Genomic DNA, 144,179 nt, shown 5'->3' with positions numbered 1-144,179 from the left:
TGTTTACAACTGTCAAAAAAGCAAACTTCTACTTACATCATCTGCCAGCAGTAAAAATGTCACCATGTGATAAATGTCAATTTAAATGAGGGAGAGGAAAGCTTTTACACTGAGCAAACACTGACTAAATCATTTATACATAATTATTGTAAAAATGAAGAACTTTTTTTATTACATTATTATCACTGAAGTTCCTCTTTAAGCTTTTTTACATGTAATTCAGTGGAGAAAAAAACAACAGAGATGGCACCAGCATTAAAAGGAACCCAAGGTGAGAGGCATATGGAGGCTGCCATTTGTATTGCCTTTTAGACAATAACAGTTTCTTGGCAGTCCTGCTGATCTTTCTGGTCATCAGAGTCTGAATCACATATCTGAAACAAGCATGTAGCTAACCTTGTCAGATCTACCGAGGGGTTTACTCTAAAAAGGCAGTTACCAGTTCACCTTTAGCAATTATGGCAATTTACCCAGGTGAGAGACAAATGGAGGCAGCCCTATTTATTTCCTTTAAAGAGAACCGGAGACGAAGCACCTTCATGTATTTTACAATATATACCAATGGAAACATGACAGTTAACACCTACTCTGCTCTTTGTTTCATTCTGCTCTGCTAAATCTGCGTGTTATCAGCTGTGACAAGAATCCCCGACTGAGCATTCAGTCTAGCTTTGCCCCGAATGATTATAGCTGAGTCAGTCTTCTGTGATGTCTTTTAAAGCCCAATTCTGCCCCCTTGTGGCTCTGCATTCCTGCTATGTAGCTTCATAGCAGGAAAGCAGACCAAGGGGGCCGGGCTTGGGCTTGAAAAGACACCACAGAAGACTGACTTAGCTATAATCATTCGGGGCAAAGCTAGACTGAATGCTCAGTCGGGGATTCTTATCAGAGCTGATAACAGGCAGATTTAGCAGAGAAGAGTGAAACAAAGAGCAGAGTAGGTGTTTACGGTCATGTTTCCATTAGTATACATCGTAAAATACATGAAGGTGCTTCGTCTCTGGTTCTCTTTAACGGAAATAAATAGGGCTGCCTACATTTGTTTCTCACCTTGGGTAAATTGCCATTATTGATAGTGCTCAAATTTAAACATATAACATATAGGCATTTAAAGGTATCTGCCTGCATCTGCACATATTGTCCAGTAGTCCTAAAAGCTCAAAATCCGTTGGCATCCTAATAGCAACTGAATTGAAACTGAACTGAATTGAAAACGTGTGATCAGCATTGCAATTCTATTTTTCTGGATGCCAAACACATCAGATACAGTGTGGAAATAGCCTCAGGTGTATACGAGGATTTAGGTCTAGTTCCCAGAAATCCCAAATTGCATGAGAGAAAAATGCATGTTTTTCTGTGTGCTTATGTAATTTTTGGCACACTTGCAACTTCCATTTAACTGTTCTGAATGGGACGAAAATACAATCACACCAAAAATGCAGCCTTCAGAGCATTTTCATAGCGGCAAAAATAAAAGTGCACTAGTGGGTAGTGGAGTACCGCAGTGTCCTTGCAATTGGCAAAACAAGTATGCTTGCAAAAGTGAATGGAAGCCTCTCTAGCAGGAACAAGGCCTTAATCTGAAAGCACATTCTGGTCTTACCGGTAAATTACATTCATTTTAGAAAGGAAATATAATATTATTGCCCGAGGTTCAGCATTAACAGAATCTAAAGATGATCAGTTTTACTATGGAGTGTCCACAACTTTAGCAGATCTTCTTGAGGGATCTGTGTGAAATAAAAAAAGTCTGCTTGCTGAGTTTTAAAGAGACACCGAAGTGAAACAAAAATGATGATATAATGATTTGTATGTGTAGTACAGCTAAGAAATAAAACAATAGGAGCAGAGACATAAGTCTAATATTGTTTCCAGTACAGGAAGTGTTAAGAAACTCCAGTTATCTATGCAAAAGAGCCATTGAGCTCCACGACTTTCAAAGTCGCAGTAAGCTCTGTCTTCTGAAGCTTGTTATCTCAAATGTCAGACACTGTATTTTCTGTTTCTCTGCAGAGAACAGGTCAATAGTTCACTGGCCTGCTCTGTAAAATCATGTAGAATGCTGAGTAGTGTGTAAACTGCAAATATTAGAGAATGATGCAGTGTTATTAAAAAAAAAAAAAAACCCACTATAATGAAAAACAAAAATATGAGAATATTTTCTTTTCTACTAATGTTCTAGTAAATATATATGTGTACTAAAACTACACAACCAATTCATCATACTTTTTTTTCGCTTCAGTGTCTCTTTAAAGGCAATAGCCAAAGACAGAAGGCATGTGGAACACAGTCAGCATTTTATGTAAAAGAAAATAAAGATTTTTTTTATAGCAGCTTGGCTATTTGCTACCATTCTACTGCCACTATCTGTAGCAATCTTGTTTTGAACTGAATCAGACAATGCATGTGACAGAAAAATAACAGATTTGTTGCCGTGTTCTAACTAGATTGCATGGTTGCAGAATAATTAGGTCAATGAGGGAAAAAGGAAAAACACTTCAACATTAATAACCAGCACCTTACCTTATTTAGACACCTGTATAATGGGATTTGCTAGAGCTAATTTGAAAAAAATAGAGCAAGTATTATTAGCACACTACAAAAAGGTTTTATTAGTAAGGGAAAATTATCTTAAAGCCCAATTAAACCCAAAATTGAACAAGTGAAATTATGAGAGAGTAATAATCTTGATAATTTTAAAACTATAAGTAATACATTTGCAAATTAAAAACACCCCCGATCATCCCCCAAAAATTGTAAAATGTAAATTACATGTAAACACATGTAAATAAGACATAAAATCCTCCTAAAGCAAGAGGCATTATTATTATTTAGTATTTATATAGCGCTGACATCTTCCGCATCGCTGTACAGAGTATATATTGTCTTGTCACATACCCACCCTGGCGTTCTATTTCCCCAGGATTTCCGTGCAAAAAAACGGTTCAATTAATTTCCAATAATTTTCAACTAATTTTGTTTTTTTGCAATCAATTTTTTTTTATATATTGAATTCAATACAGGTTATTGTATTGAATTCAATTAAAAAAAAATAGTGTTTTGTAATGAATAGCGGAGATGCCGGCGCATGGGAGAGCGGCATGGCGGCTATCTCCGCGTCCCAGCCGGCGGCTGCTGCCACGCAGCAGCGTGATGCTGCCTTGCCTGGTCATTCTAGTGCACACAGATGGAGAACTACGCGCGCGCACGCCAGGCGACAGGACCTTTATGCTGCTAGAAGAGGAGTCAGCTGATCATGCCGATCAGCTGACTCCAGCTATGCTCCGGATTGGCTGAGTGACTGGGGCGGCGCTGTGGAGCGCTTTTAGTATATATAGGACTCGCTTGTCACTTGCAAGTTGTCTGCTGTTGCGAACATATACGTGTGAGCGCTCAGACCTGAGTCAGATCCCACAGTGTGTTAGAACCAGCCGGAACTAGGAATTCACACGGAGTCAGATTCCATTGATAGCTTTAAAGTACTATTGCTTGCTACTGTTTATGTGTTAGACTAGTTCCCAGGTGTTGAGACCAAGGTCCTCACACCTAAAGACTAGGAGATTGCTATATTGTTACTATCATCTGTTAGACTAGTTCCCAGGTGTTGAGACCAAGGACCTCACAGAAAATCTATCAGGACCTGAGAAGGTGGCAATGCAGGATTACATCAAAGAGAATTTGGCCAAAGGCTTCATCCACCCTTCTCGCTCACCAGCTGGGGCAGGATTCTTTTTCATACAGAAAAAGGATGGAGGCCTACGACCCTGCATTGACTACAGAGGTTTAAATAAGATTACAGTAAAAAATCGTTACCCTTTGCCTTTGATTGACGATTTATCCGCTCAGGTGACCAATGCCAGTATTTTTTCCAAACTGGATTTGCGAGGTGCATACAACCTGGTACGGATTAGAGATGGCGACGAATGTAAGCCAGCGTTCAACACACCCAACGGGCACTACGAGTATCTGGTGATGCCCTTCGGGTTGTGTAACGCCCCTGCCATCTTCCAGGAGTTGATCAATGAGGTTTTCAGGGAGGTACTGGGGAAATTCGTGCTAGTGTATCTAGACGACATACTGATTTTTTCTCCTAATCTGACAGAACATTGTAAACATGTCAAGTACGTTTTGAGGAAATTAAGGCAGAATTCACTGGATGCCAAGTTAGAGAAGTGCTGTGACGGTCAGTTACCTGTCCAGAGGAGACGGCCAGTACGCATGAATGCTGGCGGTCGTCCTGGTGGGTCTCGGCGGGGCGACCTGTCGGTGCTCACCAGTGTGCGTTGCATCGCACGGCGTAAGCGTTGGCGTCAGGAGGCGCTGGCGTGAGCGTTGTGTGGCGTTGCGTGCACAGGGGCGGCTGCTGTGTATGTTTGTTCTGGTGTTTGCGCGCGGGCGTTTGCGCGTGCGCACGCGTTTTAGCGTGTGCGCGTCTGCGCATGCGTGCGCAGCGCGGTGCGTTGTGCGCATGCGCGTGTGGTGCGTCGCGCGCCAAAGAAGGCCTATTTAAACCTGGAGAGTGCATTGCTTTCTTGCTGTAGTATTGCAGCTAGTGTTGTACTCCCGTGCCGTGACCCTTTGTCTACCTGTCTGTTGTTTATTCCGGAACCCGACATCGGCTTGTCTGACTGCCCGCTTGGTTGATGACCTCTGCCTGCCTTATTACCCGCTCTGTTGCCGAACCCTGCCTGTATGAGAACCCGCTCCGTTGCCGACCTCCGCCTGTCCTGACTACCCGCTCTGTTGCCGAACCCTGCCTTTATGAGAACCTGTTCTGCTGCCGACTTCTGCTTATCCTGAGAATATTCCTACTACTGTCCACACTGGTTGCTGAGTCCTTGCACTACCCGACTCAGACCAGAGGAGTGCCGTGGTTTCATCCTGCTCAACGATCCATCGGATCCTGCGAGCACTCCTGCCTCCTGCACACCTCGGTACTCCTGTTCCCAGTCCAGGGGTGTCAGGTGTCAAGCTGCAAGAGTTGCTACCCTCAGCACAATGGTCTCCTGCACTACAAGGTTCGTGACAAGTGCCTCTTCGAGGTCACTTCTGTTCTTTTTCTGGGTTATATTATCTCCACATCTGGTCTCTCCATGGATCCAGAAAAAGTCTCGGCTGTTTTGAAGTGGCCACAACTTGTGGGTTTGAAGGCACTCCAAAGATTTTTGGGCTTTGCCAATTACTACAGGAGATTCATCAAGGGTTTCTCTTCGGTAGTGTCACCCCTCACCAGTCTTACCAAGAAAGGGGCGGACACATACCACTGGTCAGCAGAGGCACATTCTGCCTTCTCCACATTGAAAAAACTGTTCTGTTCTGCTCCCATTTTGAGACATGTGGATGTCACCTTCCCCTTCATTGTAGAGGTCGATGCCTCAGAGGTCGGGGTTGGGGCTGTACTGTCTCAACGCTCTGGTCTGCAGGGCAAACTTCACCCCTGTGCTTACTTTTCCCGAAGGTTCTCTCCTGCTGAGAAGAACTACGATATTGGCAATCGAGAACTTTTGGCCATTAAATTAGCCTTTAAAGAATGGCGACATTGGCTAGAAGGGGCAGAGCATACTATCACAGTCTATACGGATCATAAAAACTTGGAGTACATAGAAGGGGCCAAAAGACTCAGTCCTCGACAGGCCCGTTGGTCTTTGTTCTTTTCAAGATTCAGATCTGTCATAACGTACACCCCAGGGAGTAAGAACGTCAAAGCTGACGTCCTATCTAGGTGTTTCGAGCCCGAGATAGTGCAGCCCTCAACCCCAGAAACCATCCTACCTCAGAAAGTAATCTTGGCAGCTACTGAGACCTGGAAGGATTGGACGGCTACTCTGGGCCCCTATCAGCAGGATGTTCCAGAAGGGAAGCCTGAGGGAGTCATGTTTGTACCACTACCCTTCCGCCTACAACTCCTGCAATTGTTCCATTCCCATAAAAATGCGGGGCATCCTGGGGCTGCCAGAACTCAGGATTTACTGGCCAGATGCGCTTGGTGGCCTACGCTAGCAACAGATTGTAAGGAGTTTGTAAGAGAGTGCTCAGTTTGTGCCAGGAGTAAGCCCTCTCGTCAGGCACCAGTGGATACACTACAACCCCTACCAGTGCCCAGTGAACCTTGGACCCATCTGTCGATGGACTTTGTGGGAGATCTCCCCAAGTCTGAGGGCAAGACAGTCATTTGGCTGGTAGTAGATAGATTCAGTAAGATGGCTCATTTTGTCCCTCTGAAAGTACTCCCCTCAGCCCAGGAGTTGGCTGATCGCTTCATCCAGCACATTTTCCGGCTGCATGGCATTCCGGAGAATGTAGTGTCAGATCGGGGAGTCCAGTTCGTGTCAAAATTTTGGAGGGCCTTTTGCCATCAGCTAGAGATGGACCTTTCATTTTCATCAGGCTACCACCCACAGACCAATGGTCAGACCGAGAGAATAAACCAGTCCCTTGAGCAGTTTCTCAGATGTTATGTGGCAGATGCACAGTCTGACTGGGTAAAGTTTTTGCCGTTTGCAGAATTTGCACATAACAATCTGAAGAGTTCCTCTTCAGGATTCTCCCCGTTTCAGGTAGTCTCAGGAAGATCTCCCAAGTTTGCCCCATTACCTGTGTCATCTACCCCATTTCCGGCCCTGGAGCATTGGCAAAGGGCATTGAGGGAGATTTGGGGAATGGTTAAGAGGAATCTGGGGAAAGCCTTCCAGGCTCAGAAGAAACAGGCAGATAAGAGACGGTCTGTAGAGTGGAAGTCTTCCCCAGGGAACATGGTGTGAGTATCCACTCGGCATTTGGCTTTAAAGCAACCGTCACCTAAATTGGGACCCAGATTTGTAGGACCATACCTGGTGTCCAGAAGGATTAATGACGTCACGTATGCAGTTGATCTCCCAGCTAGCATGAAAGGTGTGAGATCATTCCATGTGTCTCTGTTGAAGCCGGCAGTGCACGTGAATTCCTCTCCCCCCCCCCTGTGATGGTTAACGACCAACCCGAGTATGAGATCGAGAAGATTTTGGATTCTAGATTGGTGCAAAATTCTGTACAGTATCTGGTCCATCGGATCCTGCAAGCACTCCTGCCTCCTGCACACCTCGGTACTCCTGTTCCCAGTCCAGGGGTGTCAGGTGTCAAGCTGCAAGAGTTGCTACCCTCAGCACAATGGTCTCCTGCACTACAAGGTTCGTGACAAGTGCCTCTTCGAGGTCACTTCTGTTCTTTTTCTGGGTTATATTATCTCCACATCTGGTCTCTCCATGGATCCAGAAAAAGTCTCGGCTGTTTTGAAGTGGCCACAACTTGTGGGTTTGAAGGCACTCCAAAGATTTTTGGGCTTTGCCAATTACTACAGGAGATTCATCAAGGGTTTCTCTTCGGTAGTGTCACCCCTCACCAGTCTTACCAAGAAAGGGGCGGACACATACCACTGGTCAGCAGAGGCACATTCTGCCTTCTCCACATTGAAAAAACTGTTCTGTTCTGCTCCCATTTTGAGACATGTGGATGTCACCTTCCCCTTCATTGTAGAGGTCGATGCCTCAGAGGTCGGGGTTGGGGCTGTACTGTCTCAACGCTCTGGTCTGCAGGGCAAACTTCACCCCTGTGCTTACTTTTCCCGAAGGTTCTCTCCTGCTGAGAAGAACTACGATATTGGCAATCGAGAACTTTTGGCCATTAAATTAGCCTTTAAAGAATGGCGACATTGGCTAGAAGGGGCAGAGCATACTATCACAGTCTATACGGATCATAAAAACTTGGAGTACATAGAAGGGGCCAAAAGACTCAGTCCTCGACAGGCCCATTGGTCTTTGTTCTTTTCAAGATTCAGATCTGTCATAACGTACACCCAAGGGAGTAAGAACGTCAAAGCTGACGCCCTATCTAGGTGTTTCGAGCCCGAGATAGTGCAGCCCTCAACCCCAGAAACCATCCTACCTCAGAAAGTAATCTTGGCAGCTACTGAGACCTGGAAGGATTGGACGGCTACTCTGGGCCCCTATCAGCAGGATGTTCCAGAAGGGAAGCCTGAGGGAGTCATGTTTGTACCACTACCCTTCCGCCTACAACTCCTGCAATTGTTCCATTCCCATAAAAATGCGGGGCATCCTGGGGCTGCCAGAACTCAGGATTTACTGGCCAGATGCGCTTGGTGGCCTACGCTAGCAACAGATTGTAAGGAGTTTGTAAGAGAGTGCTCAGTTTGTGCCAGGAGTAAGCCCTCTCGTCAGGCACCAGTGGATACACTACAACCCCTACCAGTGCCCAGTGAACCTTGGACCCATCTGTCGATGGACTTTGTGGGAGATCTCCCCAAGTCTGAGGGCAAGACAGTCATTTGGCTGGTAGTAGATAGATTCAGTAAGATGGCTCATTTTGTCCCTCTGAAAGTACTCCCCTCAGCCCAGGAGTTGGCTGATCGCTTCATCCAGCACATTTTCCGGCTGCATGGCATTCCGGAGAATGTAGTGTCAGATCGGGGAGTCCAGTTCGTGTCAAAATTTTGGAGGGCCTTTTGCCATCAGCTAGAGATGGACCTTTCATTTTCATCAGGCTACCACCCACAGACCAATGGCTAGACCGAGAGAATAAACCAGTCCCTTGAGCAGTTTCTCAGATGTTATGTGGCAGATGCACAGTCTGACTGGGTAAAGTTTTTGCCGTTTGCAGAATTTGCACATAACAATCTGAAGAGTTCCTCTTCAGGATTCTCCCCGTTTCAGGTAGTCTCAGGAAGATCTCCCAAGTTTGCCCCATTACCTGTGTCATCTACCCCATTTCCGGCCCTGGAGCATTGGCAAAGGGCATTGAGGGAGATTTGGGGAATGGTTAAGAGGAATCTGGGGAAAGCCTTCCAGGCTCAGAAGAAACAGGCGGATAAGAGACGGTCTGTAGAGTGGAAGTATTCCCCAGGGAACATGGTGTGAGTATCCACTCGGCATTTGGCTTTAAAGCAACCGTCACCTAAATTGGGACCCAGATTTGTAGGACCATACCTGGTGTCCAGAAGGATTAATGACGTCACGTATGCAGTTGATCTCCCAGCTAGCATGAAAGGTGTGAGATCATTCCATGTGTCTCTGTTGAAGCCGGCAGTGCACGTGAATTCCTCTCCCCCCCCCCCTGTGATGGTTAACGACCAACCCGAGTATGAGATCGAGAAGATTTTGGATTCTAGATTGGTGCAAAATTCTGTACAGTATCTGGTCCACTGGAAGGGGTATGGTCTGGAGGAGAGAACTTGGGTGCCGGATTGTCGCATGCATGCTGAGGAATTGAAAAAAGAGTTTCATGACTTACACCCTGAGAAACCGGGTAGGAAGTGTCCGGGGTCCACTCCTCGGGGGGGGGGGTACTGTAATGAATAGCGGAGATGCCGCCGCATGGGAGAGCGGCATGGCGGCTATCTCCGCGTCCCAGCCGGCGGCTGGTGCCACGCAGCAGCGTGATGCTGCCTTGCCTGGTCATTCTAGTGCACACAGATGGAGAACAACGCGCGCACACACCAGGCGACAGGACCTTTATGCTGCTAGAAGAGGAGTCAGCTGATCATGCCGATCAGCTGACACCAGCTATGCTTCGGATTGGCTGAGTGACTGGGGCGGCGCTGTGGAGCGCTTTTAATATATATAGGACTCGCTTGTCACTTGCAAGTTGTCTGCTGTTGCGAACATATACAGTGGTGTGAAAAACTATTTGCCCCCTTCCTGATTTCTTATTCTTTTGCATGTTTGTCACACTTAAATGTTTCTGCTCATCAAAAACCGTTAACTATTAGTCAAAGATAACATAATTGAACACAAAATGCAGTTTTAAATGATGGTTTTTATTATTTAGTGAGAAAAAAAACTCAAAATCTACATGGCCCTGTGTGAAAAAGAAATTGCCCCCTGAACCTAATAACTGGTTGGGCCACCCTTAGCAGCAATAACTGCAATCAAGCATTTGCGATAACTTGCAACGAGTCTTTTACAGCGCTCTGGAGGAATTTTGACCCACTCATCTTTGCAGAATTGTTGTAATTCAGCTTTATTTGAGGGTTTTCTAGCATGAACCGCCTTTTTAAGGTCATGCCACAACATCTCAATAGGATTCAGGTCAGGACTTTAACTAGGCCACTCCAAAGTCTTCATTTTGTTTTTCTTCAGCCATTCAGAGGTGGATTTGCTGGTGTGTTTTGGGTCATTGTCCTGCTGCAGCACCCAAGATCGCTTCAGCTTGAGTTGACGAACAGATGGCCGGACATTCTCCTTCAGGATTTTTTGGTAGACAGTAGAATTCATGGTTCCATCTATCACAGCAAGCCTTCCAGGTCCTGAAGCAGCAAAACAACCCCAGACCATCACACTACCACCACCATATTTTACTGTTGGTATGATGTTCTTTTGCTGAAATGCTGTGTTACTTCTATGCCAGATGTAACGGGCCACGCATCTTCCAAAAAGTTCAACTTTAGTGTCGTCGGTCCACAAGGTATTTTCCCAAAAGTCTTGGCAAATCATTGAGATGTTTTTTAGCAAAATTGAGACGAGCCTTAATGTTCTTTTTGCTTAAAAGTGGTTTGCGCCTTGGATATCTGCCATGCAGGCCGTTTTTGCCTAGTCTCTTTCTTATGGTGGAGTCGTGAACACTGACCTTAATTGAGGCAAGTGAGGCCCGCCGTTCTTTAGATGTTGTCCTAGGGTCTTTTGTGGCCTCTCGGAAGAGTTTTCTCTGCGCTCTTGGGGTAATTTTGGTTGGCTGGCCTCTCCTGGGAAGGTTCATCACTGTTCCATGTTTTTGCCAATTGTGGATAATGGCTCTCACTGTGGTTCGCTGGAGTCCCAAAGCTTTAGAAATGGCTTTATAACCTTTAGCAGACTGATAGATTTCAATTACAGTACTTTTGTTCTCATTTGTTCCTGAATTTCTTTGGATCTTGGCATGATGTCTAGCTTTTGAGGTGCTTTTGGTCCACTTCTCTGTGTCAGATAGCTCCTATTTAAGTGATTTCTTGATTGAAACAGGTGTGGCAGTAATCAGGCCTGGGGGTGACTACAGAAATTGAACTCAGGTGTGATAAACCACAGTTAAGTTATTTTTTAACAAGGGGGGCAATCACTTTTTCACACAGGGCCATGTAGATTTGGAGTTTTTTTCCTCACTAAATAATGAAAACCATCATTTAAAACTGCATTTTGTGTTCAATTATGTTATCTTTGACTAATAGTTAACGGTTTTTGATGAGCAGAAACATTTAAGTGTGACAAACAGGCAAAAGAATAAGAAATCAGGAAGGGGGCAAATAGTTTTTCACACCACTGTACGTGTGAGCGCTCAGACCTGAGTCAGATCCCACAGTGTGTTAGAACCAGCCGGAGCTGGGAATTCACACTGAGTCAGATTCCATTCATAGCTTTAAAGTACTATTGCTTGCTACGGTTTATGTGTTAGACTAGTTCTCAGGTGTTGAGACCAAGGACCTCACACCTAAAGACTAGGAGATTACTATATGGTTACTATCATCTGTTAGACTAGTTCCCAGGTGTTGAGACCAAGGACCTCACACCTAAGACTAGGAGATTGCTATATTGTTACTATCATCTGTTAGACTAGTTCCCAGGTGTTGAGACCAAGGACCTCACACCTAAGACTAGGAGATTGCTATATTGTTACTATCATCTGTTAGACTAGTTCCCAGGTGTTGAGACCAAGGACCTCACACCTAAGACTAGGATTGATATATATACTGTTACCTGTTATGACCTCTGGCTTTCCTGACTACTCTCCTGTTCTCTGATTCGGTACTTCCGCCCATCTGATTACCTGTTGCCAACATTGCCTGTACCTGGATACCGAATCAGTCTTCCGCTTCTGTACCTTGTCTGTCTGTGTGTTGCCGACCTGGCTTGTCTGACCTTTCTGGCTGTCACCTAGCCGCTGGGTGATCAGCCGTACTGTACGTGTGACGCCTGCTCTTCAGGTGGTTATTACCTGCTATATCAGGCCTATGGTCACCAGCTCCACTGGAGACCATCGTGCAGCACAGTCAGTGGGTCTCTACCTATCCAAGGTCCACTGGCTGCAGTACAGTCTGATTCCCTGCCCCTCAGGGAATTCTTAGCTGCAGACCAATCATCAATATTACTCCAGACAGTAAATCCTGCTCCTCAGGTATCCACTGGCTGCAGTACAGCCTGGTTCCCTGCCCCTCAGGGAATCCTTGGCTGCAGTAGTGTCTGTATCTCCCGCCTCACGGGAGATAACTTCTCTGATTACTGTTGCACCAAACACTATATCACATTGGGTGTCCTGTGTCTAGCTATACTAGCATTATTGGTGATTCTGCAGATCACACATAATCAGGTATAGCATCTGTATTATTGGTAATACTGCAGATCACCAATAATCAGAAAAAAAATCTGTGTTGCTGACACCAATCGTTACATGTTTGCTGCGAGATGTTGATGATGCTGTGTGACCCTGGTGCCATCAATGCCGATCGACGGGGGACATTTGATCGCCAAGGGAGAAGCAAAATCCACCAAGGGACATGGAAGAAGGCACTGGGGAAGCTATCAGAGGTACGTGACGAGGAATCAGCACGCCAATGGTGAGTATAAGTCCCACATATATAGCCAGGTATAGTTAGCCAGATGTGCAGCCAGGTATAGTTAGTCAGAAGTATTAGCCAGGAATAGGGAGCCAGATGTTTTGCTAGGTATATAGGGAGCCAGATGTGCAGCCAGGTCTAGGGAGTCAGATGTATAGGGAGCCAGGTGTGCGGGTGCCTCTGCCCCCCCCCCCATTGCCCCCGATCCCCCCTGACTGTGGCCGGGTGTCCCTTCTGTGGGGGGTGTCCCCTTCTGTGCTGGCTGGTAGTGGCCGGCAGGGATCCCCTCTGTGTGGGGGGAGGTGGGTGGCCTGGTGTCCCTTCTGTGTGCGCGGGGGGGGGGGGGGGGTATCCCCTGCTATGGAGGCTGGTCGTGGCCGGACGGGGACACCCCCTTCTGTGCGGGGGGGGGGGGGGAGGGGGTGTCCCCTTCTATGCAGGCTGTGGGGGGCCTCTCTCTCTCCTCTTCCCCATCCCCCCCCCTCCCCCCCCCGATTCCGCGTCCCCCCCAGTCAGAAGCTCTGATCTACTCACCTGAGGGCTTTCTCCTGCGGCGGAAGCGGCGCACTTCCTCCTCCATCGCAAAGCCTCGTGTTCTCTGTAATTACAGTTACGGGCTTGGTGACGTCACCAAGCCGCATATTGTAATTACACAGACCGGGACTTTGGCGATGGAGGAGGAAGGTGTCCATCGTGGCCGGCACAGGAGAAAGCCCTCAGGTGAGTAGAGCAGAGCTTCTGACTGGGGAGGACACGGGATCGGGGGAGGGGGGGCACAGGGGATTGTGAGGGAGGGATGGGGGGGGGAAGAGGAGGGAGAGGCCACCCACAGCCTGCATAGAAGGGGACACCCACTCCCCCCCCCCCCCCGCACAGAAGGGGGTGTCCCCATCCGGCCACGACCAGCCCCCATAGAAGGGGATACCCCCCCCGCATTGCCCCCGATCCCCCCTGACTGTGGCCGGGTGTCCCTTCTGTGGGGGGTGTCCCCTTCTGTGCTGGCTGGTAGTGGTCGGCAGGGATCCCCTCTGTGTGGGGGGAGGTGGGTGGCCTGGTGTCCCTTCTGTGTGCGCGGGGGGGGGGGGTATCCCCTGCTATGGAGGCTGGTCGTGGCCGGACGGGGACACCCCCTTCTGTGCGGGGGGGGGGGGGGAGGGGGTGTCCCCTTCTATGCAGGCTGTGGGGGGCCTCTCTCTCTCCTCTTCCCCATCCCCCCCCCTCCCCCCCCCGATTCCGCGTCCCCCCCAGTCAGAAGCTCTGATCTACTCACCTGAGGGCTTTCTCCTGCGGCGGAAGCGGCGCACTTCCTCCTCCATCGCAAAGCCTCGTGTTCTCTGTAATTACAGTTACGGGCTTGGTGACGTCACCAAGCCGCATATTGTAATTACACAGACCGGGACTTTGGCGATGGAGGAGGAAGGTGTCCATCGTGGCCGGCACAGGAGAAAGCCCTCAGGTGAGTAGAGCAGAGCTTCTGACTGGGGAGGACACGGGATCGGGGGAGGGGGGGCACAGGGGATTGTGAGGGAGGGATGGGGGGGGGAAGAGGAGGGAGAGGCCACCCACAGCCTGCATAGAAGGGGACACCCACTCCCCCCCCCCCCCGCACAGAAGGGGGTGTCCCCATCCGGCCATGACCAGCCCCCATAGAAGGGGATACCCCCCCCGCACACACAGAAGGGACACCAGGCCACCCACAGCCTGCATAGAAGGGGACACCCACCTCCCCCCCACACAGAGTGGATCCCCGCCGGCCGCTACCAGCCAGCACAGAGGGGGACACCCCCCATACAGAGGGGATCCCCGCACCAGCCACTCGCCGGCACAGAAGGGGAATCCCTGCACAGCCCCGCACATTCTCTGCCCCGCTGGCTGCACAGGGATCCCCCAGGGTGGCTGGATGCTAGTTTAGTATGCTGTGGGTAGCACAGATCGCTACCCACAGCATGCTGACAGGCATCCAGCCATCCTGGGGAATCCCTCTAATGAGGGAAAGTGCAGCCGGCGGGGCAGAGAAACAAGAAATCTCCCTGGCGGTAGTGATGAGCTCAGCTCGTCAGTACCGCTTTCAGCAAGTTTTTCCTGGACGAGCTGAGCTCGTCAATACCGCCAGGGTGGTTAACTGTCCCTCAGAGGGGCTCACAATCGAATCCCTACCAAAGTCATATGTCTATGTATGTATCGTGTAGTGTATGTATCGTAATCTAGGGCTAATTTAGGGGGATGCCAATTAACATTTTATTCCACTGTTGCTTACAGTAGGTAGTAAAAAATCTGACAGGTTTTGGACTAGTTAATTACCTTATTGGGCATTTTCAGCATTTAAAGTGGTATTATATAAGCACCTACTCCTAGGTACATAAAAGAACATTTGAAATCATTCAGTGTGCAATTGATCTTTCAACTTTGTGAGTCGCATGATCATCTGACTGACTTGTGCAGAAGCTGAATCCACATAGGGGAGAAATTAAATTATTTTAGGTCCAAGAATATTTGGGACATGATAAAGTATTTTGCTCACCACTTTGCTTACATATACTGCTTATTTTCACCTAAAATCCAGATTGCTATCTGTATTTACCTTGTTCATGTACCTTGTTTTGTTTTAGTTGGGCTTATGTGAAACGTCTGTGTTATTGTAAAATAACCATTTGCTATCTCAAGCTAATGGACAATTAAGGGCATGTAACATGATGAGATGATGTACTGTCCCAACCCTGTTTAGGATTAGAATTGTATCCCCCGTTTCTCACTGTAGGGTGAATAATTCAGGAATCTAAATCACAGATGAAAAAAGTGCCAAACAGATATTAGAGTTAGACGAAGACAGCTCTGAAAGTAGCTGAGAAATTGAAGAGAATAATGAAATTTTGGAAAACATTGTTGAAGAAGCAATGAAATGAAAGATGATCTGGCAGAAGCAATTCTGTTTCTTAGAGCTCTACATCAATTTGATTTTGGATTGCATTTAACAAGAACTATATTCCAAGTTTAATCTAAACCATTTCTAGGTTTTCCAGATTTTGTTTTTGGTTCATATAATTAAGCATTGTTGTTTTCTGCCTGCTACAACTATCCAGCCAAAAAATAAAATAAAATAATATTTTGCTTAAACTGGGCAATACAGTAGAGTGTTTGCTTCCTAGCCAGTAGCTCTGTGGTTAAATGACATGTATGTTGCTTTCTTTTCCTTGAATAAATGTGTAAAATACTTTAGCATATTAAATACAGAGGAGTCAGAGTATTTATTTACAAACTCAACAGCCCTGGTGCTAGACCACAGGCTTACACCCCCTAGTGATCAGGCTATTTTTTTTTTTACAATTCAGTGCTCTGCCGCTTTAAAAGCTTGCTGCAGAGCCATACTATTAAGCACACAAATTAATCACTCCCCCTTTTCTTAGGAAAAGAAAGGTCTGTTGGTGGCATCTGATTGCTGCTGCGACTTTTTTTTTTGTCTTTTTTTTTTTTTTGTCATTGTCATTTTATGTTTATTCCCCCCTCCCCAACATCCAAGCCCAGCAATCGTCTCTGATAGGCATCAGCCTATGTGAGTGATCGCTCTGTGGGCCACTCCAGGGGCCAGCCGAGTGAAAGGTCTGTCCCCAGTACAGTGCTGCAGCAGATTGTAAATAGACAGCGGTTTCGCCATCTAACAGTCTGCTAGCAGTGATCGCTGCTGGCAGACAGTTGACTGAGCGGAGCTCCATCACTCAAACACGGATGCGCGTGCAATCCCAAACAAACCACTCTCCAGGACTTGATGCCAATCGGCGTCATGCTGCCCTGGGGGAGCCATTTTGCGGCCGCCAATCGGCATTAGGCGGTCTCAAGGAGGTTAATCCACAAAAATGAAATAAACCAATCAAAAAAACAAGTTATTTGTGCTGCTGCAATAAAGCAGCCACCATTTTTTTTAAATCAGATATACATATCTAACTGTGACTATATATTTAATGTGTACACAGGAATCTTTTATATAGACTATCTCCACTGTAAGAATAAAGCCTGATGTGTAGTTGTGTCACTAGTAGGGATGGCCAATGAGATACAAGTAATTCTGTTTTAATGCAGGTTTTGTATGCAAATTCATGCAGTCCTTTTGCTCATGAAATCAATTAATTTGATTTGTCTTTACATTTGGAGTTGGCGATTACTAGGCTGTTGTCTTTTTGATCAATACTAATCTTCTAGCTGTTATTATTATATACACTATTTATAAAACATGTGACTTTGATACATGTTTTGTATACAAGAGTAACCTGGCATTGTTCTTGTGTTTTGGTTTGAACAGACATGACTTTGTATATTGGCTTAGCCATTTTATATTGATATATGTGCTTGTTACTTTAAGGATAGTGGCCACACACCCCTTTTTAGGGGCGGGCACTAGACTATTTAAACCAGTGCTATGTAACATCATGTAAACTATGATTAAGGAGCCTTGAGCTCCGATACGCGTGAACTTTTTAATTTTTGTGCATTCACTGATGTGATAAATAAATGGAGACTTTTTTCACCCAGCCATTGGTGTAGCGGGACCTCCTTTCTTCTGCTGCCTGTTTGAGTCCCTTGGATCCCTTGCTCCCTTTGGTTTGTCATAGGTGGCTGTAGCGAGTTCATTTTTCTTCTACTACAAATTAAGTTACACAGTATTACTATGTTCTACATATGCAACCCCTGAAGAGCTGTTATCCATTACCCGTAAACCTGGTTCAGATCATGCATGAAGAATGTGTAATAGAGGAAGAATCCTCTCATTTTCCTGTACATCACTCTTATGGTGCCTCTACATGGGACAATGTTTTCGATTAGATAATTTCGATCGATTATTCCGTTAGATCGAATAAAAAGATTTTTCCAACATATCAGATCAGATTTTTATTGAAAAACCCTAGATAATTGTTCGTTTTACTTAATCGATAAAGAAGATTCTTTTTGACTTTCATTCAATTCGATCATTTTGGTTGAAAAAATTGGAAAGATCAAACATTTTCATTGTACCGTGTATGGGCGTCATAAGATGGACCCGCAGTTAAATTGCCTAGGGCCCAAATCATGTTCTTTGTTCCGGTCAGCACCCTCTACAAAGTACTCTTACCAAGGACTAGTTTTGATTTCTATCAACAGCTACTCTACAGCTATATCCTTAACTTCTAATGCATTTGTAGTGTACATTAGATAAACTCAGAGGTATGCTAATGCTTTAAGGCCTCTTTCCCACCAGGACGTTGCGTTTTAGGGTGAGCGGTGCAGGAGGTGGGTGGAGCTCAGAGCGGTAAGCGACGGCCGTTTCGCGTCTGAACTGATGCTTGGTCACGCGTTTCACTATAGCAAGAAGGGAAAAGCGTCCGGTCTAAAACAGAGCTAAGCTCCGCCCCTTCCGGAAGCGTCACTTCCTGTGAAATGTGGGACTGGTTGCCTTGGAGACACAGACGCTGCACTGTATGCACTAGAGGCGGAGAGAATAATACTCCACTTTCTGTTGCCATGGGACTGGCATAAATATACCCAAAAACGTCCCAAATTAGCGTCATAAAACATTGGCGCACATCAGCCATGCTACGCTTGCATGTCCATGAAAATTTCATACGCACGCATGGTCATAGCATTCACATAGTGCTGCAACAGACTGTAAAAAAGAAGCAGGAAAAAAGTTTTATAGTGCGAAAACCGTGCAGCCACCCGTAATCTAAAAAATCCACTAAGAAGGCTAAGTGCAGGCCAGTCAAAGATATAACTTGGTATCTAGCTAGGGGGCCATCAAGATCCCATACTGTTGCCTGTAGAAAATGCATATATATTTTTATTAAAAATAATAAAGCTGACAAGGGTGGAAACCTTGTGATAATGTCAACGGATCAATACCGTGATGAGGCACTGAGACAATTTGGCGATGGGGACACCTATCGCCCATTGTCCTCGGATCCCACACCACGATATCAAAATAATCTCCGCACTCTTGAGGAAAGGTGTTGAAAAAGGATTCCTCCCTAAGAAATTGGCCGGAGATTTGCTGCCACTCTTCCCTCGTCGTCCAGTTTGGTATCACATTCCCAAACTACATAAGTCCCTGACTGCACCACCGAGGAGGGCCCATAGTGTCTGGCTGTGGATCTCTTACCTCGAACACCTTCTGTGCCCCCTTTTGGAGGGGGTACCGTCCTATCTCATGGACACCCTTGAGGTGTTGTGAATGGTGAAGCGCACCACCTGGGTCCCCGGAGACAGACTGGCTACTATTGACGTGGTCATTCTGTACAGCCGTATCCCGCACGGCTTGGGCCTAGCTGCAGTCAAGAAATTTCTTTTATGGACTAATAAAGATGTGAGATACATTTAATTTATTTTGGAATGTTTGAATTTCGTTTTGACAAATAATGCGTTTTTGTTTGACCGCAGGTGGTACCAACAGGTGTCCGGGGCGGCCATGGGGACCTCGGTGGCATGCTCCTACGCTAATCTCTTTTTGGGGGCATAGGAAGAGTCTGCCGTGTTCTAAGACCAAAATCCTTTCCGGGGGCACGTCAGACAGTGGTCGAGGTATGTGGACAATGTCCTGGTGGTGTGGTTGGGACCAAGAGAGCACTTTGAGCTCTTTATGCCATACCTCAATACAAACACGTGAATATGCAATTCACTTCTGAGATTAACGATTCTGAGGTTACTTTTTTGGATGTGAAGCTTGTGGTGGAGAACAATTCATTAATTAGTAAAGGCTACAGGAAGGCCACGGCCACCAATTCGGTACTCCACGCACGCAGTTTCCATCCGAGACATGTAATCGAAGCCATCCCCTATGGTCAATATCTAAAGGTTGAAAAGAAACAATACCAGGGACATTGATTTTGATACCCAGGCGGGTGAATTAACCTCTAGGTTTAAGAACAGAGGATATGATGAAGATCTATTAAAAAGAGCTAGACAGAAAATCAGAGACAGGAGAGACTTAATCTACTAACGCCAAAAAGAAAAGATGAGAATGAGAACAAGAGAACGACATTTTCTTTTGACTATTCCCCTATGTCTGAACAAATAAGAAGACATGTTTACTCCAATTGGTCTATGGTTACTAGAAATCTCGATTTTGATTCTATTGCAAAAGAACCCCCACGTGTAGCATTTAGAAGGGCCCCCACTTTGGGTAATTGACTAGCAGCGAATTTATCACTGCGAAACCTATGAATTGGCTAGACGCTGCCATGCAATTGGGAAATTTTAGGTGTGGTCACTGTAACTTATGCAAAAACATCTGTACCAAAAAATGTATTCGGATAGGCAAAGAGGTGATAAAGGTAAAAAGTTGTTTTGCATGCCAGACAGATTTCGTGGTCTATGTGATGCTCTGCCCGTGTGAACGTTTCTATATTGGGCAGCCCACTAGACCCATAAAGGTTAGAATAGGAGAACATGTTAATTCTATTAAATCAGGAAAAGGTTGCACACGATTTATTACGCATATGCGAGAAGTGCATAAAGGAAATGGTGATTGCATACAATTTGCAGGCCTGGAAAAACACGAAATACCCCGGAAGGGTGGAGACAGAGAAAGACTCTTGTTGCGAAAGGAAACTAGATTGATTTTGCGAACTGAAGCAATGGGTCCTCTTGGCCAAAACGACAAAACAGAACTATCATGTACCCGTAAATTTGTTTGATATAATGCTATCTAGAGATTTATTTATTGTATTCTTGTATGCAGAGAAATTTTGATAGGTTTTGTATTTTTGTACTCTGATTTGTAGTGCTGTGAAGCAGAAGCTTATTTATTCTATTCTATTATTGCAGCCAGACATATGGGTTAATTACGTGCCATTGTAGTTATACACGTGGTCATGAATTTGTTTCCTTCAAGTTCTAAATGTAATTAAAGGATCATATATGCCTATGTAATAGGGAGTTTTACCATATATTAGGCCACCTGTATATATGATAGGTAATGATATAATGTATATGCATTGTCTATTGGCAACAGTATGGGATCTTGATGGCCCCCTAGCTAGATACCAAGTTATATCTTTGACTGGCCTGCACTTAGCCTTCTTAGTGGATTTTTTAAAATAAAGGGCACTGTCACTTTAAAATTCACTGTTCCATTTGCCGTGTCAGATTACGGGTGGCTGCATGGTTTTTGCATTATAAAACTTTTTTCTTGCCTGTTTTTTACAGCCCGTTATTTATATGGATATGGCATAGTCAGTATGTTGACAGTCATAAGTTTACCATCCCCCCTAATGACCCGCCTCCCCTTCCCTCCCCCCTCTTTATCCTTAAACTGCTATGATATATATAGTCGGAAAACTGAACAGTATAAAGTTACTATTTTACGTGGAGATCATGAGATTTCTAGTTGTCCTAAAGTGCCCGATAATTGCTGATACGCGTACCAGGAGGAGTACTTGAATGGCTCCATGAGTTGTTTAATTTGTGCATCAGCGTACATCAAAAGTATATATGATTTCCACCTTTTAGAAAAAAAATGTCGTGCATTTTTCTACATTCATAGTTGCTTCTAATCTCTCCATTTTAAAAAAGAAAGACAGTTCATCATGTACATCCATTAAACTAGGTCCTGTTGGATATATCCACCTGTTGTAAATGGCCTTTTTTGTAGCTGCAAGAACCAGGGAGTTTGTACGAAGAATGGGAAAGGTTGGAAGAGTTTCCTGTATTACCCCCCTCATCATTGTAATGGAATAGGAATAGCATGGGATTTTTTGGGATCTTTTTACAAATTCTACTCAGGAATTGGGAGACGTCATCCCAGAGCCTTGAGATGCTAGGACATTCCCAGACAGAGTGCAAGAGATCTGCCTCTGCTTGATGACATTTTGGGCATTTGTTGACATAATGTATTGGTGGAGTCTTATATTTTATATTAAAGGCATACTTAGCTTTGTATATAAATAGAAGATGTGATTCGTGCCACTTTTCGCTTTCCAATAGCGAACGTAGTAGGTTATTGCCAGTTATTATTTTGTCCTCAATATTAGAGTCAGGAAAAACATTTTCCCATGTCTTAAAGTTTCTTTTGGATATGTTTTAAATCTGTGTCTGGGCTAAATCATTTTGCAGCTCTGAGAGAGACAGTCTCCCTCCTCCTGGTTTTAGGAAGCGATCAAAGGAGATGATTTTTGCTATAGTTGAGATATTAGTAATGTTTTTATTGATAAAATATTTAATATGTGCATATGTGAGGAATTGTGATTTATTAATCCCATATGTTTGCTGGATTTCCCTAAATGATAGTATGGCATGTCTATCTAGATTTAGCATATTGCTCATTTTTGAGATCCCCCTAGCTTCCCATTGTGCATACTCCCTGTGCATCATCCCTGGTGCAAATGTTGGTGAACCCCAAAGGGGCATATATTTTGAGATTTTCCATGGAAGATTGAATAATTTCCTTAATTCTTTCAATGCCACTATAGTGTCTCTAAAAACTTGACTACGTTTCATACGTATGGGCAGTTTCACCCAGGGTGTATGTAGGAGGCCTACTAGGGACCAGGGTTCGGCTAGAGAACTCTCAAGCGCATAGTTGGAGAAAAAAATTGTAGCAGAAACCCAGTCTCTGACATGGCGTGTCAGACAGGCTAAGTTGTATCTCCTAACATCTGGTACATTTACACCTCTATGTGTTTTAGGGATTTGGAGACGTTTTATTTGTATTCGAGCCCTCTTTCCTTTCCAGAGAAATTTAGAGAAGGCTTTGTTCAAGTTATTTATGTCTTTATGTCTTATCAGTAGCGGGAGAGTTTGCATTGGGTAGAGAAGCAAAACTGATCATCTTTATTAAAGCTGATCTTCCCGATAAACCCATTGGTATATTGGCCCATCTGTCTAATTGTTGTATTATGCTTGCAATTAGTGGTGTTAGGTTATTAGCATATAAGAGAGAGGGGTCCCTATGGATTTTAAGCCCCAGATATGTGATGAATGCGTTTGCCACTTTGACTCCTAAAGCCAAATGCTCTTGCTTGGGTAGTTGAGTAGAAAGGTAAAGCAGTTCACTTTTCTGTTCATTGATTTTAAATCCAGATTCCTGGCCAATCTCCCTGATAGTTTCCAGAATAAAAAGGCACTTGGGTTTGTGGTTTATTTAGAAAAAGTAAGATATTGTCTGCAAATAGCGCAGAAACCACCTTTCTGTCCCCTATCTGAATACCCTCTAAGAACGTCAGAAGGTAGGTTGCTAATGGTTCCAGAGCTATCTTGAAGAGCAGCGGTGACAACGGATAACCCTGCCTTGTACCCCTATATAGTCGAAAGGATGGTGACAGGAACCCTGGGGTGTATATTCTTGCTGAGGGGGCTGTATATAGTGAGAAATTGCATAAATTACCCTTGGAACCCCATTTTTACTAAAACCTTATTGAGCCACGACCAACGGACTGCGTCAAAGGCTTTTTCTGCATCTAACGTAAGTATTGCCGCCTGTTTAAGTGTTTTGGGATATGCTTTGACTTGTTCTAAAATGGTCATGAGTTTCCTTATGTTTGCCACCGCTGCTGTCCCTTTAACAAATCCTACCTGATTTAGATGGATTATGAGTGGCAAGAATTGTGACAGCACCGTTTGCCATTAATTTCATGAGTATTTTTAAGTCCTGGTTAATCAGGGAGATTGGCCTATAAGAAGCCGGATCAGTGCGATCTTTGCCAGTTTTATGTATTAATTTGATATGGGCCTCATTAACTGAATTCTGGATGGGCTTGCCACCAAGTATTGAATTATATAGTGGAGTATAGGTGCCACTTCTGATTTTAAAATTTTAAAGTACTCAAGAGGGCAATCCATCCGGACCCAGTGCTTTGTGATTATGTAGTCCTTTGATGGTGGCCAGAACTTCTTGTTCTACGATTAGGCTATTTAGTTCTTCTAAGTGTTCCCCTGTTAGCTTACGTAGTGTGACTTTCTGTATGAATGATTCCCTCAATGGCGTATCAGCACTTTCCGGGTCGCCATAAAATTGTTTATAATGTTCATAAAATATTCTGTTGATATCGCTAGGTAAGTGTACTAGATTGCCATCTTTAGCTCTAAGGGAGTGAATATTAGTGAGTGGGTTTTGGAGTTTTGGCTAGCCTAGATATGAGTCTACCCGATTTTTCCCCAAATTTAAAATAAAAAAATTGTCTATAGGGTATGATCAAAGTTTCTCTAGCTTTAAACCAGTGGTCAACTTCTTTCTTTGCATCTAACCATTTCTGTCTATTCACTTCGGTAGGTAGCAATTTATACTCAGTGTAAGCCTGACCTGTTTAACGTGCTTGTCATATTCTCGCAGGCTCTTTTTTTTTTTTTTTGCTGCTACATACGATATGATCCTACCCCTTATGACCGCTTTGGATGCCTCCTAGAAGAGATGTGGTTGATTTTTATATGTCATATTATCTGAGAAATATTCCTGCCCCCAGTATACAAGGTCTTGCTGGAATTTATCTCCATAGAGAAATTGTGGAAATCTCCATAAGATATCCGTACCATGAGGTATTTTTTTCTCTATTGAAATAGAAATAGGTGACTGGTCAGATATGATCATATCATGAATTGTTTCTTCCCTAAGCTTACACATTAAATTTGAGGATAGTAGGAGATAATCAATGCGTGATGAGGAAGCATGTAATTGTGAATGGAAAGAGTATTCAAGGTCATAAGGGTGCAGGAAACGCCAGCTATCAATCAGGCTTAAGTCAGTCACCAGTGTGGCCAAGTGGGTGGGTTTTTATTAAAAATTTGCTCGAAGTTTAGTAGATCTATCCTCAGCCACACTAATGACATCGTTAAAATCGTCTCCAACTATGAGGTTAGGAAATTATTTTTCTGTTAGTTTCCATTGTAGTGTCTGCATAAATGCCTTGGGATTTGTATTTGGCCCATAAACATTGAATATTGTATACGTTTCTCCAGGTATACTGAGGGTGACATAGGCCCATCTTCCCTCATCAGAAGCTGAATCAAGAATTTACGCCCTCAATGATTTGTTTATCAAAATCAGCACTCCTGCTTTTTCCCCCATTGCTGGAGATCCTACAATCTGCGCTACCCACTTTTTTTTCATATATGACATTTCTGATGCCCCTAAATGTGACTCTTGTAGCAGAATTACGTCTGCATGAAGACTTTTTAGATGTCTCAGAATTTGTCCCCTTTTTGCAGGCGTTCGTAGGCCTTTAACATTCCATGAGTACATTTTGATTACCATGGCTCAAAATCATAGGGCCTATGTCGTCCTCCACTCACTTCACACTTTCCTTGGTACCTCATTTTAAAAAGAGAGAGCAGAACCCTCCCCCCCCCCCCCCCCCATCCCTCCCTCTCCCCTTAACGCTAAAAGAAAAACATAACTGAGATCCGAGTAAGGGATTTTTTCTAAAAGATATAGTAACTATCAAGGAAAAGTTCTCGTCTCTCGTGTCAACTTCAAACATTAAATTTTCCATTTCTTCGGTATGGACTTCTCTTTTTTCCCGCATGGGTAAAGTTTAGATAGCCTTTCGGCCTCCATGCAGCCATCTTAAGATGCAGTTTGTCCACAATATGGGTTAGCAATTTAGAGTCCGTGGGAAAACCAACTATGGCACACATGCATCGATATGAAAAAATTGGTGCAAACAGTCAGAACAGTGCAATATAAACATAGTGGGGATAGGTTTAAATGGAATCCCAAACATTACCCATCTCCTTCCTCATTCTCGGACGATGGAGATATGGATGCAAGAGTTTTAAGATAATTACAGGCTTCCTTTGGCTCTTGGAAAAATAGGACTTTTCCATCAGCTTCCGTGATTTTAAGAAGTGCTGGGTAAAGCAGGGCGAATTTAATCTGCCTGTTATAAAGTTCAGTGCAAACTGCTCCAAAAAGTTGTCTTTTTTTTGTAACTTCTGCAGAGTAGTCATTAAAGATGCATGCTGTGTATCCTAGCAGCTTGAATGGCTCCCTCAGTTCTTTATACGCATTCAAAATCTTCATTTTGTCATTATAATCCAAGTATCTGACGATCACTGTTCTTGAAGACTTGGGATCGTTTTCTTTAGGGGGTCCCACTCTGTGCGCCCTTTCCACTCATAAAGGAGCTGAGAGCTTTAAAGTTTCTGGAATAATGCTTTCGCAGAGATGTTGTAGATCACCCGGCTTACATGACTCTCCAATCACTCTCAGATTATTTTGGCGAGAGTGATTTTCTAAATCATCCAGCTTCTCTTTAAAGCCTTTATTTTCTGTAGTGAGATCTTTGATTGTATTTTGAGCTACTTGCGGGTCTGTTTCACATCGTTCGAGTCTGGTCTCTGCCTCTCAAATCTGCTTGGAGTGCTGCTGAAGTTTCTGGTTAATGGCCGCCAGGGACCTCGTGACCGCAGCCTCCACTATTGCCTGCAGGTCGGGCGAGATATGCTTTGCAACCTCTTTGGCAATGCGCAGGTGGTCAGCGTCTTTAAGGTGAGTGTGGGGGGTCTCTCCTCGAACTCGTCTGAGTCTGTGCCCCATTCCCCGTCATCTTTTTCCTGACTAGGTGATCTTGCCTGCTTCTTTTCCGGCCGGCGCCATCTTGGGTTGTGTGTCAGGCTCAATAATTTCCTTTCTGGTTTTGCCCGCTGGCTTTAGACATTGGTCCATAGGGCCTCTCGCTTTGATTTTGTGGATTGTGGGCCACCCCTTTTGGAGGGTGTTTAAGTGTGGCAAAGCTGCTCTGAGCTCTCCTCAAGTACGTCCGCTCATGCAGGCACCGGAACCGGAAGTCCAGCCCTGGCCTTTTCTATATCAGATATAGAAAAGACAGAGGCCTTTTTCTACAAGGTGGCAAGGCTACACGCTGGAACCTGACTGATAGAAGCCTCTGGTGAATCTTATTATTTTGACAACATACTGGGGCATTCACATTGACAATGACAGGCCAGGATGGATTTGTACTGACTCCACAGCCCTGGGCTTTTCCAGAGTTTGATAGAGGGCATTAGACTACTGTAACCCACTGTAGGTTTTCCATTAACAATAATGAGGTTTGGATAAAACACAAATTATTGTAAACAAGTCTGCAGTTTTCTATATAAATCTAATTATCAATTAAATTTGGGCAATTGGTTATTTAAGTAACTTAAGCTAGCCAGGTTGGTTATGGTGCAGTCTGGTAAGGGACCAATACCAGTAAATGCACTTCTGTTGACCAGTGAAAACTACTAGATCCTCTAATGAGGAGGAGTTCTAACTGGTTGGCAAACTGTATTAGATGTGTCACCAGAGCTGCGGAGACAGACTCCAGTGCATAGCCCAGCCCCTGATAGAAAGGTCGGGCCACTTTCTGCAGCGCTGGAAGGGCCTGCTACAGTTGTTAGAAATATGATGTAAAAGCTAACCTGAAACTCATGTAGAAGTCAAAATTTCAAAGTACAGAAATTAAAGAGGTAAACAATAAATCTTACAAATAGAAAGGGACCTGGTATTCCGTTCATTTTATTGTCATTTAGAATCAGTGGACAAATATGTTTAATTATAAGTCAAGACAACCCATGGGCTATCCAGAGTAGGTAATTAAATTGGCAGTGATAATTATTCACAAAAATAGCTAGAAAAACAGATCCTATCCCCAACATAAAAAGATTATCAAGAAAAAAAACAATGTGCAGTTCAGCAGACAAAAAGTGTTAGTGCCGCCCATCTCTACTTCTGGCATAGAATCCCAAACAAGCACAAAACCCAATGCCTGTAAGTACCAGTCCAAGCAGAATGGCTATTGCATCCCCTTCATCCATGGCTTCCGCCCCTGGAAGCACAAAACACAGAGATATGCAGGCACACACCAGGGCAAAGATTCTTCCAAGGAAAGCCATTTAGTTCCAAGTTAGTAAATTTCTTTCTGGAAAACAAAACACAGTTGTTACATCATTGCTTCATAGTCGAAAGCTTACTCCTTTTCTTTATTATTTAGTATTTATATAGCCCCAACATCTTCTGGAGCACTGTACAGAGTATATTGTCCTGTCACTTAAAAGAAAACTGAGCAGCTTTTAAAAACACTTACACTTACCTGGGGCTTCCTCCAGCCGACCAGTCCTCCTGGCTCCTCTCTCGATCCTGCAGGCGGCTCTGTTAATCGCCCACTTGGTCTGAAGTCACCAGTAAAAGTCCCCACCGCACATGCTCGTCACACGCCGGCCGGCATGAGAGTCCTGAGCATGAGCGGTTCTCTAACTTTGAACTGCGCATGCGCAGGACTCTCATGCTGGCCGGAGTGATGACTCATAGTGTGTGCAGCGGGGACTTGTACTGGTGACTTCAGGCCAAAGTCGCCGATTAACAGAGCCACTTGCGGGACCGAGTGAGGGCACGGGGACTTTGCGGCCTATGGTGGGCTGGAGGAAGCCCAAGGTAAGTGCAAATTGTGTTTAAAAGCTGTTCGGTATCCCTTTAATCGTCTCTCAGATGGGCTCACAATCTAATCCTTACCATAGTCATGTGTCTATTTATGTATCATGTAGTGTATGTATCGTAGTCTAGGGCCAATTTAGGGAGAAGCCAATTACCTTATCTGTTTTTTTGGGATGGGGAGGAAACCGGAATGTCCGGAGGAAACCTATGCAGATTTGGGGAGAACATACAAACTCTGTGCAGATAGTTCCCTGGCTAGGAGTCAAACCATGGACCCAATGCTGCAAGGCAAGATGGCTAATAACTATGCCACTGTGCTGCAACATGCTTTTCTAAATTAGCCAATAAATGGTATCATCCTGATTCAAAACTTCTTGCTTTTACATCATTATATAAATGCAGTGTTCAATGGATTATTGATATGACAAGCAAAGAAGGTCGTCCAACTTTGGGTGCGTTTACACTATGTGCGTTGCATTATTACATGAGTTATCAGATAACCCACTGCAATCGTCCCACAATAGGCCAATGCACATAGTTGGGCTGGCTCTGTGGTACGTCTGGCTCAGTCATAATAACTCGAGCGGAGCACTGCCAGACACATTACACCCACATTATGACTGAATGGCAATGAGGTACTGTGAGCGTTACTGGAAGCCACCAGTTTTAAAACATTGCAATAGATTTAATATGATCTTACCCTAAATGTTATGTTTTGCTTATGATTGTGGACAGGATAGGACAAAGCAGAGTTCCAGTCCACATAAATAAGGCTGACCTTTGAGCACACAGACCTGGCACTTGCAGCACAACCAGCCACTGTTACCCGATAATGGCCTAAAATACACAAATGACTCCTTTACCAACAGCAAATACATAAAAGCCATCAACAGAACACCAAAGCAAACCCACGTAGTTCCAACACCAAAGAACAGGACAGAGCTTTTTAGGTGGCACAATGAAAGTACAACACACATAAAACATCAATGTTAATAATTTGGTCATAAAAATGTTAGAACACAGCCACAGTAATTCTACAGACATGAACTAAGGTGTTGGTACATTCACTGCTCATTAAAAAACTGCTTATGCTTTCTGAAAAGTGATTCAATAAAAAGGAATTGTCTCATGTATACCTGCATGTCACTAATATCTAATAAAGCTAAGGAAAGCAAGGGTCAAAGATATACTGTAATACAAAGATAACCTGAAATGGCCATGTACTGTATATTTTACCTGTTTATCGTGTTTGTGTTGAATTATACATGGTTCTACTCCTTCCTATGTGCCCTGCTGCTTAAAAAATAACAAGTATTAAATAAGTTAATGGCCCATGGCACTGTGGTCAGCCTCCTCAATGTGGCCACAACAGCAAAATCCACTCCACAGCAAGACGCAAGGAACAACTTCCAAAGATGCACAAGCTAAATTCAAAAGTCAAGCTTTGTCAGGGTCTGATCACAACATTGATCGCTTTTGATTGCCGGTGGACTCAATGGAAGATGACCCGGGAGGGCTCCATGTTTTAAAGGAAAACATAACATTGCCAAAATTCAAAGCTGGTAAAATGTATTGCAAAGCCACAATGCTTTGCAAAGGGCCTTGTTCCAAGAATATTGGGGAACATTTATCAAGAGTGTCTGAGACAAAATATTATTAGGTTTTTAGAAATCTGTGCCAAACTGAATCAGATATCTTAAGAAAATCACAAAAAAGAGCAGGATACACAGTAGATACACTGTAGCGTGGATCGGGGGGTTGGCCCTAGAGCTGCGCAGCCGCACCTGCAGCAGGTGCGGACTGCGCAGCCGCGGCCAGCCGGATATATTGGCAGAGGCAGGAGAGCCCGACCCGGGCCCTGCGGTCGTGACAGGCCGGGGGGGGGGGGGGGGGGGGGGGGTCTATTGAGCGGCGGGGACCCGGCGGAATGACACGGAGGGCGCGGATGGCGTCCTCCGTGTCTTTTAAAGAGTTGCAGGTACTTCACTTTTTTAACTTTTTTTTTTTAATAATTTGGCCTCGTAAGTCCTTTAAGCACAGAACAGCTTCACGGGACACCTGGCAGCAGGGGGGAGAAGCACTTCACATATCATGCCTAACCTGCACTATCTGTAGAACTGATATTAAGCACTTCTTATTCTCTGACAGTTTAGGGATGGATTTGCACTTTTCTTAACTGTAGTGCAGCTGTACAAATCCACGCTAAACTGCCGCTATTATGCAGGATCTAAGAAGTTTCTTATGCAGAACAGTTGCCCTGCTGGTTAGAACAGTTTAAGAAGAAAAAAAATGCTGGTAATGCTTTAACCTCCTTGGCGGTAACCCCGTGTGTGACACGGGGTAAGCCGCCGGAGGGTGCCGCTCAGGCCCTGCTGGGCCGATTTTAATAATTTTTTTTTTGCTGGACGCAGCTAGCACTTTGCTAGCTGCGCCAGCACTCTGATCGCCGCCGGCCCCTGCCCGATCGCCGCTATCTGCTGCGGCGCGGGCCCCCCCCCCCCCCTCCAGACCCCAGCGCTGCCTGGCCAATCAGTGCCAGGCAGCGCCGAGGGGTGGCCCGGGACTCCCAATGACGTCCCGACGTCAGTGACGTCGGTGACGTCATCCCGCCCCGTCGCCATGGCGACGGGGGAAGCCCTCCAGGAAATCCCGTTCTATGAACGGGATTTCCTGATCGGAGATCGCCGAAGGCGATCGAAGCGGGCGGGGGGGGTGCCGCTCAGCAGCGGCTATCATGTAGCGAGCCCTCGGCTCGCTACATGATTAAAAAAAATTTTTTTAAAAAAAAAACTGCTGCGCTCCCTCCTGGCGGTATTTTTCATACCGCCAAGGAGGTTAATAAATCTAGCCCACTGTCTCCAGAACCCAGTACATCAAAACCACATACTTCTTCCTGTAAGAAAAACTTTTGCCAGGAGTTTCAAAGCATATCCTCTGATTCTTATCTATGTTTCCCCACACAGCTGTTCTGCTGACATGCCAGTCAGACTGAGATAAACACTAAAATCAATATACTTTTCATATTTGCTGTTGCTTTTCTGGACACTGGAAATATGCTAAACCATTTTTTTTTACAAAAGTTTTTAAAGGTCAGCCTGACACACATTCTTCAGAAGTGTCCAAAAAGATTGGACATCCAGACACTGAGGAATACATGTTTTCAGTCATCCTTAGTAGTTTAATACTCATCTTTCATATGTGTGGATTCACAACGCTTTACTGAATGCAAATATGCAATCCTTTTATTGATAGGACTTATGTGCACGGAGAAACCAGACTAACAGATATTCTGCTAGACTTCTCCTTGTTTGAAAGGGGGTCAGAACCTTTTCTTCCTTTTATGAATAGCTAGCACTGAGGTCTCTCCACCTTTCACTCTGGAGAGTGGTGGCAGAAAATTACCCGATTTCCAGCGCAAAATCAATCATTTTTACCTATTGAATATACAATTGATATTGTATCATGTATGGGTACATCATCCAACCTCTGTAATCCCCTGCCACAACACATCCGTCACTCTCCAACCTTTGATAACTTTAATAGTGCCCTCAAAGCCCGCTTTTTCTGTCAAGCACATGCTCTACCTTAGTACCTTAGGCTAGTTTCCCCTTTTACCTCTAGCCAAGTTGTATTCCTACTGTAGATAACCTAAAATACACTGCCTCTAGGTATGAATATTGGGTTCTTCTCCGTTAGCCGGGCGCATCCACTAGGTGGCGATAAAACTCCACCAGAGTTACATCTTTCTCTACTATCCATGGCGGCCTGGAGGGGGAATAGTAATTAGCGCCACCTAGAGGATGCGCCCGGCTAACGGAATAATACCGAATATTGTACATTACCCCACCTCTTGACAAGCCCCCCCCCCCCCTTCCAATTCCTTTACATTGTAAGCTCACAAGGGCCAGGCTCTCTCACCCTTTTGTGTATTGGAATTTGTTACACATTTATTCATATTAATGTTGTCACTGTTATTACCAATTCTGTATTTTGAACCAATTCTGTATTTCGTATATTGGTGTATACCATTATCTGTATTATTTTGTACCTAATGTTTATTTCTTACTTTGTACAGCACCACAGAATAGTTTATAAATCAATAATAATAATAGTAATACTAATAACTACACCCTCCTTATTTAAATTGTTGTCTGTGGAAATCTGCATATTAATTGCAGCATTACTGATGGAAACCAGTAGAGGGCGATTACTGTCTCATATTAACTTCCATGGAAAGAAGTGTAATTATGCACCATGTTAAGAGTTCTGAACTAACAGCTGCAGAAAGCTTTCAGCACTATTATAAACAGGGTCATCACACAACTAGCCATAATACATTGTACTCTGCTAATAAGCTGACTAATTCTAGTGAATTAAACCAACTTGCCACAGCAGAACAACTTTTTGAATAGCTCACAGCACAATCAGTGCGCTAATCTGGGGAAATTACACTCTACTCCTTCAATAATTATAAAAATATGTTTTAAAGTGTATGAGAAATTTGTGAAGTCAATAGAGCTTCTAAACCTTTATTTTTAGAAACTCACAGGGCTAGAAAACAATACTCATAGTACCTCTGTGCAGATACACCCCACAATATTAACTGCAATTCATCCTTTTTACTGCTGCAGCAGATCTCAACTGCCTGCATCTCCACTGTTTTTGGAAGTGCCAAATCATATACACTAAGTAGGCTGCATGAGCAGAGCCTAATGAGGCACACAAAGCCTATGACAGTACACGGTAGTCAGGACTGCTAAAAAAACAGCATAGGTGTGGCACAAAATTGAGTTTCATAAGGAGAGCCACAGTAGTGTGAGGAGGATTGACTGCAATTAATAAGGCCTTGCTGGGATGCATCAGGGTCCTAAATATATTGCGTGTAGGCCCTGGAAGCCTTTATTGGTGGTACTTTACCTTTAGATCATTGGTGTCCATGCTGTGGTTCTTCAATGTCTACTGTGCACACTTCAAACTATCAATTTGTTGTATATTACGTAGGGCTGATTCATGTAGCACTCACAGTACATGGGTCACGTGTTTAGCATGTAAAACAACATGGGTTACTATAGCAATGCTCGTGTTACACATGTATCATGGGTTGTGCTAATTGCAAAATGTACGGTACACTGCTGATGTTAGGATCAGTAATATTGCTGTGCGCAGGCAGCCCACTGCAGTTTCACTGGCGTTATGTGATTCAGGCCCGTACATAAAGTTATCTGGGTTAAAAAAGAAACCATGTGCCCAACATGTACCCATTAGGTTCAATCTCTTGAGCATCACTGTATCTTAATATAGCGGAAATGAAAGCTACAAAAGTCAAAACTCATTTCCCTGCCTGGACATTTATAGCTGTGGATACTAATTAAAGTAAGGGAAACATTGAAGCTCCCATTAAATAAGAATAAATTCTGATAAAAAAATATTGGTAAAGATTATCAATCTTTTTACTATGGCCAAACCTAACCTTATTCTCACATAGAACTCTCCCTATCGATGCCTAACCAATCACCCCTAGGGCTGCCTAACCTTAACCCCCCGGCGGTGCCTAACCTTAAAGCCCTCCAGTGGAGCCTGACCTTAAACCCCCCCACGCCTAAGGCTAGGTCCAAACTTGTCCGTTGCAGATCAGATCCGGTTCAAACGGATCCAATTTGGTCATTTTTTTTCCCCCTCTCCGTTTTTTACTATTTTAAAATATATTTGCAGCATGTTTCCAGTCCATGGAAAAGTATGTCCGGGCCATGGGGGGGAAGGGCACTAGCCAAACTGGAAAGTGGAAAGGGAAGCAGTCAGGACGGGAGGGTAGCGGTCGGGGCGGGTCACACCCCCCTCCCTCACCTGGGTCCCCCGTCCCCGATCCCCTCCAGCTATTTGCGCAAAAGGTTATTATAATGTAATGTAGGCAGCGAGCGGGGGTGCTTACCTTCCTCTCTTGCGTTTCACCCCTCGCCGCTCTATACTTCGGAGGGCAAAGTTTTCCAAAATGGATTCCCCGGAACGCACATGGATTCGTTTTGAAACTGAGTGAAGATTGCTGCTATTTTTAACATTGGTATACGGTTTTGATCTGGACCAAAAAATTGAGCCACAGATACGTTTTTAAAATAAGTGTGAACCTACACTAATACTAAAGACAACCCTTGTGCCTAACGCTAAAGACCAAACCCCTCCCCCCCTGCCACCTATCACTATCCGCTGATATTTAATGATTAGCGGCTATTAGCAGTAATTCAAATAGATGCAATCTGCATAGCCAGTGGCTATTTTCTCGGGTGTCCCCAGCACCCAAATGAATGCTTATAGCATCTATTAGCAATACTGATAATAATTACCTTAATATACAGCGGGAACTTCAAGAAATGCTAATAACATTGTTCCCTATGTCCTGCCCAGCTGGCCACATATGTCCTTTTTACTTGTTTCGTGAAAAAAAAAAAAAAAAAAACACACCTCCCTTTCTCCATACATAGTCCAAGTCCTTTTGACCTAACCAAGTCCATTTGCCAAAATGTAATACTGCCCTTGGATGTATTTACACCTTACCTTGTAGTCTAATTTCCAAGATTAATAAGCCTAGTTTGTCTAACCTTTTTAGGTAAGCGAGACCTTCCATCCCTCTAATTAAATTTAGTTACCCATGGTTTCTACCTGCTGTAAAACATTAATGACCTCCCAGTAGTGTGATGCCCATAACTGTATCACATACTCAGATGCGAGTTCACAAATTTATACAGAAGCACTTGTATATTATCAAATATCCATAAATAATAAACCTCCATCCCCATTCCTATACAGTGTCTCCCCTTTACCCTTTACCGTGTTTCCATATATAGTACAGTATTCTCCCCAGAATTTTTTTCCAGCTGGGTGGCATGAAAAAGTAGCCGGGTGGGGCGAGGTGAGAGAATGCAGGGCTGGCGCTTCTCTGCTTGCAGCAGAGGAGGTGGTGAGCCAATAACAGACAGGTGCTCGCCAAAACTAGCCGGGTGCAGCACCCAGCTAAAAGAGCCTGGGGAGAACACTGTAGTAACACCATGTTTAGTATCCCCCATATAGTGTCCAGATAATGCCTCTTATGATGCCACTTACAGTGCTTCCTATATGGTGCCTCCTATATGGTGCCTGAAAAAGTATATTATAAATGTGCCCATGCAGGCACTGGTGTTGAAAATATGCTGGGTAAGCAGTATCTATCCTGTCTTAAGGTGGCCATACACTGGTTGATTTGCCATCAGATCGACCAACAGATAGATCCCTCTCTGATCGAATCTGATCAGAGAGGGATCGTATGGCTGCCTTTACTGCAAACAGATTGTGAATCGATTTCAGCATGAAACCGATCACAATCTGTGGAGCTGCCGCTGCCCCCCGCCAGCTAGTATCAAAGCGTAATAATCCGCACCACCTTCAAGCATGTATCTCCATTTATTGGTAGAAAAAGACAAACATATTAAAAAGAACTGTAGGGCAAAACAGTCCGCTGTTTCGGGCTACCTGCCCATCTTCAAGTTGCCCAGAACTGGGCAACTTGAAGATGGGCAGGTAGCCCGAAACAGCGGACTGTTTTGCCCTACAGTTCTTTTTAATATGTTTGTCTTTTTCTACCAATAAATGGAGATACATGCTTGAAGGTGGTGCGGATTATTACGCTTTAATACTACTGAATCCTGTGGTGTCCAGGATTTTTCTCCAGCACACCTACCATTCCTGACCGGATGGTTTGCCAGTGAGTGCTACCCTATACATAGGACTGCCCCCCGCCAGCTATACATTACCTGCTCCGGCAGGCACGAGTCCCCTCTGTCCCCACTGCTCCTCCTCTTGCTGGGCTCCGGATTCCGGCTGGCTTCACTTCTTTCTGTCCGGGGAAGTTTAAACAGTAGAGGGCGCTCTACTGTTTAAACTTCCTGTCGGGACAGGAAGTAAGTGAAGCCAGATGGAACCCGGAACCCAGCGGAGAATGAGCAGCGGGGACAGAGGGGAACTCACGCCTGCCAGAGCAGGTAATGTATTGCCGCTAACTTCGGTCGTCTGGCATTCGAACGCCGCTATCGACGCGGTCCAGACCCGCCGGTGATCGAGCGAAATCTTCCGCATGGACCGATCGACTGGACTTTTGGACAGAAATCGACTGTTCTGTCTGCGTTTGCGAACGATTTCACAGCAGATTCAATCACAGTGCTCATATCTGCTGTATATCGGCGGGAAAATTGTTAGGTGTATGGGCCCCTTTAGTTCTTCAGTGCCTGCATCCTAATTGGCTTTCTCAGGCATGTCTACTGAGTCACCTGATCAGGTCAGTAACCGCACATGAGACTTCTACAACTCGATTACTGGTCAGTATAGACCTTGGATGCCTGCTTGGTTTGCTTGCAGCAAAACATCAAGCAAAGAGCTTCTTTGAACTGCTCAACTCCATGCTTCCAATATCCCCCTCTCCCGATGGGGTCAGTGGCATTCCAAGTGTGTATCCCCAGTGCTGTCAATGGTGCTTCCAATTGTCCATCCTGACTGTGTTAAATGTGTTTCCATTCAGGGCCCATCATACCATCCTCTCTGCTTCTGAATGTCTGATGTATGGACAGCACGTGATGGATAGCACTCTCGCCTTGCAGTGCTGGGTCCCCGGTTAGAATCCCAGCCAGAGCAACATCTGCAAGAGTTTGTATGTTCTCCCCGTATATGTGCGGGTTTTCTTTGGTCACTCCGGTTTCCTCCCACATACAGAACATGGGTTTGATATGGCTGTGTAAAACTTAAAGCTATAGGCTTGCTATACACCAGCGGTTCTGGATGCTTGCTTGGCTTAACAAGGGCGAAAAGGGATAATTTGCATATTTAGTAGTAGTGCATTGTGGGTAACCACAAATGTTCACTTACATCTCAATTATTGCAAATTTCCTTGTGTTTTAAGAAAGCAATTACACCAAGCTTTGCTTTTTTAGTAGGAGGGCTTTTTGGTTCCTTTTATCCCCCTATACATTCCTAGTAGTTTGGGTCACCCTGAGCTGCTGGTTACTCTCTTATACAGAAAAAGTTAATTGGCTTCCCTCTAAATTGGCTAGGACTACAATGACTATGGTAGGGATTAGATTGTGAGCTCCTCCTCTGTAAAGCACTGTAGAAGATGTTGGCACTAAAAAAATATGGAATAATAATAATAATAATAAATCATTTCTTTTTTAAAAAAGGAAACAAGCACATAAACAACAGGAGATATCAATAGGTTTAGCTGCCGCTTTCTCCCGTACAATAATTTGTTAAATTCAAATAGAGCTGTGAATTGGACTGCTGTACATCATTATAAGTGGTGACTAAAATACATCATAATTATAGTATATTACAGTCTAGGGACTATTTTGGGGGAAGTCAGCCTATAAGTATGTCTTCGGGGATGTGGGGGGGGGAAGCTAGAAGACACCCATGTGAACACAGAGAGAACATTACCAACTCCATACACAAAAAGTTCTGTTCAACAATAGAGCCATGGAGTCTTAGCACTGCAAGAAGAGAATGTTAGCCATGCCATGTGGGTATCATGCTGCCCTCAGTGCCCTACTGCAACACAGTAGGTCACTGACAGAATGTTTTACCGCATCAGTGATCACACTGACAGCAATCCATTTCCTTTAGTGGAGACTTCTGCCAGAACAATCATTGATGCAATAAGACAATCCAGCTGGCAAACAAAACAGAGATTGAGTATAGAGGAAACAAACAATCCCCTGCTGCAATGCATCTCAAGGCAGGAATACAGTTTTGTACTGACACTATAGAGTTAACAGAATTCCACTTGTAGAGGGATTTATGCAGGACCATAAATCACTAATAACATTCTCCAGTGTAGCCCTTCTCCACTCATCAGTACAGCTGACACTAGCAAATGGCAGAAGACCAGGAAATCCAGAGTTCCTTCCTGGTTGCTGGCTGTGAAATTTATCACAGTTTTCAGCACCAAAAGGTTGCCAGTAGATACTGAGCATGCCTAGATCCAAAGTTTCCTCAGTTTTAAAAACAGAACAGTGGGCCATATGCAACTGAAGGCGATAAGAAGCTTGCAAATGCGAGCATCTTATCAACTGACATGGCTCATGATTTACTGGCGAATTCAATTACTGGATTCACCTGAGCAATGTCCGAGCGAGAAAAGACTCGCGCACGTGGATAATAGGCATTCATCTATGCTTTGCTTTTAGCTTCTGGGCAATGGGGGGCAAGATTTGGTGCTGTGGTGCCAACTTTCAGCACCTTGGCACTGCTCCCTCACTGCCTTGAGATCCTCCAAATTTGCCACTAACTTGCCAGGCACCTGCACACTGCTGACACCCGTCATTGCCCGTCATACCTGCACTATTAAACTTCATAGATCTGCCTGTGCGTTAGGAATCTTTGGGAAGCCTTCAGAAGTACTAATTTGATGTCCCAGAGTACTTCAGAAGACAAGCACATCTGTACTGTGCATGTGTGAGTCCAGGCTCATGGATGTGCAGTACAGATGCACTTATCTTTGGGAGTACTTGGGGAAGTACTTCTGAAGACTCTAAAAGCACTATTCGACCTGGCAGAAGGAGGTCGAACAAGCTTAAACAGGGGATGGTGCAGGAATTAAGGCCAGCATGGAGGAATGGTATATAACAAAGAGTTTTCCCTCTTCTTGAGCAAGTATCATTTGTAAGACTATGAGGGACAGGAAGAAGCCCCAGGTAAGTAAAACTCAACTGTTCCCCACATAAGGTTCACGTTAAGCAATGCATATTATGTGGCTATGCTACTTGATCCTCTTAAAGAGACACTGAAGTGTCTAAAAAAACATCTATTTAATAAATGTGTTTAACCTAATAGCCCTAACTAAACCGCCGCGGCTGTAAGCTATCTAAATCCCCCCCAACTCCCCCCTCTCTCTCGCCTGCAAAATCCACGACTTTCTTGGTCGTGCATTTTGCTGCCCTAAGCGCTTCCGTGTGAGGCAGGGCTATGAGCTGCAGCCCTTCCTCACACGCGTCTGTTAGCGGCGGATCTCCGCCTCTCCCTTGCCCCTCTCAGCGAAGGAAGACTGAGAGGGGCAGGGGAGAGGCGGCGATCCGCCGCTGACAGGCACGTGTGAGGCAGGGCTGCGGCTCATAGCTCTGCCTCACACGAAAGCGCTGCCCGGATTGCCCCCGGGGAATTTGGGGGGATTTAGTTAGATTGGAGCGGCGCGAATGCGGCGGTTTAGTTAGGGCTATTAGGTTAAACACTTTTATTAAATAAAAAGAAGCTTTTTTGAGATTTCAGAGTCTCTTTAAAGGAAACCCAAGACTAAAAGAAAGAAAAAATGTATACATACCTGGGGCTGCCTCTAGCCCCCTTCAGACTGATCGGTCCCTCAACATCTTTGCAGGCCACCTGGATCCTTCACCAATTGGACCGGCAATTCCGCCCGTCAGGGTGTTCTGCGACACAATGGGGGAGCGCGCGCATCAGGACAGTACCTGCGTAGACTCGCGGAATTACTGGGCCACCAAGCAGAGGATCCAAGTAGCCTAGGATGACGGTGAGGGACCCATCAGCCTGAAGGGGTCTGTAGGACGCTCCAGATATGAACTTTTTTTTTTCTTTTACTCATCCAGCAGTCGCTGGATAGCGTACTAGTTAAGGGCTTTGCCTCTGACACAGGAGACCAGGATTTGAATCTCAGCTCTTCCTGTTCAGTAAGCCAGCACCTATTCAGTAGGAAACCTTGGGCAAGCCTTCCAAACACTGCTACTGCTCATAGAGCGTGTCCTAGTGGCTGCAGCTCTGGCGCTTTGAGTCCGTCAGGAGAAAAGCGCAATATAAATGTTCTGGATTTTGTCTTGTCTCATGTACACTTTAAGGCACTGACCACACTAAAGCTACCTAATACTGGGGCATATCTGGCTATTCTACTGGGTAGGGGACTACATACTACAGGGTACATCTGGCTATCTTACCTGGGGAGATGGGCATTCTAAAACTGGAGTTAAATCTGGGTTCCCCAAATACTGGGGTCATGTCTTGCTCCCTATAATGGGGGGGGGGGGAGGGGAAGAGTTTCAACCTACCTAATACTGGGGGCAGGCCCGTTTTTAGGGTCGTGCGGCCCGTGCGGTCGCCAAAGGAGTTGTGGGCGCTGCAATGGAGGGGGGAGTCAGTCGCGGGGAGGGCAGCCCGACCTCTCCCTCCCTTCCTCGCCGCGGGCGCCCTCCGTGCTCCCCCCTCCGAGTCTGACTGCAGGGAAGGGAAGCGCTGTCACCGGTGTGTAGGGAGGGGCAACTCACCTCCCTGGATCCAATCGCAGCCGGTCTCCTCTTCTGTCTTCTCTTCATACTAGCCGCTGATACACATGCTGCTTCCGGCTACAGGGAGCAGCGTGTGTATCAGCGGCTATGAAGAGAAGACAGAAGAGGAGACCGGTTGCGATTGGATCCAGGGAGGTGAGTTGCCCCTCCCTACACAGCGGTGACAGCGCTTCCCTTCCCTGCAGTCAGACTCGGAGGGGCAGCACGGAGGGCGCCCGCGGCGAGGAAGGGAGGGAGAGGTCGGGCTGCCCTCCCCGCGGCTCCCCCCTCCATACTGGGGGGCACCTACCTAATCTAACCTATACTGGGGGGCACCTACGTAATCTAACCACACTGGGGGGGCACCTACCTAATCTAACCTATACTGGGGGGCACCTACCTAATCTAAACACACTGGGGGGCACCTACCTAATCTAACCTATACTGTAGGGGCACCTACCTAATCTAACCTATACTGGGGGCACCTACCTACTCTAACCACACTGGAGGGGGCACCTACCTAATCTAAACACACTGAGGGGGCACCTACCTAATCTAAACACACGGGGGGGGGGGCACCTACCTAATCTAAACACACTGGGGGGGGGGCACCTACCTAATCTAACCTATACTGGAGGGCCCCTACCTATCTAACCTGTATTGGGGGCACCTACCTACCTAGCCTATACTGGTGGCAACTATACTGGCTACCTATATTGGAGGCACCTACCTAACTAACCTATACTGGGGGCACCTACCTATCTAACCCAGGCTGGGGGCAACTATTCTGACTCCCTATATTAGAGGCACCCACCTAGCTAACCTGTACTGGGGGCACCTACCTATCTAACCTATACTGGGGGCAACTATACTGGCTACCTATACTGGGGGGCACCTACCTAATCTAACCTATACTGGGGGGCACCTACCTAATCTAACCTATACTGGAGGGCCCCTACCTATCTAACCTGTATTGGGGGCACCTACCTACCTAGCCTATACTGGTGGCAACTATACTGGCTACCTATATTGGAGGCACCTACCTAACTAACCTATACTGGGGGTACCTACCTATCTAACCTAGGCTGGGAGCACCTACCTATCTAACCTAGGCTGGGAGCAACTATTCTGACTCCCTTTATCAGAGGCACCCACCTAGCTAACCTGTACTGGGGGCACCTACCTAATCTAACCTATACTGGGGGCAACTATACCGGCTACCTATACTGGAGGCACCTACCTGGCTAACCTATACTGGGGGCAACTATACTGGGGCACCTATGCCTGGCTACCTATACTGGGGGGGACCTATAGCTGGCTACCTGTACTGAGTGCAACTAGACCAGGCTAACCTATACTGCGGGCATGTATACCTGGCTCCGCGGGGGGCGCAATTTTAACACCCTCGCCCTGGGTGCATTTTAGCCTAGAAATTGCCCTGACTGGGGGCACATCTGGCCATGGGGGGGCTTCCTAATATTGGGAGAACATTTGCTACCTATACTGGGGAGGGAGCAGTTGAGGGGGGAGGGGAATCCTCGTCAGTAGTGATAGAGAACCTTGTCCTGTCCCTGAATAAGTTTAGTTACAGCATTTATAACAGATTGCAGAGGTGAGTGTCTAGTTAGTGCAATACCAGATGGGAGGACACTGCATCAGTTAACATAGGTGATAGTGTACCAGGACTTTGGACTACAAATTGCACATTGGCATACCTACCGGGGATGCGACCCCATCAGCCGCAGGGGGGCCCGGGGCCGCTCTGGAGCCCGCTCACTGTGCGCGGGGGGGGGGGGGGGGGAGGGGGCTGGAAAAGCGCTGGCGCCCGCCCGATTCTGGACCCTCCAGCATGGTGCTCAACTAGACACTGCCGAAGCCCTGCACTGGAGACTATTTGTGTCTCCAGTACAGGGCTTTGGGCGCCATCTTGCCGTAGCCCTGCACTCTGCCTGTCAGCGCGGGAGATGTGCTGCAGTGCACAGGAGGATCGTTGGGGATTTTCTGGTGAACGCTGCCCACATTACGATTTTCTGGCCCACATTACGATATTTTGGTGCACGCTGCCCAAATTACGATTGTCTGGTGAATGCTGTCCACGTTACAATTTTCTGGTGACTGCTGTTCACGTTACAATTTTCTGGTGACTGCTGCCCACATTACGATTTTCTGGCCCACATTACGATTTTCTGGTGAACACTGCCTACTGTAACGATTGGTGTAGCACACAGACGTCTGATTATTGTGTGATCTGCAGAATCACCAATAATACAGACTCTATACCCAATTATGTGGTGATCTGCAGTATCACCAATAATGCAAGTATAGAAGGCTGAGAACCAGAGGTGTAATGTGTTTGGTGCAACAGTAGATTAAATGGATAGATCTCACCAGAGAAGCTGCTGAGTACTATCTGAAACAACAGTGCTAGCCCTCACCAGGGGAGCTGGTGGGTACTAGCTGCAACAACAGTAGAATAAATAATAGGTCTTACCAGAGGAGCTGGTAAAGTACTAACAACAGGAGTGACAACAAAGTTTGGCTAAACCTTACCTTAACACTGTCCACGTTACGATTGTCTGGTGACTGCTGCCCACGTTACGATTGTCTGGTGACTGCTGCCCACGTTACGATTGTCTGGTGACTGCTGCCCACGTTACGATTGTCTGGTGACTGCTGCCCACGTTACGATTGTCTGGTGACTGCTGCCCACGTTACGATTGTCTGGTCACTGCTGCCCACGTTACGATTGTCTGGTCACTGCTGCCCACGTTACGATTGTCTGGTCACTGCTGCCCACGTTACGATTGTCTGGTCACTGCTGCCCACGTTACAATTTTCTGGTGACTGCTGCCCACGTTACAATTTTCTGGTGACTGCTGCCCACGTTACAATTTTCTGGTGACTGCTGCCCACGTTACAATTTTCTGGTGACTGCTGCCCACGTTACAATTTTCTGGTGACTGCTGCCCATGTTACAATTTTCTGGTGACTGCTGCCCATGTTGCAATCCCCTGGTGAGTGCTGCCCGCGTTACAATCCCCTGGTGACTGCTGCCCACGTTACAATCCCCTGGTGACTGCTGCCCACGTTACAATCCCCTGGTGACTGCTGCCCACGTTACAATCTTCTGGTAACTGCTGCCCACATTACGATTTTCTGGTGAACGCTGGCCACATTACGATTTTCTGGTGAACTCTGCCCACATTATGATTTTCTGGTGAACTCTGCCCACATTATGATTTTCTGGCCCACATTACGATTGTCCGGTGAAATGCTGCCCACTTCACAATTAAATTACAGTGAAACGCTGCCCCATTACGATTGTTTGGAACCTATGGGGGGGGGGGGGGGGCATCCAAATATTCACAGGGGGGCCCAGTGATTTCTAGTTACGCCCCTGAAATTGCATGTACAGTTTTAGTTGTGTGTAGAGGTAACATCATTCCACCATAGACTATATTATATACAGGATACTCCTCCTACTTGTTTTAAACATAAATGTTATGGATTTCTGACTCACACTATACAACAACATCACTTACCTCTCTCAGTCTTGCAAATATAAGCTCACTGCCAAAGAAAGGAAATACTTGTCTGCTGTAAGGACCAGGAAAAGGAGCAATATTATTAGCAGCTTGATATCCTAATAAAGCATGAACAGCAATGTTACAAGCACAGAATGTTACAATTACCAGAGCTCGCTAGAATCTCTGCAGGCAATCAGCTGAAACTTATGTAGCAGTGAGAAAAGCTCCTTCCAAAGAATATTACATGAAATGCTTCTAGAGACACACAACCAGGAAGAGATTGTGAAGAAGGAAGTGCTTTATACTACAAATCCCATGATGCCTCACGTACCCCAGGCTGTTCCTAGGATGAGCAGCAAACACGGGCTGCAGAAGGTCATTATTATGAGCCGGGTGTCTGCAGGCTGTGGAGACTGGAGAGGCTGTACTGCAGCCATAAAACGGACACCTGTTATGTGGTGTTTGGGTGCCTGAAGCGAGCCGTGAGGCTGATTTATGATGATCTTTCAGCGACTAGCTGTTCTGAGCTGGCAGTTCAGTAGCTGACCAGCAGGGGGGCTCCGCTTTTTAGCATTGTGTTTTTGTAGAGTCGTGATAACGAGAAGTCTCGCAATCTGTTACTATATTCCTGCAAAGCAGTGAGATCTGCTCCTTTGTTTTGATCATAATACAAAGGGATGTTTTGCATTGTAGAGCACAGCAACTTTGCCCAGACGCGGCGGCTGTACGCCAGGCAGGTTCAGCTGTTCAGCGACCTCTGAAGTCCTTTACTTCAAATGACCAAAAGCCTGATTAGGATTGCAAATGATAGCTGCCTCGCTTTGTTTTTTAGGGGGGAGGTAAAGTGTCATGGTTATTTTTTATCCTGAGAATCAAACAAAACGTACTGGAAATTCATGGTCATTATAATCCTTTCAGAATTGTCAACAGCTTTTGCCACTTGGCTACAGTGATCTCTGCTTACAGACTTTGTAAGTTAGCACATGCCAAATATATGAAAGAGAAGCAAGATACAGACAGTCCTCTACACTGGTCGATATTGGCCATACACTGGTCGATGGCAAGCAGATTGAGCCCTCTCTGATCATCATTTGATCAGAGGCCTGGAACACACCAGAGGAGTTTTTCTGAGCGTTTTGAGTTTTTAAATCTGCTGCTAATGTTATCCTATGTGTCTGTGCACACTGGAGCAGTGAGGTTTTGTAAAAAACCCCATAGCATTACATTGGGAAGAGCTTTTGAAACCTCTAAAAGCTCTTCCCAATGTAATGCTATGGGGTTTTTTACAAAACCTCACTGCTCCAGTGTGCACAGACACATAGGATAACATTAGCAGCAGATTTAAAAACTCAAAACGCTCAGAAAAACTCCTCTGGTGTGTTCCAGGCCAGAGAGAGGATCTATGTATCTGCTGGATTGGTTGCATACACTGCACACAGATTTTAAATATATTTCAGGGTGAAATCTTTGAAAATCTGTCTGCCTGCTGGGTCCCAGTCCCCCTTTGCATGGTCTCAGTCTCTGCTTCTCCTGCCGATGTAATAACAGCTTGTGCTGCCCGTATGCTGCTCAGCACAAACGTCATCACCTGCTCGAGCTCCTTAAAGAGGAGCTGTTAGGTATAGGGTCTCAGAGAAAATAAACACATATCAGTAGCTAAAGATTGGCTGTACTTACATTACATATGCATTTCACTGTCCACGTTTGGATTTCACAGAATTTGTATATAGTATATGCAGAGATAGATGCTCCTGACAGCTCATGGCAGGTTCCATGTTTGTGAAGCCAAATGTGTCGTCATGTCCTGCCTGCTTCTGATCACAGATACACTCGTTCTTGAACAACACGGTGTGCAGTGAATATTAATGAGCCATGTGGCTAGGAACAATAGCTGACTCCTGCAGTGAAACTCTGCCCCGAGATTTATCAGTGCTAGCTCTGGACTGATTACACAAGCTGCTGTACCGTCTCATTAGCAGCCGAGGGGAGGGCCCCAGAATGCTTTGCAGTTTAGCTGCGGCTTGCGTCTTTATGGGTCTATAACAGAGGTTAAGATAAGAACACATCAAAGGTAACTGAAATGTTTATCTTCACTAATGGCTTTTGAGCTTCCTTCTAAACTGTTTAACACAGGAGAATAGAGGTTTAAATTAGCTTCTGCAGCCTGACAGTTACTCTTTAACTCACGACATAATTTCTCAATAAAATACTGCAATGCCTGATTTGGTGCTCCTGCACAGTATTTTCAATGTCTCTGCCAGCCTCCACCCCTGCCAGCAACATCTTAGAATCTGCCCACTGCCGACGCCCCCATCCTCCAGCCCCGCAATCCTCCGACCCGACCTGCCGGTTCAATAACCCGTTAAGTTAACATATATCTTTCAGGCTGCATTTCCACTTGTGCGGTGGGAATCATCGCGGGAAAAATTCGCATACGGATGCAAATTTCGCATGCGGGTCTATGCAAATTTTTATGCGAATTCGCATGGATGACGATGTATGCGAATTTAACCATGGCAGTGCTGGTGTGATTTTCCATTGTTTCTATGCGAATTCGCATGCGAATTAGCATGAAAATTCGCATACCCAAACCGCATGCGAATTTCCTATTAGATACATTGTATGCGATTCACGGAATTTTTTCTGCACAGAAAAACGCAAAGGAATCCTGACAAGTGGAAACAGACCCATTCACTTGTATTGCTATGCAAATTCACATGTGAAAAACGCATGCGAATTCGCGATAGTGGAAATGGGCCCTAACACTTGGCGCAGAGAAAGCCTGGTAAATGTCAGTGGAGGGGGCGGAGCCTAGCAGTGGCGAGGGGGAGGGGTCTGTGATGTTGCCTCCGCACCACCAGTTAAATAACCGTTTAAAATATATTTTAAACACTTGGCGCAGAGAAAGCCCAGTAAATGAACATTGCGGGGGTGGAGCCTAGCAGTGGTGAGGGGGAGGGGTCTGTGATGTAGCCCCCGTCATCTTCTGCCCCTCCAGGTAAATAACCATTTAATTTAAAATATATTTTTAACACTTGGCGCAGATATATCATCATATATGGACAGAAGAAATCAATGAGTGTATGGCCTGCTTTAGAAATGAGTTGCGTTACAATGTTTCAGCCATACAAGTTGTTTCTGTATACTAGAGATGGGCCGAACCTCCGATTTTAGGTTCGCGAAGTTTCGCGGAACGTTCGGTTCGCGTTAAAGTTCGCGAACCGCAATAGACTTCAATGGGGATGCGAACTTTGAAAAAAAAAATAATTATGCTGGCCACAAAACTGATGGAAAAGATGTTTCAAGGGGTCAAACACCTGGAGGGGGGCATGGCGGAGTGGGATACATGCCAAAAGTCCCGGGGAAAAATCTGGATTTGACGCAAAGCAGCGTTTTAAGGGCAGAAATCACATTGAATGCTAAATGACAGGCCTAAAGTGCTTTAAAACATCTTGCATGTGTATACATCAATCAGGTAGTGTAATTAAGGTACTGCTTCACACTGACACACCAAACTCACCGTGTAACGCACCGCAAACAGCTGTTTGTGTAGTGATGGCCGTGCTGGACTGGTGCGCACCATGGCGAGAGTGCAGGTTTTGGTGGCTTTACAGCCCATATGGTCGCCTGGCTGATGTAGCTGAATGACAGAACAGTGACTGTCCAGCTGATCAAATTTGGTCTGACCACAATGAAGCAACGACCTTATTATCTTTTGTGTGCCCCCCGAGACACTCATCTAGGCGCCGGTCATTGCTTCATTGTGATACGCAAGCCCCTTCACCACGGCAAGGTAATGGTCACGAAGGGGAATGGGCACATGTACATGCCTTTTCTTTTGTTGTTGCAGCTGCCCGCAGTGCAGCCAGAAAAATTAGGCAGTCATGTACATGCACCAGAAAAATTATTACAGCGGCCGCTGCTAGCAGCGGCCTAAAAAATTCAGCAATCCGCCTGGAGTCCCGGACCCTGTTGGTGGTGGCGGAGAAGGTAGTCAAGCGGCCTGCAGGCAGACATGCTGTGTGGAGGGACTGGGAGCGACTTAGTCTTCTTGGGGCAGCCCAGGCAGCCAGTCACACGGCGTGCAGGCAGAGATGCTGTGTGTGCGGGGACTGACTTAGTCTTGGGGCGGGCAGCAGCCCTCCGGGATCCATGCCTCATTCATTTTGATAAAGGTGAGGTACTTAACACTTTTGTGATTTAGGCGACTTCTCTTCTCTGTGACAATGCCTCCAGCTGCGCTGAAGGTCCTTTCTGACAGGACGCTTGCGGCAGGGCAGGAGAGAAGTTGGATGGCAAATTGGGACAGCTCTGGCCACAGGTCAAGCCTGCGCACCCAGTAGTTCAAGGGTTCCTCATCGCTGTTCACAGCAGTGTCTACATCCACACTTAAGTCCAGGTAGTCGGCTACCTGCCGTTCCAGGCGTTGGTGGAGGGTGGATCCGGAAGGGCTACGGCGAGGCGTTGGACTAAAGAACGTCCGCATGTCCGACATCACCATGAGATCGCTGGAGCGTCTTGTCTTTGACTGCGTGGACACGGGAGGAGGATTAGTGGCAGTGGTACCTTGCTGGCGTTGTGCTGTCACATCACCCTTAAAGGCATTGTAAAGCATAGTTGACAGCTGGTTATGCATGTGCTGCATCCTTTCCACCTTCCGGTGAGTTGGTAACAGGTCCGCCACTTTGTGCCTGTACCGAGGGTCTAGTAGTGTGGCCACCCAGTACAGCTCATTCCCCTTGAGGTTTTTTATACGGGGGTCCCTCAACAGGCAGGACAGCATAAAAGACGACATCTGCACAAAGTCGGATCCAGTACCCTCCATCTCCTCTTGCTCTTCCTCAGTGACGCCACGTAAGTCAACCTCCTCCCCCCAGCCGCGAACAATACCACGGGAAGGTTGAGCAGCACAAGCCCTCTGCGACGCCTGCTGCGGGTGTTCTCCTGCCGCCGTCCCCTCCTCCTCCTCCTCCCCCAAAGAAACACCTTGCTCATCATCCTCTGAGTCTGACTCGTCTTCTGCACACGACTTCTCTTCTTCCTCCTCCTCCCCCCTCTGTGCTGCCGCAGGTTGAGGAAACAGCTGGGTCTGATGAAAATTGGTCCCATGCCTGTTCCTGCCGTAACGGTTCCTGGTTACGCTCATTCACAGCTTCATCGGCCACTCTACGCACAGCACGCTCCAAGAAGTAAGCGTAGGGAATTAAGTCGCTGATGGTGCCCTCACTGCGGCTCACCAGGTTGGTCACCTCCTCAAACGGCCGCATGAGCCTGCATGCATTTTTCATCAGTGTCCAGTTGTCGGGCCAGAACATCCCCATCTTCCCAGACTGTTTCATTCTACTGTAGTTGTAGAGGTAGTGGGTGACGGCTTTCTTCTGTTCTAGCAGGCGGGAGAACATGAGCAGGGTCGAATTCCAGCGAGTCGGGCTATCGCAAATGAGGCGTCTCACCGGCATGTTGTTTTTCCGCTGAATTTCCGCAAAGCGTGCCATGGCTGTGTAAGACCGCCTCAAATGCCCACAGAACTTCCTGGCCTGCTTCAGGACATCCGCTAAGCTAGGGTACTTTGCCACAAATCTTTGAACAACTAGATTCATGACATGTGCCATGCAGGGTATGTGTGTCAGCTTCCCCATATGCAAAGCGGCAAGCAGATTGCTGCCGTTGTCGCACACCACGTTGCCTATCTCCAGGTGGTGCGGGGTCAGCCACTCATCCACCTGTTTCTTAAGAGCAGCCAGGAGAGCTGCTCCAGTGTGACTCTCCGCTTTGAGACAAGACATGTCTAAGATGGCGTGACAGCGTCGTACCTGGCATGCAGCATAGGCCCTGCGGAGCTGGGGCTGTGTAGCTGGAGAGGAGAACTGCCACTCAGCCGAGGAGGAGGACAGCGAAGAGCATGTAGCAGGAGGAGAGGAGGTGGCAGGAGGCCTGCCTGCAAGCCGTGGAGGTGTCACAATTTGGTCCGCTGCGCCCTGCTTGCCATCGTTCACCACCAGGTTCACCCAATGGGCTGTGTACATAATGTAGCGGCCCTGCCCGTGCTTGGCAGACCAGGCATCTGTGGTCAGGTGTACCCTTGACCCAACGCTCTTCGCAAGAGATGACACCACTTGCCTCTCAACTTCACGGTGCAGTTGGGGTATGGCCTTTCTCGAAAAATAAGTGCGGCCTGGCATCTTCCACTGCGGTGTTCCGAAGGCCACAAATTTACGGAAGGCCTCAGAGTCCACCAGCTGGTATGGTAACAGCTGCCGAGCTAACAGTTCGGCCACGCCAGCTGTCAGATGCCGGGCAAGGGGGTGACTGGCCGAAATTGGGTTCTTCCGCTCAAACATTTCCTTCACGGACACCTGACTGCTGCTGTGGGCAGAGGAGCAGGAACCGCTCAAGTGCAGAGGCGGAGTGGAGGAGGGTGCCTGTGAAGGTGCAAGGGAGAAAGCGGCAGAAGCAGATGATGCACCTGAAGGAGGAAGAGGAGAAGGAGGGTGACTTTTCTTTTGTGTGCTGCTGCTGCTTTTGCTCAGGTGGCCATCCCATTGCTGTTTGTGCCTTTTCTCCAGGTGCCTTCGTAAGGCACTTGTCCCTACGTGAGTGTTGGCCTTTCCACGGCTCAATTTTTGTTGGCAGAGCGAACAGATGGCTTTGGTCCGATCTGAGGCACACACATTAAAACATTTCCACACCGCTGAGCCACCCTGGGATGTGGGCACTATGGGGACCTCAGCAGCTGATGCTGAAGGGCAAGTTGGCTGGCTGTACATAGGTGGCGATACATGGTGCAGGACTCTGCCACCAGCTGTTTCTGACGAAGAGCTGCCCCAGCTTCTTTCAGCAACTTCTCTCCTCCTACTACTCTCTGACTCCCCCTCTGAACTGTCCCCCTCTTCATCTCCTCTATTGGGAACATACAGAGGATCCCTATCATCGTCAGCATCGTAATCATCCTGCCCAGCTTCGCTTGCCTCAGAAAAATCCAAACATGCACCATCAGTAGGTCCTTCATCCTCCTTACACGTTACATCCATAGTGTTGCCGCGTAACGCAGACATATGAGCTGGTGAAAAATCATCTGGCTGTAACAACAATGGCTGTGCATCAGTGATTTCACCACTAAATAATTCTTGCGAAGTGTCAAATGCAGCGGAAGTGGTGCTAGTAGTAGCGCTGGTGGCTGAGCAAGATGAGGTGTTCTGTGTCGCTAAATACTCAACCACGTCCTGACAATCTTGGGAGGTGATAGGACGTGCCTTCTTCCGAGCACTGTACTGTGGGCCAGGTCCACACGAAATTAGATTTACACGACCTCGCGCAGACCTGCCGGGTTGCCTTCCTCTGGCTCTGGCACTACCTCTTCCTCTACCTGTTTTGTCCATATCGGGTATGCACGGAGTGGTATATCACACTGCGTGCACTCACGTAGGTAGGTGGGTTCACTTAACTGCACAGGTATGCGCACTGATGCGGTGGGTTCACTGAACACAACAGGTATGCAGTGGCGGGTTCACTGAACACAACAGGTATGCAGTGGCGGGTTCACTGAACACAACAGGTATGCAGTGGCGGGTTCACTGAACACAACAGGTATGCAGTGGCGGGTTCACTGAACAGGTATGCAGTGGCGGGTTCACTGAACACAACAGGTATGCAGTGGCGGGTTCACTGAACACAACAGGTATGCAGTGGCGGGTTCACTGAACACAACAGGTATGCAGTGGCGGGTTCACTGAACACAACAGGTATGCAGTGGCGGGTTCACTGAACACAACAGGTATGCAGTGGCGGGTTCACTGAACAGGTATGCAGTGGCGGGTTCACTGAACAGTACAGGTATACAGTGGCGGGTTCACTGAACACAACAGGTATGCAGTGGCGGGTTCACTGAACACAACAGGTATGCAGTGGCGGGTTCACTGAACAGGTATGCAGTGGCGGGTTCACTGAACAGTACAGGTATACAGTGGCGGGTTCACTGAACACAACAGGTATGCAGTGGCGGGTTCACTGAACAGAACAGGTATACAGTGGCGGGTTCACAGAACAGGTATGCAGTGGCAGGTTCACTGAACACAACAGGTATGCAGTGGTGGGTTCACTGAACAGGTATACAGTGGCGGGTCCACTGAACAGAACAGGTATGCAGTGGCGGGTTCACTGAACACAACAGGTATGCAGTGGTGGGTTCACTGAACAGGTATGCAGTGGTGGGTTCACTGAACACAACAGGTATGCAGTGGCGGGTTCACTGAACAGTACAGGTATACAGTGGCAGGTTCACTGAACAGAACAGGTATGCAGTGACGGGTTCACTGAACAATACAGGTATACAGTGGCAGGTTCACTGAACACAACAGGTATGCAGTGGCGGGTTCACTGAACACAACAGGTATGCAGTGGCGGGTTCCCTGAACACAACAGGTATGCAGTGGCGGGTTCACTGAACAGGTATGCAGTGGCGGGTTCACTGAACAGTACAGGTATACAGTGGCGGGTTCACTGAACACAACAGGTATGCAGTGGCGGGTTCACTGAACAGAACAGGTATACAGTGGTGGGTTCACAGAACAGGTATGCAGTGGCAGGTTCACTGAACACAACAGGTATGCAGTGGCGGGTTTACTAAACAGGTATACAGTGGCGGGTCCACTGAACAGAACAGGTATGCAGTGGCGGGTTCACTGAACACAACAGGTATGCAGTGGTGGGTTCACTGAACAGGTATGCAGTGGTGGGTTCACAGAACAGGTATGCAGTGGTGGGTTCACAGAACAGGTATGCAGTGGTGGGTTCACAGCACAGGTATGCAGTGGTGGGTTCACAGCACAAGTATGCAGTGGCAGGTTCACTGAACAGGTATGCAGTGATGGGTTCACAGCACAGGTATGCAGTGGCAGGTTCACTGAACAGGTATGCAGTGATGGGTTCACAGCACAGGTATGCAGTGGTGGGTTCACAGCACAGGTATGCAGTGGCAGGTTCACTGAACAGGTATGCAGTGGCAGGTTCACTGAACAGGTATGCAGTGGTGGGTTCACAGTACAGGTATGCAGTGGTGGGTTCACAGAACAGGTATGCAGCCAGCCAGGAACAAGTTAAGCCTAACTAATCTTTCCCTGAGAGACAGTCTGCAGCAGCTCGCCCTACTCTCACTAACGCAGGCAGCACACGAGTGACCGTAATTGCCGCCGCTGCCTGCCTTATATAAGGGTGGGTGGGGCTCCAGGGGCTAGTGTAGCCTAATTGGCTACACTGGGCCTGCTGACTGTGATGTAGAGGGTCAAAGTTGACCCTCAAGGTGCATTATGGGGAGAACCGAACTTCCGCAAAGGTTCGCCAGCGGGACGCGAACGCGAACCACCGAAGTTCGCGTGGAACCGTTCGCCGGCGAACCGTTCGGCGCATCTCTACTGTATACAAAATACATACAGTACTGTTTTGCTTTTGTTTTGTTTTTTGTTATCACACATTTTTGTTGTTACACTCTTGCAAGTAGTTTAACCACTTCAGGATCACAGGTTTTCTTCCCTTAAAACCAAAACAACTTTTACATTTCAGCGCTCCTCCCATTCATTCACTGATAACTTTATTGCTACTCATCACATGTGAATGATCTATAGGTTGTTTTTTTCGCCACAAATTAGGCTTTTCAAGGGTGATATTTTATTTTAGTAATAATGTTATTCTCTATGCATTTTAAAAAGAAAAAAGAGAAAAAAATGAAAAGATACACTATTTCTATATTTCCAACCATAAAAAAAAAGCAAGGGAGGCTAGGATTAGATCAGGGTTGATCAGGGTTAATCAGGGTTGATCAGGGGTATATAGTCCTGGTATATTTATTTATAAGTCCTGGTATATTTATAAAATCCTCTAGGTGGCAGTCAGAATACAAGAAAAGAAGATCCAGTTACCTTGTAATCCTCTCAGGAGTGATTACAAGGTAACTGTATCTTCTTAAGTGCTGGCAACATTGTTTGTAAACCTCACAAATGAATGAGCACTGCTATTGGCTTATAGCAGTGCTCATTCATGGTTACAGGCATCTGATTGGTGATGGGAGTAATTACTCCCATTCATCAATCCCACCCAGAGATAAATGAAGCTGGTGCACGCGCATGTGCACGCACGGGGGCGCGCACCCGCGGGCGGGAGCGCGCGGGAGCGGGGGCGCGCGGGACCGCGCGCGTGTACGCGCGCGATCGTGTCCGCACAGCACAATAGCGGCAGGGGCGTTTATCAACGCCCCTGATCCGCTCATTAAGTCAATAGGGGCATAGTTATGCGTCTGGGAAATCCGAAAGTGGTTAATACACATCAAATGCACACTGAAAACAACAACAACAAAAAAACATTGTTTATACTATACATGCAGTCCCCTACTTACAAACAGGTTCCGTTCTGGGAAATTGTTTGTAAGTTGAATTTGTTTGTAAGTTGAGTCCTGTGCAAACATGGTAAACTGTGGATGAATGATTTGGACATGTAGTATAAACTAAACTAAATGTGCTTTTAAAATGTTTAAAACTACTTATAACAATCTATACGATACTGTAACATCTAACAACAATAATGTTATAAAAAAAACTGTATTGTATAATTTGTACATGAAGACACCTTTGCTTGTATCCCTGAACCATTGTAACTCGAATTGTTTGTAAGTTGGGAACTGTGGCCCATATGCAATTCACTTTTTCTCTTGAGTTTTCTCCTAGGTGATATTTTCACAACAGATTAAAATTATCTCCTGGTAGAAAACTCGGGTGAAAAAGTGAATTGCATATGGGCCTGTATGTTTAAATCCAGAGTTGTCCAAACTTTAGGGTATCCAGCAGGTAACTGCATAAGGAACAGTTCTCCAGTACAAAGCTTTGTAGGCCCTAGTCTATTTTAGGGGACCCAGCAGGAAACCTCATGGGGAGATGTTGCTAACATAATTGGGTGGACGGCACCTTCTTGAACTGCTAGGTTTACAAAGGTTGTAGTAAACTACGCTCACACTTTTTGGCCAATCACAACACTTTGTGCTGTAAGAACGCAAACCTATTAGCAGCCTTTTCTAAGCACTTGTAATCAGAGGTGTAGCTAGGGTTTTCAGTGCCCGGGGACAAAGACAGTTTTTGTGCCCCCCTCTGGACAAAATTGGCATGGCCACACATCAGAATGTGGTCATGGTCATGGGTGGAGTCAAAAGTTATTTAGATAGCTATATGTGCCCCTTACCCCATTCAGATAGCCATAAGTGCCCCCCTTTAACTAGCCAAATGTGTGCCCCTTAGTTAGCCAGATGTGCCCCCTTCACCCTTTTTAGATAGCCAGATGTGCCCCCTTTAGATAGCCGTATTCTGCTGCTGTTAACACTTCTGCAGTGGGAGGGAGAGAAGCAGGGGCACTTCGAGCAGCCAGCGAGCCACCTCTCATGCACATTGGGGTGCAATGGTCGTGCTGAGCGCCCTCACAGTGCTGCGCCCAGGTACATATGTCCCCCCTTGCCCACCCATAGCTACACCTTTGCTTGTAATTTGAAAAGCTCTTGCTAATGCAATGCTGCGTACAGCTCTGCATAAAATGTTGGCACTTTATGGGTGATTTTTATCAAATCACATCGCTCAAGTGGTATCATACCCATAGCATTACATTAGTAAGAGCTTTTCAAATCACAAGCACTTAGAAATGGCTTAGTATCATACTGATAGTGGGTTCCAGGCCTAAGGCCTCTTGCACACTGCAAGCAATTCAGATTCCGATTCCGCTTTTTAATCAGTTTTTACCTCTGATTCAGATTCAGATTTGCAGTGTGCAAGGAGCAAACTGCAAATCTGAATCTGAATCTGAAGTAAAAACAGATTAAAAAGCGGAATCTGAATCTGAATTGCTTGCAGTGTGCAAGAGGCCTAAGAGAGCACTGTAATTGGAGAACTGTTCCCAATGAGGTTTCTTGCTGGGTCCCCTAAAGTAGACTAGCGTTGCATTGTGATTGGCCGAAAAGTGTGGGCATAGTTTACTACAACCTATCTGAAACCTAGCAGTTCGAGAGGACGCTGTCCACCCAATCACATAAGTGGAATTTCCCTATGAGATTTCTTTCTGGGGCCCCTAAAGTAGACTAGCGCCTTAGGGCGTATTTACTGAACTGCTGTGAGCAGATTAATTTGTGTAAAGTCTTACGCATGATGAGTAGAGTGTAATGCATTGCATGTATTATATTGCATTCTGCTTGTTTCTTTGCTTACTGCATTTTACTGAATCTACCCCATTTTTATGTAACGTAAATATGGGTGATAAAGACTGAGCTTGCGGAACCAGCAGCCTTGTTTGTGCAATGCCTTGCTTACATGACGGTTTCCTAGCAGTAAACCTGTGATCTAGCTGCCTACTTGTGTGAAAACTGTATGCTTGACAACAACAAGAAAACACTGGCATGGTGAGCAGAGACTGCCAATGAGTTGCTACTTCTTCTGATTTGCATGCACATTTTTGCAAAATGTATTTAGTTTAAAACTGATTAAATGTGCTTCATTCTAATTTGGATGTACTACTTGCATGAAAATTACGGCACTAGTCCACTTTAGGGGCCCCAATTAGAAACCTTATAGGGAACAGCTCTCCAATCACAGCACCCTCTACAGCACAAAGTGTTGTGATGGGCCGAGTAGTGTGGGTGTGGTTTACTACAACCTATTGGACACCTAGCAGTTTGAGAGGGTGCTATCCACCCAATCACATTAGCTGAATTTGCTTATGAGTTTTCCTGCTGGGTCCCCTAAAGTAGACTAGTGCCAAATTTGCATTGCAAGCAAGGTGGAGAAATCAGCATATTTTTGAGCACCCCTAGTAATGAGGGTGAGAGTGGCGTGTGTCTTCTTAGCATCCTCGCTGGTTCTTGTGACACGCCCACCTCTGCAGCACCTCCATGCTGCTGCCATGGAGGAGGGACCCTGCCTGTACAGCTGTACAACCTAAGACCTTATTTATGTTTACATAGGGGTATGCAGGTTTGAAATCGTTTTTCTTCTTTTTCCATGGAGTGGGTAAGGCAGAGATCTGGCATGAAGGATTGGCCAGGGGCCTCATGTAACAGCTGTACACAGTCGACGTTAGGTTTTCACAAATGTTTGTTTGGCTGAAGAATGTCTTAAGCAGGCATTTTCAGCCAGAGTTCCCTGGAACCCCAGGGTTCCTTCAGGACATTGCAAGGGTTTCTTGGCATTTTTCCCTCTAATGAGAATGGCCTCAGGTGAGGTGAATTTGGCTCCTCTATAAAAATGACTAAATTTAAGGGTCAATATAATAAAGAACACATTAATGACATTTTTTTTATCATACTAGGGGATTTCAACAGTGCTAATCTTTCCAAAGAACTCCCCAAATACAGGCAACACGTCACAAGCGCAACTAGAGAAGGTAAGACACTTGATCACTGTTACACTATAACTAAGGACTCGTATCACTCTGTCAGCAGGGCAGCTCTGGGGAACTCGGATCATGCTGTTATACAACTTATCCCAACATACATACAAAGACTAAAAACTGCCAAACCTGTAGTGACCACAGTTAAGAAATGGACGAGTGAAGCTGTAGAAAAACTACAGAGCTGCTTTGATTTAACAAACTGGAATATATTTAAAGAATCCACCTGTGACCTAAATGAATACACTGACGCTGTGGCATCATATATTACCTTTTGTGAAGGTAATCCCTACAAAAAAGTGCACCGGATACAATAACGATAAACCCTGGTTTACATCACATCTTAGGAAGCTGTGCCTCGACAAAGAAAGGGCATATTGTACAGGCGATAAAGTCCTCTACAAAGCTGCGAAATACAAACTGCAGAGAGCCATTACTGACGCAAAAAAAGATTATTCTAAAAAACTTGGGAAACAATGTTCCAATGCCGATTCGTTCACAATATGGAAATCTCTGCATGAAATTACCAGTTACAGGAAGAAATCTCCGCCCTCACTACACAATCTGCAGCTTGCAAATTAACTGAATACATTTTATTGCAGGTTTGACACTAGCAACAAAAGCCAAACACACCAAGTCAATTCGCATAATTTCCATCTCTGCAACAGGCAAACTGAACACTCTTCCTGCCAGCCAAGGTCTCCACCCCCTGCGGTGCCTCAGCATCTACACAACACAGGAGGCCAGGCACAATCTATTGACCTGTCTCCAGATGTGCATGCTCTAACAATATGCCAATCAGATGTAAACAGACTCTTCAAAAGACAAAACACTAGGAAAGCAATGGGGCCAGACACTGTCTCTGCAAAATGCTTGAAACTCTGTGCCGATTAATTAGCTCCTGTATTCACAGACATATTCAAAGCATCTCTCGAACTCTCAATTGTTCCGGCCTGTTTTAAAAGCTCAACCATTGCACCAATCCCAAAAAATTCAAAACCTACATGTTTAAATGATTACAGGCCTGTTGCCCTGACATCTTTGGTCATGAAAGCATTCAAAAAACTGTTAATGGCTTATCTGAAATCTATCACAGATCCCCTGCTGGACTCTCTGCAATTTGCCTACAGGTCTAATAGATCCGCAGATGATGCCGTGAACATGTGTATGCATTATGTACTACAGCATCTAGACACCCCTGGAACCTACACCAGGATTTTATTTATAGATTACAGCTCTGCATTTAATACCATAATGCCATCTCTGCTACACAGCAAGCTCTACCAGCTACACATACCTGAATCCATCTGCAAATGGATAACCGATTTCCTAACCGATAGGAGACAGCGTGTTAGACTTGGTAAACACACATCAAGCTCTCTGACCGTCAGTACTGGTGCACCCCAGGGCTGTGTGCTTTCCCCACTGCTCTACTCACTGTACACCAATGACTGCATCTCCACAGATCCATCTGTTAAAGTTCTGAAGTTTGCAGATGATACAACAGTAGTTGGTCTCATACAAAACGGGGATGAGTCTGCATACAGGCATGTGGTGGGACAGCTTTCCTCCTGGTGCAGCAGCAACAACTTGGAACTAAATGCTCTCAAAACCATGGAGATGATAATAGACTTTAGGAGACCCCCCCCCCCCCCCCAGCACCTCCCCTTAACCATAAATGGATCCACAATAACCCAGGTAGAGTCATTCAAGGTTCTTGGGTCCACAATCTCACACAACCTATATTGGGATAACAATATGGCCCCTATTGTCAAGAAAGCGCAACAGAGGATGTACCATCTACGGCAGCTGAAAAAGTTTCGCCTACCTCAAAATTTAATGGTGCAGTTCTACACTGCAATTATTGAATCCACCATAACATCATCTATGACTGTATAGTTCAGCTCCTGCTCAGCATTAGAAAAGGGGAGGCTGCAGTGCATCATCTGAACAGCGGAAAGGATAATTGGCTTTAGCTTACCTTCCCTGCGGGATCTTTACGCTAGCAGGTGCAGAAAGAAAGCAACCAAAATTGCCTCTGACCCCTCTCACCCAGCTCACTCCATCTTCCAGCGCATGCCTTCAGGAGTAAGATTCCAGTCAATCGCTACCAAAACCTTCAGACACAGGAACAGCTTTTTTCCTCAAGTGGCAGCCATACTAAATGCAGAACCCCGCTAGAGCTGCTAGGACTTGATAGTAATCAGCACAGAACTGTAAATGAACAATTCTCACATTGCTTACTGCCGCTATACTTGCATAAATGTCCTTGACTTGTAATATACACACTGTCTGTCCTTGTATTGTTTTTGTTTGCGTTTGTTAAGCAACTGCCAAGACAAATTCCTTGTAGGTGCAAACTTACTTGGCGAAATAAAATTGATTCTGATAATTAGAAACACTACCCGTGGCTACTATAATATGGAGTACTATAGAGGAGGAACATGGAATGGGGGCTAAACAAGGAGACTGTTACAGTTACAAAAAGTTTTTAGCCACATTTTCTTTTAAAGAGAGTCTGAAGCGAGAATAAATCTCGCTTCAGACCTCATAGATAGCAGGGGCATGTGTGCCCCTGCTAAAACGCCGCTATCCTGCGGCTTAACGGGGGTCCCTGATCCCCCAAATCCCCTCCGTGCAGCGGGGGAGCGCTTCCGCATTGGGACAGGGCTAACGCCGCAGCCTTGCCTCCTGCGCGTCTATCAGACGTGTACCTCCGCCTCTCCCCCGCCCCTCTCAGTCTTCCTTCACTGAGAGGGGCGGGGGAGAGGCGGTGATGCGCGTCTGATAGACGCGCTGAGAGGCAGGGCTGCAGCCGTTAGCCCTGCCTCCAGGAAGAGCAAAATTTACGACCAAGTTGGTCGTTGATTTTGCAGGGGGGGTTTGGGGGTGAAGGGACCCCCGTTTAGCCGCGGGATAGCGGCGTTTTAGCAGGGGCACACATGCCCCTGCTAACTATGAGCTCTGAAGCGAGATTTATTCTCGCTTCAGAGTCTCTTTAAAGGCAGCATCTCCTGCAAAATAAATCCTACCTCCCTCCACTATTGCAGGGGTTCCCTGAGATCCCACATTTTTTTGAAGTGTTCCTCCAGAGTGAAACATTTGAGAAAGACTGGTCTAAAGTGTGTGTTTTGCTTATCCGCTTCCAGACCGCAATAATTGAAATTTTTGCCCTGTTTGTGGCTGCTTATTCCTGCCAGGACGTAGTCAATTACCGTGTAGCATGGATCCACCGCTCCCGCCAATCTCTCTCTTGCTGTGGGCCCCTCGCTCTGCCATCAGTATGATGGCAGAGCTCTGTGAGTTGGTCAGGAACCGATTTCATTGGCTCCTGATCCTGTAATCACTGTGAGCTAATCCTATTGGCTCACATTGATGACAGTGTCAGAAGCCAATGAAATTGGCTCCTGACCGGCTCACAGAATTCTGGTGTCATAGCGACAGCAGAGCAGGAGCATGCTTTGATGGGTGAGTTACGGGTCCATGCAGCGATACGTCGAAAAGCCTCGTTTTTTGGTACCAGCAATCTCTGGTCCTTGAGGGGCCAGAGGCTGCTGGTACAGAATTGTTAGTGTAACGTGTATACATATATCAACCCTTTTTTTAACGTTCAGATATGTCCCCTAATTTTTTTTCCCCTGGTCTGTGTGCCTTTGCTAAGCTATGCTGAAGTGTGCAGTGCCAACAGGATTGTGGGAAGTCTCTCCCTTTTATTTTCTAGCCACAATAACAAGCTTATCTCCAAGTGCAAGAAACAGAAAATACCCATTTCAGATAGGTTAACCACTTGAGGACCGCAGTGTTAACCCCCCTAAAGACCAGGCCATTTTCAGTTAAATAGGCCACTGCAGCTTTAAGGCCAAGCTGCAGAGCCACACAACACAGCACACAAGTGATCCCCCCCCCCCCCCTTTCTCCTCACCAACAGTGCTCTCTGTTGGTGGGGTCTGATCACCCCAGTTGTTTGTTTGGTTTTTTTTGCAAATATTTATTCCTTTTTGTTTTTATTAAATATACGTAATTTTTTGTTTTTTACTTTCCTTCAAAATCCTGCCCACCCGCCGCCAGCCAATAACGGCGATTAGCTGTCATAGGCTTCAGCCTATGAGAGCCGATCGCTCTCTGGTGCCCCAGGGGGACAGCCGTGTCACACGGCTGTCCCCAGTACAGCGCTGCTGCAGATAGCAGTAATTAGACGGCAATCGTCGCTCGGAGACTGAAGGCAGGGCAGAGCTCCGCCTTCCCAGCAGGAGATGCACGCGCTTTGCGTGGAGCGGTCCTGGGGCTGCCGCACTGCTCACGCCAATTGGCGTGGAGCAGTCGGCAAGTAGTTAAAAACACCATGACCACAATGTACCGTAATTTAGTAAATAAGTTTACAGTGATGTAAGTCTGTTATGTAGGTGAAGTTTCTGTGGGAGGGATAATAATCTGTAAAATAAGCAGTAAATGAACACACCTGGGTTAAAAAAAGAAGTAACATCACTTTTAACATCACAGAGTAAAGATGGAAACCAGCAGAAATATTATTTTCTTTTTTTCATATCACATTTCTCCTAAATCTGACAGTGAACACTAAAAACAACAGGCTAGGTAAGCTAAATAAATAATTTCTCATTGGATGATTCATTTTTTATTTTACTTTTTTTCAGTTAATATGGGGTTTCATCCCACTTTAACTGCATATATATTATTATTTTTTTTAGCCTTAGTGCATTGAAGATGTGCATGCTAAAATCTTTCTGTACAGAAAACACATTTTCATACATAATAAACAAACGGTCTCATTTTCTACAGAAGAGAAAAGCAATAATTATAATTGGGTGGACTGAGCTTTTTTTGATGACAGCCTGCAGGCCAAAGCACTAATGTTCCTTTGCTTCAATTCATGAAATATGATTGTTTGCCAGAACTGTAATTTAGTTATTCTGTTATATCACATTTAGTCAAAAATTATTTGAAGAGAGTGAAATTATATGATGGAATTTTAGCTGAGGAACATATTAATTATTTTTAACTGCAAGTTAAGGTATAACATCAAATGGTACCAGTAATTGTATTTGACTGGAAGGATGAGGTGAGCTGCAGTGTTTATGCTGACACATTGTACTCCACATAAACTCCAAGATGAATCTGCACAATGACAATGGACCATCTAATGTTATACACTCTGTAGTCAGGAGGAGCTCCACACCAGAAAGAAGATGAGTGTGCCTCGACCTTCACCTCTGCGTCCACTGAGGTGCTCAAAGCATTCAAGTAGTAAAGAGGTCGGCACCACTCCAAGCATCAGGAAAAGCTCTTTTATTGATGCAAATAAAAGAGCTTTTCCTGATGCTTGGAGTGGTGCCGACCTCTTTACTACTTGAATGGACCATCTAATTGCACAGATGCATGGTGTCTTTGGCCACAAATGCTACCATTTTTCTGTTCAAATGTAACCCCAATTCAATTAAAATGATCTGTTTTACCAAAAAATTGAAAGGTTTATGATTAAGAAATCTGATCAAATTTTCCACTTTGTCTCAAGTCTTTTGAGATTGGATATGTTGGAAAATTTTGACTGAGAAATCAGATCATATGTCCCATTTTTTTTTCTCAGTTGTTTTGAGATTGAACGTGTTGGAAAATTCAGACCAACTTTACCAAGAATTGCCTGGTGTGTGATGGAATGGCAAATCATATTCAACCGTATTCAATTAATTGTATATAACTATTAAGTACATACCAAATGATGGATGGAAGGAATTATGAAATTATGGATGGAAGGAATTTTCTCAGTTGTTTTGAGATTGAACGTGTTGGAAAATTCAGACCAACTTTACCAAGAATTGCCTGGTGTGTGATGGAATGGCAAATCATATTCAACCTGTAATGATCGCTGCTGCAGCAGCTATTGCTGGAAGTAGTGCTGCAGCTCAGGCAGTTCTGATCTATTTCCATGCAAGTTGCATAGCTTTGTCTGTCTTTCCCTGCTGTCAGCTTGTGACTGATTATCATTCACCTGTGTGGGAATCTGCATGTCTGCTCCCATTGAAAGACCTCAGTATAAAGATCTGCTTCCTGCAGGGTTTCCTTGGGTTTTCATAGCTTCAGCTTAAGCCTGTCTTGCTGTCGCTTTAGCCCCCGATCGTGTTTCTTGTTATAAAGATACTTTGCTGGTCTTTGCATCATATATTGGTTCATTGCCAATATATATGCATACCAGCACGTTTATTATTTTTCTTGTATTTGTGTTACGTTAATACATCAGTGTCGCTGATGTATACGTACACGAACTGTTTATATCCTGTGTGCAGTTAGTCAGTTTTCCAGCACGTTTTGGTAGTTTGCGCGTACCGTGAACACCCGTGCTGAGCTAGTTATCCTGTTCCTGGTCCTGTTTGTGGATTGCGTTCATCTCTGCGAAGAGATAACGAATCCTTCTGAATCCTGTTCTGTTACCGTTTGTGGATTGCGTTCATCTCTGCGAAGAGATAACGAATCCTTCTGAATCCTGTTCTGTTACTGTTTGTGGATTGCGTTCATCTCTGCGAAGAGATAACGAATCCTTCTGAATCCTGTTCTGTTACCGTTTGTGGATTGCGTTCATCTCTGCGAAGAGATAGCGAATCCTTCTGAGTCCTGTTCCCTGTATTACTCCAGTCCTAGTCAGCGTTCCTGCTTATGTCATATATCGGTTCATTGCCGATATATACATATGTTAGTCAGACGTTACAAATAGTTTCATTGATAGCTGTAATTGTAATACGCTAGGAATACATACTTGTTGTATATTTATCTGTGTTACGTTCATCTATCTTAATCCTGCTATTTTCTGACTATCCTGTCCTGTCTTTGTGAGGCACGCCATCGCCGCATCGCATTGGCTGCCTCATTCCAGTCTGTCTGGTTTTGGACGCTTGCTGTCGCTAAGTAGCCGCTAGCTAGCAAGCGTTCATTCTGTCTACCTGACCTGATCTCCTCAGTTCCGGTTTATGCGCTCAGCGCTACTTTGCGTTGAGACGTTATACGAAAGCATTGTTTGTGGCTGTCAGATCTGCACCGGCTCTGTGCGCCACAATCTCCTATTGGAGTCAGTCCTCCCCTCCACTATACTAGGGATAGCCTGTTTCCTGGTGCTAGTGTGTGTACCTCCTCCACGTCAGCTCATGCGTTGCATGCTGACTGTGGAGAATACACCACCAAGCCTTACATTATGAAAACCCCATTACCAATCCCCATTGTGGGGGGGATTCCCAGAAAGTATGACACTGTTAATTATGGTTCCTGTTCCTTTAAGAAATTTGAAGAACTTAGCTCTGAAACAGAAAATGAGTTTTTCTCTGAATGTGCCAGGTTCCTGACCAATCCTGATCTCCAAGCGACTCCTGTTTCAACCTGGGCACTCCAACTAAGTTATATTTTGTTTAAAGGGGAATTATTCCAGTGGGCATTTGATGTTCTCAATCATTCCGATTTGAAAGATAGACCGCTGGAATTTCTAGCGTTTGTGATCCATAACTGGTTGCGCATAGATCCATTGCCTTTTCCTCTTAATGAACTCCTGGCAGCAGGCCAATCAGCTGCTCCTTCAATTGCTTGCAAGAATGAGCAGCAAGCAGAAAGTGTTACTGATAATTTTCCTGCAGCTTTGAATAAATCACCAAAAACCGCAAGGTCAAAGGCAAAACGCAAACGTTCTAAGAAACGTGTCCAATCTGCAGAATCGTTATCCTTAGCGACTGAGACCTATAATGAGATTCTGCCATTAACAGATAATGAAATGCAATTGTCTTTCAGGGGAGTTAAATGGACTTATGAAACTACTAATGAACTTTCCTCCCTGGCTAGGGAAAATAAAGTTTTTTGTTTAAAAGAATTATCTGAGTATGATTATGATGAGATATTACAGAGTATTGAACAAATCAACTTATTTGTGAACCAAGGGAAGTTTGCATACACTACAGTTCAACACTTGCTACAGGTATTGGAGATTCTTAAGAATAAGGAATCTGCCAATCACCTGCTAATTAACCCTATACATGTGCCTGCCACAATCATATCTGCAGACTGTGATCAGCCTAAATGTTTCGCTGTTAAGTATGCATGGGATCCTCCATTCGAGAGGGGAGAGATGGAAGCCCTGGTCTGTGAATGGAAGAATGATTCAAGTTCATTTTGTCAATTTTACAGTGCAAAAAGTGAAATGGTATTGAACGCATGCATTAAGTCAGCCTATAACCTAATAGAGGCTGGTGTGTGTAGGTATGACTGTGTGGCTCCCTTGATTGATGTGTGGGAACTGATTTTGGATGATTTTTATGTGACTCCGAATTCGCAAATTTGGCGTTCTGACCCGCCTGCTTCAGCACCTTTGGCTGATTCAGCAGGTGATTCGGAGCTCTTTTTGTGTGAAATTGAAGTTCCTGCAATTCCACCCTGTACCATGGATAACTCAGTGTTACTTCCCAGTAAAACAGAAGCCACTGATACATTCTTAACCTTGCCCTGCGCAAATTTCTCAGCAGAGAATCCAGAGGTCCTGCTGACTTCCAAGTCCAGCCTAGCCAGTACTCATGACTCTTTGTTTAGTGAAACAGACACCAGAAAAATCTTGCCTGTCTCTGCAAACACTTCTGCAGAAATTACCTGTGTTAATAAAGTTCAACTCCTGTCTGATCCAGCAGATGCCAATAGATGCACTACATCAGTTTCCGAGTCCCAGCAATCCTGTCTAGTAAACTCAGAACCCCAGCATCTGAATTTTCCAATTTTACAAATGAATGGTAATTCAGATGCGCAAACATTGTGTCTTGATCTTCCTGTTTCTACACCTCGCTCTAGTTTCGTGAATAGCTCAGAGCATCTGCTATGTGAACCTGAAATCGCAGAATTATTACCTTGTTCAGAAAATTTTCCAATAAATTTGCCCTGTACCATGAATTGTGCAGTAGATCTCTCCAATGAAACTCAGGTCACAGAATCATTATGCTGTCCAGCAGGTGCTTCCATGGTTTTGCCCTGCAATATGGACTGTTCAGTGATCCTGTCCAGTGAAGCTGTGGTCGCAGAGACTTATGCTTCACCCAGTACTTTGGATACTTTAAACCCTCTAGCAGAGGAGGCTGAAGCACTGCTTACCTCAGTTGGTGTTGCAGTAATATTCACTTGTCTAGCAGCTGTTTTGGAATTACAGTCTGCTCTAATAAAACTTGATGAATTTCTGCCCAGCAAAGCAGAAGCCATTGAAATATTGTCCTCGTCAGCAAGTGTGTCAGATACCTTGCCCTGTACACAGTCTGATTTAACCAATGTCGAGTCCCTCTCCAGTGTTGTAACAGCCGAGGAACTCCAGCCCTGTCCTCTGAATGTTTCAGAAGTCTTGCCCTGTAACATGGATAATTCTGATTCTCTGGTCAAAATAATAGAAATCTCAGAATTTCAGTCCGGTCTGATGAGTGTTCCTGAAACCCAGCCCTGTATCCTGAAAGATTCTGGTTCTCTGGCCGCTGTGGCAGAGGTTCCAGAGTCCCCTTCCTGTCCAGGGAATTCCTCAGTTTTGCCTAGTCCAGTGGGGGCTGCTGCAATACTGACTTGTTCTGCAGCGCCTCATGAGCTCCAATCCAGTGTATTAAATGAGTCTCTGCCCAGTCCAGAGGTAGTTGTGGAGTCCCTATCTGGTTCAGTGCATACATCAGAAGATTTGTCCTGTCTTGTTAGTGCCCCTGAATCTGATTTGTTACTGACTTTGCTGGAATCAGCGACATCTAAGTCTGATCCAGCATTCTCGTGTAAAAGTCCAGTAGTTGCGAAGTTTAGTCATGATGATTTTTTTTGGCCAGTCCTGGTTTTGGTCCTGTCTTGGCTGACCCTGAGGCTCACAGTTCCTTGACATGCCCAGAGGTTTCTCTTGTGCCGGTGTGCCCAGATGTTCTTTGTGTGCCAGAATGCCCAATTGTGTCTAAGGTGTTAGCGTGCTCTGATGCTTCCTTAGTGGGAACACGTTCTGATGTTGCCAGTCTGCCTGCATGCCCAGAGATGGTTCTGGTCCCTGAAAGCCCTGATATTGATGTTTGTCCTTGTGGCCCTGACTTGGGAATTGCCCTAGGTTCCATAGGGGTTCTTGATAGTTCTCCATGTGAGCCTAAGGGGCATTCTGACCTATGGGGATCTCTTTGGAGCTTCAAGGTGTTCTGGGAGGTCTCTGAGAAAACTTGTCCTGGTGCCTTGGACTGGTTCAACAGTGGGTTTTGTGTTGGTAAAGACAGTACCGGTGGGCATTGCAAAGGCTTTGGCGTTTCTGAACGGTTCCTGGAAGGCGGTGGGTATCGCTCAGGGAATTTCGGAGGGCTTTCTTCTGGAAATCATGGTTCTGATGGGTGTCACATTGGGGCTTGTAGTACTGATGGGCATGGTTCTGTAGGTTCTGGTTCTGATGGGTCCAGTCTTGCGGGGACTGATTCTGGAATTCGGTCTTGCCGGGCTGTCCCGGTCATCATGAATTATCAGTCAGACTGTTTTGTTGGAAATTTCAGTTTTGAAAAGCGTCTGGAATCCACTTTTAAAGGCGGGGGTACTGTAATGATCGCTGCTGCAGCAGCTATTGCTGGAAGTAGTGCTGCAGCTCAGGCAGTTCTGATCTATTTCCATGCAAGTTGCATAGCTTTGTCTGTCTTTCCCTGCTGTCAGCTTGTGACTGATTATCATTCACCTGTGTGGGAATCTGCATGTCTGCTCCCATTGGATGACCTCAGTATAAAGATCTGCTTCCTGCAGGGTTTCCTTGGGTTTTCATAGCTTCAGCTTAAGCCTGTCTTGCTGTCGCTTTAGCCCCCGATCGTGTTTCTTGTTATAAAGATACTTTGCTGGTCTTTGCATCATATATTGGTTCATTGCCAATATATATGCATACCAGCACGTTTATTATTTTTCTTGTATTTGTGTTACGTTAATACATCAGTGTCGCTGATGTATACGTACACGAACTGTTTATATCCTGTGTGCAGTTAGTCAGTTTTCCAGCACGTTTTGGTAGTTTGCGCGTACCGTGAACACCCGTGCTGAGCTAGTTATCCTGTTCCTGGTCCTGTTTGTGGATTGCGTTCATCTCTGCGAAGAGATAACGAATCCTTCTGAATCCTGTTCTGTTACCGTTTGTGGATTGCGTTCATCTCTGCGAAGAGATAACGAATCCTTCTGAATCCTGTTCTGTTACTGTTTGTGGATTGCGTTCATCTCTGCGAAGAGATAACGAATCCTTCTGAATCCTGTTCTGTTACCGTTTGTGGATTGCGTTCATCTCTGCGAAGAGATAGCGAATCCTTCTGAGTCCTGTTCCCTGTATTACTCCAGTCCTAGTCAGCGTTCCTGCTTATGTCATATATCGGTTCATTGCCGATATATACATATGTTAGTCAGACGTTACAAATAGTTTCATTGATAGCTGTAATTGTAATACGCTAGGAATACATACTTGTTGTATATTTATCTGTGTTACGTTCATCTATCTTAATCCTGCTATTTTCTGACTATCCTGTCCTGTCTTTGTGAGGCACGCCATCGCCGCATCGCATTGGCTGCCTCATTCCAGTCTGTCTGGTTTTTGACGCTTGCTGTCGCTAAGTAGCCGCTAGCTAGCAAGCGTTCATTCTGTCTACCTGACCTGATCTCCTCAGTTCCGGTTTATGCGCTCAGCGCTACTTTGCGCTGAGACGTTATACGAAAGCATTGTTTGTGGCTGTCAGATCTGCACCGGCTCTGTGCGCCACAATCTCCTATTGGAGTCAGTCCTCCCCTCCACTATACTAGGGATAGCCTGTTTCCTGGTGCTAGTGTGTGTACCTCCTCCACGTCAGCTCATGCGTTGCATGCTGACTGTGGAGAATACACCACCAAGCCTTACACAACCGTATTCAATTAATTGTATATAACTATTAAGTACATATCAAATGATGGATGGAAGGAATTATGAAAGTGTGTGTATATATGTATATAATGAAAACATTGGAAGGGTATGTTATATGTAGCGGGAAAATAATATATATGAAATTGTGTTTTATTTGTAGAATTATCATATGTAACTGTATTGTACTTGGTTTATGGCGTGTTTGTGGCTAAATAAAGTGTGGTAAATCAGTTGTAAGTAGCAGTGTGGTGCTCATTGGTAATTGTAATGCTAAACAGCAAATGATGATGGCATGAGTTGTAGATAGATGTACAGAGATGGAAAATGGTGATAAATGTAACAGTGGAAAATGTAGTTGTATGAAAATGCAACATGATAAAAAGTTGATTATTTAGAGCAGTGCTGTCCAACTGGCAGCCCGGGGGCCGTATCCGGCCCGCCAGGCCTCCTGCTGCGGCCCCCTGCTCCATGCTGTGGCAGCGCTACAAAGTCCCCCCGAGTCCCCAGAGCTCAGAGGACTTTTTTTTTTTAAACCCTTTCCCTCATGCTGCGGCTGCTGGAATGTAAATATTTACACCCTCTCCTCTCCCCTCCGTGCTGCCACCTCTAACACACCTCAGATCAGCGGTGAGCAGGAGAACCAGCCAGACCGGAGCATAGCAGCCGCACGGTGGACTTTAAGTGCTGGACGTGACCGATGATGTCACTTCAAGCATTCATCGCGTGGCTGCTATGCGCTGGTCTGGCTGGTTCCAATCTCCTGCTCGCCGCTGATCTGAGGTGTGTTAGAGGCGGCAGCACAGGGAAGGATGAGGGGAGGGCAGGGGGTGTACATATCTACATTCCAGCAGCCGCAGCATGAGGGAAAAGGATTATGTTGAAATCTGCGGCCAATGTGACTGCATTGTGTGGGGAAATCTGCGGACAATCTGACTGCATTTTGTAGGGAAATATGCTGCCAATCTGGTTGCATTTTGTGGAGAATCTGCTGCCAATCTGGTTGCACTTTATGTTAAAATCTGCTATCACTCTAATTGCATTTTGTGGGGATACTGCTGCTACATTTTTTTTCCTTTGGGGGGGGGGGGGGGTGTATTTTGGGAGGTCTGCCAGCCCTCCACCATGTGGTCTGGAAAAAAAACGGCCCTCCATGCCAGTGAAGTTGGACAGCACTGATTTAAAGAAAGGTTGCCACATAGGAAGGGGTTTCTATCCAACCGTTTCAAAATTTAGGATATTTTTTTTCTGAAATTCAAGGCTTCCAATTAACTCAAAAATTGGATTGGTCGAATTCAATCTAAATTTTAAAAAATAGTAATGTGTGTGTGTGTGGCCACCTTCTTTAGCATAATAAGAATTTTACCAGCTACAGATAAGTGGTTATATGTAGGTGTCAGTGTCAGCTTCCTGGCATTTGGCCAATTCTGTTGCTGGATATAAGGTTGAGATGAGATTGGAACCCCAATATCTTAAAAACTGCAACCAAGGCTTACTCATCCTTATACCCTAGCCTACCTTAATGCTTACCTTACCTTTTTGCCAATCATTAACCTCTCTTCTCTATCTAACTAACAATTTGTTTATAGTACTCAAACTTTGTTGGTCCTCATACTTTATAGAGATAGTAAAATTCGACAGCCATTGGCCATTCAATATTTGATGTGTTTGGGTGGTGCACAAAAGACTCCATCTCTGCTGTGTGTGTCCTCGCCAGCTTAATTGCTGCTCTATGAGAGCGTTATCCATACAGTAGCAATTGCAGGTGACACCAGCTTAAAAAAGCCAGGGAAGACACCCAGCACCCACCCAGGGATTGGCTAGCATCTGTCTGTAAACTCGCACTTGTAACAGGCAATCACCTTTTAGGTGCCAACCTGTACTTCCACCTAATCCTGAAAGGGCCCTTTCCCACTCAAAAAACAAAGCACACTGTAAAGATGATTGTGCTTTGTATATGTAAAAGTTCCTTGATACAACACTTTCTCCCCTGTGCTGTAACCTCCAAACATACCCTTTTAGACTGAATATATTTATAATATAAAGATATTCTATGTGACATTTTTAACAAAAATATTCTACCTTTTTGGGGTGGTTTGTTTTCTGCTGTATTGATAGTTGATAAAAATTGTGATTGGCAGTTGTATTATTGTTAAGCTATAGAACAAAGGGAAGCAAAATGATGAATTATCTTGTCTGCATCATAACCATTGCTGATGGCCCTAGCAGCTGACATTTTAGGCAGCAGTCATAATAATACTCACTGGCAGCAGATTTATTTGCTTAAAAGTAAAGCCAACAATCTGAAGTGTAACAACCGTAAAATTTTAGCTTGGCACTTTTTATAATTAACGATAATAAGTAATGAGGCACAAAATGATGTTACCAATAAGAAACAGCATTGGCAACAATCTTTGACACTAAAACACATTTTAGAACATTGGATGACTGCTATAGTGACTCTAGTGGTTATAGAAGTTAAAATGACAGTATGTGGGGCAAAAGTATTTTTGTGTCTCTTGGTGCCTTGACTTGGTGTAAGACAAATGCGTATCCCATGCCTTGTCTGTTCCTGTTTTTCAGTATGTCCATTAAGCCTACAAAAAAGCAATAGTCATTACTAAAGTTCAGTACTGCATAAAAACCAGTTAGTGGTTAGATTAGGTTTTTCACTTGAAATCTGTTTCACAGTAAAAGGTTGTTGTTTTTTCTTTTGCTAGAACTGTGGAAAAACATTTTCTGTTTTAATGTGAAATAACATTAAAACAGAAGTTTGACAGGCTGCTAGCTAATTTGTGAGATCTACCTCTGATTTGAAAACTGTTATTAAGTTTTAATTTTTGAATCTATGCTTCTATGTTCCTGTAACTACCATGTTATTTATGTTAAAGTTTGGAATTTGAGGCCAACTTTCTTATTGGCCAACTATAGTGTGGTCCAGGACTACACTTTGGCCAGTATCTCTACATAGCGAGAACATTAGTTTACTTCTGCGTCATAACTTTAGAATAGGCTGTAATGACGAGGGAGCTACATTTTGGTAGGCACCTCAGTCTGAGCATTTCTGCTCCACAATCAGACATTATAATATTATTTTTATATTAGAACTCAGTCAAAAGAAGGTATGACACAGCAATCAAGCAGCAGTGAAGGGTTATACATTACCTGTTTCTGACAGCATGACAGTCCATCCTCATTCCTCTTCTGTGTAGTCAAGTGTCTGGCAGCCACCATGCGGCTCATGATGCCTGTCACATGACGGAAGCTGCATGGTGATTGGTTGCACAGTATAGAGCTGCACAGAAGAAGGAAGTGAAGAAGACCCGTCCCACTGCCAAAGGAAGGTAATGTCTAAAAATCTTGTTCCGCCGCCCTGCATTTGCTGTCAAGAGCAGGGGAAAGAGGGTTGTATGTTGGCTAGAGGATGGTGGCCCTTTACTGGGGGCCCAGTGGATTGTAGTCAATCCCCTGTTTTTACTTTTAAAACTATAGTAACATAGAACATTGCTTATTGCTCTAACAGACCTCTTTAGTGTTTCATGATAAAACCTGAGTAATCTCAATCATTTTGAAGGGCATATAGAAGGTAGCACTTTAATATATGCACTTTAAGATGACTGTGATTAGTAAGGCGTAGATTAGTTTTATAATTGAGAATTCATGTTCAGTGAGGGCTGGCTTGACAGGATAAATATCTTCCCGCTGCTATTTTATCAGTATTTCCGCTATGTGTAGGCAAGAACTCAGTAGGGTACATATATGTTAATAAATGAAATGAGGGTCAGAGTGAGGAATTGAAGCGTATATACCACTAATTGATTGCAACTCCTCTCCTCTACTGTCTGCTAGTTTTATAATCTGTTTAAGGAAGTGGGAGTGATGATTGGTGCTATTATTACAAAATGACCTGCTGACAAATTTCCTTTCATTCTGTCCTTGCGTCTCTCATCTCTCAAGTCTGTTTTATGTAAATGAGGCCAGAAATAATGAGTGCATTTATTAAAGTTGTGTTTTATTCTTAAAGCTGTATAACATGTAAGCACGTGTGTAACTAGTTAGTTTGGAAACCGTTTGTGAAAATCAAATGAAAGCGGTTTCATAATTTAGGCAGTAGATAAAGGAAAGGGCCATTTTTCTAGAGATTATTTTCAAAGAACAATTTTTAATACAGAAGACAACATATAAAAGAGATTGTACAGTGTGCCAGGAAGTGCAATAGGTACAGTTCAAAAGGTCAAAGCAGCTATCTAGTGCTGCAGCATAAGAACACCATGACACAGCAAATTAGCATAGCAAAAAATAATAACAAACAACGCTCCACGGGAACAGGTAGAAAGGCATTGGAACAATAACCTTGAAAATGACTAGGTGATTCTTAAATGAGCGTACCAAATAGCTCCTCGCATGTGGGCTCAACACAACTTCTACACACTCGCACCCGGGAAGTGTCCATTATTACAAACAGGAGATCCCAGCGCCCAAAGGGAACTAACTCCTCAGATCTCCCTCTCATTAAACCTCTGAGGAGGCCATATAAGCTAAAACCTACAATGTTTCTGTACCAACAGTAAGCAAATTCATATATGCACCTGTAGAGTAGACATAGGAAGGTAGAGAGGAGACAGAAGGAGAGACAGAAAAGACAAGGGGAACAGAGAAAGAAAAATGTAGAGAAGACATATATACAGCACCTTCTGGGAGGGTCCCAAAGGGGCACTAATGCCTCGCTGGCTGACCACCCGAGCTAACTAACGCTGCAGGACTCTCATATGCAGCTCCTGGCCGCCATTATGGACAGTCGCACAGCGGTGACAGGTATGCTGGAGGAGGTTAAGATAGATGTTGGGCTACTTAGACAAGATGTCCAGAATTTGAGGGAAAGGACTAAGGGCTTGTTTCCACTACACGCAGATTCTGCATGCAGAAAACTGACTTCAATGAAAGCCTATGGGCCTGTTTCCACTGAACGCGATTTTTCTGATGCAGATTTCCCATAGGCATTCATTGGAGTCAGTTTTCTGCATGCAGAATCTGCGTGTAGTGAAAACAGGCCCTTAGACTTTAGAAACGAGGGTGTCAGAGGTTGAAGACAGACTGACGCCATTAGAAAGAGATATGGGCCACGTGGCGGGTGTCTCTGACGCAGCTAAATTTAAGATTGATGACATGGAGAACCGTCTTAGACGGAATAACTTACGCATTATAGGAATGCCAGAGAAAGCAGAGGGGAATATTCCTGAAGATTTTATTGAAAAGTGGTTTAAAGATACTTTTACTGATGATGGCCTGTGTGCAGCTTTTACAGTTGAGAGAGCGCACCGCATCCCAGCTAGAAACCAGCGGCCTGGCACTCTTCCAAGACTAAGAGTTTTGAGCAGCAGAGATAGAGATGCTATTCTGCATATGGCAAGGCTTAAGAAAGATCTTCATAATGAAAATGCTGGAGTTTCCATTTTTTCAGATTTCTCTCTGGACTTGCAGAAAAAGAGAGCTACATGTATCGAAGTTAAAAAACGATTACGCGAAGCTAATCTTGTCTATTCGCATTCAATATCCTGCGTGGTTACATGTAGTAAATGGAGATGAAACAATCCTCTTTGATAGCTCAAAGGAAGCTTCAGATTGGTTTGATGCGAGACCACGTCGTTCCTAAATCTGCCATGTGTAAACCAACACATTATAGTTACATAGTTACATAGTTACTTTGGTTGAAAAAAAACATACGTCCATCGAGTTCAACCAGTACAAAGTACAACTCCACCCTGCTCCCTCACATATCCCTGTTGATCCAGAGGAAGGCGAAAAAACCCTTACAAGGTAAAAATTCCTTCCCGACTCCAGATGGCAATCAGATAAAATCCCTGGATCAACATCATTGGCATTACCTAGTAATTGTAGCCATGGATGTCATTCAACGCAAGGAAAGCATCTAAGCCCCCTTTAAATGCAGGTATAGAGTTTGCCATAACGACTTCCTGTGGCAATGCATTCCACATCTTAATCACATGGCGCTCTACTGATTTAATCACTGTCTAGAGAACACTACTAACCACTCTTATACCCTACAGGTGGACTGTGTCTTTCATACCAGTTAAAAAGCTCAATTTGGATAACACATCAGTTAATGAATACAGTTAATATGACTATATTGGTTTACCTTCTAACATAACTTAATTTCTAAACCATTTCTATCCTGCCTTTTGACCTCCCTCTATCTGACTATACTACTCTTCCTTCCCACTATCACTACCTACTTGTTTTCTCCTATGTGGCCCTGTCTGGGTTCACTTATACCTACTAATAGCATAACAACAAAGCCAAAATGGCATCATGTAGGCTGCTGGAGTTTGAATAAGCCGTGATGGCTGGGTTGAAGTATTGTTATGCAATGCAATGCTCTTGCTGTAACTGTTATGCTGTGCTTCAGTTATTGATAGTCTAGGAAGCTCACTGCTCTTTAAAGAGAACCTGCACTAAAAATAAAAAGTCAAAATAACCATACACAGGTCATACTTGCCTCCCGTGTAGTCTACTCCTCAATCTCTTTCTCCTCGCCTGCGTCCCATTTGTCCACTGTGATCAATAGAATTCTCCGTCCTCCGTTTAAAAAATGTCCATTACCATATTACTGCTTCCTGGTCACACACTGTTAACCTGTAATATCACCCACTTGAGCCATAGGGAAACATGGACATTACCTTGCACATGCAGTTGTAACTGACAGCTGCTGATATATAACTGAAAGCAACTGGTATATTTCAGCTCTGACAAAATCTTGTCAGAACTGGAAGGGATCACTGTAAGAAGAAAATGACAAGCTTCTGAGAGGAACTGATGGTGAGGTTAGTATGCAATATTCATTTGCAGCTACATCATGCGTTTATTTTAAATAATTTTACTCACTTTAGGTTCCCTTTAAGCCAAGCAAGTTAACTGCACAATTCAGAAGTTGCTGAATTGTAGCCCTAGTGTATTGCCAGTTTGGGATAGATGCTCTGGTGGTATGGATATGTTAAAGTTTAGCCACCAAAGCAGGGTTTTATGGGATATATGTTGTTGTTTTTATGCTGGTTACCCTCTTCTTTGGGTTTTCTACCACCGCCCTCTGAAACTGTTAGATTGCTATGATACATGTATGCTAAACCTTTCATATACATTCAGTAAGGGCTAGTCCAGACTAGGTCCGGAAACGTATCCGTGGCTGCGTTTTTCAGCCCTGATAAAAAACGGAGTCCCGGATACTAATGTTAAAAATAGCAGCCATCCTCACCCAAGACAAAAACGGATCCGTCTGCGTTTGCGGAGACCCGTTTTCAAAACCTGAACGGAAGGTCCGGATCTGCTGCATTTTCACAGACCACGGATACACGGATGGGTAGTGAAAAGCAATGAGAAAACGCATCTCCAGCTCCACAGGCAAAATGGCAACAAAAACTAAAGAGAAAACGGATAGCCTGAACTTTATTATTGGCCCAAAAATCCTCCCACTCCTTCCTAATGATAGAGACGTTTTCTGTCCGTGAAAAACTGAACGGAAACTGATGCAAAACTGATGCACTTTGATCAGTTTGCAGTCCGGTGGTACTTCCCCTAATCTTCCCCTGATCCCGGACTGCAGTGTCCGTCCTGCAACCATGCCTAGTGTGGACCTAGCCTAATGGGAAAACTTAAACTTACATGCCTCTCATGTCAGGGGATTAAATGATCCTGTTAAAGCGGACCCAAACCAAACATTTTTTTAATTCAAAATCTTTAGTTGCACCACTCTGACACATACAAATATAAATAAACACTCCTTCAAGCCTATAAGCATTTCAGTGCATGCTTTTCACCCTCCTCTTTGCATAACTAGGGTTATACAGGTGGCAGCCATTAGCAATTCCTCCTTTGCTGGACACCATCTACTCCACCAGTTTGCCGGATTATTTGCCGGCAATATGAAAGGAAGGGAAGGGTTTCTCCAATAAATGTAAAATATTTTATATTTGTCATCATGCAGCTGAAAAAAGGCTGCTATTTATTATTATAATTTAGAAAATAGATTTTATTTCTGAAATCTTGTATTTTTAGTTTGGGTCCACTTTAAACAGTCACTGATTAATAACTATGTGAACAGGGTTAAGCCAGATATTTTATGTCTCCAAGAGACTCACCTGATACCAGACACTTGTATATGGCTATGCAAGCATTGAGCGGCACACAGGTTCCATAGTACCCATTCCAGTTTCTCCAGTGGGGTCACAATTTTAATACATAAAATGCTGAATGTACAGATAAAACAGGTACAGGTTGATGATCGTGGTAGATATGTGCTGTTGGCTATAACTATAGAGCAAGGCAAACAGTCAGATTGCCGGGGTCCTCACCCACCCAGGTTTCACACACCGCCGGTGCTCAGACACTCAGTGATTCACCACTCCACCAGTATGTTCACAGTAACAAAGAATCGAGGTCGGCACTCCACTGGCGATAATAAACTTGCGTTTATTGGAAAAGTTGCAAACGCGACATGTTTCACGGTCACCCCCTTCCTCAAGTGTACACTTGAGGAAGGGGGTGACCCCGAAACATGTCGTGTTTGCAACTTTTCCAATAAACACAAGTTTATTATCGCCAGTGGAGTGCCAACCTCAATTCTTTATAACTATAGAGCATATGCTTTTCGTATTGGCTGGAGTATACAATCCTCCTCCTGCGTCAAAAGACCTGCTAAATCGTATAGCCATATTTTTGTCTGCATACCCTGAGGCCAATGTAATATGCCTAAGGGGATGTTAATATGCTTATGGATGTTACTAAAGACAAATTCCAAACGGCGCCCTCTACTACGCACTCAACAACGTATTTACATAGATTTATGCAGGAGATGGATTGGATAGACATATGGAGATATAGAAACCCAACCACTATATCCTTTTCATGTCATACTGTACAGAAGCATATGCTCTCTAGGATAGACTATATTTTCATAAATAGACGGGCACTTCCAATGATTGAAAAGGTGGAGTACATGCCCAGAGCAATATCTGACCATTCTTCTATGGCCCTCACTCTAAATTTGTGTGAAATGCCTCAAACTGCTTGATGGAGGTTGAATCCTTTCTGGTTAGTTCAGCTACCAGTCCCTGATCCAGTCAATACCAAGTTAGAGATCTTTGCTAACTCTGATCCAGGTGTCACTGACTCATATGTAATCTGGGAATCGTTGAAAACTCTTTTAAGGGGATCATTCAATAGTGCTGTTTCTGGTATCAAATGGGCCAATAGACTAGAAGGAGAACGATTAACCACACAAGTTTCCTCAACTGAGGCTGAATATATACTTAAACCCACAGATCAGATAAAATTGGCCTGGAGATCAGCATGTAGGAAATTAGATAATCACCTTAAAACACATGCTCAAAGAATGCAATTTTTTACTAAACAAAAATTTTATGAGATGGGTAACCAGTCTGCAAAGCTGCTAGCTCAACTTGCTAAGAATTACTATGGTTGTACAATAATTACTGAAATTCGTGATGCGCAAAATGGTTTTCAATACTCTACCCCTGAAATATCCAACTGCTTTGTGTCATATTATACCGACTTATATGAATCACAATGATCTAAATCCCCAGCAGACGTAGACGCATATGTAGCACAAATCCAGCTTCCTTGCTTATCTGAAGCACAAACCATTGAGTTAGATAAACCCTTTGATATAGATGAAATCAAGGTAGCAATCCTCTCCCTAGCTAGTGGCAAATCACCAGGCCCAGATGGCTTTCCAGTTGAAATATATAAACGATACCTAGATATAATAGCTCCTATTATGCTTCAAACCTTTCAAACACTTACTGAAAAGGGATCACTCCCAGAATCCTTTTATGATGCGAATATTATACTATTAGCTAAACCTGGTAAAGATCATCTGGAATGCTCTGCTTATCGTCCAATCTCATTGCTTAACTGCAATTATAAAATTTTAGCTAAACTATTGGCAAATAGAATACAAAACGTCATCTTAGATTTGATTCATCCAGATCAAACTGGATTTATGCCAGGCAAATCCACGTCAATTAATATAAGGAAAACAATGGTGCATATGCAGTTGGATCATGACAGGGGAGGAAATAGAGCATTATTATCACTTGACACAGCTCGTGCGTTCGATACAGTAGAGTGGCCTTTGCTTTGGGCTGCCTTACGAAAATTCGGTTTCAGTCCTAAATTCATTGGCTGGATACAGGCACTATATGCTAAACCGAGAGCTAGGCTGTTGATTAATGGCATGCTTACCTCCACGTTCCCGCTTAAACGAGGAACCAGAAAAGGTTGCCCCCTCTCACCATACCTTTTTTCATTCACTATTGAGCTACTACCGACACAGATAAGAGCCAGTGATCACATCTGTGGGTTGAGTCTAAATTCCTTGACTGATAAAATAGCATTATATGCAGATGATATGATAGTATACCTGAATGACACAAATGAATCACTAGAAGAGACGTTTGCTGTAATAGAGGAATTCTCTATATACTCTGGCCTTGTCGTTTGGCAAGTAAGCTGCTTAAAGTCGATAGCTTCAAACACCTTGGTATATATATGGTATCTTCCCTATCCCAATTTTTTGAATTAAACCTAAAACCATTACTGTAATTTATTAAAGGCCTTACGAGGCCTGTTTTCTATAAAAAAATAAGTTAGATACCTGTGTCAGTTTGCGCCGTCCGCGCCCTCCGTGCCGTTCCGCCGGGTCCCCGCCACTCAATATCCCCCCGAACGTCCCCCGACCGCACGGCCCGGGTCGGGCTCTCCAGCCTTCACAAAGATGGCTGCTGGAGCTGGCCGCGGCTGACCAGTCCGCATAGCCGCGAGTGCGGCTGCGCAGCTCTAAGGCCAAACCCCCGATCCACGTAACAGGCTGTTTCCTGTAGCATGGATCGGAGGGTTGGCGTTAGAGCTGCGCAGCTGCACTCGTGGCTATGTGGGTTGCGCAGCCGCTGCCAGCTCCGGCGGCCATCTTTGTGAAGGCTGGAGTGCCCGACCCGGGCCATGCGGTCGGGGGACATTCGGGGGGATATTGAGCGGCGGGGACCCGGCGGAACGGCACGGAGGGCGCGGACGGCGTCCTCCGTGCCTTACAAACTGACACAGGTATCTAACTTTTTTTTTTAGAAAACAGGCCTCGTTAGTCCTTTAAGAATAAAATCAAAATATGGTCCCATCTACCTTTAAATGTTACTGGCCGCGTAAACCTACTTAAGATAGTCCTGCCTAAACTTTTATATAAACTAGAACATGCCTTAGCGTACATCCCTAAATGTTTTTTTAACAGGATAGACAGTATGTTAAGTTCTTTTGTCTGGACCAGGTCCAGAGCTAGAGTGGGTCTTAAAAAATTACAATGTCCTAAAATATTGGGTGGCCTAGTTTTGCCGAACGTTTGCCTTTACTACATTTCTGGACAACTAAGATATATTCAATCCTGGTTAATGCACCAACCTGAGATGCCTATTTCTGAACAATTACTAGCACAATATGTTCATGCACGAGATTTACATTCTTATCTGCTGGCACCCAAACTGCAAAGCCCTGGTACAGTAACTATAATACATATTCATGCTGTCAAAGTGTGGAATATTGCAAATCAGATCTTGAAATTTGATGGAACGTTAGGCAGTTGTTCACTGTGGCACAATAGACGTTATGAGTATCTAAACAACTTCATAGATGCAGAAGTATGGTCAACAAGGGGTCTCACACAGCTTTGTCATGTATTTGTAAATTGGATCTTTAGAGAATTTACTGAGCTCCAGCAATTATATCATCTGCCTCCATATTATTTCTATAGATATCTACAGCTCAGACATTGGATCAAAGCGCAATTTCCAACACTAACTCTTTCATTTTCTGATCACCCTTTAATTGGGGTGCTTAAAACACAAGGGATGCAAGGTTTGATATCAGCTCTATACACATCTATGATACATGCTATAACTGAGCCCTGTGCAGACAAACTTAAGGAACTTTGGGATAGGTTTATACCTAATATTGATGAGGAGGAATGGGAGGATGCCTTGATCTCTCCAACACAGGCATCTCCTGCAGCACAACATAAGCTTATCCAATTCTATATTCTACAACAAACATACTTAGCACCGCATATCATTTCTAGATTTGGGGGCGGTTCCTCTTCGCGTTGCCCTAATTGCCAGCTTGTTGATGCCAATTTTTGGCATCTTTTGTGGGAATGTCCTCCTATCCAGAGTTACTGGGAGCAAGCTATAAAAGTACTAACGAAAATTTTAAAAATTCCAATTAATCCCTTAATCCTAAACTCTGCATTTTCGGCATATGTGAAGAGGGATTTGGCAACAAGTTTCAGAAAGTATTCCTCAAAGAGACATTATTTATGGCTCGGAAGGCAGTTGTGCTGCATTGGATGGCTGGTACATATCCTAATATACAGGATCTTATAAAAAAAATTAGCATATTGTGATAAAGTTGATTATTTTTTGTAATGTACTGATAAACATTAGACTTTCATATATTTTAGATTCAAATACACACAACTGAAGTAGTTCAAGCCTTTTATTGTTTTAATATTGATGATTTTGGCATACAGCTCATGAAAACCCAAAATTCCTATCTCAAAAAATTAGCATATTTCATCCGACCAAAAAAAGAAAAGTGTTTTTAAAACAAAAAAAAGTCAACCTTCAAATAATTATGTTCAGTTATGCACTCAATACTTGGTCGGTAATCCTTTTGCAGAAATGACTGCTTCAATGCGGTGTGGCATGGAGGCAATCAGCCTGTGGCACTGCTCAGGTGTTATGGAGGCCCAGGATGCTTCGATAGCGGCCTTAAGCTCATCCAGAGTGTTGGATCTTGCGTCTCTCAACTTTCTCTTCACAATATCCCACAGATTCTCTATGGGGTTCAGGTCAGGAGAGTTGGCAGGCCAATTGAGCACAGTAATACCATGGTCAGCAAACCCTTTATCAGTGGTTTTGGCACTGTGAGCAGGTGCCAGGTCGTGCTGAAAAATGAAATCTTTATCTCCATAAAGCTTTTCAGCAGATCGAAGCATGAAGTGCTCCAAAAGCTCCTGATAGCTAGCTGCATTGACCCTGTCCTAGATAAAACACAGTGGACCAACACCAGCAGCTGACATGGCACCCCAGACCATCACTGACTGTGGGAACTTGACACTGGACTTCAGGCATTTTGGCATTTCCCTCTCCCCAGTCTTCCTCCAGACTCTGGCACCTTGATTTCCGAATGACATGTAAAAGTTGCTTTCATCTGAAAAAAGTACTTTGGACCACTGAGCAACAGTCCAGTGCTGCTTCTCTGTAGCCCAGGTCAGGCGCTTCTGCCTCTGTTTCTGGTTCAAAAGTGGGTTCATGCAGGAGCCTGATGCGGAAGCGGGACTAGGTCGCATACGGAGTGGCGTGGAGGCGGCGAGGCGGACTGCGGAGGAGAATCCCTGGCACACCGAGCGCTCGGTGGTGTTAGGAGTCAATCCGACAGTTTGGAGCCTGCCAGCCCTGGCCACCTCTGCGGGGGAGAGCCCGTTCCAAAAACTCTGAGCTATCTTAAACCTTCTGGAACATGTGAGTTTAACCACTTGAGGACCACAGTCTTTCTACCCCTTAAGGACCGGCCACTTTTTTTCCATTCAGACCACTGCAGCTTTCACGGTTTATTGCTCGCTCATACAACCTAGCACCTAAATGAATTTTGGCTCCTTTTCTTGTCACTAATAAAGCTTTCTTTTGGTGCTATTTGATTGCTCCTGCGATTTTTACTTTTTATTACATTCATCAAAAAAGACATGAATTTTGGCAAAAAAATGATTTTTTTAACTTTCTGTGCTGACAATTTTCAAATAAAGTAAAATTTCTGTATACATGCAGCGCGAAAAATGTGGACAAACATGTTTTTGATAAAAAAAAACCATTCAGTGTATATTTATTGGTTTGGGTAAAAGTTATAGCGTTTACAAACTATGGTGCAAAAAGTGAATTTTGCCATTTTCAAGCATCTATGACTTTTCTGACCCCCTGTCATGTTTCATGAGGGGCTAGAATTCCAGGATAGTATAAATACCCCCCAAATGACCCCATTTTGGAAAGAAGACATCCCAAAGTATTCACTGAGAGGCATAGTGAGTTCATAGAAGATATTATTTTTTGTCACAAGTAAGCGGAAAATGACACTTTGTGACAAAAAAAAAGAAAAAAAAAAAGAATCCATTTCTTCTAACTTGCGACAAAAAAAAATGAAATCTGCCACGGACTCACCATGCCCCTCTCTGAATACCTTGAAGTGTCTACTTTCCAAAATGGGGTCATTTGTGGGGTGTGTTTACTGTCCTCGCATTTTGGGGGGTGCTAATTTGTAAGCACCCCTGTAAAGCCTAAAGCTGCTCATTGGACTTTGGGCCCCTTAGCGCAGTTAGGCTGCAAAAAAGTGCCACACATGTGGTATTGCCGTACTCAAGAGAAGTAGTAGAATGTGTTTTGGGGTGTATTTTTACACATACCCATGCTGGGTGGGAGAAATATCTCTGTAAATGACAATTTTTTCATTTTTTTTACACACAATTGTCCATTTACAGAGTTATTTCTCCCACCCAGCATGGGTATGTGTAAAAATACACCCCAAAACACATTGTACTACTTCTCCGGAGTACGGCGATACCACATGTGTGGCACTTTTTTGCACCCTAACTGCGCTAAAGGGCCCAAAGTCCAATGAGTACCTTTAGGATTTCACAAGTCATTTTGCGGAATTTGATTTCCAGACTACTCCTCACGGTTTAGGGCCCCTAAAATGCCAGGGCAGTATAGGAACCCGACAAATGACCCCATTTTAGAAAGAAGACACCCCAAGGTATTCCGTTAGGAGTATGGTGAGTTCATAGAAGATTTTATTTTTTGTCAAAAGTTAGCGGAAAATTGATTTTTATTGTTTTTTTCACAAAGTGTCATTTTCCACTAACTTGTGACAAAAAATAAAATCTTCTATGAACTCACCATACTCCTAACGGAATACTTTGATGTGTCTTCTTTCTAAAATGGGGTCATTTGTGGGGTTCCTATACTGCCCTGGCATTTTAGGGGCCCTAAACCGTGAGGAGTAGTCTGGAAATCAAATTCCGCAAAATGACCTGTGAAATCCTAAAGGTACTCATTGGACTTTGGGCCCTTTAGCGCAGTTAGGGTGCAAAAAAGTGCCACACATGTGGTATCGCCGTACTCGGGAGAAGTAGTACAATGTGTTTTGGGGTGTATTTTTACACATACCCATGCTTGGGAGAAATAACTCTGTAAATGGACAATTGTGTGTAAAAAAATCAAAAGATTGTCATTTACAGAGGTATTTCTCCCACCCAGCATGGGTATGTGTAAAAATACACCCCAAAACACATTGTACTACTTCTCCCGAGTATGGCAATACCACATGTGTGGCACTTTTTTGCACCCTAACTGCGCTAAAGGGCCCAAAGTCCAATGAGTACCTTTAGGATTTCACAGGTCATTTTGCGAAATTTGATTTCCAGACTACTCCTCACGGTTTAGGGCCCCTAAAATGCCAGTTCAGTATAGGAACCCCACAAATGACCCATTTTAGAAAGAAGACACCCCAAGGTATTCCGTTAGGAGTATGGTGAGTTCATAGAAGATTTTATTTTTTGTCACAAGTTAGTGGAAAATGACACTTTGTGAAAAAAACAATAAAAATCAATTTTCCGCTAACTTTTGACAAAAAATAAAATCTTCTATGAACTCACCATACTCCTAACGGAATACCTTTGGGTGTCTTCTTTCTAGAATGGGGTCATTTGTGGGGTTACTATACTGCCCTGGCATTTTAGGGGCCCTAAACCGTGAGGAGTAGTCTTGAAACCAAATGTCGCAAAATGACCTGTGAAATCCTAAAGGTACTCATTGGACTTTGGGCCCCTTAGCGTACTTAGGGTGTAAAAAAGTGCCACACATGTGGTACCGCCGTACTCAGGAGAAGTAGTATAATGTGTTTTGGGGTGTATTTTTACACATACCCATGCTAAGTGGGAGAAATATCTCTGTAAATGACAATTGTTTGATTTGTTTTACACACAATTGACCATTTACATAGAAATTTCTCCCACCCAGCATGGGTATGTGTAAAAATACACCCCAAAACACATTATACTACTTTTCCTGAGTACGGCGGTACCACATGTGTGACACTTTTTTGCAGCCTAGGTGCGCTAAGGGGCCCAACGTCCTATTCACAGGTCATTTTGAGGCATTTGTTTTCTAGACTACTCCTCACGGTTTAGGGCCCCTAAAATGCCAGGGCAGTATAGGAACCCCACAAGTGACCCCATTTTAGAAAGAAGACACCCCAAGGTATTCCGTTAGGTGTATGGCGAGTTCATAGAATTTATTTTTTGTCACAAGTTAGTGAAAAATGACACTTTGTGAAAAAAACCCAATAAAAATCAATTTCCGCTAACTTTTGACAAAAAATAAAATCTTCTATGAACTCGTCATACACCTAACAGAATACCTTGGGGTGTCTTTTTTTCTAAAATGGGGTCACTTGTGGGGTTCCTATACCGCCCTGGCATTTTACGGGCCCAAAACCGTGAGTAGTCTGGAAACCAAATGTCTCAAAATGACTGTTCAGGGGTATAAGCATCTGCAAATTTTGATGACAGGTGGTCTATGAGGGGGCGAATTTTGTGGAACCGGTCATAAGCAGGGTGTCCTTTTAGATGACAGGTTGTATTGGGCCTGATCTGATGGATAGGAGTGCTAGGGGGGTGAAAGGAGGTGATTGATGGGTGTCTCAGGGGGTGGTTAGAGGGGAAAATAGATGCAATCAATGCACTGGGGAGGTGATCGGAAGGGGGTCTGAGGGGGATCTGAGGGTTTGGCCGAGTGATCAGGAGCCCACACGGGGCAAATTAGGGCCTGATCTGATGGGTAGGTGTGCTAGGGGGTGACAGGAGGTGATTGATGGGTGTCTCAAGGTGTGATTAGAGGGGGGAATAGATGCAAGCAATGCACTGGCGAGGTGATCAGGGCTGGGGTCTGAGGGCATTCTGAGGGTGTGGGCGGGTGATTGAGTGCCCTAGGGGCAGATAGGGGTCTAATCTGATAGGTAGCAGTGACAGGGGGTGATTGATGGGTAATTAGTGGGTGTTTAGGGTAGAGAACAGATGTGAACACTGCACTTGGGAGGTGATCGGACGTCGGATCTGCGGGCGATCTATTGGTGTGGGTGGGTGATCAGATTGCCCGCAAGGGGCAGGTTAGGGGCTGATTGATGGGTGGCAGTGACAGCGGGTGATTGATGGGTGGCAGTGACAGGGGGTGATTGATGGGTGATTGATAGGTGATTGACAGGTGATCAGTGGGTTATTACAGGGAAGGACAGATGTAAATAATGCCCTGGCGAATTGATAAGGGGGGGTCTGAGGGCAATCTGAGCGTGTAGGCGGGTGATTGGGTGCCCGCAAGGGGCAGATTAGGGTCTGATCTGATGGGTAACAGTGACAGGTGGTGATAGGGGGTGATTGATGGGTAATTAGTGGGTGTTTAGAGGAGAGAATAGATGGAAACACTGCGCTTGGGTGGTGATCTGATGTCGGATCTGCGGGCGATCTATTGGTGTGGGTGGGTGATCAGTTTGCCCGCAAGGGGCAGGTTAGGGGCTGATTGATGGGTGGCAGTGACAGGGGTGATTGATGGGTGGCAGTGACAGGGGGTGATTGATGGGTGATTGACAGGTGATTGACAGGTGATCAGTGGGTTATTACAGGGAAGGACAGATGTAAATAATGCCCTGGCGAATTGATAAGGGGGGGTCTGAGGGCAATCTGAGCGTGTAGGCGGGTGATTGGGTGCCCGCAAGGGGCAGATTAGGGTCTGATCTGATGGGTAACAGTGACAGGTGGTGATAGGGGGTGATTGATGGGTGATTGATGGGTAATTAGTGAGTGTTTAGAGGAGAGAATAGATGGAAACACTGCGCTTGGGTGGTGATCTGATGTCGGATCTGCGGGCGATCTATTGGTGTGGGTGGGTGATCAGTTTGCCCGCAAGGGGCAGGTTAGGGGCTGATTGTTGGGTGGCAGTGACAGGGGGTGATTGATGGGTGATAGGTGATTGGCAGGTGATTGACAGGTGATCAGTGGGTTATACAGGGAAGGACAGATGTAATTAATGCACTGGTGAATTGATAAGGGGGAGGGGGGGTCTGAGGGCAATCTGAGCGTGTGGGCGGGTGATTGGGTGCCCGCAAGGGGCAGCTTAGGGTCTGATCTGATAAGTAACAGTGACAGGGGGTGATTGATGGGTGATTGATGGGTAATTAGTGGGTGTTTAGAGAAGATAACAGATGTAAACAATACATTTGGGAGGTAATCTGACGGCGGGTTTGCGGGCGATCTAATGGTGTGGGTGGGTGATCAGATTGCCCGCAAGGGGCAGGTTAGGGGCTGATTGATGGGTGGCAGTGACAGGGGGTGACAGGGGGTGATTGATGGGTGATAGGTGATTGGCAGGTGATTGACAGGTGATCAGTGGGTTATTACAGGGAAGAACAGATGTAATTAATGCACTGGCGAATTGATAAGGGGGGGTCAGAGGGCAATCTGAGCGTGTTGGCGGGTGATTGGGTGCCCGCAAGGGGCAGATTAGGGTCTGATCTGATAGGTAAAAGTGACAGGTGGTGATAGGGGTGATTGATGGGTGATTGATGGGTAATTAGTGGGTGTTTAGAGGAGAGAATAGATGTAAACAATGGATTTGGGAGGTGATCTGATGTCGGATCTGCGGGCGATCTATTGGTGTGGGTGGGTGATCAGATTGCCCGCAAGGGGCAGGTTAGGGGCTGATTGTTGGGTGGCAGTGACAGGGGGTGATTGATGGGTGATTGATGGGTGATTGACGGGTGATTGACAGGTTATCAGGGAAGATAGATGCATACAGTACACAGGGGGGGGGTCTGGGGGGGGGGGGGTCTGGGGAGAATCTGAGGGGTGGGGGGGTGATCAGGAGGGGGCAGGGGGCAGGGGGGGGATAAAAAAAAAATAGCGTTGACAGATAGTGACAGGGAGTGATTGATGGGTTATTAGGGGGGTGATTGGGTGCAAACAGGGGTCTGGGGGGTGGGCAGGGGGGGGTCTGAGGGGTGCTGTGGGCGATCAGTGGGCGGGGGGGGGCAGATCAGTGTGTTTGGGTGCAGACTAGGGTGGCTGCAGCCTGCCCTGGTGGTCCCTCGGACACTGGGACCACCAGGGCAGGAGGCAGCCTGTATAATACACTTTGTATACATTACAAAGTGTATTATACACTTTGTATGCGGCGATCGCGGGGTTAACATCCCGCCGGCGCTTCCGTATGGCCGGCGGGATGTTACGGCGGGTGGGCGGAGCCAGTTGCCGGGGGAAGTGCGCGTCATCAATGACGCGATCGCTCCCCCGGCATGCCTAAAGGACGCGCCGCCTGAAGGCGTATTGCGGTCCTTTAGGCGTCCACTTTGCCGCCGCCCATGGGCTGTGGGCGGTCGGCAAGTGGTTAATGGATGTTTTTAATAAACGGTTTTTAAGCGGTAATACACTATGTGGAGTTTTCTTTGAGGTGATATAACATAGAAGAAATCCCTGTGGGAAAAAGACCATCTGTGATCTGCTTTTAGAGGTGGGGGACGACCCGGGAACTGTCCCAAGGCTTATACTGACCTGTGTGGTCAGTGGATGCGGTGAGTGGCACACAAAGAGTGATGGTAGTGGCTCATCTATATGTCATGAAATAATTCATCTGCTGAAGTTATTAAGAGGCGTTTGAAGTTCTCTGGATTGTCTGTGAATACTTTGAAGGGACTTTCAAGGACCTGGCTAATGTTTTTTGGCATTCACTTGTATTAGTGTTTTTACAACTTTAACCCATTGTATCTACTACACCGTGAGAGCCACCTCTTGGATGTAATTTTTAATTGTTAGAGGAGGCGAACGGGTGTCTACAGGTGTATTTTTTAACTGTGAGCGCTACCTCTTGTGGATGAACAGCCTTGTTTTAGCTTGACTAAGGCTGCTTCCCCTCTCGATCTGGTCAAACCTGCAGTCGGGAACCGTATACGCAGGCGTGCCGGTTCCTGACAATGGATAGAACGTATAAACAAAGTTTTGCCATTCCAGAAACTAATATATATGCATAGGGGATGCCCAGATAAATATTTGCAGTGCTGCTCGGATACCATTTTTCACTATCTGGAACTAATTCGGATCCGGCTACCCCTCTATCCGATCCGGGTCGGATATCTGGATCAAAAATTTTCCAATCCGGGTCGGATTCGGATATCCAGATGGAAAACCGGAAGTGGCCTTTAAATTGCTTTGAAAACGTTTTTTAGGGTATATGAGGCATGTAGCATCATTATTTTGTAAAGGGAAACACTAATTGATGATGTGGGGACTTAACCTCCCCCCCCCCCCCAAAAAAAAAATGGCTGTCAATTAACATCAGGACTAGGTTCCAGGAAGCGGTCGTACTACCGCAGTTGGGTCTCCCCACAACTTGCACAGTACAGACACCTCCCAAAAAATTACACAGCTATTGTGTTCATATAATCACTATGGCACCTAGTGTTGGTACCACGGCACAGGTAAAACATAAAAAAATTCGAGGTTCCAGGAGGCGGTTGTACTGCCGCAGTTGGGGCTTCAGACACCTCCAAAATAATTACACAGCTATTGTGTTTACATAGTTCAACATGGCACTTAGTGTGTTGGTACCACGGCTGTAAAAAAAATTTGAACCTGGCTTAACCCCCCTGGCGGTATGAAAAATTCCGCCAGGGGGCAGCGCAGCAGTTTTTTTTATTTATTTATTTTTTTAAATCATGTAGCGAGCCCAGGGCTCGCTACATGATAGCCGCTGCTCAGCGGCATCCCCCCAGCCCCGCCGATCGCCTCCGGCGATAGGCGATCAGGAAATCCCGTTCAAAGAACGGGATTTCCTGGAGGGCTTCCCCCGTCGCCATGGCGACGGGGCGGGATGACATCACCGACGTCAGCGACGTCGGGACGTCATTGGGAGTCCCGAACCACCCCTCGGCGCTGCCTGGCACTGATTGGCCAGGCAGCGCACGGGGTCTGGGGGGTGCGCGCCGCATCAGATAGCGGCGATCGGGCGGGGGCCGGCGGCGATCAGAGTGCTGGCGCAGCTAGCAAAGTGCTAGCTGCGTCCAGCAAAAAAAAATTATGAAAATCGGCCCAGCAGGGCCTGAGCAGCAACCTCCGGCGGCTTACCCCGTGTCCAGCACGGGGTTACCGCTAAGGAGGTTAATCAAGATGGAGTCAGGAGGTTGTAGTGGTAAAGGGTGGTGAAGCAGGCATAGTGATTCCCACTCAGCCTCTTCATTTCCCCCTCTTGCCAACAACAGGGGCCAGGAACTCACCAACCGCCCAAGCCTGGTTCATTTTTTAAAAAGTCAGTCTATCCACAGACTGGCTGGACAGACAAGAGCGCTTCTCAATGACCACGCCACCGGCCGCACTGAAGCACCTTTCTGACATCACGCTGGAAGGCGGGCAGGACAGCACTTCCAGGGCGTACTGCGCCAGCTCGCTCCAGATATTCAGGTGCTTGACGAAGGGGTCCACAGGGGTGTCGGTGTCAAGCCCGCTGTAGGACCACATATAGTTGGCCACCATCCGGGTCAGGTGCTTGTTCTGGCTTTGAGAGCTGGATGCTGCTGCAGGCAGCCTCTGTAGGCAGCGGTACTGGTGTGGCGTAGAGCGCCTTTGTCAGAGACAGCAGGTTTGTTGGGGGCCTGCTGCTGCTGGATGCAGGCACCTGCTGCTGTGCTGGCTGGACTGTGACAGCAGGGGGGGTGGGAGTCTGGGGGAAGGCTTCCTCCAAGCGCCGAACCAGAATCTTCCCCTTCAGCCGTGGGTCCAGCATCAAAGTGATTCAGATGTCCTCCCAAGCATCCATCTGCTTCACCCTTGGGTCTTTGCGCAGGCACTGCAGCATGTGCACTGCCATGGGGAAGAGGGCTGCCATCTCTGCTGACCCATCATCTTCTGGCCTGCTGACAGTGCTGTCCTCCTCCTCTGATTCCAGAGCCTCATCTTGCTCTCTCCACCCCCGCAGTACTGCAGCTCCACTCCACTGTGCCCCCTCCTCTTCAAGGTCATGGACCTCCAAGTCCTCCAACTCCTCCTCCTGCTGCACAGAGGTGGACTACGAAGGTTGCTGCTGCTGCTCCTGCTGGATCAAGGCTTCCTCTCCCACTTCCAGCAGAACATCGAGGGCCTTTTCCAGCATGCTCACCATGGTCACCCATTCACACAGCGACGCATGGTCCCGGCTGACCATGTTGGTAGCCTCCAGGAAGGGTGCCAGCACCAAGCACACCAGCTGCATTTTTCCCCAATCAGCACTGAGGATGATGTCTGGGAGGTGGGTGGTGCCAGTCCCCAACAAGTTGGCCTGCATGGTGGCTTTGGCCAGGTAGAGGTTGACAGCCCGCCTCTGTTCAACCAGATGTTTCAACATTGCCAGGGTGGAATTCCAGCGTGTTGGAACGTCTATGATGAGCTGGTGCCGTGGGAGGTTCAGCTCCAGCTGCACGGCTTCCAGGGACGCTGTGGTACCACCCAAGCGGCGAAAATAACCCACCGCTTTTCCTTGCCACTCCCAAAAAGAGTGTCCATCCCCTGGTAGGTGCACAGGAATTTCTGCACCACCAGGTTCAGGACGTGGGCCAGACAGGGGATGTGGGTGAGGTTTCCCCGGTGGATGGCGGCAACCAGGTTTGTCGGCTACCACCTCTCTGACTTTGAGGACTCTGGGGGTCCTCTCCTGGTCTCGGAGCTTGGCCAGGACGTGGTATCGGAGCTTGGCCAGGACGTGGTCTGCCGTAAGCTTATTCATCCCCAGGGTGACCATCTGCAGCAGCGCTTGGCAGTGGCGGGCCTTCACGCTGCTGCTGAGGCGGGGGTGTTTGGCGGCGGGTTTGCCGGAGGATGGAACTGGAACAGAGCTGGAACCTGCTGCACTTCCCCTGACCCTGCTGCGGCACACCCCCCTGGGGTGATGATGCTGCTGTCCCCTCCTCACCCCTTCCACCAAACTGACCCAGTGTGCGGTGAAGGACAGATAGCGGCCTGTCCCGAACCGGCTGCTCCATGAGTCCATTGTCACATAGACGCGCGCACCCACCGCATGGTCAAGCGCACGTTCCATGTTGGCCTTTACAAAGCAATGCAGTTCTGGGATGGCCGTGCGTGCGAAGTAGTGCCGGCTGGGGATTGGCCAAACCAGCGCTGCAGGAGCGCACGCATTTGGCTCGCACCTGCACAAACGAGTATGGAGGAGCTGGGAGGACATGGCCCGTGTAAGCAAGCCGTTCAGCTGGCATATGCGACGGCTGCTGGGAGGCTGAGCCCTGACCACAAAAGAGTCACTCAGCAGGGTCTGGTGGTGGTGGCGTTTTAGGCTTTCACGGGAAGCCGAGGAGGGAGCAGAGGAGACCACTGAGGAGGACTGGCTGCCTGAACAGGCCTCAGTGTAGGCAGGAGTGGCAAAGGGGGTTATGGTGCTCTGACCTCTGCAAGGGCCAGCGCCAGCTTCCTTCAGCCTCTTGAACTCCAAATGCTCAGTTTGGTGTTTATTGGCCAGATGGTTGATGAAGCTGGAGGTGCCATAAGTGGAGGGGTTAGACCCTCTGCTCAGCTTCACATGGCATACATTGCATGTTACAAACTTGCTATCAAGTGAGGGCAGATGGAAAAACTGCCATTTTGGGAATTGCAGTTTACCCTTACGTCACTCAGAATGGGATGCTGATGCGGTATTTTTCTCCCAGTGGTGGTTGGGGCCTGGGGTTGAGTGGTGCGGCTGGTGGTAGTAGTGCCACTGGCAGATGGAGCAGCAGGCTGTGTGTCACGCACTCCATGCCCACTGCTGCTCCTGCCAATCCCTGCAATGCTGATCCTGCATGCCAGAACCACTGAATCCTCCTCCTCAGAGTCAGAGCTGACATTCCCCTCCGGTCGCTGGTAGTCCGGGTCCTTCACCTCATCATCAACATCAAACTCCCCCTCCTCAAACAACTGCTGGGATGATGAGCCCGCCTCAAACTCCTCTTGTGCTGACACATCATGGACGGGCTCCCTTCCCAACAATTACTGGCAGCATCTCAGACTCTTCCGCAAAGCCAATTTTGCTCAGAATGTTTTCTCTAGGGCTGGTGGTGGCCTCACTGGCCTGCTCGTCATCATCCAACATCAGCCGCATCACAGGCGCGGCGTCTTTCTCCTCCAATTTGCGCCGCTGACCCTGCTTCAAAATGTCCGCAACACGCTGCTGCGTCTCTGCAGCGTGACTCCCCCTAACAGCTGGACGGCCAGTGGGTAGCGGTGGAATGGAGACTGATGCGGCAGAACTGCTGACAGAGGCCGCAATGTTGCTCCCTCTCCTCTTGACCTTGCCCCTCCCCCGGCTGCCAGTGCCAGACATAGTACAAGACTGTTGATGACGTCACAGATGATATGTGGGGTACTTGTATTTTGTTAGCGGCGGCGAGCTTGGACTGTGAATCAGCACGGAGTGACAGACAGCAGAGTACAACAAGACACACTGACACTGCTCAGTCAGCAGCACAGCAGCTGAAGCACTGCAATAATCTGCTAACACAGTACTACTCTTACTCTAAAAACTAATAGCACTGCAACTACACAATATAACACAGTAATCCTACCTACCTAACTACTAAGGCTAATAGCAGGCCAGCCAGCAGCAAGGAGCCTGGACTGTGTGCACATACAGCAGCACAGACAGACAAAGACACAGGACCTAACTAGCAGGCACAGGCAGCTGTGACGTGCAGCTGTGCTGCAGCTGAAAGACTGACTGACACTAACAAACTATACACAGACTAGCTAACTACAACACAGTAAAACAATAGTGTAGAGAAGGTGTTTACATGTAAAAACTCTGGGTTTATCACTCAGATAATGCACTTGCTCCAGCCGCAGATAGCTATCCGGATTTGGACCCAGGTATCCGGAATCCGAATCTGGTCGGCTAGCTGAAAAAGTTCAGATTATCCGGGTTACCCGGATATCCAGAATCCTGATGAGCACCACTGAATATATGGCTGTTTGGTCTGAATGGCTGAGATCACCATTGACAGCTGGATCTGAATAACAACATCTGACATGGTACTATTTCTGGTTATAGAGTAACTCCCAGTCTCCCACATGTATATTCTATTATAAGCAGTGGCGTTCCTACAATAGGGCGGCATGGGGCGCCCCGCACCGGGTGTCGGGCGCCCCAGGGGGTGTCATCAAGGCCTCCCACAGAGGCCTGTGCCGGACAGGAGGGGGGACGCAACACAGAATAGAGGGGTGGCACGGAAAGCGGCGGGGAGGGGGGCCGGACCCCCCACCTCACTCACCTGGGTCCCCTCCTTCTGGCGCTTCCCCCTCCTATTTAGTAGCAGCGACCGGGCAGGAGCGGGCGGAGAGGACTTAATCACCTCCTTCCTGCGTTCCAGGCGATGACGCACAGCGTCATCGTCACGTGACGCTGGTCTCCGCCTTCTCCACCGCCCACTGTGCTTCCTGATTAGTGGAAGCGCAGTGAGTGACAGAGAAGTCGGAGATCAGCGTCACGTGAGGATGACACTGTGTGCCATCGCCAGGAGCAGGTAAGTCCTCTCTGCCCGCTCCTGACCGCTGCTGCTAATTAGAAGGGGGAAGCGCCAGAAGGAGGGGACCTAGGCAAGGGAGGTGGGGGGTCCGGCCCCCCTCCCTGCCACCCCTCCTTCCAAACTTCCCCCATACCGGGGGCAACTTTACTAGCTATTCTGGGGGCAACTTTACTAGCTATTCTGGGGGCAACTATATTACCTACTCTGGGGGCAACTATATTACCTACTCTGGGGGCAACTATATTACCTACACTGGGGGCAACTATACTAGCTATTCTGGGGGTAACTATACTAGCTATTCTGGGGGCAACTATATTACCTACACAGGGGGCAACTATATTACCTAAACTGGGGGCAACTATATTACCTAAACTGGGGGCAACTATATTACCTACACTGGGGGCAACTATACTAGCTATTCTGGGGGCAAATATACTAGCTATTCTGGGGGCAACTATGTTACCTACTCTGGGGGCAACTATATTACCTAAACTGGGGGCAACTATACTAGCTATTCTTGGGGTAACTATACTAGCTATTCTGGGGGCAACTATTATACCTACACTGGGGGCAACTATTATACCTAAACTGGGGGCAACTATATTACCTGAACTGGGGGCAACTATATTACCTACACTGGGGGCAACTATACTAGCTATTCTGGGGGCAACTATACTAGCTATTCTGGGGGCAACTATGTTACCTACTCTGGGGGCAACTATATTACCTAAACTGGGGGCAACTATACTACCTACACTGGGGGCAACTATACTAGCTACTCTGGGGGAAACTATATTACCTACACTGGGGGCAACTGTATTACCTACACTGGGGGCAACTATATTACCTAAACTGGGGGCAACTATACTAGCTATTCTGTATCAACTGTCCTGGTCAGGTCTGCTACATGATTGAAGTGTTTTCTGGCCATGTTGGCCACATGATTGCATGTATTTTCTGGTCAAATCTTCCACATGATTGCATGTATTTTCTGGGCAAAGCTGCCGACATGATTGCACGTATTTTCTGGGCAAAGCTGCCGACATGATTGCACATATTTTCTGGGCAAAGCTGCTGACATGATTGCACGTATTTTCTGGGCAAAGCTGCCGACATGATTGCACGTGTTTTTTGGTCAAATCTGCCGACACGATTGAACGTGTTTTCTGGTCAAATCTGCTCACATTATGTGTATTTTCTTGAGAAAACCTGCACAATTATGTGAATTTTCTGGGGAAAGGGTCACCAAAACTTGAGCCCACTGTCCCGATGTGAGAATAATATTGAGGCTGCCATATTTATCTCCTTTTAAGCAATACCAGTTGCCTGGCTGCCATGCTGGTCCTTTGCCTCTAATTCTTTCAACCACAGACCCTGAACAAGCATGCAGCAGGTCAGTGGTTTCTGACAATATTGTCAGAACTGACAAGATTAGCTGCATGCTTGTTTCTGGTGTAATTCAGTTCTACTGCAGCTAAATAGATCAGCTGGGCTGCCTATTGTTTAAAAGGAAATACATATGGCAGCCTCCATATCACTCTCATCCCGGGTTTACTTTAAATTAGTTAGCTCCACCCTCATCCGGTCATGGCCACGCCCACTTAGCGCCGCAGGTTATAACCACACCCATTTTTTGTTAGCTACCTATATTGAGGCCAACTTTAGGGGAGGGAGCCTACACCTGGCATTACCTGCCGTGTCGCGTTTAGCATGCCACAGTCGCTTTTTTTTTATGGCGGGGGGGGTCTTTTAATACCCAGCACCGGGTGTCAAATGCCCTAGGTACGCCACTGATTATAAGCATAAGATTCACAGTCTAATTCACTAATGCATAACTAAGGTGGGGGGGAGGGAACCAGCATATAAAGTTATGAAATTATTTTTGTGTTAACTGTTTAATTGTTGAACACTGCATGGACGATCCAATTACTATATTCAGGATGGCTATAATACCCTTTAGCCAAGAATACAATTTATTTAAATATTGAAAATATTGATACTTTTCCCATGTACTATATGTACAAAAGTATCCTGTGGATAAGCCGGAAATTGTATTATAGTTTATTATTCATGATGCCACTATTATACCAGATATACATACTGTATTGGGCTCTAATCTTAACGTATATGATGGAGATGATACCTTTGTGGCATATGTATTCACTGTGCATTTGTTCAATAAACGTGTTTAAAAAAAAAAAATTACCACTGGTTACTAGGGATGGCCCTGCCTAGGAGAACTCGTGGAGAAGCATGTGATCAGTTTGATCAGCTGATAGATTTGTAAGCCTCTGATTTGCTGGTCATGATGATGTGTTAAACCAGGAAGTCATCACAGCAAATCAGAGGCTTACAAATCTATCAACTGATCAGACTGATCACATGCTTCTCCATGAGTTCTCCTAGGCTGGGCCATCCCTACTTGTTACCACAACATACTGAACCATGTGTTTAAACTTGATTTATTGTTTATACCTGAGGTTTAAACAGAATAACAGAAAGTTATAATTCAGCTTTAAAGGACCACTATCGCGAAAAAAGTAGACCATTAAAATCTGACTGAAACAACAGGTTTTGGGCCAGTCCATCTCCGCATTTCCTGAACATTAGTTTAACTGCCAAAATAGTAAGATACCTGCCAGCCTCCCTACTCGCTTGCACACTATTTTGTCAGTTAGACTTTTCAACTGCTGTTCAGGAAATGTTGAAAACAAAGAAAATCCTGAGAATCCCCAAGGAAGAGATGGACTGGCCCAAAAACCTGTCGGTTCTGTCAGATTTTAACTGCCTACTTTTTTTTTACAATAGTGGTCCTTTAAAGTGGAACTCCAGTGAAAATAATGTAGTAAAAAAAGTGCTTCATTTTTACAATAATTATGTATAAATGATTTAGTCAGTGTTTGCTCATTGTAAAATCTTTCCTCTCCCCGATTCACATTTTGACATTTATTACATGGTGACATTTTTACTGTGGGCAGGTTATGTAGCTGTTTTGGCTGTTAGAGACAGCTGTAAACAGCCATTTCCTGTCTGTGAACATTATTACATTGTGGCAGTTTGCCCAGAGTACCGCGGTACTCAGAGCTTCTTGTGGGAGGGGTTTCAGCACAAAATCAGTCATACAGCGCCCCCTGATGGTCTGTTTGTGAAAAGCATCATATTTCCCATGTAAAAGGGCATATCAGCTACTGATTGGGATAAAGTTCAATTCTAGGTTGGAGTTTCTCTTTAAGTGAGCAATTGTGGCTTCCCATGATGCATGACTCCTGAATATGCAAATCATCTCTTTATGCCTCTTAAAGCTAGGCACACATCCAGAGCCATTGGTGTATAGTGAGTCTTTAGCTTGTACATTTTACAGAGCCACATCAATCACTCAGATGGGAAGTGATGCAATATAAGCTACTGCCAGCTTGTTCTCTTGTGCAGCTGCATGAGCCCCCTGACTGAGTTGCTACAGTTCAAAAGTTCAGAAATTCAGTTCTGAGGAAAGAAAAAAATCTGCATTTTTCTACAAACCTAATAAATGTTAAAAACTGGAGAGAGACCCCCATGAGCATCATCCACCCAATAATGATGTGGAGGGATGGTCCTAATTACATTTCACCATAAGTGTAAAAGATGTGATAAATAAATTACATTTTAGGAGTCCTTGAGGTTCTTCATTAAGACTTCCATCTTCCTTATACAAGCAAATCTGTGTTGTTACGTCACTCTATGTCACTGCTGGAATGGTTAACTTTCAAATAAGGGGTGTCTCTAATTTTTTGGCCACTCAACACATCCCAACGCACAACAAGATGGATTTTTACAAAGGATGGGCTGAGTGTATGTACAATTATTACAGCAAATGTTTATAAAATATTTATCATGTGGAGTTTAGTGCTAGCTGAGAATCGCATAGTAAATTCCCAATCTGATATTGTGGGCCATGAGCACACACATTTTCATGTGCAGCCTTTTTATATTTAGAATATACACAAACACTTTTTTCAGTGATAGTGGATTTATTTACATAAATCAGTCTCAATCAGTATACAAACACACTTTGTTCACATAGCATGACAATTGTTCATATTACAGGACAATCAAAAAATTCACTCTCATTCTAATTACATCAACGTTTATATCTTTGTTTTATTCTGTTCTTTTCCCCCAAACATCTCTAGGCCAATTGTGTGTTTTGGAATGTTTATCAGCCATGACTTACTGACTCTACTGAAACTGACAGAAGGGAAGACAGCTGGTGTTTTTTACTCTGTAAATATGTTATCCATCTAAACGTGGGTGGAGTAAACTCAGCTTGTTCTAAAAGAACCTACAGGCCATAAAGTGAACTTGCAAAGAAAAAATAAGTACATACTGACATACTTTAGCTAGGCATTGTCAGTGATTTGTTGAGCGCTGCTGAACTTGTTTTTGATTGAAAATCATGTCTGCTTTTCACTTTGCATTGAACAAAAAAAGCTGCATCTGCAATGTATTGCTACGGGCTGCATGCAATCCAGCATTTCTTTTGCGTTCATTTTCATGTTTCCATTGTGGAAACATGTCTCCAATGTGTCTGCATTCAGCTTTTTTCCCCGCGCTTGGTTAAAATTTCCTAAACCATGTATTCTAACGTTATGTGTTAAAATGCACGCAAAAACATTTAAACATTGAACATCGCACATAAATACTTGAATGCAGTGAAACGCAATTTCAGTGAAACATTTGCAAACAATTGCAGTGTCGCATGGCTCGAGTGTGCGGCCAGCCTAAGAGTATTCTTTTCACTGATTTCCTACTGCCTAACGTTCAAATTGAAGTTTGTTTCTGCTTTACAGTCAGCTCTGATAGCAAACTGGCTATCTTGCAAACTGTTAGCTTTTGGAAGTTTAGATCCATGTTAATTTCTCGTTCCTCTGTATCAGTCTTGACTTATACTGTACCATAGTGTGCTATTCTAATTTAAGTATGATAGGGCAGCATGGTGGAGTAGTGGTTAGCGCTCTCGCCTTGCAGTGCTGGGTCCCAGGTTCGAATCCCAGCCAGGGCACCATCTGCAAGGAGTTTGTATGTTCTCCCCGTGTCTGCGTGGGTTTCCTCCGGGTACTCCGATTTCCTCTCACATCCCAAAAACATACAGATAAGTTAATTGTCTCACCCCTAAAATTGGCCCTAGGCTACAGTACTTACACTACATAAATCATACATAGACATATGATAATAGTAGGGATTAGATTGTGAGGTCCTTTGAGGGACAGTTAGTGACGAGACAATAGATATATACACTGTACATCGCTGCGTAAGATGTCGGCGCTATATAAATACTAAATAATAATAAAATATTGTTGCAAATCCCTTAATATCGTGTCACAAACATTGAAAAATTCTGTCAGCTGTCTAAGACTACAGGTGCAGGGGTCGCAATCACAAACCCTTTGAAAAATGATAAGCTGCTTGATTAGCAATAAATATGCTTCTGATTCTGTGTGAATCTTACTTCCCTATATGTGATAAATCACCCTGCATTTTCTGTTAATAGATACTTTTGTTTTTTGTTTTTTATTTAACCCTCACCACAAATATAATTCAAGTAAACATGTCACTACTGAAAAAGAAAAATGTTGGTTGACTCCAAGCTAATATACTACAGTAACACACAGCAGCAATTTAAAAACAGCTAAATCAGGTTACTAAAGTCAACAGGTATACATAATAACTCAAAACAACCTCCAGAGAATGTTGGTTTCACATGTCTGTAGATATGAGGCAAGCCCAAGAGCAATAACAAGGCCAATCTCATTCTGTGGTCCATAAGCTATTGGTGAATGCAAACACACCCTACACAAGCACTGCGCACCTTCAAAAAGGGAGATAAAGCTACATGTTGTCTGATGTTACCAACTGGCCCTTATCTTCACAGATGGTAGTCATGAGAATCTCCCTGTGGCACTGTGGGGTACTGCACACATTTATCAAACCGAAAAGAAAATGTTGGTTCACTAAGACAAATAATTACCTGCATATGAGGAGCTTGCAGAGCAGGGAGTCTATCATAAACCGAAAGAAAAAATCATATATATATTTTTGACTTAACTCACAGGACCAATAATGATTAGTATTAAGCGCTGTGGTTGTCTAACAATCGGTCTACCCAGTTAAGGGGAGCCACATTGTGGTATTAGTTATCCACATCCAAATACATTACTCCCACAAGTGTCTACTTCAAACAACCAACTTACCAACTTTATTGTCTGCATATCAACCCCCCCCCATGAATATTCACCAGCCATAATAAATACACTTCCATATCCATCAACAGATATGGCTACGACCCCTGTGCTGTCTCATCTAATAGAGTATGTTTTCTACTGTGGCCAGCTAGAAAAGACTTGGACCGGTTCTGCATCAGGGCAGTTTTGACTGGTGTCCAGGTGCTTCCAGTGACACTTGGGTATGATTTACTAGACAATGTAATTGATCTTTCAGATAATCTGAACATTTTATTTTCACTGTGGTAACCTTGTGAAGCATCTATAACAGTGACAGTGTACTTGATGTAATCTATGGGTTTTATTTTACTTCTTGTCTGGGAATAAAACTGTTTAAAGTTTTGAAGCTTCCTCTCTGCTGACTGTGGACATGCATTATACAGTCACAGCTATTCAATGTAAGGGTGATTTATGCTACGGACGAGTCACCAAGAGCTGGCTAGTGATCAGATCTCTTTCCATTGCTAATACATAAATTCAAGACTGAGTGAAAAGTGACATTAAAAGGGAACAGATATTACAACCTAAACTAAGTGCAAATAATCAAGCAGGTGTAACATATCCAAATGTGTGTTAAACTACTCAACATCATAAAGAATTAGTCTCATTATAAATAATATCTGTATTATTGTTTATATGGTTATATATACTATTTTCAAGCTTTTTAAGCTATTATGTATGGAGGAGCAGGTGAAATTCACTAACTCAGCTTCACAGCAAATCTAACTGACTGTCTTAAAGTACACCTGTAACTTAAAACAATAAATAAAAGTTATATACTTATTTCAGTAGGGGGAAGACTGGATAATCTAGAGACCTCACCCAACCCTCCATGACCCCTCCGCTGCTGGTCAGGTCCCTCCTTATCTTCGTAGACACTCTCTCCTCCATGTGCAAGCGCGGCAGCACTGAACAGGCTATAGTGAGTTTGCACCTGAGCAGCTCATACACAGAGAAAAGAGCTGTGCATGAGTGACTCCATGATACTGTGCAGGCATGGGCCGTACTTTGTGCCTGGGCAGAGCAATGCCACAAGCGATCTTCAACTTAAATTGTTCAGATGGGTGCAATTAGAGCACGCAAGCTTTCCCCCTATTTTTTTTCCCAAACATTACAGGTGGGCAAATCCTGAAGCTATAGATCATCATTCATTGAAGTCTATGGCTGTGAGTTTCATGGTTAATTGCAAAGCCCCATGCATGCTACTAAACATGCTTTGCAATTCATGTGATTAATACCTGTGCTTTTAATGATAAGAAATAGGGATATTTTCAACTCCGATGTGCTTTAAAATACCGGGTGATTGGCGACTGTATTTTCTTGCTGCCAGCAGTGTGGGAGTTGCTTACTCAGCGCAGATCCATTACTTGACCAAACATTATTGTTCCCTGTTCTGAGAGAGATTAACTGTTTGTGGCTAGCACTTAAAGAGAGACTGAAGCCAATAAAAATAGTGCTTTTTATTTACCACTTCTCTTCTGCAATATCAGCTAAGATGAATCGCAGCATTCCCGCAACATAACAAGGTCTTTAGCCCCCCGAAATCCCCGGGGCAAAAATCCCCATTACTTTCTGGAGGAGGCAGAGCTTTTCGCTGTTGCTCTGCCTCTAGTTTAGTCAATCAGCGTTGATCACCGCCTCTCCCCGCCCCTCTCAGTAAAATAAGACTGAGAGGGGCGGGGAGAGGCCGTGATCAGTGCTGATTGACTGTACTGGAGGCAGAGCTACAGCCCAAAGCTCTGCCTCCCCGGGCAGCAAAATCCACGACTTTGAAAGTCGTGGATTTTTGCCCCGGGAGTTTGGGGGAAAGGGGGGTACAGACCTAATTTTGCCGCAGGAATGTGGCGATTCATCTTAGCTGATATTACGTAAGTGTAATGGTAAATTGCAAGTGGAACCACCCCCATAGGGTCCCTGCCCCACACAGACTATTTAAAGCAAGGATGTCCAACCTTTTTAGACCATAGATTATATACAACAACACTGGCAAAAGTGGAAAAGCAAAAAAAAAAGAAAAAAGGGTAATTGATTTTTTTTTCTTTTTTAAAATCTCATCATAACAGCAAAATATACGATGTCAAAATACAACAAGTGGGATATTTGACATTTTATTTGAGAAAGGAATGCATCAGTATATGGTTCGATGGCAGTAGTTGCAATTTTCAGTGAGTTCTCAAGGTGCTCATCAGATATTTTGATGGTAATGTTACACTTAATGTGCTCCATTCTTGAAAATAGCTGTTTGCAAATGTAGATGCTTCCAAACAGCGATGACATGAATAAGGGAATAAGGCATGGTTGTGAAGCCTGAGATATTTGTCTCTGGGAAGATAGCAGCTATAAAAGTCCAGTAAAGAGATATGCCCTGTTTTTTTTAAGTTGAATGTCAGATTGAAACTCAATGCGTTTCATGAGAAGAATGGAGTCACAAATACAGCTAAATATTTTAAAATTCTTGTATTAAATAGAAAAACAAGGCTGCATATTTTACCATGGTCCTGACAGTTTCCTGTCTGTGAACCTCATTGTATTGTGGGAAATAACAGCTGTTTACAGCTGGGTCCAACTACCAAAAAAGCAAACAGAATTTCCTTCTACTGACATCACCTGCCAGCAGTAAAAATGTCACCATGTGGTAAATATCAGAATGTAAATCAGGGAGAGGAAAGATTTTACAACATGCAAACACTGACTAAATCATTTATACATAATTACTGTAAAAATGAAGCACTTTTTTTTAACATTATTTTCACTGGAGTTTCTCTTTAAGTTCCTGCGTTTAGCAAAGACAAAGTACATTGGAACAGTTGAAAGGGGCACCCAATCAAATAGCGGGTGTCGGGGCCGCCCACTATTTTATCAGGCTCTCTTTTCAACAGGATGCCAGCGAACATGATAGGGTTAGACATGGGAGGGGGGTGTTAAGTTTTGGCACCACCAGGGAGGATCTTAGTGCATCGGTAGAGGGAGGGTTCTATGTGAGAGTAGAGTTAGGATAGGTCTTAGTAACATATTGGTAAATATTACCAGTATTTTCCTATATGAATTAAGTAGTAGAATATCTGTAATTTTACCAATATTCTTCTTTCGACTACCGTTATTTCCTGAAATTCCTGCACCCTTTTTAGCAGTCGCCTTTAATAAATGTACGCAAGTACATTGCTATTGGAACTGCAGTCAGGCAGAATAAAAATCTCATTACTCATTTCTGGGTTGACATCATGATGTTTCATGATGTGTGAAAATAATGAAAGGGTCAATTTAGCCTTTTCTGTGCCTGACCTCAATGCTGATGAAACACTTATAGGGGAATCCATAGTGTATTAAATAAAGTACCCCCAGTCATATCACTTTTTGCAGTTCATCTTTAAATATGATTTCCCTTGAATGTAATTTGATTTGGAAATGTGCTTTTTTGATATTTTAAACACTGTGCATCAGGGAGTGAAGTGAATTGACTTATTGACACATTCTGTGGTATAAACACCGATTGTAATTATTGATCGAAGCTTCTTATTTTAAATAACTTTCGGCACCAATCATCATAACTCGTTTCTATATATTGGAAGTTTTCACAGCAGATACACAGGCCTTCAGACACTTGGGAAGTTTTATTTGCATCAGGCTAGGCACACACTTAGCAGAAACGCTAGCATTGCAGAAAATGCAGCTTTTTTTGCCGCTAATGCAAGTCAATGGGCCGCATAAAAAACGCATATAAAACCGCATATGCATTTTGTATGCATTTTCAAACATGCGTTTTTAAAAACGTTGGTTTTGTTGCATAATTTTCAAAAACGCACATAATGAAAGTCTATGCGTACGCAATGTATTGTGTTGTATGCGTTTTTTATGCATTTTTATATGTGGTTTTTTTTTATTATTGTTTTGTGATGTATTTCTGCTTCCTGTTGTCTTTCTAGTGATTTGCATAAAACACAATATAAAAACGAATGAAAAATGCATACAAAACGCATACACGTTTTGTATATGCAAACCGCACACACACAAAACCGCACGTAAAACACTAGAAAAACGCATATGCAGAAAAACAACGCAAACGCACCAAAAACGCCCACAAAAAAACGCACTTGGCAGAAAACTCGCCCTTTCACGCACAGCCATGAGTGTACCCAGCCTCAATTGGGAACAGGAGTGGGAGTGGAAGACACGTTCCCAACCTGCACTATTTTTCCTGAGCTCACAAGCGCTGCAGATACTCATGGAATCCATGCAAGCCCATGAGGTTGGATAGTGTTTGTTCTTACTAGGCTGTTTTCCACCTCCATTCTTCTGTGTCCTCTGCCACCATTGGGGTCCTCCACCGGTGCTGGTACTGCTGCTGGACTAAGGGACAAGTGCCGATATATAGCTCAGAGCCCTTTCAGAAGCATAGGGCTCCCATGGGAATAGGAGTCCTCCCTAGCACCAGAAAAAGATTTTCATTGGTTCATGGTGGACCAAGGAGAATCCTCCCTGTTGCTATGGAAGATTCTCATTGGTCTTTTGCAATGCAATGAGAGCCCTATGCTATTGCTAGGTCTCAGAGCTATAAACTGGGGCTTTTCTGAAGCCCCGTGGAAGTGCCAGCAGTGGTGGAGGGCCTGAATGATGACAACCGGATGCCCAACAGTGGTGAGTGTGAACTTCTTGCCAAACACTGCAACACGGCACAGCATATCCACTCAGTATACACTGAGAACAGACCATTGTTCAATTGGCGTAGTGTAGAGTAGACTAAAACTTGTGCAGCTGTCAACTTTTGTAGCTGAGTAGTTATAGCAGAGCCAGAAGGGGACAGGTTTGGGCTTGAAAAGACATCAGAGAAGACAGACTCAGCTGTAATGATTTCTGAGCAAAGCCAGACTGAATGCTCAGTCTGGGATTTTATCAGGGCTGCTAACAAGCAGGAGGAGCAGTGAAGAATGAAACAGAGAGCAGGGTAGGTGTTTTTCCCTAATATTCCCACTGATATATATGGTAAAATACATGAGGGTGCTTCCTCTTTGGTTCACTTTAAGTAGAATTCCTTATGTGGCACGTTGTTTTGGTCTTTAGCATTTCCAGAGTTTCATGAATTTCTTAATACATGAAAGACAAAATAGGTGAAGAAATGTTTAGTTATTGCCTGGTATTCCTGGGTTGCCTTCAAATTCAAAGCTTCAGATCAAAGCAAATCAAAATGCAATTGCACTTGGCTGTCGTTCGTTTAAAAAACTGATTACAGATGATAATCTGACTGGTTTATAGTGACCTGCAATTAATCTAATCCAATAGTTATGTCTCTTCTGATTAGATACTTTTGGCTGGTACATGGCACAGCACTAAATTGAAAAGGCGAAGTCTTGATGGTAGGCAAATCAGGTTCACTTTCTCAAATGGTAATTATTCTTTGCCGCAGAATCCCACTTAAAGAATTGTGGAATCCGTGACAAATGGCTTTCTTGGATAATTACTCAGCTCCTTTCCATACTGCTTGCTGATAAATGAAGACTGCTGGCTGATAAATGAAGACTGCAGTTCACCATTCCACATCACTGATTGTACTAATACAAACCATTACAGTAAAATGCCAATATACTTTTTAAGTATTGTATATTTTCAATTATTTTTCTGTTATTTACAATGAAAGCAAAAAGCAGAAATGACCTTGACAAATGATTATTCCTGCAAAGAATACAGAGACAATGCTTTACACAGAAATAAAAATATTTTTTTACTTGGATTTTAAGGTTCATATTTGCATGAAATAAATGCAGAAAATAAGTAAATGAAATGGTGTGAAGCTGACAGTAGATTTTAGATGGCAGTTGTTAAGTGGTTATGCTGCCACCTAGTGGCAGCCCAGATATTATCACAGGAAATGTTTATTAGATGTCATCACAGGAAGTACTTCCTGTGATGACATCTAATAAACATTTCCTGTGATAATATCTGGGTAAAGCAGCTCTGAGTCGATTTGCAATCTGCACCTTCTCTGCATTATTGAACTAACAGAAACAGCAGTCAGTTTTGTGAGCGTTATCTAAGTGCCACATTATTACATTATTATGGATATTTAAAAAAAAAATGCCAATAAACATGCTTGCTAGGATTATTTTAAAGACTATCTAAAGCTAAATTGACAGAGCCTGTAATGACAAGCTCTGTGTGAATGATGGAGGCTTGGGGGGGGGGGGGGGGAGTCAGGGGGTTAAGTACTTACCTGTCCTGACGTCTTCCCTCCTGACACGTGATCCCTCCACCTCCCTCTCAGAACAGGACCTGGTGCTTTTTTTCAAAATCGCTGCCAAGATTCTGGCCACACCCACCTGTGTGGCTGCGGCCCACCCCCAGCTCAGCAGCTTGCCTGATTGGTGATTGGTGGCCGCTAAGCTGGGGTGAGCCACGGCCACGCAGGTGAAGGTTTCCAATGACCATCGGCAGTCTTTGGAATCATGACCCCAGTGCCAAGGAGGGGGTCGGAGTGTCACCTGGGCCCTGAGGATATCAGGTATTTAACCCCACAACCCTCCCATCACCTCCTCATTCAGACAACGTCATTACAGGCTCTGTCACTTTTAACCTCAAGAACTCTTTAACAAGCATGTATGCTATAGACATAACAAAATAGGCAGAAACGTCTGGTATCGGCTTTAAAATGTGTGGGCAGTTCCCAGGATTATTCGCTCCCTTGCCTCCTACACATGGTAATTGTGCAGGTCAGCCAACTTTTATAAAATTGGACTACTTTTGTTTACCCCAAAGTACTGGTCACATGACCCATAGCTTTCCCAAACCAGTGAATGGGTTGTACCTAAAATAACAGTACAGCGGTTCATGTGACTCACACTGCTCAAATCCTGACTGCTGAGTAGGGCATGCACCTATGATACTGCTCAACTCAAACCACAACTCCCATCCACCTCCTGGTCAGTGTGAACCATATACTGTTCAATTTTATTGACACAGAAATGCCATGTCACAAAAAAGACCAACCTATCAACTTGAGGTTTATTGTTAAACTTAACAAGACTGATAAAAAATGTTATATACTGTTAAAACAAGTTTATGGAGAAGAATGAATTTTGAGTGGCATATATGTTTCTGAAATGGCTGAGAAGAAGTGGAATATGATGAATGTTGAGGATCTCTGAGCACATCAGCAACTGAAAAAAAGAAAGAAAGAAAGAAAATCAATGAAATTGAGAAGAAGAGATGACTGGGTGTAAGAATGATAGCTGAAATGGACCAGAACTCTTCAACAAAGAAGTCCTGATAAAACAGAGAGAGTGTGAGGAGAAAAAAGGCCAAGATATGCAGACGGGGTTGGATGCTGCATTAGGACAATACTATAGCCCACAATGTGATCTTTGTTCGGCACTTTTTGGCAAAAAATAAACATCCCCCCCCCAACATCATGAAGAATGCTGATATGTGATGTCCAGGAGAGAGTATATTGAAAGGGTATAAATAATACTGTATATATGTTTCAATAAAAATGGTATATACAGTCAATCATTAGTAGAAGGCTTACAATTTTTCTACTGCCTTCCCTCTCGATAAAAGAGATGTTCACATTAAGACTATCCAGCACCAGCCATGTACATCTGTGTGTACAACAATTGCTGCACAAACAGAAAGGTTATACTTGGTGCTTTCTTTGAAAGTCTGCCTATTTTTTTAATGACTTTACCAGTTAGCAGTCTTAATGTCTAGGTAACCCGAGGAGTCATTTGGTTTCTAAATTAATTACTGACTTGAAGACATCTTCCCATATGTGTATATTTCAGCCCCAGAATCACATGATCTCAGTGCAGGATATTGGGGGAAGTCCAATAATACTAATCTTGAATTAATTCTGTATGCCTACTAACCATATTCATGCAATAGCCCTAGCCCACTTACTGTAATCTTACCCTTTTGTACTACCAGAATCTTAATACTAACCTCAACCTTTTATTTCTTCTTAACCTTAGCAACAACCAGTCCTCTAGGGATTGCCCCGAAATCATACAGAGTTATGTTAAACTGTCTTGACCAGTTGTGACTGTCTGCAATGGTCTTGTATCTACCTATAGGCATTATGTTGGCTGACTGATTAGACCAAGATAAAAATTATTTCTAAAGGTATTAGTAGCAATGCATTAATACTCATGGTCAGACATTAACAAGCATACTACTTAAAGGATACCTGAAGTGAGAGGGATATGAAGGCTGCCATATTTATTTTCCTTTTAAACCATATTAGTTCCCTGGCTGTCCTGCTGATCCTCTGCTTCTAAGGCTTTTAGTTATAGTCCTTGAACAAGCATGCAGATCACGTTTCTGAATAAAGTCTGACTGGATTAGCCACATGCTTGTTTCAGGTGATTGATCCGGGTACTACTACAGCCAAATAGATCAGCAGGAGTGCCAGACAACTGAAATTGTTTAAAAGACAATAAGGGCTCATACCACTGCTATGCGGACGACACCCAACTATATCTTTCCTTCAAGCCTGGTGTGACAGACCCAACTCTAACTATAAATGCCTGCTTACGTCAACTACAGCAATGGATTAGTGACAACTGGCTGAAACTAAATGCAGACAAAACTGAAGTCCTTCTGAACGGAGGGCAGCACATGACAACAAAACAACTTAACTTGCAGTCTTCACCACTGGGAATAGGAGGCATGGATCTACACCGCTCTGATCATGTGCGTAGCCTGGGAGTTCTAATTGATGGGGATTTAAGCTTCAGAACTCACATCTCTGCTGTGGTGAAATCATCCTATTTTCACCTTAAGAACATTGCAAAAATCAAGCACCTCATTCCCCAGAAGATCTACCAACCTTAGTTCATGCCTTCATTACCTCCCAACTGGACTACTGCAATGCTCTCTACACTGGCCTTCAAAAAGAGAACTTGTACCGCCTACAGCTGATACAGAATACTGCTGCCAGACTGCTAACCAACCAACCCCGTCACTTCCACATAACGCCAGTCCTGCACTCCCTTCACTGGCTACCTATAGAATGGCGGGTCCTATTAAAGATCGGCCTACTGACATTTAAATCACTGAATAATCTGGGCCCTGGATACATGAAAGAAATGTTGCAGCTGCGTAGCATTCCCCGCATTCTCAGATCCACAGGTTCTAATAATCTAGTCATACCCAGAGTCCACTTGGAAACTTTTGGTCCCAGAGCCTTCTGTTATGTTGCCCCTATGTTTTGGAACTCCTTACCTTAACAAATCAGGATAGCTCCATCCCTGGACGTGTTTAAAGAGACACTGAAGCGAAAAAAAAATGATGATATTATGATTTGTATGTGTAGCACAGCTAAGAAATAAAACATTAAGATCAGATACATCAGTGTAATTGTTTCCAGTACAGGAAGAGTTGAGAAACTCCAGTTGTTATCTCTATGCAAACAAGCCATTACGCTCTCCGACTAAGTTAGTCGTGGAGAGGGCTGTTATCTGACTTTTATTATCTCAACTGTTCCTGGACTATTTACTTTTCCTCTGCTAGAGGAGAGGTCATTACTTCACAGACTGCTCTGAAAGACTCATTTTGAATGCTGAGTGTTGTGTAATGTGCACATATTATAGAATGATGCAATGTTAGAAAAAACACTATATACCTGAAAATAAAAGTATGAGAATATTTTCTTTGCTGCTAATCTTCCAGTAAATATTCATAGTACACAACCAATTCACTATATCATATTTTTTTTTTCGCTTCAGTGTCTCTTTAAATCCAGACTGAAAATCTACCTGTTCAGTTTTGGATTTGCAGAAATATAACTTTTGTTGTGTGAATACTTCATCCTACTACCAACTACTGAATCTGAGAGAGCCTAAGCGCTTTGAGTCCTTTGGGAGAAAAGCGCTATAGAAATGTTATTGTATTGTATTGTATTTCCACAGGCAGTTGAACTGTATGCTCAGCAAGCTCTTACCAGGCAGCAGTGAGCATTTACCAGGCAGAAGTGCGCAGTTGTGAGAGGCTGAGAGGCATTTCACTGCCTTTCAACTGCCCATGGAAAAGAGGCCTTAATATAGCCCCGAATTACCGCTACAGCCCCGCACAGCATTACATTGCTGCTATGGGGCGCCCAGTCTCGGTACACAGCACCACACGCCGAGATAACCTGCTTCACTGAGACTACCTAGAGAGGAGAGATAGACTAAGTAAACTGTAGTTAGCTAGCTTACAATTGCATAACAAAAGGCAGTGATTGGTTGGTTATTTGTTAACTTAAAGTAAACCAGAGATCAAAAAATAGAAAGAATCGATACTTACCCAGGGCTTCCTCCAGCCTTATAAGCACGTGTGAGCCTCTCGCTGTCCTCCCGCGGTCTGCCGTTCAGCTGCAATCAGCCCAGTAACTGGTTCAGTTGCGTCAGTCGTGGTCTTCTGCGCAAGCGCGGACCTCCCAGGTAAGTATCGATTCTTTCTATTTTTTTTTTTAATCTCTGGTACACTTTAAGCAAACAGTCAGATTTAAAGTTTTATCAATTTAAAGCAGACTTAACATTGGAAGATGCTTCCTGTTTTTCTGCTGAGAGACTGAACATTGCATATTACTCTGTGACTTGCCATATTAACCTGAATATGTTTTCTGTCATCTAGATAAAGTCGGTCAGAAAATATGGAAGTTATTCCAAATGTATATTTTCTAGATAGATTATATTAATTGCAAGTTGAAAAACGAGAGCCCAGAATAGTCGTTTTATGTGTTCAATTAAAGCATGACTCAATTCAAAAATTAAACAGTCACATTAGATCATGAAAACATATTTTTCATTGCTTTCTGTTTTAATAAACCAAGTGCTATAACCAAACCATCAGCATAAATTACAATTTCTGCCTCTAAATGCAGCAGTAAATGCAAATCAGATGATAAATGCCCCACATGCCTAAAAATGGACATCAATTCTACATAATATTTACAAACACAGATTCGCCAAACATATTCAATCACTTCTGAAGATGAGAGTGCTTTGAGCACTATATAAGCAGATTTGTTATTCTGCCATGATTGTCCATTAAATCTAATTATATATGTGGACCATACCAACATGAAGGGTGTTTGAAATTCCTCATATTTTAATGTTTGCATGTACTTGCCTAAAACATATTATATTTCATCTATTTAAAAAAGTCATCTCTTTTTTTTCCCTTCTTTCTTTTTTTATCTACAATTCTACTACTACGAATGAGTCCTACACTATAAGCAGCAACAGACAAACTGTAGCCAAGTACTCACATTAAGCACTTAATAATCTTTGGCTTGGGAAAATAAAATGGGCCATACGTTCCAGTTTGTGGGATGCCATCTCTGGCAATATGTTGTCAATTAAAAACTCATATTTTATAATGATCAACTTTAAACTATTATTTGCATGGCATCTAGCAATGGTCAATCTCCAGAAAATACTTTTTTGAAAAAGAAAAAGCACCCATACACAGCACCAGACTTTGGTTACAAAATTATTAACAATAACAATGAAAAAATAACACACATATATAAAACTATTAAAAATCACCTAACAGGTGCTTGTGCATGGTGATACCAGATAATTAATATAACAAAAGGTTATATTATTATACTATATTATTATGCAACAACCTGAAAAAAGTGCAGCCTGTGCATAGCTAAGTAATAACTCTTAAATCAAATCACTGAGGTGCAGTAAAAAGCTTTGTTCACATTATAAATCGGCAGCGCTATCACAAGCGCTGAGCTATTTATACTGATATTTTTACAGTGCTTTTCCCAGCTTTTCTAAGCACTTTTGCTCAGCGATAATTTTTTTCACTTACTGACAGAAGTGAACTCTTTAAACCGGAAATGAATAAGTATAATGTATTTATTCATAAAATTGCTGGGGAAATCGCTATACAAAGCGCTTTTTCAAGCGATTTGCGATTTCCCTGTACCTTCCATTGAGCCAAAGCGCTCAGAAAATGGTACATGTAGCGCGTTTGTGATTTCAAGGAAACCGAAATGCTTACATGTGAACACTGTTATAGGAAATCATTACACAAGTGCTTTTAGGGAGATTTTCAAAATCGCCAGCGCTTAAAAAAATCAGCAAACGCTCATAGGGCTTGATTCACTAAACCATGATATGACAAATAGCACCCCTTATCAAAGTTAACACGCCTTATCAGAGTAGCTGTAACGATTGCGGAATTATTTCCGTGGTCAGCGCACAGGATGCGCGCTGATACTGCGGAAATCCTCCACAAGCGTGTAATTTGACAGAACCCAGCTATGGTGCTATGCACCTGTAGAGGGAAATTCCCACCAGCAGATGGAGCTGTGGAGTGCAGAGGAACACAGCCTCTGCACTGCCACAAATGCCAGATGGGAATTGTACGAGTTGAAGCAATGCAGGGCAAGATAGCCCTTAACCACTTCCCGACCGCCGTATTGACAATTGGCGGCCGGGAAGTGGACCCCGCAAGGACCGCCGTATTGACAAATGGCGGCGGTCCTTGTAGGGGCATGGGCGGAGCGATCGCGTCATCCGTGACGCGATCCTCCGCCTCCGCCTGGCTCCGCTCACCCGCCGCAACATCCCGCCGGCAATACGGAAGCGCCAGCGGGATGTTAACCCGACGATCGCCGCTTACAAAGTGTATAATACACTTTGTAATGTTTACAAAGTGTATTATACAGGCTTCCTCCTGCCCTGGTGGTCCCAGTGTCTGAGGGACCACCAGGGCAGGCTACAGCCACCCTAGTCTGCACCCAAGCACACTGATTCCCCCCCCCCGCCCCCTGATCACCCACAGCACCCCTCAGACCCCCCCCCTGCCCACCCCCCAGACCCCTGTTTGCACCCAGTCACCCCCCTAATCACCCATCAATCACTCCCTGTCACTACCTAAAAACGCTTTTTTTTTTATCCTCCCCCCCCCTGCCCCCTGCTCCCTCCTGATCACCCCCCCCTCAGATTCTCCCCAGACCCCCCCCCAGACACCCCCCCTGTGTACTGTATCCCCCTGATCACCTGTCAATCACCTGTCAATCACCCATCAATCACCCATCAATCACCCCCTGTCACTGCCACCCATCAATCAGCCCCTAACCTGCCCCTTGCGGGCAATCTGATCACCCACCCACACCAATAGATTGCCCGCAGATCCGACGTCAGATCACCTCCCAAGTGCAGTGTTTACATCTATTCTCTACCCTAAACACCCACTAATTACCCATCAATCACCCCCTATCACCACCTGTCACTGTTACCCATCAGATTAGACCCTAATCTGCCCCTTGCGGGCACCCAATCACCCGCCCACACGCTCAGATTGCCCTCAGACCCCCCCTTATCAATTCGACCAGCGCATTACTTACATCTCTTCTTCCCTGTAATAACCCACTGATCACCTGTCAATCACCTGTCAATCACCCATTAATCAACCCCTGTCACTTCCACCCATCAATCACCCCCTGTCACTGCCACCCATCAATCAGCCCCTAACCTGCCCCTTGCGGGCAATCTGATCACCCACCCACACCAATAGATCGCCCGCAGATCCGACGTCCGATCACCTCCCAAGTGCAGTGTTTACATCTATTCTCTACCCTAAACACCCACTAATTACCCATCAATCACCCACTATCACCACCTGTCACTGTTCCCCATCAGATCAGACCCTAATCTGCCCCTTGCGGGCACCCAATCACCCGCCTACACACTCAGATTGCCCTTAGACCCCCCCTTATCAATTCCCCAGTGCAATATTTACATCTGTTCTCCCCTGTAATAACCCACTGATTACCTGTCAATCACCTGTCAATCACCTATCAATCACCCATCAATCACCCCCTGTCACTGCCACCCATCAATCACCCCCTGTCACTGCCACCCATCAATCAGCCCCTAACCTGCCTCTTGCGGGCAATCTGATCACCCACCCACACCAATAGATCGCCCGCAGATCCGACGTCCGATCACCTCCCAAGTGCAGTGTTTACATCTGTTTTCTACCCTAAACACCCACTAATTACCCATCAATCACCCCCTGTCACTGCTACCTATCAGATTAGACCCCTATCTGCCCCTAGGGCACTCAATCACCCGCCCACACCCTCAGAACCCAGTCCTGATCACCTCGCCAGTGCATTGCTTGCATCTATTCCCCCCTCTAATCACACCTTGAGACATCCATCAATCACCTCCTGTCACCCCCTAGCACACCTACCCATCAGATCAAGCCCTAATTTGCCCCGTGTGGGCTCCTGATCACTCGGCCAAACCCTCAGATCCCCCTCAGACCCCCTTCCGATCACCTCCCCAGTGCATTGATTGCATCTATTTTCCCCTCTAACCACCCCCTGAGACACCCATCAATCACCTCCTGTCACCCCCCTAGCACTCCTATCCATCAGATCAGGCCCAATACAACCTGTCATCTAAAAGGCCACCCTGCTTATGACCGCTTCCACAAAATTCGCCCCCTCATAGACCACCTGTCATCAAAATTTGCAGATGCTTATACCCCTGAACAGTCATTTTGAGACATTTGGTTTCCAGACTACTCACGGTTTTGGGCCCGTAAAATGCCAGGGCGGTATAGGAACCCCACAAGTGACCCCATTTTAGAAAAAAAGACACCCCAAGGTATTCTGTTAGGTGTATGACGAGTTCATAGAAGATTTTATTTTTTGTCAAAAGTTAGCGGAAATTGATTTTTATTGCTTTTTTTTTCACAAAGTGTCATTTTTCACTAACTTGTGACAAAAAATAAAATCTTCTATGAACTCGCCATACACCTAACGGAATACCTTGGGGTGTCTTCTTTCTAAAATGGGGTCACTTGTGGGGTTCCTATACTGCCCTGGCATTTTAGGGGCCCTAAACCTCGAGGAGTAGTCTAGAAAACAAATGCCTCAAAATGACCTGTGAATAGGACGTTGGGCCCCTTAGCGCACCTAGGCTGCAAAAAAGTGTCACACATGTGGTACCGCCGTACTCAGGAAAAGTAGTATAATGTGTTTTGGGGTGTATTTTTACACATACCCATGCTGGGTGGGAGAAATCTCTCTGTAAATGGACAATTGTGTGTAAAAAAAATCAAACAATTGTCATTTACAGAGATATTTCTCCCACCCAGCATGGGTATGTGTAAAAATACACCCCAAAACACATTATACTACTTCTCCTGAGTACGGCGGTACCACATGTGTGGCACTTTTTTGCACCCTAACTGCGCTAAGGGGCCCAAAGTCCAATGAGTACCTTTAGGATTTCACAGACCGCCCCGCCCACCCCCCAGACCCCTGTTTGCACCCAGTCACCCCCCTAATCACCCATCAATCACTCCCTGTCACTACCTAAAAACGGTATTTTTTTTTATCCCCCCCCCCTGCCCCCTGCTCCCTCCTGATCACCCCCCCCTCAGATTCTCCCCAGACCCCCCCCAGACACCCCCCCCCCCCGTGTACTGTATGCATCTATCCCCCTGATCACCTGTCAATTACCTGTCAATCACCCATCAATCACCCATCAATCACCCCCTGTCACTGCCACCCATCAATCAGCCCCTAACCTGCCCCTTGCGGGCAATCTGATCACCCACCCACACCAATAGATTGCCCGCAGATCCGACGTCAGATCACCTCCCAAGTGCAGTGTTTACATTTATTCTCTACCCTAAACACCCACTAATTACCCATCAATCACCCCCTATCACCACCTGTCACTGTTACCCATCAGATTAGACCCTAATCTGCCCCTTGCGGGCACCCAATCACCCGCCCACACGCTCAGATTGCCCTCAGACCCCCCCTTATCAATTCGCCAGCGCATTACTTACATCTCTTCTTCCCTGTAATAACCCACTGATCACCTGTCAATCACCTGTCAATCACCCATCAATCAACCCCTGTCACTTCCACCCATCAATCACCCCCTGTCACTGCCACCCATCAATCAGCCCCTAACCTGCCCCTTGCGGGCAATCTGATCACCCACCCACACCAATAGATCGCCCGCAGATCCGACGTCCAATCACCTCCCAAGTGCAGTGTTTACATCTATTCTCTACCCTAAACACCCACTAATTACCCATCAATCACCCACTATCACCACCTGTCACTGTTACCCATCAGATCAGACCCTAATCTGCCCCTTGCGGGCACCCAATCACCCGCCTACACGCTCAGATTGCCCTTAGACCCCCCCTTATCAATTCCCCAGTGCAATATTTACATCTGTTCTCCCTTGTAATAACCCACTGATTACCTGTCAATCACCTGTCAATGACCTATCAATCACCCATCAATCACCCCCTGTCACTGCCACCCATCAATCACCCCCTGTCACTGCCTCCCATCAATCAGCCCCTAACCTGCCTCTTGCGGGCAATCTGATCACCCACCCACACCAATAGATCGCCCGCAGATCCGACGTCCGATCACCTCCCAACTGCTGTGTTTACATCTGTTTTCTACCCTAAACACCCACTAATTACCCATCAATCACCCCCTGTCACTGCTACCTATCAGATTAGACCCCTATCTGCCCCTAGGGCACTCAATCACCCGCCCACACCCTCAGAACCCAGTCCTGATCACCTCACCAGTGCATTGCTTGCATCTATTCCCCCCTCTAATCACACCTTGAGACATCCATCAATCACCTCCTGTCACCCCCTAGCACACCTACCCATCAGATCAGGCCCTAATTTGCCCCGTGTGGGCTCCTGATCACTCGGCCAAACCCTCAGGTCCCCCTCAGACCCCCTTCCGATCACCTCCCCAGTGCATTGATTGCATCTATTTTCCCCTCTAACCACCCCCTGAGACACCCATCAATCACCTCCTGTCACCCCCCTAGCACTCCTATCCATCAGATCAGGCCCAATACAACCTGTCATCTAAAAGGCCACCCTGCTTATGACCGCTTCCACAAAATTCGCCCCCTCATAGACCACCTGTCATCAAAATTTGCAGATGCTTATACCCCTGAACAGTCATTTTGAGACATTTGGTTTCCAGACTACTCACGGTTTTGGGCCCGTAAAATGCCAGGGCGGTATAGGAACCCCACAAGTGACCCCATTTTAGAAAAAAAGACACCCCAAGGTATTCTGTTAGGTGTATGACGAGTTCATAGAAGATTTTATTTTTTGTCAAAAGTTAGCGGAAATTGATTTTTATTGTTTTTTTTTCTTTCACAAAGTGTCATTTTTCACTAACTTGTGACAAAAAATAAAATCTTCTATGAACTCGCCATACACCTAACGGAATACCTTGGGGTGTCTTCTTTCTAAAATGGGGTCACTTGTGGGGTTCCTATACTGCCCTGGCATTTTAGGGGCCCTAAACCTCGAGGAGTAGTCTAGAAAACAAATGCCTCAAAATGACCTGTAAATAGGACGTTGGGCCCCTTAGCGCACCTAGGCTGCAAAAAAGTGTCACACATGTGGTACCGCCGTACTCAGGAAAAGTAGTATAATGTGTTTTGGGGTGTATTTTTACACATACCCATGCTGGGTGGGAGAAATCTCTCTGTAAATGGACAATTGTGTGTAAAAAAAATCAAACAATTGTCATTTACAGAGATATTTCTCCCACCCAGCATGGGTATGTGTAAAAATACACCCCAAAACACATTATACTACTTCTCCTGAGTACGGCGGTACCACATGTGTGGCACTTTTTTACACCTAAGTACGCCAAGGGGCCCAAAGTCCAATGAGTACCTTTAGGATTTCACAGGTCATTTTGCGACATTTGGTTTCAAGACTACTCCTCACGGTTTAGGGCCCCTAAAATGCCAAGGCAGTATAGGAACCCCACAAATGACCCCACTCTAGAAAGAAGACACCCAAAGGTATTCCGTTAGGAGTATGGTGAGTTCATAGAAGATTTTATTTTTTGTCACAAGTTAGCGGAAAATGACTTTTTGTGAAAAAAAAAACAATTAAAATCAATTTCCGCTAACTTGTGACAAAAAAATAAAAACTTCTACGAACTCACCATACTCCTAACGGAATACCTTGGGATGTCTTCTTTCTAAAATGGGGTCATTAGTGGGGTTCCTATACTGCCCTGGCATTTTAGGGGCCCTAAACCGTGAGTAGTAGTCTTGAAACAAAAATGACCTGTGAAATCCTAAAGGTACTCATTGGACTTTGGGCCCTTTAGGGCAGTTAGGGTGCAAAAAAGTGCCACATATGTGGTATCGCCGTACTCGGGAGAAGTAGTATAATGTGTTTTGGGGTGTATTTTTACACATACCCATGCTGGGTGGGAGAAATACCTCTGTAAATGACAATCTTTTGATTTTTTTACACACAATTGTCCATTTACAGAGTTATTTCTCCCACCCAGCATGGGTATGTGTAAAAATACACCCCAAAACACATTGTACTACTTCTCCCGAGTATGGCGATACCACATGTGTGGCACTTTTTTGCACCCTAACTGCGCTAAGGGGCCCAAAGTCCAATGAGTACATTTAGGATTTTACAGGTCATTTTGAGAAATTTTGTTTCAAGACTACTCCTCACGGTTTAGGGCCCCTAAAATGCCAGGACAGTATAGGAACCCCACAAATGACTCAATTTTAGAAAGAAGACACCCCAAGGTATTATGTTAGTAGTACGGTGAGTTCATAGAAGATTTTATTTTTTGTCACAAGTTAGCGGAAATTGATTTTTATTCGGTTTTTTCACAAAGTGTCATTTTCCGCTAACTTGTGACAAAAAATAAAATCTTCTATGAACTCACCATACTCCTAACGGAATACCTTGGGGTGTCTTCTTTCTAAAATGGGGTCATTTGTGGGGTTCCAATACTGTCCTGGTATTTTAGGGGCCCTAAACCGTGAGGAGTAGTCTTGAAACGAAATTTCTCAAAATGACCTGTGAAATCCCAAAGGTACTCATTAGACTTTGGGCCCCTTAGCGCATTTAGGGTGCAAAAAAGTGCCACACATGTGGTATCGCCGTACTCAGGAGAAGTAGTATAATGTGTTTTGGGGTGTATTTTTACACATACCCATGCTGAGTGGGAGAAATCTCTCTGTAAATGGACAATTGTGTGTAAAAAAAATGAAAAAATTGTCATTTACAGAGATATTTCTCCCACCCAGCATCGGTATGTGTAAAAATACACCACAAAACACATTATACTACTTCTACTGAGTACGGCAATACCACATGTGTGGCACTTTTTTGCAGCCTAACTGCGCTAAGTGGCCCAAAGTCCAATGAGCCCCTTTAGGCTTTACAGGGGTGCTTACAAATTAGCACCCCCAAAATGCGAGGACAGTAAACACACCCCACAAATGACCCCATTTTGGAAAGTAGACACTTCAAGGTATTCAGAGAGGGGCATGTTGAGTCCGTGGCAGATTTCATTTTTTTTTGTCGCAAGTTAGAAGAAATGGAAACTTTTTTTTTTTTTTTGTCACAAAGTGTCATTTTCTGCTTACTTGTGACAAAAAATAATATCTTCTATGAACTCACTATGCCTCTCAGTGAATACTTTGGGATGTCTTCTTTCCAAAATGGGGTCATTTGGGGGATATTTATACTATCCTTCAATTCTAGCCCCTCATGAAACATGACAGGGGGTCAGAAAAGTCATAGATGCTTGAAAATGGGAAAATTCACTTTTTGCACCATAGTTTGTAAACGCTATAACTTTTACCCAAACCAATAAATATACACTGAATGGGTTTTTTTTTTATCAAAAACATGTTTGTCCACATTTTTTGCGCTGCATGTATACAGAAATTTTACTTTATTTGAAAAATGTCAACACAGAAAGTTAAAAAAATCATTTTTTTGACAAAATTCATGTCTTTTTTGATGAATATAATAAAAAGTAAAAATCGCAGCAGCAATCAAATAGCACCAAAAGAAAGCTTTATTAGTGACAAGAAAAGGAGCCAAAATTTATTAAGGTGGTAGGTTGTATGAGCGAGCAATAAACCGTGAAAGCTGCAGTGGTCTGAATGGAAAAAAAGTGCCTGGTCCTTAAGGGGGTTAAAGCCCACGGTCCTCAAGTGGTTAAAGAGCGCTTTGAGTCCGACAGGAGAAAAGCGCTATACAAATGTTCAGATTATTATTATTATTAAAGAGAGAGAGAGCACAGAGACAGAATGTATGTGTGTCCACCAATCTAGACGCCACCCAGCGACGGTGAACACACAACAACGGAAACGAAGTGGGAACGCAATCGCAAGAGTGGCGATTGCCAATAGTGACACAAGACTGAATTAGACAGAGCACAAGTGTAGCAAGAAAGACATAGACATAACAACGAGCAGAACATCAAGGAAAATAACAAACGCTAGCTAAACGCGAGCACCGCACTCATTTGCAACAGCGAACGCGTTTAAGACATGATCACCGCGCGTTAGGCGCCCAGTGATAAGCGTGCCACCCTAACTAACCAATGTAACACAAACACGAAATAGAGAACGCGAACGCTTGCTAAACGGTTACCTCACTGAGCCTACAGCAAGCGTTCGTACCAGACAAGACAGACAGATGGAGCAGCCAGCAGCAACCGCAACTCTGGCCTACACTCCCAGACAGAGCACAGAAGGACCCACCGCCACTGCTGCTAGAGCGGATGCGGTCCAGACGGACAAGCAGATTGGGCTACCAGTAGCAACCGCTGCTCTGGCTAGCACCCCTAAGACAGGGTACAGGCAGAACGATTTCCTGTCGACAGCCGCTGGTGACAAGACAATCGCAACAGATAAACAGAACAAGGCAAAACAGATAATACAACCTGACTGCGCTAGAAGGGATGCCTAGTGCAGTCCCAAGGAATCTTAGCAAACAATAGCAAAGGCTGATACTCCAGGAGAGTTAACAAAACACTCCTGATTCTAAATATATAACACAATTAACCCTTTCCGAAGAGGACTAGGACATAAAACTTAACTTTTAATAGTCTGCTTTAAAATAAGGACCTAATTTGTCATAGAAATAGAAAGTGATACATGGGTGGGGGAATAAGTATCAGTGGTTCAAAAAACCATCCACCCCTTTTCCCATTCCTAACTTATTAACTCTACACAAAACTCGACATGTTTCATTTCCTAATTTGGAAATTTCGTCAGGAGTGAAAGTGCTCAGTGCTAGAGTGCTATAGTGCTAAAAAGGAAGCAGCTAAGCAATTTGCATGACAAGTGTATGCAAATTCCTCACCAGCAGAGCAACTCTGAAACTTGCAAAGTGAAGACAGGTCTCTTTTCCAGAGACCTGTAGCATTCAGACCTAAAGAATGGTCAAACAGCTGTCTGCCTGTGCAGATAGCAGAGCAGATCATTACAGTAGCATAGCGAGCGCTACAAACCCGCAGGGGCTCAGGGCAGGACGAGTGCCACTTTTTAATTAGCAGGCATAAGTTCATAGCCCTCGCTATGCTACTCTGATAAGGCATGTTGACTTTGATAAGGTGTGCTATCTTTGATACGGTGTGATATCTTTGACAAAGTGTGATATCTTTGATAAGGTGTGCTATTTGTCATATCACGGTTTAGTGAATCAAGCCCATAGTGTGAACGAGCACTAAAGTAGTAAAAGAAAGGAAGACCCCTTCAATGGGGAAAGTGCGTACATGCAATGAAGAGAGGAGGAGAGTACTGGGTCACCATGTCACCAAAGCCTTGGTGCACATCGCAGGCGACTTCTGCTTCTTGGAAAAGCTGAACCTCCAGAAAAGATACAAGTCTTAAAATGTTGGCGTAATGGAAGGGAAGTTGGTTTGCACAGCCATCTTTAGTGAGAATACATCAAGATGAAATATTTCTGGGAAATAGAATTTTATATCTATAGGCTATCTTCGGCAAATGGTATTGTTAATAATTCAGTTCTGGTTGCATTTGGTTACAGTGAAAGTCACATGAAGATACAGTTACAAATGTATTTAATACACTGTATTATATTAATGCTTAGTGCAGCTAGAGGTTTCTTTTGAAGATACCTCGTACGTTAACATAGCAAAGTTTGCTGCAATTGGCCAAGTGAAAATTCAGACATTTTGGATAAGTAGAGAATTTTGGCTGGACATAATATATACGTAGCCAGAGAATGAATCAAGCACAACAACATTAATAAAAAAACATAAAATGTGTGACCACACAGACAATTAAGCTCCACCCACAACACCCCTAAAAGTACACTTCTGACTCACGCCCCATGAAAATTTGTTCATGAAAATGTCATTGTCCATGACAATTTTGAAATGAGGTTGGCAACCTTGATGGTAAACTGGCTTGTCCTTAGACAAAGTATATAGAAGCATTTATACTTACCTGGGGCTTCCTCCAGCCCCAAAAACTCGGTGGGCTCCCTTGCCGTCCTCCTGGGTGGCTCCATTCATCCGCAATTGTCCCCTTTAAGAAGTCTTATGTCACATCAGTCGGTTTGCCATGTGTATGTGTGGCCCAGCCGCGCATGCCCCTTTATCGTGCTCCAGTCACTGGGAGTGGTCTGTGCTGCGCAGGTGCAGAATGCTCCTTGTTATGGGAGCATGATGGGGGGGCACACGTGTGGCCGCACACGTGCCGTGCAGCCCAACTGATGTGCCTGAAGCATTCCTAATGGGAAGCATTGCTGAGAAACTGAGCCGCCCAGGAGGATGGTGAGGGAGCCCATGGAGTTAAAGAGGCTGGGAGAAGCCCCAGGTAAGTATAAATTCTTCTATATACTTTTTCAGGTTTCGTTTCAACAACTACTTGTTATAATCTTATGATTCCTGTGCAAAAATATAACAAGACCTATTTGTAACTTAAAATGCTATTATGCTGAACACAGAATACTACACATATTGGGCTAGTGGCTCTATGTTAGGAAAATTGCCAATATTCTAGGCACATTTGTAAATAAATCTTTCTCTCTCAAAGACCATGGGTCAAAAGGTTAATTAATTCTGAGGTGCTTATTTCCACAACACTGTCCATTCCTTCATTAGTACCAGAGTGTCCACGAGAAGATGGTTATGCAGTCAAACCCCTTTCCTCTTTGTGAATAACTAAAATATAGATTTAGCTGGTGTATCTGTCTCACAAAGGTGGTGAGGTAAATATATAGGGAAAATACATGGATAATATCAACAGAAAATAATGTGCAGAACAAATGTGGTTGCTTGAGACAGAGAAAGGGTCATGCAGTGGAAAGAGAGCCTGGCAGGAAGTGTGCATTGTTTAACCCCCCTGGCGGTCTATTAAAAACCGCCAGGGGCCAGCAGAGCAGTTTTTTTTTTAAAATCATGTAGCGAGCCCAGGGCTCGCTACATGATAGCCGCTGTGCAGCGGCATCCCCCCGCCCTCTTCGATCGCCTCCGGCTTTCCCCGTCGCCATGGCGACGGGCGGCATGACGTCATCGACGTCGTGACGTCATTGGGAGTCCCAATCAACCCCTCAGCGCTGCCTGGCACTAATTGGCCAGGCAGCGCACGGGGTCTGGGGAGGGGGCCCGGCACGGCGAGTGGCAGCGGCTAATTGGCACAGAGCGGTGGCGATCAGAGTGCACACACAGCTAGCAAAGTGCTAGCTGCGTGTTGCAAAAAAAAAGTGTGCAAATCGGCCCAGCAGGGCCTGAGAAATCCTCCTGCGCGGCATAGCCCGTGCTCAGCACGGGCTTATCGCCAGGGAGGTTAAAAGGAATTTCAATATGGCAGCCTCCTTATATTTCTCTCCTCAGGTACCCTGAGATAAAGGTTGTTATACACTGGTCAATATGGCCAGCAGATAGAAAGAGGATCTATCTGCTTGATTGCCACACTGCACACAAATTTTCAATTGATTTCAGCATGAAATCTTGGGAAATCTGCGTGCCTGCCAGTCCCCCCACGGTTCTCACTGTCTGCCACGCCTGCTGTCCCGGTCTAGAGGCCCCTAGTGTCTATCCCCTGCATTGCTTTCCACAGTAAATATAATATATCAACTGATTTTGGGCACTACTGTGGCTTGAATATTATATTTATTATAGATATTAGGGGGACTACTTTTTCTCTACTTTTGTTTGCGAATAGATTAATCCTGGATCGATGATCCTAGTCCCTAGAGATGATTATTCCTTATATGGTATGACTGTTAGTGGATTGGATTAGACAGTCAAGTTTTGGGCTCTACTTTTGAAGTAATATATAATTTGCTTTACACAGGTGCCTGGGACAGAAAGTGAAAAAGATGCTGGGGACCAGCAGGGACCGGGCAGTGCGGTGAACAGGGGAGAGTACCTTCTTGCCAGTCACCGATTTAAACACTACCAGTGACACGCTCCAGATCTCTCCGAATGACCAAAATGTTCTGCCTGGACCGATCAACCCAATCAAGGGGATTCACCTGGAAATCGCATGATAGGTCAATTGAGCAGGCCAAATGCCGCAACGATTTTCCACCAATTCGATCAGAGCAATTGAGTGTATGACCTGTTTAAGTCTAGAGGCTCATATACACTTTCCACACAAATACATCATTTTAAGAAAACTTCACTTTATAAAGAAACCAAGTATTTTTGGCTAATTAGTGTAACCAAAATCTCATTATCGACTTAAAACTCGTGAAAAAAATATTCATATTTTAGGTCAAATTTATGCAAAAATGTTGGAACGATAAATGTTTACAAATGTAAGTGTACCAGAGACAATATAAAATACGTTTTATACATACCTGTGGCTTCCTCCAGCCCCATGCGCACGGATCCATGCGCACGGGGCTGGAGGAAGACCCAGGTATGTATAAAACTTTTATTTAATATTGTCATTGGTTTCCTTTAAAGTAATGCTGTGTTTTGATAAATTACCCCAATATCTTTCTGCTAAACAACCATGTTTTTTCCATAATCTGTAAATGGATTGTCAATTAAGGCAAAATAATTAGTTTGGCCTGTATATTAGTCATTTTTCCAAGCCCCTCAACTTATAATTTTTTAGTAATAAAGCACCCAAAAATTCATGAGCGGCAAAGAAGTCAAATATCTGTCTGTAGTTAGTGCTCCAGTGCCCTCTCCTGGAAGATTATTGAAATTACAAATCTAGCATTACATAAATTATAAATAATACTGCTCTAAAGAAATATACATTTAACAACCGCATATTGAACACATATTATTATTATTATTTTTTTTTTATTTATATAGCATCAACATCTTCCTTAGCACTGTACATAGTATAAAACAAATATTGGGGAACATATATACATGAGACGTTTAAGACACTGTACAGTCATGACATCCAGTAATACAAGTACAAATACATACATAGTTAATGTATGGATTGAGATATCACTAAAATTGATACACGTTCATATGGTAAATTACAGCTAAATAAGTAACATTGGGAGGAGGTCCCTGCCCTTGCGAGCTATATACAGGTATACACCTATATAAACAAAATATTCAACATTCAAAACAGTACATAGATATGAATATGTACGCTTGTTCTAATGAAAAGTAAATCCTATATAATAAAACCCCTATGTCCCGGCGTGTGCCTCCTGTCTCTGTGTAGCATTGTCCGTGCTTTTTGCTACTGCGCATGTGCGCAGCACGGACCTAGAGACAGGAGGCTGGGGACGGGGCCAGGGAGACGAGCGGGCCCAGAAACACAGACCTAGAGACCATTTTTAAACGGGCTTAGGTTTACTAGTATTACATATTTGAATATTACATTTACTTACATAATATGGCAATATAAAGAAAGTATTGTATGTCTTTGAAACATTGAAAAGCTGATTTATTTTAGGACTACAGATACCACTCTGAGCTGCAGCAATTTACAAAGAACATGAATTGAATGAAGAGATATAACAAAGATTTCTACTTCTGGGATGAAATCAAGTTTTAGCTCGTTTTCTGTGTATGCCCCTGGGTGATCCCTGTATAGGAGTCATTTAGTGAGCTGTAAATAAATACCTCCAACCTGCTCCAGCAGCATGTTTTTTTCATTTTCCCAAAACAATCTCGTGCCTACATGCCACCCCACACCCCAAGAGTGACGGCTTGCTTCAGTTACAAGAACTGTAGCCATGATTATAAGTGGGGGCGCAAGGAAATAGGAAGATGCATACCCTGACCTTTAATGGTTACACAGGTGGCAGAATGGGGCATGCAAGGCTGCTAGTGACTGTAAAAAAAAGTTATACAACATTTAATAATATTACTAAATAATAATAATTTTTAAAAAATCAAACACATCTTTTGCACTTGATAATTTTCACCGTTTTGCAAAAGTGCACAATTTTAGATCTAGCCACTTCAGCTCTGTGAAGCTGGCCCCCCTACAATCAGCAAAAAAAAAAACCCATCATGTTTGGTTAGTGAAATGTTTGTGCCCATTTGTGCTGCAAAAAATAAGATTTATGCTGCTTTCATTTTGAAGATAATAGCACTTCTTATTTCCAAAACAATACCATCACCCAGCCCCCATACAACCACATACAGGCATGAAACTAGTAAGGGTGGGTAGTACTGAGCATGTGCTCATTTGTGCTGCAAAAACATCTTTATACCTTTTATAGTTATTGAGATATTCACATTTTTATTAAAGTCAAAAGTTCACTCAGCCACCTCCACACCCCCCCCTTTACAAGTGAGCTGAGTGAGCCTGAATGAACTTTTCACCTTTATAAAAATGTGAATATCTCAAAAACTATAAAAGATATAAATATGATTTTTGCAGCCTAAATGAGCACATGTACAGCACTACCCACCCCAAACATTTTAATGTCTGTAGGTTGTTGTACAGGGGCTGGGTGATGGTATTGTTTTGGAAATACAAAGTGCTGTTATCTTCTAAATGGAAGCAGCACAAATCTTAATCTTTGCAGCACAAATGGGCACAAATGTAACACTAACCAAGCATGATGGAATTATTATTTGTGCTGATTGTTGGGGGGCAGCTTCACGGAGCCCTCTACTTCCTATTTTATTGTTTGAATGTTCCTCCCAATCTCCATTGTTTACTTTTTTTTATAAAGATGGGCCTGAATGATTAGGTGGGAGAATGAGAATAAAAATGTAATCCATTGATTCAAAGCTATAAGCATACTCGTGTATGTTCATGTGCACACACAAACCATTCTTTTATTTCTCTTATTTCTTTAACACAACATGATATATCGGTGTCCAGTGAAGGTAACAGGCCATGCTATCCTAATGCAATTACTGTTGTGTGCTTTTAAATAACATTAATGAAAAAAACTGATTACATAGCAGTTGTTCATGCTATGAAAACAATGTGCAGAGTGTGTATTACATTATGCCCACTTAGTAACGTGGGTGTTATGCATGCACATAGTGTGAACTTAGCTTAAATTCACTGCAAAACAACAGTTGAAGTAACATCAAATTTCTCTGAGTCTGAGAAGAGGTGTACATGAGAATAAGGAGTTAAGGGCCTTTTTTCTGACGTGGTTAAATTACCCCTGAACTGCTATATAATAAACCTACTTTACATGCTGTTTGTAATGATCAGTGATGTATCTGATAAACAGAACGAGCTCTATCAGCACAATAGTCAGTACTTTATTTAGAGTGATCACACGTGATTTGGTGCACAGTAGTATTCCGGAATACGTGCAAGTGATAGCCCTTAGTGACAGGGGCTATCACTAACTGAGAGAGTGGTCGTACAGGCAATGTCGTTAACAGATCGGTCAGTATAGGTTCAAAGTCGAGAGGCAAAATCAGTGTAAGTATTCAGGTAATAGTCGGCAACAGATCAGATTGGCAGAAGTACAGAATCGTGAGACAAGATCAAGGTAAGTATTCTGGCAGAAGTCAGCAACAGATCAGATTGGCAGAGGTACAGAATCATAGAGCAGAGAGTAGTCAGAAGAACAGGAAAAAGGTTATACACAAATATATTCAATAACAGTATAATATTTTTCCTGAGCTAAGTGTGAATCCCCGGGGTCCTGCCGGATCAAGCACACACGGATCTGACTAAGGTCTGAGAGCTTTCACTGTGAAGTTTCAGAAACAACAGACGAAGAGCAAATGACCAGCACATCCTTAACCACTTGAGGACCCACCCTTTACCCCCCCTTAAGGACCAGCGCTGTGTTGAGTGATCTGTGCTGGGTGGGCTCTGCAGCCCCCAGCACAGATCATGTAGCAGGCAGAGAGATCAGATCACCCCCCTTTTTTCCCCACTAGGGGGATGATGTGCTGGGGGGGTCCGATCTCTCCTGCATGCATGTGGCTGGCGGGGGGGGCACCTCAAAGCCGCCCTCCGCGGCGAAATTCCCCCCTCCCTCTCCTACCTGCTCCCCCCCGGAGATCAGGGCTGCACAGGACACTATCCGTCCTGTGCAGCCTGTGACAGGACGTCCCCTGTCACATGGCGGCGATCCCCGGCCGCTGATTGGCCGGGGATCGCCGATCTGCCTTACGGCGCTGCTGTGCAGCAGCGCCGTACAATGTAAACAAAGCAGATTATTTCCGCTTGTGTTTACATTTAGCCTGCGAGCCGCCATCGGCGGCCCGCAGGCTATTCACGGAGCCCCCCGCCGTGAATTGACAGGAAGCAGCCGCTCGCGCGAGCGGCTGCTTCCTGATTAATCAGCCTGCAGCTGGCGACGCAATACTGCGTCGCGGTATGAGTGCGCGGTCGGCAAGTGGTTAAATACAAATGGCAGTTCAAACAGCGCTGCCCAGAAAGCCTAGCCAATCAGAAGGCTAGAAAGACCAACTGTTGTCAGCTGACCTTCAGGTCAGCTGACACGTCTCCGCAGCCCATAAAGACGCTGGCGCTCTGCACGCGCGCGAGCCAGCCCACCTCTATGTGCCTCAGACAGCCCGGACCTCCCAGAGACCGCGGGGAGGCCCAGAGATGCCGCAGCAGCGACCGCCGTGACGTCAGACGCGGAGGCGGCGGACGCGCCGCCATCCGCCTGACAGGTATTTTCATCATCCCTAACACTGTTGTATGTGTGGTGCTGTGACATACCTGACAGCACCATCCTCCCTCTCCAGTGATCCCTGTGCCCCTGGCTCTGCTCAGCCAAAATATTCGACTTAAGCAGAATGTTGATGATGTGTGGGGAGGAAGTGTCAGTACTTCCACCTCTCTGCCCGTGCTCAGGATAACCCCCTCCACTCGCTGCTGGGGAGCTGCCCTGTGTGTGGGCTTGTGGTAACTGAGCTTGGAATGACAGTGTACTGTGTTTCAATTGTAGAGTGCTGAAAAATTATTTTAAAAAGATGAAAAAGTAATTGGAACTGGCTCATTTTGCTTAAGAGTTTTGTTCAAACAATATTTATAATAAAATAATAAAGTCCAATAATAAACAAATATGTCCAGGTCATTTTAGAACGTCTTTGCAGAGGAAGCAATTTCTGTACTGGTACTAGCAACAAATGTTTCAAGATTTAAAGAAAATATAAAATATTAATTTTATATTTAACTAAGGGCAAAGATTACAAAAACATGTTGATAGAGAAATAGTTAACCTTGCCATTAGTAGCTTACATTTTAAAGGGTGGGATACCATTAGGTACAGTTGCTAAGGCACATATTAATGACTACAGCTGATGGGAGTTTGTTATTAAATCTATAGTTCATTTGAGGAAGAAGGTGGATAGGCAGCTTTTGGGAAGATGATTTTTAGACACTTCTTACAAGTTAGTGTAAAGGCCCATACACACGTCCTGGACAGTGTCAGGACTGACTTTGTCTTCGGGCAGGCCTGACCGTGCTTTGCAGACCACGTGGTCAGATGGTCCCTTGACCCAACGCTGTGTGCCAGAGATGACACTACTTGCCTTTCAACATCAAGGTACAGTTTGAGTATCACCTTTTTTGAGAAATAATTGCGGCCTGGTATCTTCCAATGCGTTGTGTGGCTTTGCTTTTGTGTGCTGCTTTTCCTCATGTGGTCATCCCATTGCAGTTTGTGCTTTGTCATCATGTGCCTTCATAAGGACGTTGTCCCTACGCGGGTCATGGTCTTTCCACAGCTCAACTTTGGTGACAGAGAGTACAGATGGCATTGCTCTCTGAGGCAGACACACAAAAAAATTTCCACACCGATGAGCCCTGGGGTGATGGCACTTTGGTGGTGGCGGCCGACTGAGTGTTAAGTGGGGTGCCAGAATCAGAGCAGGAGGAGGAAGATATGTCACGCTTCCATGAGGAAGCTGAGGAAGATGAGGTGTTCTGTGTTAAATAGTCAACTACGTCCCGACAATCTTGGGGGTTGATGGCATGCGCCTTCTGAACACTGTACTTTGGTCCAGGGCCGCACAAAATCACGACAGCACGACCTCGAACAGACCTGCCGGGTGGCCTGCCTCTGCCTGTTTTGCCCATATTGGGGGGGGATGAAATGAAAGGTATTCACTGACTTGACTAATGCAATGTGCAGTCACACAGGTGCAGTGAACAGGTATGCAGTGACTGGTATCAATACAATGTGCAGCTGCCACACACACAGGTACCATGAACAGGTGCAGCGACTGACTGGTATATAACAATGCGTGCGCTCACGTAGGTAGGTAGGTGCACTGAACAGGTGGGTATGCAGTGATTGGTATTACAAATGTGCAGCTGTCACACACACACAGGTACCATGAACAGGTGCAGTGACTGGTGGTATATAACAATGCGTGCGCTCACGTAGGTAGGTAGGTACACTGAACAAGTGGGTATGCAGTGATTGGTATTACAAATGTGCAGCTGTCACACACAGGTAGTCACTGAATGTGCTGGGCCTGGCAGTGGCACAGTCGGAATTACTAAGGGGCCAAGGTCCAGCAGCTGCGACTGACTGATAGGGCTGTATATGCAACACAAGTGTCTGTGACACACACACACACACACACACACACACACACACACACACACACACACACAAAATAGATCACAAGAACAACATTAGCTCTCAAAAGAGCTGTTGAGGATGAGGAGTGCTTTTTATTTTTAGCAATAAGTATCAGCAAGAAGGAGCAACCTAACAAGCCTAACACAAGAGCCTAACTAAGCTTTCTCTATGTCAGCAGGTTCTCTCCCTTCTCTAATTACTGCAGCCACACAAGTGAGTGAAAAGGCTCACGCTGTCTGCGTTTTATAAGGGGGGGGGGGCTCCAGGAGGGAGTGTAGCCTGATTGGCTACCCTGTGTCTGCTGACTGTGATGTAAAGGGTCAAAGTTGACCCTAATGATGTAGTATAGGGGGCGGGTCGAACTCGCATATAGTTCGCGATTCACCACAAACGCAAACCACCGAAGTTCGCGCAAATAAGTTCGCTTGCGAACCATTTAGGCCATCTCTAATGCCCAGTTCATTCTTCTGAGAACTGACTGGGGCTTCAGTTGCAGGAATTTTGGAGCTGCCAGTGGGTGAACAGAGGGAACCCAAAGGATGCTAAGGGACAGGGGGGCTGGAAGAATTAGATCCATTTCTTGGGCTTCCCATGCCATTTTGTTGTTTTTGTTCTTTGGAAGCCTGAAAAACTCACCAGTGCAGATCTTGAAACACAATATTAAGACACAGGATAGCTAATTAATACCCACTTAATACAAACTCATTTAGTTTTTCACATACCCCAAGACCCTTATTCAATTAACTTTTTGTAATGATCTGCTAGTGTATGAGGGCACTAGCAGACAGATAAGAAAATCCCAGCAAGGAAAGTGTCTTACAAACAGTGACAGTAGAAGGCGATACTGTCACTGATACAGTTATTAACCTGTTGCCGCCCGCGTCACGCCAATGGGCGTGGCCGCGGCGGCAGCCCCAGGACCGCCTAACGCCAAAGTCCTAGGGCTGTGTTTTGCAGATCGCGTGCAGGATGCGCGCGCATCTCCCGCTTGGTGGGCGGAGTGGAGCTCCGCCTTCAGTCTCCGAGCAGCGGTTGCCGCTCGGGAGACTGATAGACGGCGTAATTGCCGTCTTTTTACAAGTACAGCACCGCGATCAGCAACAGAGGTGATCGGCTGTCATAGGCTGAAGCCTATGACAGCTGATCAAGGGGATTGGCTAGCGGGGGGAGGGAGGGAGGGGTGTTTACAATTGATAAAAAAAAACATTTTTGAAAAAAACAAAAAAAAAACAAAAACAAACAATGAAACAAACAAACATTGGGGGGTGGGGCGATCAGACCCCACCAACAGAGAGCTCAGTTGGTGGGGAGAAAAGAGGGGAAGAATCACTTGTGTGCAGTGTTGTGCCACCCTGCAGCTTGGCCTTAAAGCTGCAGTGGCCAATTTACTCAAAAATTGCCTAGTCTTTAGGGGGGTTTAACACTGCAGTCCTCAAGAGGTTAAGAATGGTCAACAGGCAGGGTCGGTAACAGATCTGACATATAAGGTACAAAATCGGCAGGCAATACAATGTGAGGATTCAGGCAGAGGTCGGCAACAGATCAGATTGGCAGAGGTACAGAATCAGCAGGCAAGAGCAAAGTGAGTATGCAGGCAGAGGTCGGAAACAGATCAGATTGGCAGAGGTACAGAATCGTAAGGCAGAGAGTAGTCAGAGAAACAGGCAAAAGGTCAAACACAGTATAACAATCAACAGTAATATATATTTATTCCTGAGCTAGTGTGAAATCCCCGGGGTCCTGCCGGTTCAAAGCACACACGGATCTCACTGAGGTCTGAAGCCTTCACTGCGAAGTGTTAGCTAGAGCAGACAGTGAGCAAGTGTCAGCACAGCTCTTAAATAGCTCGGGTAAGCAGGCAATCACGCCCCTAAGCCGCTTGGCCAATCAGGGACTGGAGGTGGAGCCATGCATGTCAGCTGACAGGTGATCAGCTGACACGCTTCCTTAGAGTATAAGAGGGGCGTCGATGACAGCGCATGTGTCCACCCTCATTTGCAGTCTGAGAATCATGCGGCCGGATCTCCGCATGAACGCTGCTGACACCATCCCTGACAATGCTGACAGCTGCACCTGAAGTCCCTGATGCGTTGCCAGCGGAGGAAACCGCGAGTGAGCTGGTAAGCGCATATTTACTGACATTAGCCCCCCCCCCCCCCCCCCCCCGAGGCGTGGACTCCAAACACGCCAGAACTGGTCTATCTGGGTGAGTTTTATGAAATTCAGAGACCAACTCATCTGCATGCAGTCAATGAGCCAAGATCTTTCCTCTGGGCCGTAGCCCTTCCAATGTACTAAATACTGAAGTGGAATCTAAAATTTTCTCCACTTCAAATTCAGGTTCACCATCAATAATTACGGGAGGGGGGAGAGTGGAATCAATATCAGCATTGGTGGCAGATTTCAAGAGAGATACATGAAAAAAGACTTTCTCCCTTTCATGGAGGCTGGCAGGGACACTTTATAGGTTACCTCATTAATCTTTTCAGAAATAACGTAGTATTTAGGAGCAAGTTTAGCTGAGGGTTGGCGCAAACCAATATTTTTTGTGGAAACCCATACACGATCCCCAGGAGAGAACTGCTGATGAGGAGAGTGATGACGATCTGCCTGTCGCTTCTGGGATGCGACAGCTTCCTTCAAGTTTCGATTGACCGAGGCACAAATCTCTCGCATCCTGACCTGCAGTACTGGGAAGGAAGAGGAAGCAGAGGGCACAAACGAGAATTTGGGTGACCTCCCAAAAACCACTTGAAAAGGAGAAAATTTTGATGAGGCATTCAATAAATTATTCTGTGCGAATTCCGCAAATGGCAAAAACTGTACCCAATCCTCCTGGGATTCTGAAACATAACACCTTAGAAACTGCTCTAGAGACTGATTCATTCTTTCCGTCTGGCCATTAGTCTGAGGGTGGAACCCAGAGGAGAAGGACAAAGACATACCCATATGAGCACAGAAGTTTCTCCAGAATTGTGATACAAACTGTACCCCTCTATCTGATACGATATTTTCGGGAATACCATGTAAGCGAAAGATATTCTCAACAAATAACAACTAATTCTTTGGCAGACGGTAATTTGTCCAGCGGTATGAAATGTGCCATTTTGCTGAACCGGTCCACCACAACCCAGATGACAGTCTTTCCCTGGGACGCAGGGAGATCTACAATGAAGTCCATAGAATTATGCGTCCAGGGAGAACTGGGAATTGGTAATGGTTGTAACGTACCAGCAGGGGCATTCCTGGTCGCTTTGCTTCTAGCACAGACCATGCAAGCTGACACAAATTCCTTACAATCAACTTTGATAGAGGGCCACCAGAAATGTCGTTGGAGTAACTCACAGTGGTCACACCTGGATGACCTGCCACTTTACTGCAATGGTATTGCTGGAGTACAGATAATCGTAAGTGTAATGGGACAAATAGTCATTCCGAGGGTTTCCCTGACGGGCGTCTGCCTGAAACTGGGCCAACGATTCTGACAGATCAACTGATAACTCAGTTTCTGAAATAACAATATGCTCAGGAAGGATGTTAGAAGGAGCGGCAGGTACAGACTCTATAGGATCAAAGCATCTAGATAATGCATCGGCTTTGATGTTCTTGCTCCCAGGCTTATAAGTTATGATAAACCGGAAACGGGAACAAAACAAAGCCCAGCGTGCCTGCCTGGGGTTCAGTCTTTTAGCTCCTTCTATGTACTCCAGATTTTTGTGATCTGTATATACCGTAATGGTGTGTTCTGCCCCCTCCAGCCAATGCCTCCATTCCTCAAATGCCATCTTAACTGCCAGCAACTCTCTATTGCCAATGTCGTAATTTCTCTCTGCCAAACTGAATTTCCATGAGAAAAACACGCAAGGGTGCAAGCGTTCTGGTTGACTGGAGCACTGAGACAGGACAGCACCTACTCCTATCTCAGATGCGTCAACTTCCACAATAAATGGTCGGAGGACATTGGCATGCATAAGGACGGGGGCAGAACAAAATGCTTTTTTTAGTATCTGGAAAGCCTGGGAAGCCTCAACTGACCAGTGAGAGGGATTGGCCCCTTTCTTGGTCATATTAGTCAAAGGTGCAATTATAGTTGAGAAATTGCGAATAAACTTGCGGTAATAATTCGCAAACCCAATGAACCTTTGCAATGGTTTCAGCCCCAGAGGTTGAGGCCATTCCAAAACAGCATCAGCCTTCTTTTGGTCCATGGACAACCCGGAATCTGAGATAATGTACCCCAGATATGGAATCTCTCTGACTTCAAACACACATTTTTCAATTTTAGCATAAAGCGAGTTCTCTTTTAATTTTTGCAGTACAAATTTCACATGCTGACGATGCGTCTGAATATTTTTGGAAAAAATGAGAATGTCGTCTAAATAGACGTTAACAAATCTACCCAGTACATCTTTAAAAATCTCGTTTACAAATTCTTGAAGGACCGCAGGTGCATTACATACCCCGAAAGGCATCACCAGGTATTCGTAGTGACCGTCTTGTGTATTGAAAGCGGTCTTCCATTCATACCCCTGTCTGATCCTGATTAGGTTATAGGCCCCTCTGAGATCCAAATTGGAAAATATCTGTGCCCCAGTGACTTGCGAGAACAAATCCCCAATGAGGGGCAAAGGATACTTGTTTTTGACTGTGATATTGTTCAGACCCCTATAGTCCATGCATGGTCTAAGACCTCCATCTTTCTTTTGTACAAAGAAGAACCCTGCTCCGGCCGGAGAACTAGAAGGGCGAATAAAATCTTTTTCCAAGTTTTCTTTGATGTAATCTTTTATAGCCTTCTTTTCAGGACCAGACAGGGGGTAAATATGTCCTCTAGGAGGCATAGTTCCTGGACGCAAATCTATAGGACAGTCAAATGAGCGATGCGGAGGCAATCTGTCTGCTGATTGGGGGGAGAATACATCAGAAAACTGAGCGTACTGTTTAGGAACCCCCTCTACAGCTAGACAAAGAGTGTGTACCGGTAGATTTTGTAAGCAATTCTCCAAGCAAAAGGGAGACCAGGAGGTGAGTTGCCCGGTGCTTCAGTCAATCTGAGGAGAATGTTTCTGCAACCAGGGAAGACCCAGGACTATGGAGCATGATGCCATTTTCAAGACAAAAAATTGCATCTCCTCCATATGAAACAACCCAATCAGACATGACAGAGAGGCTGTTTGCGAAATGGGTTGATGATCCTGCAAAGGAGAATCATCGATACCAGTTACATAGAGTTTTTTCTCCATGGATATCAAAGGAATTCCCCATATCTCTACTAATCTGGCATCAATAAAATGTCCTGCTGCTCCTGAGTCGATGAAGGCTTGAGAAGTGTACTCACAATCCTTCATGAATACATTAATAGGTAGCAGCAATTTATCAGAATTTTGGGGTGATTGAAGATTGCCTAGGGATACACCCCCGACAGAACCTAGGTGGAGGAGTTTTCCCGACTTTTTAACACAATTCTGTACCACATGCCCTTTTTCCCCGCAATAGAGACATAAGCCCTCCAGTTTCCTTCTCTGTCTCTCAAGATCAGACAATTTAGTGGAGGAGCGTAAAGGTGACCGAGATTGAATCTGGTGGTGATACCGGATTCTGCGGTCAATTTTAATGGCCAAAGCCATGGCTTCCTCCAGAGTGCACGGCTCAGGATGACTGATCAAGACTTCAGACACATTATCACATAAACCCACCATAGATTGATCTGATAAAGCAAAGTCGTCCCACCTAGAGGCGCTAGTCCATTAACGAAATTCTGCCACATAATCCTCCGCAGGACGGTGACCCTGACGGAGGTTACGGATCTTACGTACAGCAGTGGCAGCTGTATCAGGATCATCATATATGGCCGCCATGGTGTAAAAAAAAATCACTAACAGATTTTAAAGCCTCATGGTTAGGTGGTAGATCATAGGCCCAAGTTTGGGAATCACCCTGCAAGAGTGTCTTTACCAGGGTGACCCTCTGATGCTCATTGCTGGTAGAAATGGATCTGACTTCAAAGTAGGACTGACAGCGATTCCTGAAGTTGCGGAAATCGCTTCTATGTCCAGAAAATTTCTCTGGCAATGGCATTTTGGGCTCAGATACCAGGTGAACCGGTGGAGCAGTTTGAACTTGCTGGTGCTGCTGCAGTCCGCGAACAGCCCGGGACAAACTGTCCAACTGTTGCTGTTGGTTGGTTAGGGCCTGTTTCCACTACATGCAGAATGGATGCAGAATGAATGCAGAAAAACTGACTTCAATGAATGCCTATGGGAAAATCTGCATCAGAAAAATTGCGTTTAGTGGAAACAGGCCCATATGGCATTTATTGGAGTCAGTTTTTCTGCATTCATTCTGCATCCAATCTGCGTGTAGTGGAAACGGGCCCTAACAGTATTGCTAAAGCTACCAACCGCCAGCGTGAGAGTTTGCTTGCAAAGCTCTTCCATATCGATATGGTCTGCTCTAATGTAAAGATCTGCTAGTGTATGAGGGCACTAGCAGACAGATAAGACAATCCCAGCAAGGAAAGTGTCTCACAAACAGTGACAGTAGAAGGCGATACTGTCACTGATACAGATATTAAGAATGGTCAACAGGCAGGGTCGGTAACAGATCTGATATATAAGGTACAAAATCAGCAGGCAATAACAATAGGCTGAAGCCTATGACAGCTGATCACGGGGATTGGCTAGCGGGGGGAGGGAGGGGGGTTTACAATTGATTAAAAAAAAAACACGCCATTTTTGAAAAAAAAAAACAAATAAACAAACAATGAAACAAACTGCAGTCCTCAAGAGGTTAAGAATGGTCAACAGGCAGGGTCGGTAACAGATCTGACATATAAGGTACAAAATTGGCAGGCAATACAATGTGAGGATTCAGGCAGAGGTCGGCAACAGATCAGATTGGCAGAGGTACAGAATCAGCAGGCAAGAGCAAAGTGAGTATTCAGGCAGAGGTCGGAAACAGATCAGATTGGCAGAGGTACAGAATCGTAAGACAGAGAGTAGTCAGAGAAACAGGCAAAAGGTCAAACACAGTATAACAATGAAGAGTAATATATATTTATTACTGAGCTAGTGTGAAATCCCCGGGGTCCTGCCGGTTCAAAGCACACACGGATCTGACTAAGGTCTGAAGCCTTCACTGCAAAGTGTTAGCTAGAGCAGTGTAACGATCGGTGTAGCAACACAGATGTCTGATTATGTGTGATCTGCAGAATCACCAATAATTCAGACGCTATACCTGATTATGTGGCGATGTGCAGAATCACCAATAATGCAAGTATAGCTAACAGGATAATGCAATAGTGTATAGTGCTTGGTGCAACAGTAATACAATAGTATAACTAGGCCTCACCAGAGGAGCTGGTGGGCCCTATAAGAACACAGTAACTGACTAGTTTGGCAGAACCTCACCAGAGGAGCTGGTGGGTACTATTATAGCACAGTAACTGATTAGTTTGGCAGAACCTCACCAGAGGAGCTGGTGGGTACTATTATAAGAAGAACACCTCACCAGTGGCAAGGGCCCACTGGTGAGTAGAAGGGTCAGGCAGGCTTAGTTCGGCAACTGAGAGGCAGATACAGTACAGAATCAGTAGGCAAGAGAGTAGTAAGTATTCAGGCAGAAGTTCAGCAACTAGATCAGATGGGCAGAGGTACAGAATCAGTAAGCAAGAGCGGAGTCAGAGATTAGCCAGAGTCATACACAGAATATCAAATATACAGTAATACAATAATCCTAGTCTTGTGTGAAATCTATGGTTTCCTCCCAGATCAAAGCACACCGGATACTAGTCTGAAGTCTGAGCGCTAACACGTATGTATTCGCAACCGCAGACAGGTTGCGAGTGAACAGAGAAGGCTTAAGAAGCAGAGGAGACCTCATAGCCACGCCCACCACAATCAGCCAATCCAGAGCGGCGTTAGTCCCCTCTGAAGTCAGCCGACCAGCGGGTCAGCTGACGCGCCTCCTCCCAGCATAAATGTCCTGTCTACGCGCGCGGCCGCGTGGAACAGCAACCCTATGTGTCAATGACAATTCCGTCCTCGGCGTGCTAGACGGAACGGAAAAAACCTCCGAACAGGGAACCGAGTCGGCTGCGGAGACACCTGGTGTGCCCGCAGCCGCAGATGTTACAAGCAGACAGTGAGCAAGTGTCAGCACAGCTCTTAAATAGCCCAGGTAAGCAGGCAACCACGCCCCTAAGCCGCTTGGCCAATCAGGGACCGGAGGTGGAGCCATGCGTGTGTCCACCCTCATTTGCAGTCTGAGAATCATGCGGCCGGATCTCCGCATGAACGCTGCTGACACCATCCCTGACAATGCGGACAGCTGCACCTGAAGTCCCAGATGCGCTGCCAGCGGAGGAAACCGCGAGTGAGCTGGTAAGCGCAGATTTACTGACACTTTTCTTCAAAGAGAAGAGTTTTCATCTTATCTACAAAATAATTTTTTTGGCATAGTTCATAGTGGTCAGTTGCGTTGCAGAATAATTCAGCAAGTCAACTCAGTGCTCATACAATTCTATGGGGATGTTCACAGTACTTAGTTGTAACGGATCACGTTATTCTAACTTGCCGTATGCGAAATTTTTATTACGCTCTATGTCCAGTCTCCATTACAGTTAGCACACATTTTAACACATGCATTATGCAACTGACCACTGTGAATCCAACCTCAAGCATCAAGCAACTGAAATTGTACTTAAACAGGTTAAAGTATTTTCATGTTTGCTGTTGGTTTAAAAGTATCATATCGACTAAATGTGAACAAGTCTTGGTAGAGAAGCCAGGAAAATGTTATTGAATAAGAGCTTAAGATTGTTTTTTTTTGTGGGAGCTCTAGTTTAATAATATCTGTTTATGTTGACTAATGAAGCCACCCTTCCAACTTAATCTCATACCAGCATATTCTGCTGAGCAGAGGCGTCGGAGCCATTAGGCAGCTATAAATTTTCGCCTAAGGCGACAGGAAGAGGCAAGGGCGCTTCTGCACTGAGTAGTGAGAGAAGAAATGCCTCTCAGCTGACTCAGGTGTCAGTTTACACAGCAGCAGCAGCGGGGCTGACTGGACTTCAGCTCAATGATTCAAAGAACCACAGTAATGAATGAGTCAGTGAGAGAAGGCACTCATGCTAGTCAGGGATCCGAGGAGTACAGCATCATCAGCTCCTGAGTCCAACTCCTGAGAATTCAGTCCCTCTCTCTCTGCTACTGCTAACTGCGTGGATGTAGAGACTGTGTAGCAGCCAGGCATTGACTTCCCCCCAGGCCGCCTTTCATTCAATGATTTAGGGTTGGTCCTGTGTCTGCTGTATTCAGGTTTGTTGATGTAAGGCAATGTAAAATACTAGGCTAGCTGATAAAAGTGCAATTAGAGGGCAGGCTAGCTGGTAAACATACACAGCATGATGTAGAACTCGTCTGGAGGGTCAGTGGGAAAAAATCTGTCTGGTCTCTCCCCATTGTTATAATGACTGCATGTGCAGATAAGGTCTTAAACAGGTTGAAAAGTTTTGACAGTCCCTAGACTCCAGGAGGGCTGCTTGCTGACTTGTGTAAGAGATTGGCAGGGACAGCAGTCCTATTACCAGCAACTAGTCTCTGTGTAATGTGGGACTGCAATACAGATAAACTGCTCCATCTCAGGCTATTCTCAGTCTCACTCCACTCCTCCTATCTCTGTATGTGTATAGTGTATGTCTACTGTGTGCTGTGTATAGTGTGCTCTCTGTGTGTGTGTGTGTGTGTGTGTGTGTGTGTGTGTGTGTGTGTGTGTGTGTGTGTGTGTTGTGTGCAGTGTGTGTACTGTGTGTGTGTGTGTATGTTGTGTGCAGTGTGTGTGTGTGTGTATAGTGTGTGTACTGTGCTGTGCATGTCTAGAGTGTGTGTGTGTGTACTGTGTATAGTGTGTATGTTGTGTGCAGTGTGTGTACTGTGTGTGTGTGTGTGTGTGTACACTGTGTGTGTGTGTGTGTGTGTGTGTGTGTGTATATAGTGTGTGTGTGTGTACTGTGTGTGGTGTGTGTGAGTGCATGCCGCAATAAGTATATTTTATGGTGAAACGCTCTGCTGCATAACAACTATTTTCTGGTGAACCCATGCCGCAATAAGTACATTTTCTGGTGAAACGCTGCTGCATTATGATTTTCGGGGGTCTTGGGGGTGGGGTTCACCACAGGAGTGGTGTTCACCATGAGGGGTGCGGGGTATGGGACTGGGGGCAATCACGGGGGGGGGGGGGGGGTGCCACAGGATTTCTCGCCTGGAGTGACAAAATGGCTAGAGACGCCCCTGCTGCTGAGCATTCCATGAACTGTGGATTAGTTACTTCCTTGATGATTGCTGGAGACAGAATAATAATTCAAAGCTAGATTTAACATGTTGCTGCAATCCACAGAATTATTTCTCCAGAACTAATATGTTTGTGCTCAGTTCTTTCATTGGTTGACAAATGGCTAATTATAGAATTTCTATGGCCTGACTATACACTTATCTTCCTCGGTAGTTAAACCACAAGAAGCACTTTGGTCCTTGAGCGAATCCCTGCTGGGTGACCCAGAAGCATGTTTAAAACTACAGCAATATCTGAAGAAAAGCTTTACAATTAATTAATCATCTGTATCCTCACTGGTAACATTATGAAAAGCTTAGAAAAGAGTAGCACATGAATCATCTGATTCTCACCACAAAACAAAAATATGAAAGAAATAGGAGCACCTTATAAGACAATTACCAGTAAGTCAAATACCCTTTCTCAAAATGCGTTATTTGATGACTTTACCTCCCTGAAAAGATCTGAGGACCCTCTAATTCCCTATTGTTCTTGCAGCATGGTGACATAGTGGTAAGCACTCTTGCCTTGCAGCGCTGGGTCCCCGGTTCATATTCCAGCGAAGGCACTATCTGCACGGAGTTTGTATGTTCTCCCTGTGTCTGTGTGGTCACTCCGGTTTCCTCCCACATCCTAAAAACAGATAGGTTAATTGACTTCCCCCTAAATTGGTTGTTAACTGTGACTATGGTAGGGATTAGATTGTGAGCTCCTCTGAGGGACAGTTAGTGACATGACTATATACTCTGTAAAGCGATGCTGTATAAATCCTAAATATAATGATGCACTTTTCCTGTATCAGCAGTCTGTAGATTATATGCAGCATAGCTACTTCTACATACAGCAAATTTCTTGACTCTTTTTCTCTGTTTATTGCGAAACTACTTATATTCCAGGAAGGATGGATGGTGTTTAGACCACAACAAAGTGGCTCTTGGCAGGCGGGGTGAGAATGAGTACAATGTGCTCAGAGAACAGTCAGGCATAGGTGCTACTAAATATCCAGCATGCCAGCTCTTTATGGGATATTGTAGGTCTTTTGTACACATGCTAGATACTTAACCAAAACAATCCTTAATGGCCACCTTTGGCCTTGCTCCCATCCTGCCATTCACACAATGCATGACAGCCCGGGCCGGATTTACCATAAGACACTGTAGGCATGTGCCTACAGGCTCCTGGTAATGGAAAGGTGGCTCACTTCCCTCCCTGAGTGCCTCCCTCCCTCCTTCCCTATGCAGAGTACTGAGCAGAATTACTTCATTAACTTCAATTGTGAAGTTACTCACCCAGCTCTTGACCTTGAAACTTTATTTGTTTCTCTCCACTTCCTGATGAAATCAGTGGTTACCACAATTGTGCATGGCACTTATGATGCCTTCTAGCAAATATTAGTACTGATTGTGATGCTACCACCATCGGTGGATCACACGTCCAATTGCCTAACTGTATATGGCCTATTGATAGTAAACAATGTGAACAACTAATTCTAGCAGGGCGTCAGTAGTATACAGGTAGATCACACTGAACTCTAGGCCTCCAACTGCCCATTCATAAAACCTGTGCGCATGCACAATTATGTGACCTCAACCTCAGTGTGGATACTCCAAAACTGACAACACGATTTTATTCATGGCATTATATACAGTCCAGGCAGCATATCCTAAAAGTATACCTGTAGATTATTACTCAGAGACTTCGGCACTACAAACATTTAAAGCAATATAGAGGATATCGATTAACCTCCCTGGACGTATGATTATTTCCGGATTTTGAGGGTGTTTTTAAAACATTTCAGACCCTAAAATCAGGAAAAAATCATGCCGACAGAGTCTCTGCAGCAGCTCATGCTCTCACTCACCACCCTGGGCTCCAGCGCTACAGTTTTACATCCGTCCTCCAGGTGGCGCTGTAACTCTGTAGTGAGATCAATGACCGTGATCTCACCATCTCACCAGAGTGATTCAGAGGCTTGGAGGACAGGAAGAAGAACTGCTACCCACGTCTGGATCCCCGGGAGGTGAGTAAAACTGTCCTCTGCGCTC

At 45.0% G+C, this 144,179-nt stretch overlaps 1 protein-coding gene and 1 long non-coding RNA gene across 2 annotated transcripts; one reads left to right on the top strand and one right to left on the bottom strand.

The window, feature by feature from the left end:
* Nucleotides 1–27,011: 27,011 nt before the first annotated feature.
* On the bottom strand, nt 27,012–44,234 carry SMIM30 (small integral membrane protein 30). The gene is made up of 3 exons (XM_068272730.1): nt 43,921–44,234; nt 43,771–43,825; nt 27,012–27,432 (listed from the first exon to the last, which is right to left on the bottom strand). The coding sequence occupies exon 3, from the start codon at nt 27,404–27,406 to the stop codon at nt 27,221–27,223; it is 186 nt and encodes a 61-aa protein (XP_068128831.1). The 5' UTR covers nt 27,407–27,432; nt 43,771–43,825; nt 43,921–44,234; the 3' UTR covers nt 27,012–27,220.
* A 1,192-nt stretch (nt 44,235–45,426) lies between these two features.
* On the top strand, nt 45,427–125,587 carry LOC137561430 (uncharacterized). Its single transcript, XR_011030009.1, has 3 exons — nt 45,427–45,826; nt 57,085–57,159; nt 125,145–125,587. It is a non-coding gene; the product is annotated as an uncharacterized lncRNA (long non-coding RNA).
* Nucleotides 125,588–144,179: the final 18,592 nt, after the last annotated feature.

This window comes from Hyperolius riggenbachi, chromosome 3, assembly GCF_040937935.1.
Source record: "Hyperolius riggenbachi isolate aHypRig1 chromosome 3, aHypRig1.pri, whole genome shotgun sequence".
Taxonomy (NCBI): Eukaryota; Metazoa; Chordata; class Amphibia; order Anura; family Hyperoliidae; genus Hyperolius; species Hyperolius riggenbachi.
This window is presented reverse-complemented; position numbering and strand designations above follow the sequence as displayed.

Excerpts from the sequence above, each read along its gene's own strand:
- SMIM30 (XM_068272730.1), bottom strand. The coding sequence starts at position 27,406 with ATGGCTTTCCTTGGAAGAATCTTTGCCCTGGTGTGTGCCTGCATATCT.